General features: G+C 42.5%; 1 protein-coding gene across 2 annotated transcripts; it reads left to right on the top strand.

Annotated features, from left to right (window-relative positions):
- Nucleotides 1-15,345: 15,345 nt before the first annotated feature.
- Nucleotides 15,346-100,698, top strand: Mtr (5-methyltetrahydrofolate-homocysteine methyltransferase). 2 transcript variants are annotated; one of them, XM_042278219.2, is made up of 33 exons: nucleotides 15,346-15,492; nucleotides 25,470-25,684; nucleotides 28,505-28,594; nucleotides 29,977-30,046; nucleotides 32,227-32,319; nucleotides 34,045-34,151; nucleotides 38,721-38,783; nucleotides 39,224-39,318; nucleotides 41,626-41,726; nucleotides 43,460-43,521; nucleotides 44,798-44,865; nucleotides 46,709-46,788; nucleotides 50,161-50,273; nucleotides 55,041-55,181; nucleotides 58,096-58,281; nucleotides 65,088-65,267; nucleotides 68,280-68,396; nucleotides 69,026-69,166; nucleotides 69,680-69,769; nucleotides 70,962-71,114; nucleotides 71,972-72,079; nucleotides 73,668-73,768; nucleotides 81,219-81,286; nucleotides 81,779-81,899; nucleotides 86,859-86,940; nucleotides 88,159-88,257; nucleotides 89,328-89,403; nucleotides 92,032-92,187; nucleotides 93,613-93,809; nucleotides 96,858-97,058; nucleotides 97,763-97,955; nucleotides 99,203-99,315; nucleotides 99,953-100,698. In XM_042278219.2, exons 2-33 carry the CDS (start codon nucleotides 25,475-25,477, stop codon nucleotides 100,037-100,039), a joined length of 3,762 nt encoding a protein of 1,253 aa, XP_042134153.1. In that variant the 5' UTR covers nucleotides 15,346-15,492; nucleotides 25,470-25,474; the 3' UTR covers nucleotides 100,040-100,698. The 2 variants fall into 2 exon arrangements, with proteins under 2 accessions (XP_042134153.1, XP_006980226.1); XM_006980164.4 differs by lacking the exon at nucleotides 15,346-15,492 and adding an exon at nucleotides 15,607-15,738.
- Nucleotides 100,699-103,449: the final 2,751 nt, after the last annotated feature.

Below are 103,449 nucleotides of genomic sequence, written 5' to 3'. Positions count from 1 at the left end.
GAGACAGGATTTCACTCTAATGAAAGGTAGCTTCTGTAGCTAGAGTTTTCCTGCCTTGTCCACAGTTAGGACAAGTCTCTGTCACCCGCCAGTCCCACAGCCGCTCAGACCCAACCAAGTAAACACAGAGACTTATATTGCATACAAACTGTATGGCCGTGGCAGGCTTCTTGCTAACTGTTCTTATAGCTTAAATTAATCCATTTCCATAAATCTATACCTTGCCATGTGGCTTGTGGCTTACCGGTGTCTTCACATGCGGCTTGTCATAGTGGCAGCTGGCAGTTTCTCTCTCTGCCTTCCTGTTCTTTCTTTTCTCCTCTCTGTTAGTCCCGCCTATACTTCCTGCCTAGCCACTGGCCAATCAGTGTTTTATTTATTGACCAATCAGAGCAACAGATTTGACATACAGACCATCCCACAGCAAGCTTCCCATTCAGGGTGGTCTTCCTGACTCAGCCTCCTAGGTACAGAAATGGATTTGTGAGTGTCTCTGTGTTGTGTGGCAGTTTCCTCCAAGAGTAAAATTTTTCATCTTGGAGGGAAACTTCTTAAGACATAAGACACAAAGGGAGAGCAAAACAAAAGGATATTTTCTTAAGATTTATTTTTTTATTTATATAATGTATGTGAATGTTTTGCCTGCTTGCGTGTATGTCTACCACATTCCATGGAAGTCAGAAGGTGTTGGGTCCCTTGGAACTGGAGTTACAGGCGGTTGTGAGCCAACATGTGGGTTCTAGGAATTGAACTCAGGTCTTTCTCAAGAGCAACTAGTGCCCTTAACCACTGAACTATCTCTTCAACCCCACATCAAGGTATTTTTACACTGGATGTTTACAAGCAGCTGAAACAACAGGGTATTCTAGGGGAGGTTGAAACACTCAGTCCTGCAGGGAGGCTTCATAAGGAAAGGAAGTAAACAACTGAAAATAGCTTCAGGAAGTTCCTAAAACTGACCAGATTCACCAGGCCCCTCCCTCCCCAAGAGTATGTAAGTATTAAAGACTGACAGGAGCTACTCTTAAAGGAGCCAAGCTGCGGAGAAGACTCAGACCGCCAACCAGCCTGGGAGAGGCTCAGCCCAACTGAATGAACCATTTGGAAAGGACACTCTACAACCTGTTGAGCTGCCTGCAGGTTGTACAGTAGGCTCCAGATTTCCAGTTCTCATGAGCCGTCTCTCATGCTGGGGTGGACATTGGTGATACAGTTGTCTTTAAGTCATTTCTGCCCCTGTAAGTAACCCCTCACCCATATTCCTATAGGTAACCCCAATAAAATTCATCAGTTCACCAAGCTGAACTTTGGTGTTATCCCTTCTAGGGTGAGTAGGCGTGTGTGTGTGTGTGTGTGTGTGTGTGTGTGTGTGTGTGTGTGTGTTGTGTTGTGTTTCCCTAAGAAAATCTTATCTCAAAACTGAAAGGATCAGTATCTCTCAGGACACCCCAAGACCAAGTTATCAGCACAAAGGAGATTTATTTGTCCCAGAGGGACAAAAGGCAGGGAATAAGAGACAAAGACAGGAGATAGAGGATGATGGAGAAGGAGAAGGGAACAAGAGAGAGGAGGAAGGGGTATTTGTCCCAGAGGGGACAAAAGGCTGGCTCTGGATAGAGAGGAGACAGACTTGGCCCATAGGTAAAATGGCGATTTATAAAGGTAAAAAGGAAACCTTGTGTTAAAATGAAGTGTTTAATTTTAATTGAGCATGTTAATTAGGTGAGCCAAAGGGGGCTTTTGATTTCTGGACTCCAATACTTTGATAGCTGGACCTTGGTAGTCAGCCTCAGGAGAAGGAAGTGGCCAAATAAGGGAATGGCCCTTGGGTAGCTTTAGGAATATACTCTAACAGTCTTTAGCAAGGCAGAGGGGATGGGGGAGAAGGACAAGACTTACCAGAGCCATCTTTGTCATGTTCAAGCTGGCTAGAGTCCCTTCAACAACAGTGTGTCTGTATCTGTGTATGTTGTATGTGTGTGGTGCATGCAGGTGTGTGTACCTGTGTGTATACATACAGAGGCCAGAGAAGGACATTGGGTGTCTTCATTTATTACTCTCAGCCTAATGGTCTTGAGTCAGGGTCTCTCACTGAACAGGAACATTTCCACTTTGGCTGTACTGCCTGGTCAGCAAACTCTTCTGATCTACCTTTCTCTGTCCCCCAGTGCTGATGTCCCCCAGTGCTCATGTTACAAGCATGTGCCTCCACTCCTAGCTTGTTACATGAGTGCTGGCATCTTCATGGGAACTAGGGTTTTCATGATTGCACACCAAGTGTTAGTCACTCAGCCATCCTCCAGTGTGGGAGCCCGCTCCCACCTTTCAAAGGATTCTTAGGTAGAGGAGAAAGGAATTAAGAAGTGATAGATACAAAGAGAGACCTGGATGCTGAGAAGAAAGACAGAAACACAGGATAGCTTTGGGAGGGCTTGGGTCAATACCCAACAGCCACTTCATTTATTCAAAGGGGCTTTTTATAACAAAGCCAAGGGGAGAGGCGAAAGACCTCCCCCTTGCAAGATAAGAGCACATTGTACAGCCAAGTGTAGACCCTTCCAAACACCTGGTAAACACATCCATGGTCAAATCATCCCATTATGCAGCCTTGCTGGGTAAAGCAAGCTCAGATTCTCTGACCCTGAGTAAGTTCTCACTAGGAAGCCTCTGTGGACTCCTACACTCTAGCCCCTAGAAAGTATTTTTAAAAGAGAACACCATTGGGGGGTAGAGTAAGAAATAGAAAATTGAGACCTGGCATGGTGCTGCACACCTGTAATACCAGCACTAGATGGGGTGGAGGCAGGAGCATCAAGAGTTCAAAGTTGTCTTTATCTACATAGGGAGTTTGAAGCTGGACTGTAATAGGCTCTGTCTCAAAAAACAAAACAAAAGAAAAACTCCAACAACAATAAAAAAACAAATAAAGTGGAGATGTAACCTTAATTTAAAAATCCAATTCTTGAGCAAGTCACAGAAGAGTTGGAAGTAGAAATGTAAGATGCCATAACAAAAAAAAAAGTTCCTCCTGCTCCTTTTCTCTGTCTTTGGGTGAGAGGAGGAATGTGAACAACTCCTCTGCCTACATGACTGCTGCCAGGGTGTCCTGCCCAAGCCTGTGGCTGAGTACTGAGACTAGAACAGGGAATGTCACCTGACTTTCCTTGATCTTCATAAAGAGCAGGGACACATCCCTGGCAGCTACTGAAATGTCACATCTTGTTCCTTTTCCAGGTCATCAAAACAGGGCTGTGGTTTGCTTTGCTTTCCAGTCTGCTTTCCACATTGCTTCCTTCTTTATAATTGTGTCTGAAACCATTCTAAAACTTAATCAGGAAAGCTGATGCCCAGAGGCAGTCCCGCTGAACAGTGAGCATGCTAGAGGGCCATCCTGCGTGCTATCTCTACTAGGCAAGCTGAGAAGAGTCAATGACCAAGATGCTAAGAACTTTTTTCTAGGACAGACTGTTCCTTTTTGAGACAGGATTTTCTAGGCTGCCCTTGGAGTCATGGTGCAGGTGAGGATGACCTAGAACTTAAGATTTTCCTCTTCCATTGCCTGAGTGCTGGGGTTCCAGGCATGTCCCACCACTCCAGGTTATGCCTAGACCTCTTCTGCCTTTGGATTATGTTGCAACTTGATCATTTTTAACTGTATATCATCTTCTGTGAAGGGACAGAAGACAGTATTGCTATCTCACTTAATTCTTATAAGCTCATCTCTAATGTAATATTTGTTCCTTAAAGCCAAATGGACAAAACACTAACTCGGTTTTGATTTTTGAACATTTTTCCACTTGGGATATTAAAAAGTTTCTTTCTTGGGTTATAAGAGATTTTGCTATCGATGCGGCTTCAATTTAACAGTCATTTCTAATTTTCCTTTGTTTAGTATGTAAGATTGCAGAATTCAATGATAAGCCTTTGAAAAATGTTCTCAGGGTGGTTGAACCCCCAGCATGCTGGAGGCTGGAGGAGGAGGACTGGTCTGAGTTTCAAGGTTAGCTTGGGCTACACAGTGAGGTCTACAATAACCTGAACTACAGAGTGATATCCCATCTCAAATGACCTTATCAGGTACCTTTTCCTCCTTATATCTCTTTTCTAAAGGCAAGAAGAATTAGTAGTTATCAAATTATGCTCTTAGTTCTACATTTAAGCTGATTAAGTTCTGTGAACAACAGTTCCCAGAAGCTGCACCTTCAAACCAAGCCTTCTGTAGGCTGGTTAATTCATTAGAACTTCAGTGATTGTGGAGAGTGTGGAATGTTGCAGATCTACAGCCTTCTTAAATTTATCTTGGACTAATTTAGTCTTCTTTTTTTTTCAAGACATGGTGGTTGCAGGATATTTGATCACACTGTAAAACTCCAAGACTGTGTTAATAAAATTAACCTTGGATCAGGGGGCAGAGCCAGCAACTAGTTGACAGGATTCGTCATAGAGAGTGCAGAGGACCCAGGAAGATGGATGGAGAGACACACAGAAAGGAATAGGGAGGGACTTAGAATCTTGGGTATTTTTGATTTGGGGCAGGTGGAGAGATGCTCTCTTGCTGAGACTATGGCTGAAAAGGAAGGCTAGCTAGTTGCTTCTCGGCTTCTCTGATCTAGCAGGTTTTCACACCAACATCTGATTCCTGAATCTTTATTGGTAAATAGAACACTTAGATTAAAAACAACATTTGGCATCCAATGTGTGGGCTTCTGCCACTGCTGCTGCTGCTGTTCCGCACCCAGGCCCCTGAGTGACTCACATTGGTATGGATTTTTGTACATTGATATAAATTTAGGGTTATTTTTGTTATAACATACTGTAAGGTATTGTACCTATGTAACTCATTTAAAATTGCAATGTGAAGTTCTAGTCCTTGAAAGGTACTATTAGAAACTGTTTAGGATAATTAAGATAACAATCAAACTTGTAGTCATGTTAGGTATATTTTCAAGGTCAAACAGATATATCAAACACTTCAGAGATCTACAGAGTTGGCATTTAAGGTGTTTTAATAACAAGACTTTTCTTGACATTGAGATAGGTCTGCTCCTGGAAGCATTAATCTACTTCAGAGAAGATGATGGGCATTGGAGAACCTCCATATGGAGTTTACTTTCATTGTGACAAAGTTAAACACTGAGCAAAAAAACTGACCTTGCCTCAAAAGCTGACAACATGCTATTCAAACTGGACAAGCAGGATACAAAGGGAGTCAAAGAAAGTTGACTGCCAAACTTTGCCAAGATAAGGTAGGTCATTCCTTCAAAATTCCTGCTTCACAGAAAACTTGTTTTTTTTCTTTTATTCTTTACTCTTTTGGGGGACCTACCACCCTGCTCCCAAATAAACCACATGGAGTCTTAGTCTTTCTTCTGAACGCCCCACCTTAGCTTGGCTTATTTATAGCTAACTTTTCTTAAATTGTTTTGTCTATCTTTTGCCTCTGGGCTTTTGTCTTTCTCTGTTTCTGTGTACCTTCCTTTACTTCTTACTCCATGGCTTGCTGGGTAGCTGGGTAGCTGGCCCCCGATGTACTTACTCCTCCTTTTCTTGTTCCTCGATCTCATCTTCCCAGATTTCTCCTCCTATTTATTCTCTCTGCCTGCCAGCCCCACCTATCCTTTCTCCTACCTTGCTATTGGCTCTTCAGCTCTTTTTTAGACCAATCAGGTATTTTAGACAGGCAAAGTAACATAGCTTTATGGTTAAACAAATGCAACATAAAATAATGTAACACATCCTTGTATCATTAAACAAATGTTTCACAGCATAAACAAATGTAACACATCTTAAAATAATATTCTTCAGTCTGTCAGATATTGTAGGCCTGTAGTCCAAAGATGAATATCCCAACAATGCAGAGGAAACGGGTGACTGTCCAGGCAGTCAACTGTCTCTGTCATTCTATAGTTTTGGTAATTGTTTACCTTGCACTTCCTGTTTACTTTGGTAATATTTTATCTTTCTCAGGTCACTGATGGGTGTTAATTTTTTATTTTTATTTATTTTTGTTTTTGTTTTTTTGAGACAGGGTTTCTCTGTGTAGCTTTGCGCCTTTCCTGGAACTCGCTTTGGAGACCAGGCTGGCCACGAACTCACAGAGATCCGCCTGCCTCTGCCTCCCGAGTGCTGGGATGAAAGGCGTGTGCCACCACCGCCCGGCAGGTGTTAAGACTTTAGTTATACCATTTTCTTTGTTACCAAATTCAGAAAAGAAGCTTAGAAAAGAGATGTAAAGTTTATAAGGTTGAGAGACATAAACGCTTAAGTTGTTATCTAAGAAAAAATTTTTAAGGTCTAAAAAGACATTTTTAGGATGGTAATACAAGTTATAGTGGAAAGTAAAAAACTTTGGTATAAAACTTTGGACTTACCAAGATAGGATAGTTAATAGAGTATTTCCTCAGAATTTGCCAGATACAAATGGACCAGACATTGTGAATGTAATTCTTACCTGATAATTGTTCTTATTGTAATTAGTTTTACTGTGTTAGAGTTAAACCCTTTCCTTTTCCTTTTTATTTAGACAATACCTGATAATTGTTCTTACTGTATATAGTTTTGCTGTGTTAGAGTTAAAACTTTTCCTTTTTATTTAGATAAAAAGAGGGAAATGTCACCGGATATTTGATCAAACTGTGAAACTCTGAGACTGTGTTAATAAAATTAACCTTGGATCAGGGGGCAGAGCCAATGACTAATTGACAAGAATTAGCTGTAGAGAGTACAGAGGAACCAGGAAGACGGATATAGAGAAGCACAGGATGGGGTAGGGAGGGACTTAGAGATTCATGGGCCTCTTTGTTTTGAGATGGGTGGAGAGGCGTGCTCTTGCTGGGTCTCTGACCAAAAAGGAAGGCCAGCTGGTTGCTTTTTGAGTTCTCTGACCTAGCAGTTTTTCACCCCAACATCTGACTCCTGAGTCTTTATTGGTAAATAGAAAAATTTAGATAAAAACAACACAGGGTTTCTTTGTGTAGCCCTGGCTGTCCTGGAACTTGCTCTGTAGACTAGGTTGGCCTTGAACTCAAAGATCTCCCTGTCTCTGCCTCCAAGTGCTGGGATTAAAGGCGTGCTCTATTACCGCTCTGCCTATTTTAGCCTTCTAAATAGCCATTCATAGCCAGTCTGTGTGTCAGACATAACATCTGTGATTAAAAGGTAAAAACCTTTTGGACTGTATTAACTTAACCAAACACTGGCTTCCATCAACCAAAAGGCCAAGAATGCCATCAGATAGCCCCTGAGTGTTAGGCCTGAAAATTTCGAGGAAAAAGACAGAATCTACCATAGTCTAACTGAAGCAAGCTTTATTTTGGCCAGTCCAGCTTGCTACTTCTCCCTAAACTGGGATTCTAGAGAGCAGCCCCTGCTGGCCTCCTGAGGTTCTTTTTATACGAGAGATAAGGCATGCATAGCGGCAAGAGAGTTGGTTGTTATACATTGTTAGAAAAATACAGAAGGGGGGCTGGAGAGATGGCTCAGAGGTTAAGAGCATTGACTGCTCTTCCAGAGGTCCTGAGTTCAATTCCCAGCAACCACATGGTGGCTCACAACCATCTGTAATGAGATCTGGTGCCCTCTTCTGGTCATACATGCTGTATACAAAATAAATAAATAAATAAAAAGTGATTCATTAAAAAAATACAGAAGGGAAGGAAGAAGGGTAAGGATATACATCATGTGAATGGAGTTGCAAGTTTACTGTTAGTTGAAAAACATGTTTTGCAGTTTACATCAGATCTAAGAAACAGGAACTTATTCTTAATTATAAATAGAAACCTTAACTTGCAAGGACTTAACAACACAGGACAAACAAGAAGTTATTCTTTAACAAGGATTAAAGACAGGACACTCAGGAACGTATTCTGCAACTACAAACAGAAACCTTAACCTGCACAGGACAAACAGGAAGGTACCTGTTAAAACCAAATAGGCCAAACAAAACAAACAAACAAACAAACAAACAAACAAACAACAAAAACACACAGACACAGATCTATCAACAGGTAGATTCATTAGCTGAAATAGTTCTACAATATGATAGGGCACTTGACCTGCTCTATGTAGAACAAGGGGGTATCATATAGTTTTAAGAGAAAATTGTTGTTTCTATACAAACCACACAGGAATCATTAGAGATAATCTGACTGTACTCAAAGAAACGTTGCAAAAAAAAAAGGGAGACCTAAGAGGAAATAAATGATTGGTACTCATTCTCACTTTCAGGCTCCTCCTAGATAGTAACTGATATTGTCATGCCGGTGTCGCAAGACCCCCAAACAAGACACAGCTGATATCTGATGCAAGCACGCAGGAGTTTATTAATAACAAAGCAAGCCTGGGCTTGGTACATTCCAAACGCTCGACACAGCGGGTGGAAGAGGGTGGCTGGTCATTTCAAGTGGCTTATATAGGAAAGGTTTACATGCAGAGGGTTACATATCTCAGGATTGGACGAGGGGACTAGGGGTGAGGCAGTTCTTTGAAGTTACTGTCTGAACTATAAGCATGAAATTATTAGTGGCTAACAGGATGCTGGGTATCTACAGAGACATACATTTGTTTTACTCTCTATGTCCTGCTTTTGCTGCACCCAGGATATATACATTCAGATTTATTGTTCCAGTCCCATTTTTCCATAAGTTCAATTTCTGGTCAGTTGAGTCCATTACTCCCCATATCCTGTTTTGCCAAGTCCAGGATATATAGATTTATTGTTCCAGCCTTATCTTCCCATGAGTTCAACTTCTGGTCAGTTCTAAAACTGCTGGTCAGCAAATACCTTTTGGGGATTTGGGAGAAGGGAGTGTCTCTCAAGATGGCTACTGATTTTTTCCCTTTCAATGTCAGCCATCACCAGACCTTTGACCCTTTGTTTCTGCTAATTACTGTTGGCCCTTGCACCATTAATACCTTAATTAGAAACATAAATTTCCACCTAGGTGCCAGTAAGTTGATAGTTATTAGATCCCAATACAACCAGGTGCCCACTGTTATACCCAGATCACAACCCCAAAGAGACCACTGAAGACCGTGGATGTCCAGAATGCAACAGCAGGGTTTATTCTATAGATACAAGTCTAGACAGGGAACTCGTTCCTACACCCAATGCAGTGAGGCAGGGAGGAGTTGCTCTTTCTTTGTGAGGCTAGCTATTTAAAGGCAAAAAGCACAAGCTCTTCAGGGCAGTTAGGGGGGTTTGGCAGAGGTGCAACTTGAATTGGTTTATTTTTAAAGGTCTCTGTTCTCTTTTAATTGGGTGAGGGTATGTAACCTTTGAATTTACTGGTTGGGGGTTACAATTATCATTTTGGGGGCAGTCTGGCACAAGTCCCCGGCTTTGTCCTTGAGCTGCCATGTGGGCTGGCTGGCCTAGCACGTACTGACTGTGGGGGCTGGCTCATTGGTCTAGGCTCTGTCCTTGACTCATGCACATAACTCTAAGTTGGTGAGGGGTCCCAGACAGTAAACATCTGGCTGAACTTTGAGCAGTCAGAGTATGTGCAGAAAGGGAGCTACTGCAAGGACTATGTCTTTTGTTCATGGCCCTCCCAGAGACTGTTTCTCAAGTCTCAGGAAACTGAAATTGAGGCCTGATCTCTGAGAGAAGACTGAGCAGCCTGTTATGGCATCTGCTTGGTCCTTTCACCCACTACAGAGTCAAGGATGTAGTGAAACTCTAATAGAGTCATTGTCTCTAGGGTAAACATTAGAATGAAATAGGTTTTTTTTTTTTTTTTTTTTTTTTTTTTTTTTTTGATGTATCTTGGGTAAACTTTGGAAGAATAGTTGTTTTTTAGAAGTACTTTGACCGTGAAGAAATCATTGTGGAAAACAGTGATTGTCTTCTGTTATCTACGGAGTTATTTTTTCTGAAGGAGCTTTATAGGCTTTGCATGACTTTGGCCACAAGACTATCCTGGAACACCTGGAGTGTCTCGAATTATTGGGTACTGCAAACAGTACACAATAAGGACTAAAGTGGCAGGGGTGTGATGTTTCCCTTCAGGAAAAACATATAGATTAGATCAGCGGTTTTGGTATGTGCAACTTGTTTTACCCAAAAAAAAACCCTACTTTTGTGTATCAATCAATAAATAAGCCTTTGCACAGATGTTCGAAGTTCAGTTCACAGAAACTGTTTCTTCCTGTTGCCAGAGAGCCTAAAATGCATCCTGGAGTAACCCTCTTTCTTCGATTGACCCATGTTACACAGAATATCCAATACAAGGATTTGACAAAGGAAACCACTAAAGTGGGGAATGTGAGATGAAAACAGGAACAATCCACCTTGCAGGTTAAGGTTTCTGTTTGCGGTTAAGGCAGTTAAGAATAAGTTCCACTATTGTGGATTCTGTCTTTCTCCTTGCAATTTTCAAGTTTAACATGAGGCTGATAGTAGAGCTTACCCTACTTTCCTGTAACCCACCTCTCTGATGTTTCTACCCAAGTATTTGTAAGTTGTCAGATCCCCGAGAAACCCAGAACAAGGCTCACTCAGTACCTGTGGCTCCTCCCAGCATTTCTTACCCTGCCCCCACCTCACTTCTCCAGCCCAAGGGCTTCGCTTCCTTTCTGCCAGCTTCTCATTCCTACATAAACCTGGCATTTAGGCTTCAAGTTCTTTTGGTCCTCCACTCTTGGCTCCCGGTTCTCTCTCTTGCCCCTCTCTCTTCTCTTCCTCTTTCACTCTCCCCTCCTCCTCTGATGACCTGGTTCATTATAGATTCTTCCAGATGCCTCTGGCTGAATTCTCCCTCATATCTACAATAAAACTTCCTCAACTATACCTTGGAGTGGTCATGTCCTCATTTTTCATTCATAAAATATCTTGATTTATGACTTTTTGTCTTATAAACTTGTGGTTGATATATTGTGCACCCCAATAAATTTATCTGGGGGTCAGAGAACAGAACAGCCACTATATTAAATATAGGTTTAGGCAGAGGTAGCACACGCCTTTAATCCTAGCATTCCAGAGGCAGAGATCTGTCTGGATCTCTGTGAGTTCAAGGCTGTACTGGAAATAGCCAGGCATGGTGACACACACCTTTAATCCCTGGAAGTGATGGCAGGAAGCAGAAAGGTATATAAGGTGTAAGGACCAGGAACTAGAGCCTTGTTAAGCTTTTAGGCATTTAGCTGAGATCTATTTGGATGAAGACTCAGAGGTTTCCAGTTTGAGGAAACACGATCGTTGAGGAAATGGCGAGGTGAGGTTGGATGTGGCTTGTTCTGTTTCTCTGACCTTTCAGCGTTCACGCCAATACTTGGCTCCTGAGTGTTTTTATTAATAAGATCTTTTAAGATTCGTGTTACCTGTTGCTAAGTTCACAAATACCTCTTGTCAGTGCTAGCAACTGGCCCATGCTTTCAAGGACCTTCTGGGACCCCCAACAGTGGTATCCTCCAGGCCTGCCACAGTTGAAGGACTTCATAGCAAATGCAGATTGAGAAGATTTCTCAGTGGAACCCTGCAGCAGTCTCTGCCTGTCAATCATTCTTGCTTGGCAGGATGTCTGTTGACATGAGATTACTACAACCTTTATTATAGCATGGTATTATAAGGAATGTTTTTTTGAATAAACTGTGTATCTTCAAAAGGCAAAAAAAAAAAAGATTCGTGTTACATTAACAATCAGCTTATCAACAAATGTTGAATGATAAGTGATAATTGGAGAATTAGTCTTTATACTCTTAGCAAAATCTTCTGTTATCTCCAGTCATCTCTCTCTCTTTAATTCTTTCCTGCCTAATCCATATAATCCCTTCCAAGTATGGCCACCTTTGGTAAGGTATAAAAACAGATCTGAGATCTCAAGAAAGTTGTCACACAATCCAAAGTATTTCAGCAAGGCAAAAAGTTTTATTTCTGTAGAAGTGTGTGTAGCTGCATTTAAGAAAGCAAGCACACCCAGTGAGTAAGCATCCACTGAGTTTTTATTCCTAATACTAAGTGGCTTTACATTCCTGTGAGCCTGGTTAATTTAAAGCCACTCAGTTAATAAGAAGAATGCAGTTTTGAGCACAAAGTGTAACCCTGAGCACATGTTTTGATTTCAAGAAGTGCTGACCCTGGGAAAAAAATCTGATTTTCTGCCAAGTAGCTTACTAACTGTTTTTTTTTTTTAACCTTTTTTTTTTTTTTTTTTTAAAGACAGGGTTTCTCTGTGTAGCCAGATCTCATTACAGATGGTTGTGAGCCACCATGTGGGTGCTGGGAATTGAACCAGGGTCCTCTGGAAGAGCAGTCGGTGCTCTTAACCTCTGAGCCATCTCTCCAGCCCACTAACTGTTTTTTAAAAACGTTTGTCAGCTGGGTGTAGTGGTACATGGTTTCAATTACAGCACTCAGGGGACAGGGCAGGTGGGTCTCTATGGGTTAGATGCCAGTCTATATAGAAAGTTCTATGCAAGGCAGGGTCACATACAATGAAACTATCAACAAACAAACAAACAAACAATGGAGCTTGTCTTACTTAACCCTCTTTGATAGAAAAGATGGCACAGGGACCAGAACTATGGCTCAGTGTTTAAGAACACTTGCGGATCTTACAGAGCACCTGGATTTGGTTCTCCCACCCATTTTTGACCACCTGTACCTCCAGTTCCAGCAGATCTAATAACCTCCTTTGGCCTCCAATGAAATAAATAAAAAGAGAAAAGACAGTACATTTTGTTTACATTTCCCACATAAGGATGCTATATATTATACATTTTGATTACAATTCTATAAATTATATTCATTATATGTTTTAAAGATTTATTTAATTTTTATTTTATGTGTATGAGTATGTGCCTACATGCTGTGGGATGGTCTGTATATCAAATGTGTTGTTCTGGTCTGTATGTCAAATGTGTTGTTCTGATTGGTTAATAAATAAAACACTGATTGGCCAGTAGTCAGACAGGAAGTATAGGCGGGACTAACAGAGAGGAGAATTGAGAGAACAGGAAGGCAGAGGGAGACACTGCCAGCTTCTGCCATGACAAGCAGCATGTGAAGATGCCGGTAAGCCACGAGCCAAGTGGCAAGGTGTAGATTTATAGAAATGGATTAATTTAAGATATAAGAACAGTTAGCAAGAAGCCTGCCATGGCCATACAGTTAGTAAATAATATAAACGTCTGTGTGTTTATTTTATAAGTGGGCTGTCAGACTGCTGGGGCTTGGCGGGACCCGGAGAGAAAACTCAAGCTACACCTACATGTGTTTATGTACATTTTATGTATGCAGGTATGTAAGGAGGCCAGAAGATGGCATTGTATCCCTTGGAATGGGTACAGAGAGTTGTGAGCCATCATATGGGTAATGGGAACCGAATATGGTCCTCTGCAAGAGCAGCAGGTGCTTGTAGGTGCTGAGCCACCTCCTCAACATAGATTATAAATTTTAAAGTTTGCCAAATGAATCAGGGGTAAGCGGCTTATAACTATAATGTCAACACTTGGAAGGCTAAGGCAGGAAAATTGCTTGTTTGAAGCTAGCCTGGTCTACTAAACAGTTTGAACTACAATTTGAGATCTCTCAAAAAAACCAAAAACATCAAATAAACCAAAATTGAGGTACAATTTATATACAGTAACTTGGGAGTGTTGTAGATGTAACCAACTGTCTTATTAAATAAGGAACACAGAACCAATGTAAAAGAGAAAGCCGAGAGGTCAGAGCTCAGAGCTAAAATTTTACCCTTCCTCCTGTGGTGCTCCTAGCTTCCTGAAAGAGAGCTATTTCCTGTGTGTATGTCTTTAAATAATATTTCTGTTATGCCTTCTCATTGGTTGTAAACCCAAACACATGACTGCCTCGTCACTGCCTGTAAGTACAGCCCTCTAGGTCTTAAAGACGTATGTCTCCAATGCTGGCTGTATCCCTGAACACACAGAGATCTATGGGATTAAAGGCGTGCACCACCACTGCCACGCTCTTTCTATGGCTCTAATAGCTCTGACCCCCGGGCAACTTTATTTATTAACATACAATTAAAATCACATTTCAGTACAAATAGAATACCACCATAGAGTGTTATGCTTTTTTTCCCTCCCATGAACACAGTCTTGCTATGCAGCCCAGGCTACACTGGAACTCATAATCCTACTCGGAATTAAGTGCTGGGAATGTGGGCCTTTACCACTATTCCCGTGCCACTATTCCTGGCTCTATGCATCTTTTTATTTTTCTAGAATAAAATGTTTTATTTTACCTTTTAATCTCTTTTACCACGATCAACCTCACTGAACTATCCTTTGGTTCTGGATCTGAAAAATGGTGTTTGTTTGAAAGTCTTGGTGGCACACAGGTGGCTAATTCAAAGCCAAATTGTACTATATACTAAAATCCTATCTTAAAAAGTATTGTGGTTTATTTAGGTGTATTTCCTTTGACTAAAAAGAACATACCCTCCCTTTGAGACCCAGCTACTTCGTGTGTGTGTGTGTGTGTGTGTGTGTGTGTGTGTGTGTGTGTGTGGTGTGTATATATGTCTGTGTGCTGAGATGTATGAGCCCCAGGCTTACAAAGTGCAAAGGATAACATCTGGTATCCTCCTTTATTCCTACCCACATTAAAAGTCCAAAGGATAACATCTGGTATTCTCCTTTATTCCTACCCACATTATTCCCTTTAGCCAGGGTCTTTTTCTGAACCTGTAGCTCACCAGTTTTTCATTCAGCCTGGTAGCTAGCCAAGCTCAGAAATCTTAATGTCTCTTCCACTCACAGAAAATACCTAGGTACTTATTTGCTTTAGAATACAACAGGCCTTGTATTGGGACATTCCTTATTTTCTTTTTTCATGTTTAATTATGTATGTGGCGAGTTGTCCTTACTGACTCACTTGTGCTATCCAAGTGTGTACCTCAATGCTTTACATATAGGTAATCAATAAATGTTCACTATCAGTGTGACTATTAGCATTTATAGTTGTACCTCATTATTTCTGTAGTGCACTTACAGGATCTTATTTTAATCCCTGTTGCAATCCTGTAAACTAATAGCCACTTCCGTTCTAGTATTTCTTTTCTATGGATAAGGGAGACAGATATTTAGTGTTAGTAAAACTAAGCTACAATTAATTTGCTAACTTCAGGTTACTGGTCCTTGATACTGTACCATTGGCGCAGGTCAACACCACAGCAGGTATCCCTGCACTAGAACTTGTAGCTCGCTTTGCGAGGCACTTCCGGAACCCAGAAAAAAAGATGCTCACGTCTCCCTAGGACCCAGTATCGAAGACTACATTTCCCATAGGGCCACAGAGCAAAACCTCCGGCGATTGGTTGCGATCAACAGCCTATACACAACGGCGAGGAGTTGGTAAGGACCAATCAATCACATGCCGCGGAGGGGGCGGGCCCTCCCGCGGGAAGCTAGATTGAGCCGAGAGCTACCGGAGCTGCAGCTGAGTTCGGTGGCAGTGTGTGGCCATTTCCACGTCGTCCTCCCCTTAAGGGTTTCGCTGAGGCTGCGCGCGGCTCTGCGCTTGAGAGTCCGGTAAGAAGCGCGTGCCCGCGTGCCTGGAGGCCCCGCGTGCCGGCTCTGGAGCTTCAGGCTCCTGGACGTCCTCGGTCCGTCCGTCAGGGCAGTAAGCGCTGGCTGGCGCCGCCCGCGGAGGAATTCTTTGGAGATCACGCCTTGCTTGCTGGAGGAGGAAGCTCGGCGGCGTGTCGCCTGCGTTGTCGCAACCCGATAACGCCTCCACCCAGGTCGAGCGGTTCTGTCGGTGCCTCAGCTCCTCAGGTGCTTCTCCCCGGAGATGCAGCCCAGAGCCCCGGGGGCCGCGGACCTTGCTGGGTTCCTTGCTCCGTCTACACGCGCTCGGTTCCGGAACGGCGTGCATTGCCTTTAGCTCTGCAGGTTCCTGTGGGAAGTTCTGTATGATGTAACGCTCGTATTCAGTAAATATTTACCGAACGCTGTCTGCCCCAGAAAAGTTAAGATGCTAGGAGGTTGGTGAGGCAGCCTAGGCAGTTGAACCACGTGGTTTTTTAGTTTCTTTTTCTGCTCTTGACTTCTGCAGACTCTAGCGTTAGCTTGACCATGGCCTGACCGGACTCCTCCCAGGGGTAGGGATAGGAGGTGGAATAGTAATCGCAAATGATTCTGATGGTGGTGGCACCGGATTCCACAATGAGAAAAGACACAAAGGGAGTATAATTTTAGTTCTGTTTGTCTTAAAAATTTGGGCAAAAATTCCTATAACACATGGGAGGTGTGGTGGGAGGTGTGTGGTTAGATGTGGAAACGAGAGAGTTAGTGATAAGGACATCTGAGTTGCGCTTGTCCAGCAGGCAGGAAGCCTGGTTTAATCAATCCCTAGTTCAGCATAAAACTGGGCGTGGAAGTAGGATCTGAAGCTTAAGGCTATTCTCTGCTACGTAATGAGTGAGTTCAAGTCCAGCCTGGGTTACATGAGATCCTGTTTATTTTAAGACAGAGCAGTGACTATGGTATGGCAGGCATAGTTTGTAGCCCCGGGAGGAGAGTGAATATCTAATGGAGCTGGTAGAACTGTTCTTGAAACTAGTGGGATGGTGCCTAACAGCGCACCTGTTGCTATAAAACAAGATCTCTTTTTCATAGAGGTATGGCGTAATAACTTGAATAACATCTTTTAGGGCTTCAGGCTTCCTCCGTCCTATTTTAAAAAAAGAAGAGTAATTTCTTCTTTTGAATATAGTTATGGCTGTCAGCAGAAAGCCTCTGAAAATTTAGAATAGATTGAACAGTGAATGATCTCTTTGCAGAAAATGAAAGAAAATGGTTGAATACTTGCACCTGCCCCTGTCCCCTCCTCCACTTTCATTCATGGTTGAACACCAAGTTCTAGGCCCATTACCTCTATACCTGTGGCTTAGAAATGACGTTAGGTATATTTCTACTTCTCTCAAGTATGTGTTGGTATTACAACCAAGTTTTAGCATCCTAAAAACCCTTAGTCACTGGTGTCCACCTTTTGTTGTTGTGTTTTTATTGTTGTTGTTCCTCTCTGCTTTATTTCCTATCTTACTGTCAGGTCTTAAACGGTTTTTAAGGAAGACTTAAGATTCTTGAACTTTAAAGATTGAGCCCGAAAGCTGGATGTGTCCTGAGCTGTGGCTGTGCCTAGTGGTAGAATGCTTGCCCTTGCAAGTATCCAGCCCAAGAGTGAATCCTTCCAGCTGGTGGGCAAGGAGGGAGATTAACCTCAGTCCCTGATTATGTCCATTCCTGTGGGCCAGCAGGAATTTTGTGTGAGAAAGTTTCAACTACAGCTTCTAGTGATTTCTTGGTTTTATCCTTGCATGTTTTTAGGAACTTAGCTAATGAATGATTAATAGAAGAATGAATAAATGAGCCAGTGAATTGATAGCAGCCCAGTTCTCTTCTAGCTTTTAAAAATTAGTGGGAGAAAAAAAATATTTCAAAAATGAGATATGTACACAGATGCCTACAAAGTAGCAAATGAATTCAAACTAGAGATTAGAGGCCCCAAATGAAAGAAGTATCTTGCAAGGGACTTGTGGGCAGATCACTAAAGCAGCTGAAGTAGGAGACTGCTGAGAGAGCATTGAGATCATTTGCTTATAGTGCAGAAAAGTATTTTTTATCCTACTCCAAAAAGGAAGTCCTTCTGCAGACCCACATTAGGGTTGTTCTCTCTCCAGAGCTTGCCACTTACATTGGCATATTAGAAACGGATTGTCTTATATCTTCATCTTATTCTGTAATTTGCTTGGTTTTCATTTGTTCTCAGTGCTGGGGATGCTGGGGATGCTGGGGATGCTGGGGATCTGCTGTAATGCTTTGTACATTTGTACACATACAGGCAAGTGATTTACCCTGAGCTGTATCCCCAGTCTTTTAGAATAGTTCTCAGGTGCCACCTGAGTTATGTACTTTCAGCATCTGATAGATGCTGTAACCAATTAGTCCTACATTTATTTACCCTTTTGAATGTTTGCTGTGAATACAAATGTGAGTGGTTAAAAAAAAATGTTCAAGTCAGAAAAAGAAAAAAAAAAAAAAAAAAAAGGCTAATTCACCAGGTCAGTTCTTGGGACTTTTTTCTATACAGCAGTTATTTACATGTATACAGATATTAAATATAAAACAATTTCTGATAATCTATTGAGGGTTATTATGAAACCATATATTTTTTTATTTACCCTAAAAGATGTGTCAAAGAATCTGTTCTACTTAGAATCAGAGTAGTTATCACTTCTCTACTGTTTGGCTAAGATCAAGCATAGAATCGGCCTAGTCAGTTGTAAAACATACTGCATATTCTAAGCCTAAGGAACTGAACACAGAGACTTTTTTTGGAGGTGCGGCTGTTCTTTACAGAAAAGTAAAGTTTCAGTGAATGCCCACTATGTTAAGGGAAAGGATAATCATCAAGAGGATTTAATTTTTAAATTTTACTTATGTCTTTATGTTTGTATGTATTGGGGGGGGGTGTTGTTCAAGTGTGCTGGTTTGCACATGTTGGTCGAGGTCTTAGGAGGTCTGTTCTTTTCCTCCCATGGGCATCTGGAGATTGAACTAAGGTCATCAAGTTTACACAGTAAGTGCTTTTGCCTACTGAGCCTTCTCCCTGGCCCAAGGGGATTTACTTTTAAGAGAAGGTTCTGATGGTAATTAGAAATGCTCCACTGTAATGGTAATTAGACCTAATAAAAGATAACCGCCTACTAGAAAAATCAGTAGGTGCTTAGACTAAGCCTTCTGGAGGAAGACCTCTTAGGTTCTCTAAGTGATAAATTGCACATTGTTCTTTAAGGATGATAAGCATATGGCTGATGCAGAATTGGATTTTGCTGTTTGTTTTGTGAAAGGATCTCATTTAGCCAAGGCTGACCTCTGAGCTCACTATGTGGACAAGAATAGCCTTGAAGTCTTGATCTCTTTACTTCTGAGAGTGTTGGGATTACAGCAATGCACCACCACACCTGGCTAGTAGTAGATTTTCAAATACCTAAGTTGCAGAGTTTTATCTTCAGTTCCCACCCATTTATTACACGTATTCTTTTTATCTATTTGTATTTGCTACTCATTATTCTCTTGCTTCTGTGGACTCTTTCATATTATCCATATATTTATGTATTTCCTTGTAGATCTCAGAATTTATATGTGGGTTTGGCTGTTTATAGTATATAGTGAACTGTTGCAAAGGCGAAATTTACATAAATATGATAGTTAATTTTTTTCATTCACTCTTCCACTCTTAAGAACCAGCTATATTGCCTTAGTATATTTATTGGTTATTGACATGAGGTATTCCCTGGGGAGTTCATACCACATTTTCTATAGGATGAAATTTCCTGAGTTTGCCTCCACTTGCCCCTTCTACCATATCCTCTGTGTTCTCATATGGACCAATGTGTTACTTTCTTTTTGGGAAATATATCCAAGAGTGAAATTGCTGGTTTTCTGCATGGTTAATTTGACTGACCCCTCAAGAATGGTTCGTGTTGTCTACATTCCAGACAAGGAGGCTGCTCTACAGAGTGGCTCTAGGTGTCTGCATTCCAGCCAGCAAACATGAAGGCATTCTTTGGCATTATCTACTATTTTGAGTCCATGTCTATTGGGAATAATAGCTATCGTCATGTTTTAATTCTTTGGCATTATCTACTATTTTGAGTCCATGTCTACTGGGAATAATAGCTATCGTCATGTTTTAATTCTTTGATTGCTAATGAATTTAAGAATTTCTTAATTTATTTGTCTTGTTCTCTCTCTCTCTTTAAAGACAAGTCTGGTAGTATAACCGGTCCCAAACTTGCTGTGTAGCCAAGTACAACCCGATCCTCCTGCCTCCAGCTCTTAAGCACTAGGATTATAGGTTTGCCTCACCCAGGCCTAGCATTTCTTTCCCTTGGCTATATTTGTCTTTTTTCTTGTTCTTTTGGCTTCCTAGTATTATACTTTTTTTTTTTTTATTAAATATGGAAGCTCTAGATGTTAATCCCTTTTAGTTTTAGACATAGCAGAATCTTTTCCTAATCTATCATCTGTGCTTTTGTTTTAGTTTTTATGGGATCAAACATCTGAAAAATTACAGGGCATGGTTGCCCACATCTTTAATTCCAGCATTTCAGATTAAAGCTACATAGAGAAACCTTGTCTCAAAACCAAAACCAAAGCACAAAAAACAAAAACAAACCAAAAAATTACAGATACTGAGCTGGTAGTATATTTTATTATATTGTAAGTCCTTAGTTTCACTGGTTCCAATAAACACACACACACACACACACACACACACACACACACACACACACACTTTTTCTTCTCTCCCATACATCCAAGTTGAATTTTTGAGACTTAAGTTCCTTTATGTTAAGTCATTTAAGTTTTCCATGTAAATTTTAGAACAAATGTAGCAAGTGAACAAAACAAAAACATAAAAAAAAAGCCCCATATTTTGTTTAGTTTTTAAAAAATGTGGCCATGTGGTCTCATGCTTATCTGGTGACTCTACAACAAGATCTCAGAATTTGTATGTATGAGGACTGAATTATTTTATGGTAGTGTAATGTCTTAAGACTGAAAACTAAGTTTATATTTCTAGGTTGAAACTTGAGTACAGTAGGGACCCCACTGAGAAGTACCACCCCCCCCTGCAACCCCCCCTCCACCATGACAGAGTTTTTCTACTAATTCAGAGATTCGCCTGCTTCTGCCTCTGATTGCTAAGACCAAAGATGTGTGCCTCTATGCCTAGCTTCAAGTGTTTTTGTGAAAATGGAGGGATGGAGGCACTCTTCACAGTTAAATTTACTAAATGTATGCGCTTGCTCAGTGGCTCAGTCATCCTGAGAAAGACATGAAAATAATAGAATGACGATTGACTATTTGCCTGTAGCTGAAGTTTTCCTGTGTTTCATCCAGTCCGCAGCTGCTCAGACCCAAGTTAAACACACAGAGGCTTATATTAATTATAACTTCTTGATCATTACCTCAGGCCAACTACTGACTAGCTCTTACACCTAAACTCAGGCCATTTCTGTTAATCTATATGTCGCCATGTGTTCCATGGCTTTACCTGTGTGCCGATACACGCTGCTCCCAGGACGGTGGGCTGGCATTTCTCACTCAACCTTCCTCTTCCCAGAATTCTCCTTATCTGCTTATCGCTGCTTATACTTCCTGCCTGGCTACTGGCCAATCAGCGTTTTATTTGTCAACCAATCAGAGCAACACATTCACAGCATACAGAGCATCCCACAGCATTTGCCTGATGTCAAAAGCCATGTCTCATTATCTGTGGGAAAGATTGTACTTTTTTCCCCTAGGAAGTTTGGGTATCATTCTTAGAGAAATTCCACATGGATGACCTTTCTTCTAATGTCACACCCTGTGCTCAGATAATCTTATTCCAGGGTGGATCACAGCATTATTAGTTGGGCACATTATAGATTAAGGTTTTTGGCCCTTTTTTTTCTCATTAGAAATATATATATATATATTTTTTTACTTATAAACTGTATGGCCGTGGCAGGCTTCTTGCTAACTGTTCTTATATCTTAACCCATTTTTATAAATCTATACCTTGCCACGTGGCTGGTGGCTTACCGGCATCTTTACATGCTCCTTGTCCTGGTGGTGGCTGCAATGTCTCTTCCCCTCTTCTTCCTGTTTCCCCAATTCTCCTCTCTCTTTGTCCCGCCTATACTTCCTGCCTGGTCACTGGCCATCATTGTTTTATTTATATAGCGTGATATCCACACCACTTCCCCTTTTCTTCTTTTTTTAAAAAGGAAGGTTTTAACTTTAACATGGTAAAATTACATATAACAAAACAATTATTGAGCAAGAATTACAGTTACAATATTGAAGATGTTCTATCTATCTTATATTTGTGAGTTTAAGGTTTTATATCCAACTTATCTTTTATCATAACTGAGGAAATTATAACTATCTAGTTTTCAACCACATCAAAGACCTGAGAAGGAACATAATGGTACCTGAGAAATTGTAGATGGATGCAAGCAACTTTCGGGAATCTTGCAAGAGTAGACCAAGACAGCTGGCAGCCTGGACAGTCACCTAATGTTTCTCAACATTGTTGGTGCATTCAAATTGGCTACAGGCCTAGAGTATATGACAGACCATTTTCATAAGCAGGAATTCTGAAAGACCATCTTACCCTGTCTTGGCAGAGTACAGTGGTCGCTTTCCTTGTGTCCCGCTTGTCCAGGAAGGACAGCATTGTATTTGTACTGTCAGCCATCAAGGCAAGGGCAGTTCTTTGCCCAGTAGGCCATTTTGTGCCAAAAAGACAAACTTCCAAATGGAAATGTCTTAGAAGCCCAACATTCTCTCGGGATCAATTGGTGCAGCCAGGAGCAATTGTGTCTCACGTCAACAGAATTCTAAGTTATTTAAATGCAACATTCTCTAGGTCTATGAAGTGTTTGAAGATTACCTATCTATCTGAAATATATCTATATATACTTAGAAGACTTAACTAGCATGGCTTCAAATATGATTACCATAGATGACTAATTATTAATCTTTTTTTTAATTATCCATTACAATTTTAAATGAGTTACATAAACATAATACCTCAAACAAGAATAGAAATATATATGTATAGTATAACAAAATTAACTTCAAGTTTGTATCAATAAACTAAAATTTATACCAATGTAAAACATTTTAAACATAAACTAAAATCTATACCAATGTAAAACATTTTAAACAAGTTGTTCTTTAAAAGTAGGTTCATTAATCTACCCTTTTATCTTATCATCTCTGTATCCTCCTTTGTATCTATATCATATCCCCTTTTCTTTTTTAGAAAGACATCACATTTATAATCAACCTGTTTTAAATAAAAATATTGGTTTTTCTCTGTCCCACACCAGAGGGCTCTTCTGATTTGGGACACAAGAATCTCTTAACCATTTTTTTTAAAAAGCAATATGTCTGGGTTTAGAGGGGGAGCGAGCCAATTCCACCTCTAAAGCCAGCTTGGTATATTTGGGAATTTCGGCGTAGCATCTCTTACTACTTCCTGCTGGAGGGGGGTGCTGTATCTTATGGGGACGCAAAGAAAATTTTAGGCCTATGGGGTAGTCCTTGAGGCTGTATTGTGGGAGCCAGTTGCCTTGAAACCGTTCTGGATGTTGGATCATCTGGGCCATGGTGTCATCGGAGATCTTTCAGGGGGTCTTGGCTGGTCAAACCTGATGTATCTTAATCTGGAACAAATCCATAGCCTCTGGCTTTCTGGCCACGTGGCTGGTGGCTTACCGGCATCTTTACATGCTCCTTGTCCTGGCGGTGGCTGCAGTGTCTCTAGAAATATGTTTTAATTGTTCCCATGGACTATTGTCTTCTTTCCTCGAGATTGGCTCATGGGAAGTGTTTTATCACCTGTAAGTTCAGTAAATGCAGCTGGATGTGGTGGCACCTGTGTCACAGCAGCGTTTGGGAGATAGAGGCAGCAGGTCAGGGATTTGAGGTAGCTACATAGTGAATGCAAGGTCAGTCTGGGCTGCATGGAACCTTTGTTTTTGTCTCTAAAAACAAAACAAGTTCATTAACTACACTTTGCTAGTTTGATTTTTCTTGCAGGTTATAGAAGTGACCTGAAGAGGACTAAGGTGGAGCTCACTAGGAGAGAGTACCTTAGTATAGGGATTTATTTTAGAGGTCACACTGGTGGGGCTCGTGATCTCAATAGGCAGGTGGTTGTTGGCAGGGAGAAGAGGTGTCAGATGATATTGAGATTTGGAGTTTACATGTCTGGGAAGGACATTGTCATTCACAGAAGTAGGAAAGTGAGACAATACAGCAGGATTTTGAAAATTAGATTGAGAGGCAGTTGGGTATTCTGGGCGAAGATGTCAGGTGCATAGTTTGAAACCTGGGCCTTAGATTGCTGTCTTCAGTAACTAGTAGGTCATTGTTTACTGTAGAGAGTAATCTTTGAAGAGTGGCAGAAGAGGAAACTGTATCAGGAAGATGAGGAATCTGCATGTTGGAGATGGGAAGGAGGAGATTGGGGGCCATGGGAAGTATTGGGTATCACTGATCGTGTACTCTGTTGCTGCTCTGTTATTACTGTTGCTGTGATAACATACTGTGATGAAGGCAACTTCCAGAAGGAAGGCTTGTGATAAGTCCATCATGGTGGGGAGGTGTGGCAGCAAGTGGCGTGGCTGCAGGAGCTGGAAGATTACATTGCACACTTGAACCACGGGCAGGATGCAGAGAAAGCCGAGTGCCAGGATGTACTCTCAAAGCCCATCCCCAGGGACCTACTAACTGCAGCCAGGCAGCACTCCTAAACCTCTCCAAACAGCACCACCAGCTGGGACCAAGGTTCAAATGCTTGAGGTTGTTAGGGACATTTTACATCCAAATCATCACAGGCACAGAGACAAGAAAAGAGCCCAGCTGCAGGAGGAGGTGGAGGTGCTTCCACCGGAAGACATTTGCACAGGATTAGGTTCATCACTTGTAGAGTGAAAAGGATGAGAAGGACTTGGTGCCAAAGTAGATCGGAGCTGGAGTCAGCAGATGCTGGAGGTACTGAAAAGATGAGCCACAAAGGCTTGATGTGAGTTCATTCCAGTCAGCTCCTTTGTGACCTTCCACTAGTTCTTAGAAACTAGATGGTAAGATTGGGAAGGGCTGGAATTGGGGCCTTTTCTGTGAGCATTTGAGAGGTGAGGAGCTTGAGGGTGTTAGGGGGGTATTATTTCGTATACAGAGCAGAGGTGAGTGAGGAAAACCCTGCGGTGTGACTGTTTTGATTCTGGCGGTAGGTGGATGGGTGATGGTGGAAGCTGACACTCTAAGGTCAGGGTGGAAGTGTTAAGTGTTCTCAACTGTGTAAGCCAGACAGAATTCACAGAGTTCTGAGGACTTCTGCAGCCTGGCCTAGGTTTATGCCCCTTAACCATTGTTGACTGGTTCTCTGAACTCTGAAACAGAAGTAGCTAGGCCTGTGCCACCATCGATTGGGGTTCATCGGTGTTTTGTGATGTGTAAAGTGTTTTATTAGAAATGACAGTAACAGGTGGGCAGTGGTGGTGCACACCTTTAATGCCAGCACTCGGGAGGCAGAGGCAGGCGGATCTCTGTGAGTTCGAGGCCAGCCTAGTCTATAGAGTAAGTTCCAGGATAGCCAGGGCTACACAAAGAAATGCTGTCTCGAAAAAGGGTGGGGGGGAAGGGGGACGGGACGGGACGGGGGAAGGAAATGACGTTAATAGCATGTTCAGCAGCAGTTTTTTAACACTGTAGTTACATAAGTTCATAATCTCTACTTATTTTGTATTGTGAGTTAGGAATTATCCTAAATTTCCCCTCCATGTTCTCTCTCCTCATCCTTTCCTCCCTTCTCCTTGCCTTTTTTCCCCTTTGTGGTGCTAGGGCAGACTCTGTGGTCTTACGCAGGAGGTACCTTTTACCTACATCACCCACATAGCTTCCTCTTTCATTCTTTGAAGTCAGTGTTTACTTTCTTTAAGGAGAGATGAAGAAAACCCTGCAGGATGAGATTGAAGCCATTCTTAGGAAGAGGATTATGGTGCTGGATGGTGGAATGGGGACCATGATCCAGCGGTACAAACTAAGTGAAGAAAGTTTCCAAGGTCAAGAGTTCAAAGATCACCCCAGGCCACTGAAAGGCAACAATGACATCTTAAGTATAACCCAACCTCATGTTATTGGCCAAATTCATAAGGTGAGTTATTTCTAGGCTCTTAAACATTCATTCAGGCTATTTCATGTATCAAGCTCTAGAGAATATGGAAAAAGGATGTGATTTATTAAAAAGCAGGTATTTCACACCAAATAAAAGTTACAGACGATGTTGGTTGGGCCCTTGGGATAAGCAAGCAGATGACAAAGGTAGGTTGGTTTTGTTGTTGTTGTTTTTTGTTTGTTTGTTTGTTTGTTTTGGCCTTTGTAGCATTTAAACTTTAGTTGAAAAACCATACATCCTGGAACAATTTCGGAGTTTCATATTTGCCTATTAATACCCTGTGAAGATATACTGAAAGATGGTGTCTTAGTTTGTGCTGCTATAAAAATTCTCAGATTGAAGCCGGGCGGTGGTGGCACACACCTTTAATCCCAACACTCGGGAGGCAGAGCCAGGCGGATCTCTGTGAGTTCGAGGCCAGCCTGGACTACCAAGTGAGTCCCAGGAAAGGCTCAAAGCTACACAGAGAAACCCTGTCTCGAAAAAACCAAAAAAAAAAAAAAAAAAAAAAAAAAAAAATTCTCAGATTGAGTTGCTCCAGCAACGACATTTCTATTTATTTATTTAGTTTTATATGTGTGAATGCTTTGACTGCATGTATGTGTATTATGTGCACCATGTGTGTGCCTGGTGCCCAGGGAAGCAAAAACCAGACCCTCTAGAACTGCCTCCAGGAGTTTCAGATGGTTGTGAACTGCCATTTGGGTATTGGTAGTCAAGCTTGGATCTCCTGGAAGAGCACCTGGTGCTCTTAACTGTTGAGCCATTTCTCCAGGCCCCAGCATTTATAGTTTGTAACAGTAGGAAGTGCATCACTGAGATGCCATTAGGTCTGGTGTCTGCTGAAGGTCCTCTCTGCTTACCATGTACCTTTCTTCCTATTGTATCCTCACATGGTGGAGTGCAGCAGGAGAAAGCAGATTTGTTCTTCTGGTTGGGTACGCTAAGGTCTGAGTGCCATGTCTTTCTTCCCCTCCCTGCCAAGATTCCTATGTTAAATTTCAGTATGGCCTCAGGAGGTGCCCTTAGGGTTGTTTTCAGAGCCCCCCTTCTGTCTCTCTGTCTCTCTTTGTGTGTGTATGTAGTAAAATATATATGTAAATATATATCTACATCCATCCATCCATCCATCCATCCATCTATTTAAAATTGCACATACAGTGTTTTACCTGCATGAATGTCTATATTGTATGCATAACTGGTGCCTGTGGAGGCTGTAAGAGGGTGTCTGATCCTCTGGAACTATAGTTACATATGATTGTGAACTGCCATATGAGTGCTGGGAAAGAAGCTGGGTCCTTTGGAGGAACAACCAGCTCTTAACCTTAGGACCATCTCTCCAGCCCCCCTTCCTTGCTATTTAACATAAAAATAAATTCCTGTTTGACTACTGCTATAAATTGCTACCCTCCCTAGAACTACTATCAGTTGATGCTTATCTTCCTAATTATTTTTGTTACACGTTTAATCTGCATATTATATGAGTAGAAGGTACATGTTTTAAACATAATGGCTGTATGTATATGTTACTTATCTCTGCTAGAATAGTTGGCAGAAATAAGAGATTTATTTTGCTCAAAGAGAGGGTACAGTCCATTGGGGCAGAAAGGCATGATAGTGGAGGGAGCAGTTGTTTGTACATGGCATCGGTCATGTTACATTGTGCTGATCAGGAAGCAGACAGGGACTGGTAAAACCTTCCTTCATTCAGCTCGGCTCACTTCCTAAGGGTTCTACAATCTCCTGAAACAGTGCTACCACTTGGGACCAAGTCTTTAAGCATGAGTCTAAGTACATTTGCATTCAGACCATAGCAGTATGTTTTACACAGTGTGTTTTCCTGTTTAGTGGTGCTTGGCGGCCTCACTGTGTCATAGACATACACAGTTTTTTTTAGGTGTCATATGACATGTGATGAAGTTGCTTTAGTTATCTCCCTCTTGAAGACTGCTATTGTAAATGTGCTGCTCATCTTGGCTTTCATTTTCATTTCTGCAGACATTATTCATCAGCTTAGGAAGACTGAGTTTGTTGACTGTTAGAAAATCAAAGGGTTTCAGGCTGTGAGTCAGACTGAGATGGAGATGTTCTTCAGACAGAGAAACTAGGAAGGCAGGTGTTAAAGAGGCAGAGTGGTGGGGTACCAAGTTCTCAGGGTTCCAGGAAGGGTGCAGATAGAGGAGTAGGAGATGCAGCCTGAAAACAACATGCTCAGAATTTGATCTCTTAGGGGTGGTGCAGTTCTCGGTGCCCATCAGTGGTGTTACAGTGGGGAGGTGTGGAGAACAGAGCTGCTGGCTCCTGAGTGCCCAGGGTGTGCCAGACTCTTGAAGTGCTGGCTGACAGTACCATAGAGACTTACTTCCTTACCATAGGCAGGAAATGGTTTTAATACTTTTAATGAGGAGGTTGATACCCAGAAAATTTAAGGAACTTGACAGGCAGGATTCTAGTTACTGCCCAACCACTGCCCCTTGAAGTTTGTATATTTTTCCCTTAAAAAACGGCAACAACAACAAAACCCAAGGAACCCGAAACCAAATACCAGAGTTTAAGGGATGTGATAAAATGTACATAAACCTAATGTATTATTTTTGTCTGAACTTATGTTCTGTGCTTATGTATTAAACCACATGCCTTTCTGTGAAATCCTTGTACCTGCTTGCATCTCTAGTCTTGAAAGTATTGTCTTACATGTTGGTTAAAAGGTGGTTGTTGGTAACAAATGAAAAGCCACGTTTATTATTGGGCCATGGACTCTTAAGCTCGTAATAGCTGACTTACTGTCTTTTGTTGCAGGAATACTTGCTAGCTGGAGCAGATATCATTGAAACAAACACTTTCAGCAGCACTAGTATTGCCCAAGCCGACTATGGCCTTGAACACTTGGTAAGACTTCCCTGTCTAATATGCTTATTAGTATTTATTGCACAGAAGAGTGCTAATGACAAAACCACCTGAAGTGGCAGTCAGTTTAATCCCAGTTATCAGGGATCATGGCTTGAACCTCTTCTGCTTATGAGGGTAGCAGCCCATTTATTGCAGCTGGCTTTTTGAGGCAAGTAATAGTCAGCTAACAGTGTATCCTTTGGTAAAGGCAGTAGTACTGACTGAACCTGTACATGTAAGTAAATAGCTGTGGCTGTTCCAGTGCAGAAGTGGATAATGAGATGGGCCCTGAGCCACAGTGCACCAAACAAACCCTGTTAGGATATCCTCGTTTGTTAATTTGAGAAGCCAAAGCAGTTAAAGGCGTTGATGCAGATTACAGCTCTAGGAACACTTGCTGGTGTGTGAACAGCTTCTGAAGGGTCCCTTCACTTGTGGACAGACTGCTTTGCATGTGTGTGCCTACTTGTTTGCTTTTTCCAGCAAGAGGTCCATGATCTTTCTCAGATGAAAAAAAAATTGTTTTTATGTGCTTGAGTATTTTGCTTGCATATATATCTGTGCACTCATGAATGTGCTTGGTGCCCGTGGAAGCCAGAAGAGGGTATTGGGTCTCCTGGAACTGGATTAGCAGGTGATTCCCACCTGTGCATGGTGGGAATTGAGCTCAGGTCCCCTGGAAGAGCTTCCAATGCTTTTAACTACTGATCTATCTCTCCAGCATTCTTTATCAGATTTTTTTTTTTTAGACAGGGTTTCTCTGTGTAATTCTAGAGCTCACTTTGTAGACCAGGCTGGCCTCGAACTCAGAGATATGCCTGCCTCTGCCTCCTGAGTGCTGAGATTAAAGGTGTATGCCAACACCGATGGCATGATTTTTAAGATGTTAATCTACAGAAAGTTTAGAACTGCTTCTTCCCACCATAGTCCAGTAAGAAAATCTGGGCCCGGGAAAGCTGCTCTGAGAACTGCCAACTGGTTCTGGAGTGGCTGAGACACTCTTAGATCTTAGATTTCCTCTCTCAAATGTTGGTGGTTTTCCCACTAGTATACTTTTCCTCTTTCTTTTTTTCTTTCAAGACAGTATTGCATTATATAGCCTTGGCACACTTTGAATTCACTGTCTCAGCTTCCCGAGTGCTAGGATTATAGGCTACCACACCTGGGTTAGAATATTTTATTAATTTGTGGAATATTTGGCTGTATCAACTTATTTGACGTGCTAGAGGACCAGGTATCAGCCTTACAATGTGTGGTTTCACTCAGCCCTCATCAGTTCATGCTAGTTCTTTGATGAGTTCAACTCAGAATTAGCTAGTTATAGATCCCTTGCTGGATGGAGGAAAAGCAGGACAGACTAACTTCAGTGGTTGATATGTTAGGCCTACCGGATGAACAAGTGCTCTGCAGATGTGGCCAGAAGAGCCGCTGAGGAGATAACTCTGCAGACAGGTAAGGGACGTTCTCCTTCTTTATTGCACACACACAAGTTCTTTGATGGTCTCAGCTCTAATGTCCAGTGTTTTTTTACATGATGTTTGACTTGGGAGCAAATACTCTACTTGTTTGCAGGCTACTTCCCGTATGTAGTGTTATAGAGAACCATTCAGTGTCTCCGAAGTGACACTGTTCCCCTGGACCTCCAGTTCAGGGTTTCCTCTTTTACCTTACTGATGCTCATAGCCTGACTTGGTAGCTAGGCACATCACTGGGTTATTAAATAGCAACTGGCTGATTTGATTTTGGTAATTATTAGAGTATTTGATGTTATCTTTCTAAAGCTGGCTTCTTCCTCATGCCTGGCTTATTTAAGCAGTGATTTCCTTTTGAGCATTTTCTCGTGTAGACTACTGATGACCTGATTGCTCTTCCTGGATGACAGAGGGCTGTAGCATTAGATTCAATCTTGCTGGGACTTGGAAAGTGGTTCTTGAAATAACTAACCTCCTGGCTAGCTGCCATCCGAACATTTGGGCTGGTGAGAGGCTTTGAGACAGGGAAAGCAGTAGAAGAAATATATCGAGCCCTGAAAGATTTGGGACTGTGAAGTTATTGCCAGTAGGAAAGATGGGAAGGAATTGTTAGGAAGTTACTGACTGCATACTAATGTAGAAGGCCAAAGCAGTTTACAAGGAAATCTGTTTCTGAGAGATAACATTTAAGTTCATGGACTTGCAGAGCCCATTACCCCAACAGAGAGGTGGTCATGGGCTATTGAACCAGTTCAAACAGGGAAAGATAAGGACATTTTCCTTACAACTATCTATGCTATTATTCAGCACTGGGGAAGATGAAGAACATTTAGGCCTGAAACCTTTTCACAGGCTGCAAAATAATTTCTCTTTTCTCTTTTTGTTTGTTTTGAGGCAGACTTGGAGTCCAAGGCAGGTCTCAACCAGTGTTGCAGAGGAGGACCTTGAACTCTTGATCCTCCTGCCTCTACCTCCCTAATGCTAGAATTACAGATGGGTGGTGTCTTACCCAGGCATTATTAGCTAGTTGGCAGGCTTCCTCTGTGTAATTGTAAAGCACAGCCCAGGTTATGTTACTAAAATCACCAAGTAATGAGTTATAGGACTCCTGGCTTTACGTTCTGATATGCCTATGAGCACAACTTCCCAGGCTGCTATAGAAACAAGTTCACTTCTGGCCTAGAGGCAAGATTTAAAAAAAAAAAAAAAAAAGATTTATTTATCTTTATTTTGTATGCATTGGTGCTTTGCCTGCATGTATTTCTGTGTGAGCATGCCAAGTCACCTATAACTACAGCTACAGACAGTTGAGAGCTGCCATGTGGGTGCTGGAAATTGAACATGGGTCCTCTGGAAGAACAGCCAGTGCTCTTAACCACTGAACCATCTCTCCAGCCCCTGAGGCAGGATTTTTTTTTTTAAAGAGCTGACTAGAGCAATATTCATTCTGCTTCATTCTAGAATTTCAGGCTTTATAATTGTTAATTCTGATTTAATATTTACTCTAGTGAAAGGTCTGCAGTGTAATACTACAAAGCATTTCGCATTATGTTCTAATGTGAATCACCTTGTTAAATCCAAGACTTTGAATTTTTCTCAAGAATAGGGAGAAAGTATGCCAACACACAACTGTAATAGAAATACTTGGATTTGCTGTTTGAGAGCTGTTTTGAATTGTTAACGGCAATGATGTTTATATTCCTTTTATTGTGTGATTTTCCTAGTCATGAACAAATATGTTAAGAGAATCTGTCTGTCAACTCAGTGACATAAAAATTAAATAGACTTTTATTAGTTCAATAGAAGTTTTGTTTCAAATGAATTTTGAAAAAATTAGGCTTTTAGAACTTTTTAGGTTTCTGAGCTATAGAGGATTATATAGCCTTATAGGAAAAGTCTCCCTCACCTCCCTTTTTCTTTACTGGGGGAGGTAAACCAGGATGAGTGCCTCGTGTGCTAGACAAGCACTCTGCCACTAAGCCCCAGTCCCAGACCTTTTTATTTTATTTTGGGATGGAGTTAGGTAGCCCAGGTCAGCCTCAAACTCACGGACTTGCTTCTGACTCCTGAGAACTGAGATTATTGATCCTAAAGTCTATGGATTCATACTAAAACGTTTGAGTGACTGGTGATTTCACACTTTTTTTTCTTTTCCCAAAGGAATCAAGAGGTTTGTGGCTGGCGCTCTGGGTCCAACTAATAAGACACTTTCTGTCTCCCCATCGGTGGAAAGGCCAGATTACAGGAACATCAGTGAGTATTCATTGCATACAATCACAGACCTTGGGGAAGTGCTTCAGTAATCTACAAATCTACAAAGTGAGACCTCAGAAATGGGACTGTACCTGTGTCAGGGGCTTACAGTGGACCTGTGTCAGGGGCTGAAATACTCTAATGTTAGCGGCTGTCCTTGTTGGAGCTTGCTCTCAGCTGTTCATGGTCATATGTCAGTGCTTCCTATAAAACTAGCTGAACCAATACTTACAAGGAAGACATCAGCAAATTGGGTATCTGCTCTTGGTCTACTATAAAATAACTGCTGTGTTGTTTTTCCCTGTCTACCCTTTACTTTTTGAATTTCTTTTTTTTTAATCTTTTTTTAAGACAGGATCTGACACAATAGTTCCGACTAGGCGGCCTAGCATTCTTTCTAGCCCATGCTGTTCTCAGATTTGTGGCAGTCTTTTCGTCTCAGCCTCCTGAGCGAGGGGATCACAGGTGTGAGCCACCATGCCCAGTTTATATCACCTTTCAATTCCCGAAAGCAGTCTAAAATATCTAAACATACTAGCTTTATAGGTACAAATTAGCATATATAAACTTGTTTTGTTAAGATTTGACAAAAAATTGAGAGTGTAGGTCAATCTGTGAGCATTAATACTGTAGGAAAGATTTAAAATCCTAGAGCTAATTATACCGCTGTGGTAATGGATTTTTGTGTAGGCAACAAGTTCAGGTGAGTACAGCTTATGGGATTTCGTTTACTGAATAGTGCACACTGTGCTGCCGTGCATCTTTACTAAGAGTGGCACTTCCCAAGCTGGTGTGGTCCATGTTCCCTGGATGTGACAGTGGGAGCCTGTTCCCAAACGGTATGAAGTCAGGGGTAACTACCTAGCTAGCACAGCAGGGGTCTCTGATAAATAGCTAGGCAGTTTTTTCTTTTTGGTTGGGAGAGAGAGTGAGAAGACAGATGACTTCTCACTGGAAATAGACGACACAGGACATTTCTTACAAAATTGACCTAGTAGTTAGTGAACTCTGTCGGTTCCGTCAAAATTGTCTTCTGGAGAGGTGGCTTCTTATAAACTGAGAGGGGGAAATACATGGGATCATAACATTTATTAGAGATTTAACCTGTGATGTATCCAGATCTCATTTATTGTATTTTTTTTAGTGTGTGTGTGTGTGTGTGTGTGCATGTGTGCATATGTGTGTGTGTGTGTGTGTGTGTGTGTGTGTGTGTGTGTGTGTGTGTATGCCTGTAAAATTCAGATGAGGTGGTGAGTCACCTGGAACTGGAGTTATAGGCAGTTGAAGCTGCTTGTGTGGGTGCTGGGTTCTCTCTGGTCCTCCGGAAGAGTGGCAGGTACTCTTAACGGCTGAGCCATCTCTCCAGCCCCTAAATCTCGTTTCTTAGATTTGTCTCTCAATGGGTTAAGGTGATCTATGGGAAGAGTGATTGATGTGTTTATTTTAAAGATGTTGAGAATAAAGTACACAGTCCAACAAACTAATGCACCTTCCCACTCCTAGCTTATATGTGAGAAGTGGAGGGCACATGGCAGTGGTGTAGGAACAACTTTGTTTGTTGATTATTTCCTACCACTGTGTGTGGTTTTTACACAGTGTTGCTCTTAAACAATTGCATTGTAAACCATCAATGATTCACAGGTGCCAGATTTGAGCTTGGCACACCATGGTGTCATTCAGAAGGTGTGGGTTTCTGATGTGCTGGCTGTGATTTGTTTTCTGCAGCATTTGATGAACTTGTTGAAGCATATGAGGAACAGGCCAAAGGACTGCTGGATGGTGGCGTTGATATCTTACTCATTGAAACTATTTTTGATACAGCCAATGCCAAAGTAAGTGAGGGGAAGAATGGCGTGGGATGATGGAGGGCTGTGAAGAATTCTGTACAGTTAGAAGATAATAGTAGCTGCTGCTGAAGTTAAACAAGTTCCTGTGTTTGCTCCATTTTTGTCTGTCTCTGACGGCCTCTTTCATGAGTGTGCCACACCTGAGTCTAGAAACAGTATTTCCTTTTCAGTAATTTATGCCCTCTGCTCTTTTTTTCTATTGTATGTTTAAAAATGATGTGTGTGTGTGTGTGGGTCTATGCACATCAGTACAGATGCCCACGGGGTCTAGAAGCATCTGATTCCACCTGTAGCTAGAGTTACCAGTGGTTTTGAGCTGCCTGATACGGTTGCTGGGAATCAAACTTGGGTCCTCTGGAAGAGCAGTGTGTGTTCCTAACCACGGAACTAGCAGATACACACCTGAAAAGAATCACAGTATTGTTTTTATTGGAAACATGGGCAGCTAAACAAGAATATAAAGCACTAGGGTAGGTTTTTTTTTTTTTAATTTGGTGGAAAAGATTAAAGAGTTACTGAATTTTTAAGTTTTAAAATATGTGGCCTGTATTGCTTATGCAGTTTCATGTGGAAGTGTATATGTGTACACATGCATTTATGTGTATATACGTATGCATGTGTAAGGGGGCGTGTGGAAGATGGAGGATAAACTTGGTGTCATCCTCAGGAGTCCTTAAATTTAAAGGATGCCATCCACTTCATTTAAGGTGGTTTCTCATTGTTGTGGATCTCTCCAATTAGACTGGCTAACCAGCAAGCTCCAGGGACCTTCTGTTTCTACCTCCCCAGAACTGGGATTACAAGTGTGTATCACCAGCTTTTAAAGTGGGTTACAGGGATTGGACTCAGGTCCTCATGCTTGTAAGGAAAGTGTTTCATCAACCGATTATCTTTGATATTTATAAATTTATAACACTTTATTTTGTATACATGTGTATGTGTGTGGGTATGTGAGTGCCATAGTGCATCAGTGTTTATGTCGGTGGATACTTGGGGAGTCAGTTCTTTGTTTCCACCATGTGGTCCCTTGATCAAACTTAGCTATCAGGCTTGGCAGTGGGCACCTTTACCCACTGAATCATCTTGCAGGCTCTATACATTCTTTTTTATAATAGAAATTTTTCCAATGATATATTAGGGATTTATTTTGAAGTATGAAGTAGGGAGAACATTTGTGTAAGATTATCTCCTTTTCCTAATAACATCTGTTAAACACTTTATTTTTCATTAATTTTTTTCATTTTATGTTTATGTGTTTTTGCTTGCATGTATATTTATATATCATGTATATGCTTAATGCCCACAGAGGCAAGCGAGAGCTTGGGATTCCCTGGAACTGGGGTTACAGAGGGTTGTGAACTGTCACATGGGTGTTGGGCATTAAACCTGGGTCCTCTGTAAGAGCAACCTGTGCACTTAACTGTTGAGCCATTTCTCCATCCCTACATACTTTATTATTTCTCAGTGACATGAACGATGCATAAGACAATGATAGACCCCAGACCCAGGGTACTACCTTCTCGAGTGGGTGCCCCAAGAACCCAGACTCCGGTCCAGTTGATGCAAACAGCAGGAGGTTTATTGAAGTGGCTGTACAGTCGGGCTCCCCTTGTCCTGAGGGCAAGAGTCGCATCTTACTGCAGCCACATAGGTACTTTTAAAGGAAAAACCCACAAAAGCCACAAGATTACAATTCCCATACAATTTTGTTTTGATTGATTTGTGTCTAGAGGCTAATTTCACAAGATCATGGCCTGATCACAGGGTGGGTACAGTCACGTCTGCATGCACATTCTTCCCGAAACCTCAAGGGGGGTATCAGGGTAGGAGTGAGAGTTACACAAAGATTACAGTGGTCTTTCCTGGAACACTTGCAATTATCTCAGTCACAGTTGAGCACATCTCTTAATAGAAATCTCTTTATATTGTTACATTGTGGCAAGGGTGGCCGAGTCAGTTTGCCCTTGGACTAGCTTTTTTAGTTCCTCATTCTCCTGGGGCTTGGGGGGTGTAAGCCTGAAGGGTTAGGGTCTTTCAACAACCTGTCTTGGTTAGTTTTTTGTCAAATTGATACAAGTCAGGGTCATTTGGGAATAGGGAGCTTCAACTGAGAAAATGCTTCCATCAGATTGGCCTGTAAGGAAGTTTGTGGTTGATATGGGAGGGCCAAATTCACTGTGGGTGGTGCCTCTCCTTGGCTGATGGTCCTAGGTTGTATAAGGAGACTGAGTAAGGCATGGGGAGCAAACCAGTAAGCAGTATTCCTCCATGGTTTCTGCTCAGTTCCTGTCTCCAAGTTCCTGCCTTGGCTTCTCCTTTGATGGACTGTAACCCATAAGACAGATATAAACCCTTTCATCCCTAAGTTGCTTTTGGTCATGGTATTTTATCACAGCAATGGAACTAAGACACCCTAAATTCTATAGTCCTTTCCAGAAGTCTGTTCATGTGGCATTACTATATTGTTTGCTACAGCTTTAGAATAGTTTGAATGACTGGTAGTTCTTTTACCTAGAACTTTTCTGGCTATTCTGATGTTTTTGTTTTCTATAAGATTTTAAGAGTAAAAAAATCTTACATAGCCAGGGGGTGGTGGCTCATAACTGGGCGGTGGTGGTGTACTCCTTTAATCCCAGCATCAAGGAGGCAGAGGCAGGTGGATCTCTGAGTTTGAGGCCAGCCTAGTCTGTAAAGAGAGTTCCAGGACAGCCAAGGCTGTTACACAGAAAAACTCCTGAAAAAAACAAACAATAACAACAACAAAACCCCAAAACTATAAGATTTTAAGGGTATAAAATTTTTCACAGCCAGGCAGAGGTGATGCACACCTTTAGTCCCAGAACTCAGGAGGCAGGGTCAGGCAGATCTCTGAATTCAGGCTAGTCTGGTTTGGGGTGGCGAGAGCTACATACCAAAACCCTGTCTTGAAAAACAACAAAACAAACCAAAAAAACCAAAACAACAAGAACAACAACAACAACAAAAAAAAAAACAACCCAAAAACAAAAAAGATTTTAAGGATCATTTTTTTTTTTTCTAAAATAGGAATTCCAGTTTGTTGTTTTTATCACAGAGTCTTGCTATGTAGCCCAGGCTGACCTAGAACTGGTCTCCTAGGCTGGCCTCAAACTTGAGGTCCTTCTACCTCAGCCTTTCAAGTATTGCCATTACATGTGTGCATGACCACACCAGCATTCAGTGTTGTTGACTTAAGAACTTTCCATGAAAAACAAAACAACCCATCACTGGAAAAACTCATCTAAATGACAAGTTACATTCCAATTTCAGAGGTGTTCATCTTCACATCAGTGACTAATGGTAAAAGGGAGAAGAAGTAGAAGAGTACTGCTTGGGACTTAAGCGTGGACTGTTAACAGAGGGAAGCAGTTTTACAACCCAGGCTCCTGAGGATTTTTCTAGGGATGCACATCTTTGGTTCTTTACCTACCTTTGATGTATGGGAAGGGCTGACAAATAGGCAGGGCATTTTGTTGTATTTACTTTTGTTTTGATTGAGGGAGGAAAGAAAGAAAAGTTAGCTCTTCTGCTCTACTTCAGAGGAAATAATTAGCTTGTTAGGTGAATTCAGATTATTTTATTTTATTTTATTTTTATGGTTCTGGGGTTGAACCCAGGACTTGAGCACCATGCTAGGCAGGGCTCCACTTCTGAGCCATTCCCTTACCTGAGCACTGGTTAGTGTGTCAGAGTTACACTTGAGATCCCTCACCTGAGCATTGGTTAGTGTGTCAGGGTTACACTTGAGATCCCTCACCTGAGCACTGGTTAGTGTGTCAGAGTTACACTTGAGATCCCTCACCTGAGCACTGGTTAGTGTGTCCAGAGTTACACTTGAGATCCCTCACCTGAGCACTGGTTAGTGTGTCAGAGTTACACTTGAGATCCCTCACCTGAGCATTGGTTAGTGTGTCAGAGTTACACTTGAGATCCCTCACCTGAGCACTGGTTAGTGTGTCAGAGTTACACTTGAGATCCCTCACCTGAGCACTGGTTAGTGTGTCAGAGTTACACTTGAGATCCCTCACCTGAGCACTGGTTAGTGTGTCAGGGTTACACTTGAGATCCCTCACCTGAGCATTGGTTAGTGTGTCAGAGTTACATTTGAGATCCCTCACCTGAGCACTGGTTAGTGTGTCAGGGTTACACTTGAGATCTCTCACCTGAGCATTGGTTAGTGTGTCCAGAGTTACACTTGAGATCCCTCACCTGAGCATTGGTTAGTGTGTCCAGAGTTACACTTGGGATCCCTCACCTGAGCATTGGTTAGTGTGTCAGAGTTACACTTGGGATCCCTCACCTGAGCATTGGTTAGTGTGTCCAGGGTTACACTTGAGATCCCTCACCTGAGCATTGGTTAGTGTGTCCAGAGTTACACTTGAGAGGGTGTCATGCATTTAGGGAAGATTTCCTTTCCTCAGCTTTGTGTGTATTCCACCTGAAGAGGTCTTAGGAAAGGGGTATGCTGATCAGGCAGTTAGATTGACCTTGGACCTTTCTCAGAAATAAGGGTATTCTTTTTTTTTTCCTTGACAGGCGGCCTTGTTTGCACTCCAGAAACTCTTTGAAGAGAATTATGCTCCTCCCCGGCCTATCTTTGTAAGTTCTTAAATATGTGCATGAAAATCCTCTCCCTCTATGAAAATTCCTTTACAGTTAGGGTTTTGTTGTAGGTTTTCTCCCTCCCTGGGATGATAGAATATCTTTCAGAAACTACCCCTCTGTTCACCTTCCTCCCATCAATAGCCTCTTACCTCTGGAAAGATAAGGAAAATGAACCTAGAAGTGATTGATGGAAGACAGGCTGTTCAGAAGAGACGAAAGGCTTAAAGACTTGGTCTCCTTAGAGCTCACAGAGGGATGGACGTGGGCGTGTGATGTCTAAGGCTGTCATTCTTCCCCAGTCACTTGGCATATATCCATTCTGCCAGTGCTCTCCCTCATGAAAGAATGAAAAACTTTCACTTGTTTGTTTCTGTCTTTGTGACTGTATTCTTGACCAGAGTCTATATTGTTGATCTGTTACATTGTTAATTCAGATTTCTGGGACCATTGTTGATAAAAGTGGACGGACTCTTTCTGGCCAGACAGGAGAGGCATTTGTCATCAGCGTGTCTCATTCAGACCCTTTGTGGTGAGTGGCTCTTTCTTTTGGGGCACTTGTACTGGGGGCTGCACAGTGTGGCCCCAGAGAGGCATTGCTTCTGTTTTCCACTGTGCCATTTCCATGATGCACTAGATTTCCTCCAGTCTTTCAGACTTTACTCTAAGGGCTTCAAGGCTACTGTAATAAACAGGCCACGTGATATCAGGAGAGTTCTCATACCTTCTGGGCGGTCAAGTGTTTGCCTCCGAGTCTGCTTATGCTTTAAGACTGCTTGGCTCGGCAGTGCTTTAGGCCAGTGCAGTCAGTTTACACTTTCAGAACAGTGATTGCAAGTGTTAAGGCAATGTCCCTCCCTATTTGTGGGACAAGCGGAGGCATTCCAGAGTAAAATAAAGTAGGAATGTTAAAGGTCAGGTTTTTATCTCTTAAGAATGGAGGGTATATAGAAGTTAGCAATCATGTGAAAAGAGTTAACATATGAGAAACTATTGTTTAATGATTGACTGTTAACACAGACTCTTTGTTAACAAAAAACAGTAGAATCCTGTGTTACTATTAATTCATCATTTATTGAAATCTGGCTATGTACTCTGGAATACTGGCCAAATGAAATAGTCCACATTAAGAAGAAACCCTTCACTAAATAAGAATGTAAACCATGGCTCACCAGGTAAAGGTGCTTGCTGCTAAGCTTGGTGACCTGATTTGATCACCAGGACTCACATGGTAGGAGAAAATCCACTTGTGCAAGTTGTCCTCTGACTTCCAGATGTGCGTGCCTCCCTTGTATTCCCTCACCCCAAATACAAATGGTAAGACGGATGGAGCTGTATAGAAACAGTGAAGGAAATGGCTGTATGTAGTGGTGAGTCCTTGTAAGATTCAGAGATGGCTCTTTAGACATGGTAACATCTGAACTGTGTTGGAAGACTTGAGCCAGAGTTTGCTAAGCAGAGAGACAGAATACATGGGTGTGCCAGAGGGACTTAATGTCATTATGAGAGCTGAATAGTTGATAAGAAATATCCATATGTGATGTTTCATTTGGGCTTTATTAGAACCCCAAGAACTGAGTGGGCATTACTTGCTGTTATCTCTAGGTACTTGTGGTTGAAGACTGCTTGGCTGGGTAATAACAGTGGAAAAGACAAATTAGCATTGGAACTAAGTTTGGAAAACATTCAAACATCCTTACTAGAGATAGCACAATGATTTACAGCATTAATTTTTATATATTGAATCCAGGTGACAGTAGTATTGATTACTTGATTACTTTTTTGTTGCTATGATAAAACACTACAACCAAGACAACTTATAAAAGAAAGCACTTAATTTAGGGCTTGCAGTTTCAGAGGGTTAGAGTTCATGACCATCATGGTAGGGAGAATGGCAGCAGGCAGGCATGGCCCTGGAGCAGTAGCTGAGAGTTCCCATCTTGAGACACTAGGCAGGGAATGATGAAAGTCTTAAGAAACCTTGAAGTCTGCCCCCAGTGACACTCCTTTTCCAACAAGGCCAGACCTCCTACACTTTCCCAGTTTTACCAACTGAAGCATGTGAGCCTCTGGGGGCCATTCTCATTATAACACCACAGTGACCTACCATGAAAGCCACCGAACGTACTAGTAAAATGGCTAAACTAAAAAGGTCTGTTCAGGTGTAAGTTAACCATGCATTGGACCTTGCAGTCCCCTTTTTAAGTGTTTGTTTTTGAGTCAGCGTCTCCTGAAGCTCCAACTGGGCTCAGACTTGCTGTGGCACTGAGGAGACCTCCTGCCCCTGCCTCCTGAGTGCTGGGATTACAGACATCTGCCATTATGCCTGGACTTGGACTTAGCAGTCTTTTTTTTTTTTTTTTTTTTCTGAGACAGGGTTTCTCTGTAGCTTTGGAGCCTGTCCTGGACTAGCTCTGTAGACCAGGATGGCCTCAAACTCACAGAGACCCACCTGCCTCTGCCTCCCAAGTGCTTAGCAGTCTTAAGGGAGATGTGAGGATCGGTTGAAAATCAGTGATCAGAGAATCATACTTGCTTTAGACAGGTACAGGCTTATTTAAACAACAACAACAAAAACATGGAAAGCAGAGTTTTCTATAGTCACTCCCTGCCCACACTTGCTCCAGGTTTCCCTGTTAACAACTTGCTTTGGTGTGGTATGGTATTAATACATTATTAACTGAATACTAGTGTACATTAGAGCTCACTTTTGTACATTCTATGGATCTTCCCAAATATGCAGTGACATGTATCTGCCATATTTATCTATTATAACTTGTATGAATAAATATTTTGAATGAAAGATGATGTTTCTGATACCTGCTTACTGTTTTTCCAGCATTGGATTAAATTGTGCTCTGGGTGCCGCTGAAATGAGGCCTTTCATTGAAACAATTGGGAAGTGTACAACAGCCTATGTCCTCTGTTACCCAAATGCAGGTGTGTTTGGGGCGGGGGGTTGCACATGAACAATGGGATATATTTAAGTCATGATAAATGGGGTAATGTCTTGATTTGGAGAATTGGTGTTGTAGGGTGTGTGTGTGTGTGTGAGTGTGTGTGTGTGTGTGTGTGTGTGTGTGTGGTGTGAACATATAGGAGAAGAGGGAAGGAGGGAGGCTCAAGTGTGTGTATTTGTTTGAGATTCAACATGATTTTGCAGAGAGAGAGAGAGAGAGAGAGAGAGAGAAAGAGAGAGAGAGAGAGAGAGAGAGAGAGAGAGAGAAGGGAATTTGGCTTTATGCTAGTGCTTCTCCTTAAAGAACAGTTTTGCTCAGTTAGGGCATAACTTCTGGGAATTGGTCTAGTTATGTCACTAATCAGAATTTTGCCATAGGAATATAGCCAGAGAGATGCCAAAATAAGAGGGATCCCCTCCCCAATTCGTTTATCAGCAGAACAACATTTTTGATAGTAGTAGGTGTTGTTATGTTCTAAAAGCTAAGATCTAGTTGATGGCACATAAAAATTTCAATGATATTTGTAGATCTCAAACTATCTAGTAAATGTTGATAATTTGGTCTAGGCTGGCCAGATTTCCCACGGGATGTTTTGAGTACTATTCAGCTACGTAGGGCTAAAAGTAATTTTCTGTATTTTTTTATCTGAATGTATACATTAAAAATTTTAAAATAATTTTGTTAGTATGTATGCATATGATCTATATATGTGAGTGCAGTTGCATGTGTTGTGGCATGCATCTGGAGGTCAGAGGATAACTTTTGGGAATTGGTTCTCTCCTTCCACTGTGGGTTTTGAGACTTGAACCCAGGATGTCAGGCTTGTGCAACAAATGCTTTTATTTGCTGAGGCATTTCACCAGCCTCAAATATATACATTGAAAAATGTATAAAAAAGGGTCTGAAGAGATGCTTCAGTGGTTGAGAGCACTTGTTCTTGCCAAAGACCCGGATTTAATACCCAGCATCTACATGTTGACTCACAACCATCCATAACTCCAGTTCTAGGGGATCTGACGCCCTCTTCTGAACCCCCTGGGCACCAGGCACTCAGGTGGTGCGTAGGCATAAATTTGAGCAAAACACATATACCCATAAGTAAATCTTATAAAATGCAGACTATATTTTATTTTTCTTTAATAATTAGGGGCAAGGCATGAATCCAACAGGAAACTAGATAATCAGAGGGTAAAAAATAAGGTTATACTAAAGAGAGATAAACATTTACTTTAGAAACAAAAATGTCACAAGCCCTAGGTTAAAGATATACATGGGAAATAGTTCAGATACTATGAAACCTTTTATGCTGTCTGAAATATAGTAGAAGCATTTACTTTAAAGAAGGCTGGTTTTTCTTGTTTTTTGTTGCATTGCATATCAGATGGTCATTAGTTCGAAGGCTGTGGGAGTGTGTACAGGGTGTCTTCTGCACAAGCAGTTTTGTAAGAATGAGTTTATCTTGTAGTAAGGGGCTTGGAGGTGGAGATTGGAGCACTGTTCCAAATGGGAGTGAACTCTCTGTTTAATATGAACAAGAAAATGAATGTTCTCCAGATTTTATTGTTGTGATGCTATCTGTTATATCAGTACTATATTATTATTCACTTTGTAAGTAATTAAATTTTGAGTGTCAATACAGAATTGTATAAGTTTTAAAGTACTTAAGTATTTGTTTAGATACTTTCGAATAATGATTGAAATGTCCTTTCTCAGGTCTTCCCAATACTTTTGGTGACTATGATGAAACACCATCCATGATGGCCAATCACCTAAAGGTCAGGGATCCATTCATTTCAGTTCTGAAGAGACAGATACAATGTTCTTTTCATTAATTACTTAATTAACTTTGAGGTCCAGTCTGCCTTGCCTAAGCTGCTCTTAAACTGGCCGTCCTTCTGCCTCAGCCTCCTGAATAGTTGGGTTTATAGAGGCATGTGTCACCATGCGTGATGGAAGGTGGTATTTAGATTTAACGTAATTTTCCCTCAAAATCTAGTATATAAGTAAGAAAATAAAGTTTAGGTACTCTGAGTTAAAGTAGTGGAAGCATAAAGCAGAGCTTAGCTGTCTGCTTACTTATTGATTGGCAGTGGTATCTGTTGGAAAATTCCCAGCGAGGTCCTCTCCAGAGTAAATGAGTCATGGCTCTCTACAATGTCCCCTTTGCAAAACTATCAAATAATGACTTCCCCTTTCATTCGCTTCAAACTGCTGGGTGGGTGGACTAGATGTCCACTTGGCTCCATGTTGCTATCTGCAAATCCTTCCTCTCTTGAATGTACTTGCCGTCTTTGAATCATGAGGCTGAATTACCACTGCTGTTGCTCAGTGCACTCATCTAATGATGCCTGTTCCCCTTCAGTTTTTGAATGTTCAGCTCCTGGCTCACTGATGCTCCTAGACTGTTTCTGAGTCAGTTCTTAGATTCCAGTATCCATTCTTTGTTTCCATTGAGATAGTCCCTGTTTTTGAGCTGATGATTCTACTGCATCAGTCTCCTGAGGACCGAGATTATAATTTCAATTATCTTAAGTAGATAGTCTTGGTGCTCTGCTTTCTCAGCCCCTTTATTTCATCTCACTTTTCACTCACTAGCCTCGGCTTGTTCCAGACCCTGCTGATCATCATGGCACCTTACCCATGTGTTTGATGAAACACTTGAAACATGGCTATGTGACAAAGGACCTTCATTTTTTATTTAAAAAATTTTTAAATTAAATTGAAAAACTGACACTCATATGTTATTTGAAAATGTATTGTCCATTTCATATTCATTCTTGTCATTGGGTAAAAAAAACTGTTTCATTTAATCAGATAGGCAAATAAAATGTCTACTGTGTTTCAGACAGCATAAAAGTTTTCATAGTATCTGAACCATGTCCCATGTGTCTTTTACTTAAGGCTTGTGACATTTTCCAATCTAAAGTAAATATGTTTATCTTTCTTTAGTATAATCTTAGTTATTCAGGAAATATAGAGTGTAAATGCTCTTTTGCTGAGTTTGTTTTGGTAAATTTAGAATTCAGATGAATTCACTTTCTCTAAGTACAGGACTTTGCCATGGATGGCTTGGTGAATATAGTCGGTGGCTGCTGTGGTTCGACACCCGATCATATCAGGTAATGGCTACCTCCTTTTTCTTGCTTTAGAAGGACAGCTAAGTGTTCTTTGGTGAAGCACATAGCTCCGTTAGAGTCTCTCCTCCAGAGAAAAAGCAGTCAGGTGACTAGCATCTGGAGGTCTAGGGGAATATCCTTTTTTGTGCTGTGTAGTCATTACTTACTCATGCTTTCCAGGGCCAGCGTGAAGGAAGGAGTGAAAAATGACAGTGCTGTTATAGACACGTTTATCCTTATAATTTGTGGTTCTCAGAAAGATTGGCATTCAGAGGATGTCATTTAGGACTCTGCCATCTTTCCTAGAGTGAACAGTGATTGTGTTTTCAGCCAGCCCTTACTGTTCCATGTATGTGCACATAATATATTTTTTTAGCTAAGTTACCCAATACTTTTTTATTTTTTTTAAAACTGCTTTTCTTGACTTCTCTGATAGAATTTTTGGCTGGAACTTTCTATGTAGACCAGGCTGGCCTGGAACTCACAGGGGTCTGCCTACCTGTCTTTGCCTTCTGAGTGCTGGGCTTAAAGATGTGTACCTACACATCTGGCCTCTATGATAGACTTTTTTTTTTCAAAATTTTTTTGAGACAGGGTTTGTTTGTGTAGCTTTGGAGCCTGTCCTGGAACTCACTTTATAGATCAGGCTGTCCTCGATCTCAGAGATCCACCTACCTCTGCCTCCGGAGTGCTGGAATTAAAAGCACTCACCACCACTGCCTGGTGACTTTTTTAAAAAAATTTATTTATTTTTATTTTATGTACATTGGTGTTTTGCCATGGGTGTCAGGTCCCTTGGAACTGGAAGGAATTACAGACAGTTGTGAGCTGCCATGTGGGTGCTGAGAATTGAACCCAGGTCCTCTGGAAGAGCAGTCAGTGCTCTTAACCATTGAGCCATCTCTCCAGCCACAATGATAGACTCATTTAATAACTATAAAGTTACTATATACTTGCTTTTTTGGTGCTGTTAATTGAACAGGGTTTTGTATATACTCATCATCTATTCTAGCACACTATACCTACATCCCTATTTTTAATACATCTTTTATGTTAAATCTTCATCAGTAGTTGAAGTATTGTATCTTTGGATCACAGATTGACTCTTCATTTTTTAGTTCACTTCCTCTTTAATGGAGAAGTTGTTTTAGCTTGTGTATTTGTAGGTTGATGTACTTACCTATATAACTTCTGCTTTTACTTAGTCACCCACATACTAATTTGGAGACAGTAGAGTGAGCAGTGCCTACAGGTCCTGATAAATAAATAGAGAAAGCTAGATTTTTGTGGTTTATCAAACACATGATTCATTGAAGTTGACAATGTTGAAGAGACTAGATAACTGAAACCCGTTTGGAGGAACAATTGTTTTGAAGCATTCAAGCTCTACTTCTCTTTCCATCCCCTGTTGTATGCACAGGACTGTCCTCTCCCACTGCCAGCAAACAGGCCCAGTCCCCAGTTTACTGCTATTTCTCGGAGCTCCAGGCTTCTTTTTGAAGTTGTTAAGCGGTTGATTAGATAGCAAGGGCATGTTTTTGTGTGGATTTGTAAAGGCTGTCTATCTGTGGGCTGGGGAAGGGAAGGGCTTGCAGTGTGTCTTTGTGCAGACCTCACGTAGCAGCTCCAAGCTTGTGTCTGGGATGGTGGAAGCAGCTCAGGCAGCACTGATGAGCTTTCTGTTGCTGAGGAAACTGAAGGATGTAACTGCTGCTGTACATTTAAGTAGGCATATCATTGTGTGCATGGGTATATTGATGCAGACTTACTTCATAGCTGGAAATTAGCTTACTTAAATTTATGTTGCTCTGAATTAATGAATATAGTGTTTTCTCTTTTAACTTAGGGAAATTGCTGAAGCTGTGAAGAAGTGTAAGCCTAGAGTTCCACCTGCTAGTGTTTTTGAAGGACATATGTTACTATCTGGTAAGTCTGAGGATGTGGTTTTGATTTAAAAGCCATCTGTAGGATGTGTTTAATGTGCTTGTATCTAAGTGGTAGTAATATTTATATCAGGAAGCTTATTAGGTCAAAGAAGAGTGCTTATTTTTCTTGGCACTTAGGTAAATTTTACTAGAGAATTGTTTTTTTAAGGATGGGGTAGAAAGATTTATTTCAGGGTAAAAATGAATGAAAGCTGGGTGATTTGCTCATGTACTTCCCTTGTTTCAGTGAGAATCTGTGGGTTTGTCTTTGCTGCACAGTGATAACATACCCTTGTCCCTTGCCTAACAATTTTAATGGTCAGTTGATAGGAATTATTGAAAATTCTAAATGGCTAAGGCCTAGTGCTTTGTAATGGCAACAGTGTCTTCCTGGAAAATTTCATTTGCTTCCAGATATTGTTAGAATCTTACATTTGTTTGGGTCTTTATAATTATTTGTATATTTATTTTCTGTGTGTTTCTTTTTTCTTCTTTTCCTTTTTTTTTGAGACAAGGTCTCTTTAGCCCTGGCTGTCCTGGAACTTATTTGTGTAGACCAGGCTGGCCTCAAACTCAAGGAGATCCACCTACATCTGCCTCCTGAGTGTTGGGATTAAAGGCATGCATTACCATGCCTGGCTTTTTTACTTTATTTTATTTTCCTGAAATAGTGGTGTATTAAGACAGGTCTCATTGTATAGCCAAAGGCCACCTCAAACTAACAATCCTCTTGTCTCCTCTTTCTGAATGCTAGGATTACAAGTATGTGCCATCATGTCCAATCTGAAAAACACTTTGTTAACCTGTGTGTAAACAGTGAACAAGAGAAGCACTGCTTCTGTATCTGATTTGTCATTCCTCCTAGATCAGAAGCACTTGTCAAATGCCATTAGGTCACACGAGCACTCTCAGTGTTAGTGGTTGTTATCCCTATTTGCCTGGTACACAATCCTGCAGATTATGTGAAAGGTCAGGGGCATAAGACTCATTAGCAATGAGAAAGTCAGAAGCTGGAACTGTAGAAAGTGATTGCTTCCTGAGTCTGTGAACAAATGGCCTGGAATATCTGCATAATTACCCAGCCCATTCATAATCTTCCTCTTGCTCATATTAGCTTTTTCATATAATGCTTTGGCAAAGGACTCAGAGGCCATTTTCTTTTTTAATGACAGCTCTGATAGCTGATGCTAATTTTGTGCTTCATTTTTATGCTAATTAAGGTAGAGATCATACCTGATTTGTAAGCCAAAAGGTTGTGTGGGCAGTTGTCTCAGATTGTGTGATCATATAAGTGATGAACCCAAGGCCATGTGTCTCCAGAATCTACCTCTGGCAATTCAGGGAGACTGCTTCTTAAATTACTTTAAAAACAAAGCAGTTTGAGAACCTTTTTACCTGAGTATAATGCATCTACATGTATTATCTGATACTTGCCTCTGAATTATTAGCCTGTGCCAGGGAAGAAGCTGTTATTCCTTAGAAAATAAAGCAATAATACACCAGAAGCCCAATGGCCTGCCTTGGGTGCTTCATGTTGGAAGACCTGCCACAGTGACTCCTGCATCTCCATCTGGGTCCTCCCTCACCATCCAATTTGGCAGTGCTAGTTTCAGGTTCAAGGTCTCTCAATGAAAGAGATGGAGTGACCTCCCACATATACTGTTGATGGGACCTTCCACATACACTGTTGATGGGACCTCCCACAGTCACTGTTGATGGGACCTTCCACATACGCTGTTGATGGGGTGAAGAAATTTGCTCCATGCAGCTGCAAGCTGATTTCTGATAGAAAGCAGTTTTTTTTTTTCTTTGAGATAGAATTTTGCATCATAGCATATGCTGGCCTCAAAGTCCTACATGCTACAGAGTTCTGGGATTATTGTCATGAATCGCCATGTCTGATTCAACAATCCTTTTTGTTTGTTTGTTTTTTCAAGACAGGATTTCTCTGTGTCCTGGAAATTGCTTTGTAGACCAGGCTGTCTTCGAACTCACAGAGCTCTGCCTGCCTCTGCCTCCTGAGTGCTGGGACTAAAGGTGTGTGTTTTGTTTTTACAGTACTTATTATTCTTTGAGAATTTCATACAACGTATTTTTAACATATTTACATAAATCCCAACTTTTCCAATAACTGCCCTTTCTACTCTGCCATCCCTCCCTACCCAATTTTTAGTTTTCTCTCTGTCTTAGTTAGGTTTTCCATTGCTGTGAAGAGACACTATGACCATGGCAACTCTTATAAAGGAAAACATTTAATTAGGTAGCTTACAGTTCAGAGGTTCAATCCATTGTCATTATGGTGGGACATGGCATCATATAGGCAACATGGTGCTGGAGAAGGAGCTGAGAATTCTACATCTTGATCTACCGGCAACAGGAAGTGAACTGAGACATGGCCATATCTTGAGCATAGGAAACTACAAAGCCTGACTCCACAGTGACACATTTCCTCCAACAAGGCCACACCTACTCTAACAAAGCCACATCTCCTAACAGTAACACTCCCAGTGAGCTTTTGGGGGCCAGTTTCATTCAAACTACCACACTCCTCAACCTTCCAGTTGGAGTGGCCTAACTAGTTTGACTCCTTTTTTTTTATTTTTTATTTCTAGACAGGGTTTCTCTCTGCAGCCCAGACTGTCCTGGAACTCACTCTGTAGACAGGTTGGCCTAGAACTCACAGAGATCTGCCTGCCTCTTCCTCTCAAGTGCTGGGATTAAAGGCGTGTGCCACCATTGCCTGGCTGCACATGGGTTTTGAAAAGAAAAGTGACACACACTCCATTTACCTCTCTTTCCCTACCTCCTTCTCAGCTCATGGTGAGATTTGGTGCCCACTTCCCCTCATGTAGCCCTGAATGAGACATAACAGGCTCCTCTCCCAAGGCTTAGGGGTTTTCAGGGGAAAGTGGGGCAGAAGGATATAGCTGCCAGAAGTTGTGGGTAGCATCACCAAGCAGGGTTTTCCAGACACAACAGAGTAGTTGCATGTATGAATTCAAAGCAAACAGAGCAGCATGCACAAGACCGACTCAAGCTCAGTCCCCTTTTGATTTGAAGCCTCATCACGGCTTTTGCCCCAGAGTGGTAGTTAAGTAAGAATGATGGTGACTTTTCCTTTTCAGAGGCTGTGTGGGCCAGTGCACTATGGGTGTTTGCAGCAGAGAGCTCTGATCTTCTCTTGGGAGATCTGATTGTAAGCACAGTTGCAACAAGTAGCCTTTCAATGTTCAGAAAAGAGTGTGATCTTGTTTCCCTTCAGATCTCTTATCCCATCTGCTCAGATGGGCTTTGACATTCTTGCTGAAAATACTTTGTTTCATGTCATCCATGTGCATTTTCAAGATTTTCTCAAAATGCTTCTCCTTTTAAGGTCTAGAGCCCTTCAGGATTGGACCATACACCAACTTTGTTAACATTGGAGAGCGCTGTAATGTGGCAGGATCTAAGAAGTTTGCTAAACTCATCATGGCAGGAAACTATGACGTGAGCATCCTCATGAGACCCCTGGGGCATTGCCATGCCTCTGGGTAGACTACATGTCAGAAACGTGTGTTTGTTCTGGCTGGTGCTATTGCAGAGCTGCTAGAAGTATGTGAGGGTGCTGATGGCAGCTGGTAGTGGGTGGGACTGCTGGACGATGAGGCTTTGAAGACTTGAAGCTGCTGTTACTGGTCAGAAAGCATTACATATGGGGCATGGGGTGAGAAGACTGGGAGGGATCCAGCTTCTAGTCATTCATTGTTCTGTAAGTTTGGATATTTGGGAATACTCTCCACTTTGGCCTCTCAGAAACCAATCCCATTATTTTAAATTATGTATTATGTATATGAACATTTTGCTTACATGAATGTATGTGTGCCATGTATGTGACTGGTGCCCACGGAGACCAGAAGAGGGCATTGGATCCCTAGGAGATGGAGTTACAGATGGTTGTGAAATTCCATGTGGGTGCTGGGAACTGAACCTGGGTCTTCTGCAAGAGCAACAAGTATTTATTTATTTTCAAGACAGGGTTTCTCTGTGTAGCCCTGGCTTTTCTGGAACTTGCTCTTTAGACCGGGCTGGCCTTAAACTCACAGAGATCCACCTGCTTCTGCCTCCCAAGTGTTGGGATTAAAGTCATGACCACCGCCTGGCAACAAGAAGTATTTTTAATTACTGAGTCATCTCTGCTGCTCCGAAAGAGAATTCTTACTCATCTGACCACATCAGATGCTTGCTGAGGAAGGTATTGTTGATCCTGTAGGTCAGCACAAAATGAAAGGCCCTTGCCTTGAGAAGTCTGCATTTTTAAGCTGTATAATACTATAGATGAGTCAAATTTAATCCACACAGAGCATGCTTAAACATCTGGATAGATTTTACTTTTCTACAAATATGAAATAAAAATGGAAGAAGATGGTTTGAGGTTTTGGGTTTTGTTTTTCCTGTGACTTAAATTCTTTCTTTTTTATCCTGGTGGTGGTGGCATATACCTTTAATCCTAGCACTGGAGAGGCAGAGGCAGTTGTATCCTTATGAGTTCGAGTCCAACCTTGTTTACAAAGTGAATTCCAGGGTAGCTGGGGCTACACAGAGAAGCTCTGTCTCAGGGGTGGTGGTAGGGGGAATTTTTTTTTTCTTTTTTAAACTGGGGCATAGTGGTAACTACATGTCTTTAATTCCAGCACTGGGGAGGCAGAGGCTAGCAGATTTCTATGAGCTCAGGCTGGCATGGTCTACATAATGAGAGCCAGTCTAAAAAAATATGTTTTTAAAAATTATTTTGTCTGTCTTTGTGTGTGTATGTGTGTGTGCTTCTGTATGTATACGTGTGCATACCTGAACATTCATGTTCAAGCCACTTTGTGCATGTGGAGGTCAAAGGACAACTTGCAAGAGTTGATTCTCTCCTACATTTATTTCTTGGATCAAATTTAAGTTGTCAGGTTTGGTATCAAGCACCTTTACCAGCTGAGCCATCTCATTGTCATTGTCCTTTGAGTGTTTTTTTTTTTTTTTTTTTTTTTTTTTTTTTTGGTTTTTCGAGACAGGGTTTCTTTGTGTAGCTTTGTGCCTTTCCTGGAACTCACTTGGTAGCCCAGGCTGGCCTCGAACTCACAGAGATCCTCCTGCCTCTGCCTCCCGAGTGCTGGGATTAAAGGCGTGCGCCACTGCCGCCCGGTGCGTTTTTATGATGGCTTTTTAATTTCAGGATCTGAATAGATTTAAGTGTTTTTTTTTAAATATACTTATTTTATTTGTGTGTGCATGGGAGTCTAGAAAGGACATTAAATCCCTTAGAGCTAGAGTTTGAGGGATTCTGTGGGAAGCCTGGCCTGTTAGATGTGTGCTGAGATCAGAACTCAGGTCCTCATGGTTGTGCATTAAGTGCCCTTACCCTTTGGACCATCTTTCTAGCCTATAGATTTAGGTGCCCAACCCCTCAAGACAGGGTCTTACTATGTAGTTCTGGCTGCTCTGGAACTCACTATGTAGACTAGGCTAGCCTTGAGCTCGCAGTGATCAGCCTGCCTCTGCCTCCCAAGCATTGGGATTAAAGGGCCACTATGCTTAGCTTAGATTTAGTTTTTAGCCATGCAGCACCAACTCATTTGTTTCTCATCCTTTTTGGAATTGCTAACCACTGTTTCCTGGCATCCCCTGATGTCTTTCTTAGTGCAGGTTTTTGTTGCCTGCTGCTCTTTTTCATCTTGTTGCTGTTACTCTTGCCATGTACTTCCATCTTGCTTGTCCTCCGGATCTGGAAGTTCTTTTTGTGAGGAGGATACAGTTCAGCTTCTTGATAGGATACAGTTCAGCTTCTTGAGGCCGTCATCTGTTGTCTCCACCTGTGCTTGGAGCCTTACCATCTTGATTTGCCCCCTCAGCATTCTGGACGGTTGCTCTGCCCTCATGCCTTGGCTCTTTTTTACCTTCTGAAGTCCTTGTGACCCTTAATAGTCAGATGGTGTTTGTCAGTTGGCAGAGGAGCTCTTTATTTTGATTCCTCTGCCTATTCTCTGGATATCTGTTTCAGCTTTGAGATTGATTGCCTGGTTAGTGAGGGCAGAGACACTTTAGGAGGAAGTACACAGACAGACAGACTGTTCAGGTTTTCTGATGTGCCTGGCCACTGTGCTAAACTTGCACAGTCCCATGAAGTCAAACTGCTTGTTTCCACCATTCCACAGATGTGGTATTGGAGAGTTGGGGAGGTTAAAATTGCCAGTCCATCGTTACATAGAGTTGATAAAGAAAGTCTTGAAGCCCATGTACTCAACTGCCTGTGGTCTTTGCCTGGCGGGACCTGTAGGGAGGTGCAGCTGAAGTGGGGTTTGGGCACAGACTGGGTGGATGAGTCCTTCATAGACTCTACATTTCCCTGACTTTAGTGATCTTCAAGGCCCTGTGCTTTGAAGGGGAGAGCACTGATAGAGCAATGTTAGGTCTGATGTCTTTCTCTTAAAGGAATGATGCCATGACCCTGAGCTAGTTTGGGAGCACTCGACCTTCAAGCACTTGTTCTGTGACTGATGAAATAGGTCAGATAATGGCATCTGTATTTCCCAGGTCTTTGGAACCTCTGTTGATAACCTGTCTCCTCTGCTTCCTCCAGTCTGTTCCTCCATTGGTGGGATGAAGACTTTTCCTCTCAGGACACACCACCTTTGTTAAAGTTGGTTAGCTTTCATATCTGATTTAGATAATCTTGGTATTTGATCCCCACACTGGTTATCAATACTTGTTTGTGTTGTTTTTCAATGTGACAGAATTGTGTGCCTCCAACTAGATATGAGCCCTTCAAGAACAGGGGTCGTGATGTACCTTTTTTATTCCTAATACTATTAATATCATCCCTGATACTAAAAACCACCCCCTTCTTGCCTGTGCTGGGGCAGAACCCAGCATCTCATGTTTGCTAAGCAAGTGCTATAGCCGCTGAGCTGCAGTCCCAGCTCTGCCTCCCTGCCCTGTTACACACCCACACACACACACACACACACACACACACACACATACACACACACACACTCACTCACTCTTGAACCTAGGGCCTTGATTGTGCTAAGTAAGCACTGCCACTAAGCTGCAGCCTAAGCACCTAACCACCTGAAATCCTGTTTTTAGACAGGGTCTTACTGTGTATCCCTGGCTGGTCTCAAACTCAAGAGACCTACCTCCACCTCCCAGTGCTAGAATTAAAGACCTCACTGCCATGCCCAGCCTGAAAGCCATTTTTAATTTGTACTTGTTGTGATCCTTTGGTCTGGGAGTGTAGTTCAGTGGTAGAGCTCTTAGTTATCCTTGTTAACCTCTTTCTCTGTGTAGATTTGTTCTCTGGCATACGCCCAATGGCTTCTTCCTGTTTATCACAGTGAATGACAAATTCCTTCTGTGTGGTGTGTGTGTGTGTGTGTGTGTGTGTGTGTGTGTGTGTGTGTGTGTGTGTGTGTGTTTTGTGTGTTTTGTGGGGGGTGAGAGGCAAAGAAAAATCAGGCTATCAGCAGTATCTATTACTGATTTTCCCTTTGCTCATTTATTGGGCTACAAAACTATAATGAAGACTCCAACAAGTGTCTGTGTTATGTTTGTTAGGAGGGCCTGGAGAGATGGCTCATGAGAGTATGTTAGGCTTTTGCAGAGGACTGCCCATTTGGTTCCCAGCACCCACATAAGGCACCTCACTTCCCCCTGTACTCCTGTTCCAGGGGAATCTTACACCTACCGGCTTCCGTGGGCACCTTTGGGCACATGGCATATACTCAAACAGACACACATTTATATGCAAAGTAAAAATAAATCTTTACCTATGTGGGTAAACATTGAAGGATTAAATGAGTTTGGATGGTTGCTCTAAAGATCTTTCTTGAAAGAGCTAGACTTGAGCTCGGTTTGAACCAGTGTGGAAGGAAAAGTGATTATGTTGCTAGCAATGATATTATGTGATGTGTGGCACAGAGGTGATACTTGTCTGGGTAAAGTGTCCAGTGAGGGCCAACCAAGAAAGGCATTTGGGTGAGAAGGTGTCGTTGCCTTAGAGGCTCAAGAGTTTAGATCCTTCATGCTAGGAAGCTGCTTTGGTGGACTCTAAGCAGTGAGGTGAGGTGTGAAAGGGTTAGTAGTCTAGGGTGAGCATTGGGGAGTAGGGGACAGGCCTAGAGTCAGGAGCCACCATGTCTATTTCAGCAACAAAGGGCCTCTGAGGGTGGGAGGAATTACTCTTCTTAGTCTCCTCTCCTAACCATACTTCTCCCATTCCTCCTCTAGGAAGCCCTGAGCATTGCCAAAGTACAGGTGGAAATGGGCGCTCAGGTGCTGGATATCAACATGGACGATGGCATGCTGGATGGTCCCAGTGCAATGACCAGATTTTGCAATTTTATCGCCTCTGAACCTGACATTGCCAAGGTTGTACAAGGTTTATACTCATCAAGGAGGTTTACCCGGTTGCTGTCATTCATTTATTTAGCCTTGTCTATCTGTCCTCTGAGGCACTGCTTCTCTTTTCCTACATTGAAAGTACCTTTGTTTCTGATTCTGAGCTTCCTTATTAAGCAGTCTGTTCCACCCAGAGCAGATTTTAGAGTGATTGGGCTTGGCTGTTGATGAGGCGTCTTGGAGAAGTAGGCTTCAAGGGAACTGAGTTTTGTCTCTTGTCTGGAGTGTGAGAGTTGACTGTTGTATCTCAGAGGGATGCGCTTAGCTGTTGCTTCCACACTGATTCTATTCCTACCATGGGAAATGGAGCTCAGTGAGGGCTTCCTTACTGTTAGAAGAGGCCTTGTTAGGCATAGCAGATTAAGACAGTGACATCTAGCAGGGTTAAATGAAGGTATTCTGTCAGTATTTATACTTGTTCTTTAAAGGGTAATGTTAGGGGTTGCAGAGCTGCCTCGGTAGTTAAAAGCACGTACCGCCCCTGAGGAGGACCTGGGTTCAGTTTCCTATACTTACTTCTGGCAGCTCACAATTGCCTATTAACACCAGCTTCAGGGGGATCCAGCTCCTCTGGCCTCCACAGGACCCCCAGACAGACACAGATCTAGACACATTTAAAAATAATAATAAAAAAATTGCTTGTTTGTTTTTGAGATAGGGTCTTACTGTGTAGTCCTGGCTGACCTAGAACTCACAAAGATTTGCCTTTCTCTGACTGCTGTAAAAACTAAATGTTTCAGAAAGGTGAAAGGCTTTTGTATCAGTCTTTTAGAATGTTTTAGAGGATTTAAGCAAAACCTTTTTTTCTTTGTCTATGTAGCCAAGGTTGACCTTGAAATTCCGGCTGCATCCACACTGGTGTTTACCACCATGCTGGGAAGGACTTTTAAGGGTTTTTTGTTTTAAAGAAACTGTTCCCAGAGTTGCATATTTTTAGGTTGAACTGTCTTTTTTTTTTTTTTTTTTTTTTAAATTAGGCTTTAGTAAGAACTTAACCAGAAGCCTGTAGTAAGCATTAAATTATATTTACCCATCTTCCATTACTAAAAGCCCTTCCAGTTTTCTAGGAGTAAACCTTTTAAGATTGACAGGTTCAGAGCAGCTCTGGTTTATTCTGAGTCAGTCTGAATCAGAGCTGTGGGGAAGAGGTCTGGATCTCCTTAGAGCCAAGCACACCCTTCCTCATCTCTAAGGTGAGGTGATCAGACCTGCTGTGTTCAATACTTCAATTGTGATGGTGAGAGTCTCTTGTTAACTGAAGGATCTTATGCACTGCAAAGAACTTGTTACTCAGTGCTCTGACTTGCAACAAATGACCTTTCTTCCCTGGTTTTAATCTACTATTAAATTTACTGGACATTGGGTGTGGTGGCACATGCCTTTAATCCCAGCACTCAGGAGGCATAGGCTGATCTCTGTGAGTTTGAGGCCAGCCAGGTCTACAAAGTGAGTTCCAGGACAGTAACAGAGAAACCTTGTCTGGAAAAACAAAAACAAAAATGGACAAAAACAAATAAAAATTTACTGGAGGCCAAATTTAGGTCAGTAGGATAGAATCTAAAAATATGCACCGAGCAGAGAGGGAAAGGCAGGGAGATCGCAGTTGGAGACTAGCCTGGGCTACATAGTGAGACCCCAAAGACCCTGACTTTAAAGACCCAAAGTATGAGTAGTACGTTTTCACCAGCAGAGTTGGAACACCAGACTGTGAGCTCTTTCAGACCCTGGCCTGGTACTTACCTGCCATTGCATTTGACCCTTTTTTGGGGTAAACACTTTATTACTAGTGTGCTAAGGAAAGCAAGATTGGAAGAGTCCTGTGTTTAAATGGTGTCTTACATCCTGTGCTGGCCTGGAAATCACTGTGTAGTTGAGGATAGCCTTGAACCTTTTAATTCTCCCGCCTGTATCTTCCACGTGCAAGGATTAGGCTTCTGTCAACAGTTTGTGAACTGAGGTCCTCCGTAAGTACTCCACCAACAGTGCTACTTCCCTAGACCTCCCCACCCATATCACCCTTTAAAACGATAACTTTTTTCTGTGTGTATTCATGGTATTGGGAAGCAAAACCAGGGCCTCGCACATGTCAGGTCTCTGTTGCTGAGACAGAACTACCCCTAGACTCCTTGTTCTTTTTGTTGTTCTGTGTTCTAGCCTTTCCTGTACTTTCGTCTTTACTTGTTTAAACATTTATCTTGGTAATGGTGAAGCCAAGGACCTGTTTGCCTTCGAGGGAGGGAGTCAGTTACTAACTGACTGCCCTAAATAATAGTACTAAGTCAGCTATCCTGCCATATTTATTTCTTTGTGGCAGTGAATCATCCTTTTACCTTTCTTGGAGCAGAGGCTGGATTAGTCCATGGTCTCTCATATGTTCATTTTAGTTGTTTGTTTTGATTATTCGCAGTTACTATTTTTGGGGGGATTGGGGACTAGATCTGTTTTTCCTTTCTAATAATTTTTTTTCCCTGCTCAGGAATTTGTTTTTATAAAGAGAAGATTTAATTTGAGTACCTTGGCCAGAGGGATCTTTCCAAAGAGCAAGACGCTCGACCTTAATATGAGTCTGGGTAGAATGCTTGAATAGTCGAGCAGGTGTTTGCCTTAGGGTTTAAGTGCTTGGAAGTGTAAACTAGGCCTAAGCCCATGAACTGCTCTCTTGGATTCTCTGTCTTTGAGTTATAAATCTTGGCCTGTGTACATATTCTCTTGTGAGCTGATCTTACTATAAATATTTAAGCTTAAATAAGTGTTTTAAAATCCTATTTTAACACCCCAGATTTATTTATTGTTCCTTAAAGAAGCAATAGAGTTTTGTTGGGAACCATTCAGAGGGGACTTCTGGTGACTTGTGCCCTGTGATCTTCCTGTCTTTCTGTCTCAGGTGCCACTGTGCATCGACTCTTCCAATTTTGCTGTGATTGAAGCTGGCTTGAAGTGCTGCCAAGGGAAGTGTATAGTCAATAGCATCAGTCTGAAGGAGGGGGAGGAGGACTTCTTGGAGAAGGCTCGGAAGATTAAGAAGTTTGGAGCTGCTGTGGTCGTTATGGCTTTTGATGAGGAAGGACAGGTAAGTGGTTTCTGTTGGCCTGGCACTGTTGCCACCCAGTGAGAAAGCAGTGGGAGAAAACCAGGTCTGAAATAGCTGTATGTGTATACACACAAACATGTACATGTGCTTATCTGTCCACTCAAGTTTACACATATATTCATAATACACTTCTGAAATCTGATATGTTGTACAGTCTTTACATCAATAAGGAAGGGTTGAATTATTTACTAAGTTGTTGGGACAGACAGCTGGTTTTACATTTGGAAGAAAAAAAAAGTAGAGTCCTGACTTAAATCATTTTGTGCTGCTGTAGTACAATACCACTATCTTAGTTTCTTTTCTATTTTTATGGTAAAACACCATGACCAAAGCAACTTAAAAAAGAAATCATTTAATTTGGGGTCACGATTGCAAAGGATTAGAGTCCACATCTTTCATGGTAAGGAGCCCGACAGCAGGCAGGCTTCCCTTTTGGAAACCCACACCTAGTTACATGCCTCCAACAAGGCCACACCTCCTAATCCTTCCAAACTTAGGACCAAGCATTCATATATATGAGCCTATGGAGGCTAATCTCATTCAAACCACCACAACCACAAACTTGGTAATTTTAAAATACTGTAAATTTATTTGGCTCACAGTTCTGGAGGCTAAAAAATTGAGAGCTTTTTGGCTGCTTTGTCCCTTAGTGAGGGGGCAGAGAAAAGGTGAGGAAGAGCAAGGGAGGGTGGAACTTGGTTTTATAAAAAATCCACTTTTTGGCAGTGAGCCCATCCCTTTGATGACAACATTACATATCTAAGAAGGAAGAGCCCTCAAACCTAGTCACTTCTCCCACTTTTACATTCATTATATTTTATGTGTGTGAGTGTTATCTCTGCAGTATGTACATGTCTAGTACTCATGGTTGTCAGAAGAGGATGTTGGATTCCCTGGATCTAGTTATAGATGGTTGTGAGCTGCCATGTGAATGCTGGAAACTAAACCTCGGTCCTCTGTAAGAGCAGCAAGTGCTCTTAACTGCTGAACCATCTTTCTAGCCCTGCTAGGCAGTTTTTAAAGGTCCCACCACTCAGCACTAGCATCACATCCTACTGTATTCTAAAATAAAATAAAAAAATTAAAGATTGAAATGTAAAAAATCCTGAACAATATATAGGAGATCATTAAAATTTTCATGTAGAAGCTATTGCTGATCTCAAGATGTGAAAAAGAAAACTGATGAATCTTTTCACATAGAAATGTAAAACTTTATGTGGCAGAAGATATGGTATTATTAGTAAGTTGATGTAGTTTCTGTATGTCAGAGAACAGAATGTCCCTAATAGAATGGACAGAGGGATTGAATGGCCAACTTACATAGGGGTACAAACAGACAATGAGCCTGTGAGGAGATACCACGATTTCTATGCTTAAGGGAATAGTGAAGCAGTAATTAGTTTCTTTCATCAAAGAAAAAAAAATGAGAAGATTGATAAATGGCATCTCACATCTGTGCTGCAGAGCCAGGTTGAGGCCATGGAAGCTGTACATATCATGGTAGTTCCCAGTGATACATATGCATTTGTTTTGGATAAACTGATGCTGTTTTCTAGTTGAGTATCTTGGATTTTTGTGGGTGGTATAGGTTTATTAAAATGAATTCTGTCTCTGGGAGACTGAAGTCTGGAGGGTTTGTTTTTAGTGGACTTTGACTTTAAAGAAGGTGACCTGACCTCGGACTTCTTGTTCTGACCTTCTCTGAACTTTGCTTAAACCTGAGGTCAACCTCTGCATTTCAGGTCCCTCCTTTTTAGTGGCTTCAATAGATAACTATCCCTGGGTATGATGACATGATTACTTCTATTCTTTGCCTTTCATTACAAGATGGCTTATAAATGCCTTGTGTCAGAAAGAGACATTCCCAGAATACCTTCAGAGATTGTTTTTTATGGCAGGGATAAGAAGAGCCCAAGTCCTGCACTTTTACCATCACATAGGAAGAAGAGCAAAGCATGTAGGTGACATACTGCCCGGGCTCAGTGCTCCAGCTTCTAGCACACTCTTGGGATTTCCCTCTCTGAATGGGAGTTGAGTGGGTCCCTTGACCCCCTGCCCCTGTTAGAAAGTGCTCTTGTTTCATCCAGACCTTAATATTTGCCACTGCAGAGTAGGGTTTTCAACAAATCTCTAAAAGGGGTCAGATCTTCTCAGTGTTGGCTGGGCAACATCACTAAGGGCTTCTGAATTGCTGGAACCAGCCTCAGGATGCTGATTCAGCTGGTTTAGGATACCATTACTATGAAACAAACAAGCAAAAGCCCCTCATAGCTGAGAACTCTGCCTGATTAACAGATCCTTCATCCTGTTCTGCTGAGCTTCACGTGGGTCTGTGAATTCTTGAAGGGTAACCGAGACTGACCAGCATGTGAGTTTTACAGTGCCAAACATGATGTCCGATAGGGCCTGCTCCCCACAGAGGCCTCTCCCAGACCTTACTCTGAGGTCTATTTCTTTACTTGATGGCCAGAATCTAGGGACTGTTCTTGGGTCAGAGACTAGGCCAGATGTCAGGAGAACAATTTGACAAGGGCCTGTAGAGAGGTTATAGGGTATTTGCTCTGTCCCTGGAAGTGAATTCCTGTTGTGAGAGCATGTCTATGATGTTTTAGGTAGGGAGCTACACCACACCCCACTCTATACAGTGCCCAAGTTGGCTCAGATAGAAATTACCAGACTGTGCTTGCTTGCTTGCTTTTTCTTTCTTTCTTTCTTTCTTTCTTTCTTTCTTTCTTTCTTTCTTTCTTTCTTTCTTTCTTTCTTTCTTTCTTTCTCTTTCTTTCTCTCTCTCTTTCTTTCTTTCTTTCTTTCTTTCCTCTCTCTCTTTCTTTCTTTCTCTTTCTCTCTTTCTTTTCCTTCCTTCCTTCCTTCCTTCCTTCCTTCCTTCCTTCCTTCCTTCCTTCCTTCCTTCCTTCCTTTCTTTTTCTTTCCTCCTCCTCCTCCTTCTTCTTTTTTTTTGTTTTTTGAGACAGGGTTTCTATCTTTGTTATAGCCCTGACTGTCCTGGAACTTGCTTTGTAGACTAGGCTGGCCTTGAAGTCACAGAGATCCTCCTGCCTGTGCCTCCCAAGTGCTGGGATTAAAGGCATGTGCCACTGCTGCCTGGCTTCAGACTGTGCTTACTTTTTATTATTATTATTTTTTAATGGCTACAATAGACATTTATTTAAAGCGAGGCATCTGCAGAGCAAATAATTCTTAAATTGTGATTCAGGTTGAAACAACCTCATAAAAATATGCTCAGACCAGGCACATCCACAGATCTCAACTACAAGATCATTTCTTTGCCCATTCTTACTTCTCTTTCCCAAATAACCTCTTTCAGATAGGGTTCAAGGTATAATTTGTCCTCCTCATATTTTGTCCACTGTTCCTTAGGCAATATCTGATTCCTCCTGGTCAGGTCCAGGGCTCTATTAATTTGAAACATTCTGTCATTATAAAGATCCTCAGGAAGCCTTCTTATGGCTTCTTTCACATCTTCAGTCTTCACATATTGTATCATCTCGCATTACCCCCAGTTTGTTGAATCCTGCAGCATTATAATACCATTTTCGAAAGCATCCAGCCACTTGCTTGACACTGCATTAGCAGGTCTGCCCACCGTTTTGACCTGAGAGTCAGACTGTACTTTCTTATTTTCCAATCAAATGAGGTTACTGAAGCTAGCTCCCTGAAGTTCATCAAGTGTCTGGTCAGAACCAGTTCTTCAGTAGCCTTACTGCTCCTCTCCTAGAGTGGGATCTTCCCACCATGCAGCTCCTTCGTATTTCAGTGAGATCAGTCATGTTTCAAGAACATCTGTTTCCACATTGATTTAGAATTGACCCTCATAATTATTATGTATTCTTATGAAGTGATAGCCAGCACAGTAACGTAGCCTTACCTTTCCTGTACTATACACACTGTACTTCTTCCTACACATGCATACCTATGTAGTAAAGCTTGCAAGTTAGGATCAGTGAAAAATTAACTAACATTATACTGTAGTGTCCATTTTTCTCAAAATACCTTCCTGTACTTTTCACGGTTTTACTTACAGAGAGTGCTTTATAGCCTCTGATTGGTGTATCCCCCTTGTCAGCATCATCAGTCCTGTGCTCAGCACTGAGTAAAGGGTCATGGGCCAGGTGTGGTGGTTCCTTTATTTCCATCACTTTAGGGGCAGAGGCAGGTGGGACTCTGAGGGTTCTAGGGTATCAGTAAATTTCAGGTCATCCAGGACTGCAGAACTGAGACCCTGTCTCAAATAAATGAAGAAAGGATTGTGTGAGCATGTATTCAGTGAGTAGATGCTAGACAAAAAGATGACTCATGTCCCAGGTGGGATGGAGCAGGAGATGTGAAGTTTCTTCACACTTTTCAGAGTGGCATGAAATTAAAAACTTAGGAACTGTTAATTTTCACTTAATATTTTTAGACTACAGATGACAGTGGGTAACTAGTACCATGAAATATGAAAATGTAGGTAAGAAAAAACTACTGTTTTTTTCTTCTGCCAACCTCCAGAGCACATAGGATCAACAACAGTCAGAAATTCTGAATGTAATTTGATGGGTATGCCATTTGGGGATTTGATCTGAAATGAGCTTCCTTGGCAAAGCTGAGAAACACTTTGTAAAAGTAGCATTCATTCACTGCCTCATTCATTCCTTCAACATAGTTTTGAGCACATATTTTAGCAGGCCCTGCTCTGGGCTCCGGGGATCAGTAAGACAGGCGTTCTAGCTAGTGGAGATAATAATAGAGAATAAAACAACCGAGAATAATAATAAGGTATCTGGAAAGAGATACTTCAAGAAAAGGAGGAGGTGGGAAGGGTGGTGGTGTGCTGATTTGGAGGGAGTGATAAGGCAGTCTCTGAAGGGACAGCTGACTCTGTACCTGTGAGCTGTGAAGTACAGTTAGGCCTTGTGTGTTCAGGGTTGGCAGCAATAGATGGAAATGGAAGGCTCTGAGAGCAAGAGCATGGCAGGTTTTAATTACAGGAGCAGTGAGGAGTGAGGGCAAATGGTGGGGCAGAGGTGGAGGAGAGGCCCTGGCTGAGGGTGATGGGCTGAGGAGCAGGGAGGAAGGACCTTGCCAGATGTGTTTTGTGTTTTAGGATCCTGCCGAGAAGGATGATGATAATTTGTAAGTCTTTTAAAAAGACTTTATTTTATGTGTATGAATGTTGCCTGCATATATGTATATATGTACACCATGTGAGAGCAGTGTCTACAGACCAAAAGAAAGAAGTCTGGTCTTCTGGAATTCAAGTGGTGAACCTCCTTGATGGCGCTGGGGACCAAATTTGGGTCCTTAGGAGGAGGAGTAAGTGCTCTTGACTGTTAAGCCATCTTTCTAGCTTTTGTTTGTAAGGAGACAGGGTTTCATTATGTAGCCCTGGCTGTCCTGGAACTCACTGTATAGACCAGGCTGGCCTTAAACTCAGAGATTCACTTGTCTCTGCTTTCCAGGTACTGAAATGAAAGATGTAGGCCATTATGCCCAGCACTAATTTGTATTTGCAGCTTGATCATGTGGTACCAAGCATGTGTTCTAGTAGGTTTGTGTGGTAAATAAATGCATGTCCGTAGCTAGAGTTTTCCTGGTCCTGCCTGGCCCACAGTCAGGACAAATCTCTCTCACTCTCCAGTCCCACAGCTGCTCAGACCCAAACAAGTAAACACATAGAGACTTATATTGCTTACAAACTGTATGGCTGTGGCAGGCTTCTTGTTATCTAGTTCTTATATCTTAAATTAACCCATTTCTATTAATCTATAAGTTGCCGCATGGATTATGGCTTACCGGTATCTTTTACATGTTGCTTGTCATGGCGGCGGCTGGCAGTGTCTCTCCCCTCTGCCTTCTACTTCCTGGCAGGTGAGAGAGATTTGTCCTGACTGTGGGCCAGGCAGGACCAGGAAAACTCTAGTTACAAATGGTGCCCCATGTTGGGCGCCAGATATTGGTGAAATTATTAAGGCTACTCCACATAGTTAAAAGGGAGGTTTATTTTGTGGGGTAACTTACAAGTGAAGGGATAGGTTGCAGTGTCTGGGATAGGTGTGGCACAATCCAGCAGTGTTCTCTGGAAAACTCTGCTCGGTCTACCTTCAGTGTCCTGGGTCCAGGAACCAAGAGAGCCAGCCCATCCGGATCTTGGGTCTTCAGGATCCTCTCTTGGCTCCGCCTTGTAGGTGTAACAGTTACTGAAGCCTCAGTGGGGGTTGGAACTTCCAGATCAAAGCTGGAATGGATACCCACTACACATGTCCCTGAGTCTTCCTTGAAGGAAGACCCAAGAAAGCTACAGCAGTGTTGTTTGTGTGAGAGGCACATTGCAGGCAGGTGAGGAGAAGCAGGGCACTTTGAGGAACTCTTTCCCGTTGTTAGCCCACAGTGACTTGACACTCATGTGTGTAATGCAGGGTGGCCCCTACATGTCACAGTTCTGCCTCACCCTCTCCAGTGCTAGAATGACAGGTGTGATGCTCAGCTGCTTATTTTTTGTCTGTCTTTAGTAGAATTTGATTTTTAAACCACATCTGTCTTTAGAAAGCCACTTTGTTAATATATCATTTATGAAATTTTTACATAAGGAATAAAATTGTTGTATTGAAGACAAAGTCTTTAACTGATTCTTTCTGAGATAAGTTGATGAATGTTTAGAGGTTTGACATTTGGGTTTCGAAGAAATAGTCATTGAGATTTGAGTGGTTTTGATAAGTGACACATGCTGTTTCCATAGACAACAATTTGCTTTTCTATTGTAAATGACATTTCTGCTTGTTTCTCAGGCAACAGAAACAGATGTTAAAATCAGTGTGTGTACCCGAGCCTACCATCTACTTGTGGAAAAACTGGGCTTCAATCCAAATGACATCATCTTTGACCCCAACATTCTTACCATTGGTACTGGAATGGAAGAACATAACTTGTATGCTATCAATTTTATTCATGCAACAAGAGTCATTAAAGTAAGTCTGGGTATTTGCTGTCTTTACCCAAGACACAGCTCAAATTTATCACCTTGGTTTAGTGTGTGCTTAGAACTAACACATACTGATATGCTGAGAATAGGAACGTTCCTGTCCTTAGTTTTCTAAAATGTAGGGACTTTTATCTTTTATGTAATGCTATTTTAATTATAGTGTATAACACACATGACAATATAGAAAACATAGTCTGTAGTCTATAGTAGATAAGTAGTTATGAACCATATAGTAACTTTCACTTTTCTGAAGTGGCATGAGGCTACTGCCGCATCTCTTTTTCTGGGTATGCCTTATTCTCAATTTCATGAAGTAACTTTCATTCTGATATCTATGGTTCTGAGACTTCATTATTGTTTTTGGTAATACTTTTATTACTTATATGCATGTTTAGTTTACATTTATATCCATTGATTTTTGTGCTTGCCAGTGTATGCTCTAAAATTTAGTTTTGACCTGAGTCAGTACTCAGGCTGCTTTTGTAGTCAGCTGTGGACAAGTCTTGTGTAGGCTTGACTCACATCCTCAGATGAGGATGACCTTGGGGACAGTCAGCACTTACTCTGTAAACAGGTGTCTTATGAGTCTATTCAGTGCCCTTTTATGTTTTGCTTTTTGTTTGTGATTTCCCTGTTTGAAAATGCCCTTCAGTCCTGGTGCTAGTGCTTTTTAGTGTTCACAAGTGCAGAACACCTATGGTGTGTCTAGTAGAGAAAATGCTTGTTGAATAAGCCTCATTCAGACATAAGTCACAGGGCTGCTGGTCATGAGTTTAGTCTTAATAATTAAGATGTGCACGCCAAATAAAGTGTCTTTAAATATCTATTCATTTTTATTTATATATATGTATGTGTGCCTGGTTGGGTTTTTGTGTACTACTTATATCAAGTGCCCAGAAAGCCAAAGAGTGTTGGATTCCCTGACACTGGAGTTGGAGGTTGTTGTGAGCCAGTGTGGGTGCACTGTTGTCTGTTTACAAGAGCAGTTTGCACTCTTGACCGCTCTGCCATCTCCAGCCCATAGTATGTTCTCAACAGACACACAAAACAAGGCTGTATGTTGATGAGGTGAGAACATAGGACCAGAGGCTGCCAGCTGCTATGTTACTTGTGAGGACAGAACTATTAGGGAATTGCAAGAATTAGGTGTATGTCCACATAGTATAAATTGGCCACTTTTTGAGCTTAATGTAATTCAAATCATAAATTGCTTATGCTGTTTTCCCCCTATTCAGCTTCTTTTTTTTTGACCGGGTCTGACTATGTAGCTTAGGTTGGTTTAAACTTATCAGCCTCCTGCCCAACCCTTCTCCAGTGCCACCAGGCCCACATCAGCCTCGTTTTGAATTTCATTTGTATTGCTATGGCTGTATTTGTTCATTTTTCCTAGTGTATAATTATTTGCCTGAGCCACGACTAGCCATTTCACTGTTCAACAGTTGGGAACATTCTTGTATTAGGTTGGTGCAAAATTAATTGCGGTTTCAGATGGTAAATTTTAAATCACAGCTAGACTCAAACATACCTTCATTAATCAAAATAGGAACCATTATAACCAACTTGTTTTTACCAATGAGAAATAAATTTTTTAATTCTCTTAGCATAAAAAAAAAAATCAGTGTTTTACAGGCCGTGAAGATGGTTCAGCAGGTAAAGGCATTTGGTATCAGTCAAGCTGATGGTCTGTTCAGTCCCTAGATCCTACATAATAGGGAAGGTGAGAACTGACTCCTGCAAGTTGTATTCTGACCTCTTCATACACATTGGATTGTCTGCATACTGCTCCAAATACATACATACATACATACATACGTACGTACATACGTACATACATATGTACATACATACATACATACATACATAAATGTAATAAACACTTCTTTAAAAGTCAGTGCCTCAGGATTCAGTAACTCTTGGAAAGAATTTTCTCTGTCCTGCTGATTGTAGAAATTTTTTTCCTTTAAAAAGTTATCAGGATGATTGAAGAAATGGCAGTCTGTTGGTAAGTGATCAGGTGAATATGGTGGATAAGGCAAAGACTTCATAAGCTAGTTCTTGACTTTTGAAGCATTGGTTGTGTGATGTGTAGTCAAATGATACCATGGAGAAGAAATGGACCCTTTCTTTTGACCAGTACCAGCTGCAGGCATGCATAGCATAAAATAAATATTTAAAAAAGCAAGTAATAAATCATTAGCAAAAACCCCATAAAGCAGAACTGCATTTTTTTTTTCTTACCATAACCAAACTTACCAAGAATGTATTTCAACATTAAGGAACAAATTTCCACAATGAAACCTGCCATTACTTTTGCACCAATCTAACGTGTTAGGCCCATATGCCTGAGTTAAGCACATATACCTGAGTTTCTCTGTAGCTTAGGGGTGGAATGGCCAGACAATGGCAAGCTGTTTTCCTGACACTTAGGCCTGTGTTGAGAGTTACTGTTATGGCTAATGCTTGATATTGTATTAGGCATCTCAGTTGCCTTTGCTCTTCTGTATTTTGTTAAGTTGATGTTGAACTAGAGAGCTTGTTACTGAAGACTTCCGGCTTTGAAAGGCTCAGGAATGTATGCACATGCACATTTATAGATGCATGCACATAATCTTTTGCTTTCTGTCTCTTTTTCCCTTCCTGGTCATTTATCCAGCAAACATTTCTTGTAACTCATTTTCATGACTTATGATGGTCGTTATAGAGATAGAGGTAAAAATAGGATTTGATATTTTTCCTACAAAGGCTAAAGTCTATTAGGAAAAGCTACTTAGGAAGTACTTAGAAGTGACACTGTAAAAGGCGAGATATATCTATATAAACTAAAGAGGAACCAGATTACTTGACACAGTTACGTGGCAAACTGTTCTTGGCCTAGTAATAAGCTCAGAGTTATTCTGTACTTTTTTTTACTTCTCCTGTGTACAGAGCTTACAAGGTATGACTGATGGTGGCTTTTGACAAAATAAGAGAATCTTTTCATGTTTTTACACTTTTCCAGGAAACATTACCAGGAGTCAGAATAAGTGGAGGTCTTTCTAACTTGTCCTTCTCCTTCCGAGGGATGGAAGCCATTCGAGAAGCAATGCATGGTGTTTTCCTTTACCATGCCATCAAGGTATGGTGAAACCAACTTCAGTTTAGGTGCTGGGAAGATGGCTCTGGGGGTGGGTGAAGTGTTCGCTGTACAAAGCCCGAGGACTGAAGTTGAAACTTCACAGCCTCTGTGAAACTTAGTGTAGTAGTAGCTCCTACTGGTGAATGAGAGATGGAGGCAGAATCCTTGGAAGATTGTAGGACCAGCTAGCCTAGCATGTCCAGTGGTGAACAAGAGACCCTGTCTGAAACAAAACGAAAGGCAAGAGCCAACACCTACAGTTGTCCTCTGACCCCCATACATGTGCCATGGTACGTGTGTATCCACACACACACACACACACATATACATATGCACATACATTGTAAACACATGCAAGATCTTTCAAAGAATTGAAACAGAAATGATGGCACTGGACTTGGACGTACAGCAGGCTTAAAGACAGTCCTGCAGGATACCTGGCCTCTTCTATCTTTAAATGAAGCTTCAGTGGAGCAGAGTGCCCTCCTCCCTTCTCCTGTGTCTTGTCTAGGGCGCTTTTACACTACAGCAGTGCTGAATAGTGACCAGCTATATTATAAAGCATTTTTCTCTGATCCCCGATTTAGGATGTCAGAAAAAAGTCTCATTTTCCTTTATATTGCCCTTAGTTTGGTATGGACATGGGCATAGTCAATGCTGGCAACCTCCCTGTGTATGATGATATCCAAAAGGACCTTCTTCAGCTCTGTGAAGACCTCATCTGGAACAGAGACTCTGAGGCTACTGAGAAACTCTTACGATACGCCCAGGTAAAGGAAAAAGTATCCCAAGGGTGGCTTTCCCTGCCTTAGAATTTATCACTCACTGGTAGCTACTGGACCTTTATTGTAGAATAGGAAAAAATGTAGACTCGTGTCTCTGCATCATTAATCATCATTGTCATGGTTTTTATAGTGCTTTAGAGAAGGTATTGCAGTTAGGTCAAGGAGGGAGAAATAGACCTTGTCTAGATTGCTTTAGTATTCTGAACTTAGACTTTTCTAAATTGATTTTTTTTTTTTTTTTTTGGTTTTTCGAGACAGGGTTTCTCTGTGTAGCTTTGCGCCTTTCCTGGAGCTCACTTGGTAGCCCAGGCTGGCCTCGAACTCACAGAGATCCGCCTGGCTCTGCCTCCCGAGTGCTGGGATTAAAGGCGTGCGCCACCAACGCCCGGCTCTAAATTGATTTTTTTAAGAGACCTTTTTTTCTTTCTTTTTTTGTTTGCTGCAGATAGTTCACTATGTATCATTTATACTTACTTTTTGGTCTTAATTTTAATTCAGACTCATGGCAAAGGAGGGAAGAAAGTCATCCAGACAGATGAGTGGAGGAATGGCTCCATTGAAGAGCGTCTTGAGTATGCTCTCGTGAAGGTGAGTACATGAGCCTGTACAGGAAGCCTGGTGACTCATGGCACCCTGGTGCCATTGCTGACAGCAGGTGGAGGGGGCGCTGCCCTAGACTTCTGACCATTGATTCCTAACCTGCAGGGGTCTGTTTCCCAGTGCCGTTTAACAGTGTCTAAAGATGTGTCCAGTTTTCACAGATGGGGTGGAAGATGCTCTGGAACTCAGTGGCTGCAATGCACAGGATAGGCTCACATACACAGCAAGGACTTGCCCAGGCAATTGTAGTTCTGAGCTTGAGAACCCTCTCTAAACCAGGTTCCTTTAGGTCAGTCAGCAGGACAGTAATGGCTCTTCCACAATAGATAGAATTTTAGGTAAGATATCAGTTTCCACATTTGTGAGCCTGGAAAATTCCAGAGTGTTTTTAAAAAAGGCTCTAGAATTTAACTTTTAATTCTTAGACCTCCTAAGAGTCTTCAGTTTTTGGACTATTCATTTGTAGCTACAATCCTTGAGTATCCTCGGCTTTAGAGGCTTGTCAGCAAAGGCCAGGCAAGTCAAGGGGAGAAAGTTCCATTTTTTTTTTTAAACGTCACCTGAGAGCCTTTCTAGTGTTCAATCCTGTTCTAGCCATTAGTGTCATATATAATAAGAGAAGATAACTGGTTTCTTTATTTATTTGAGACAGGATCTTACTGTGTGTCCCTGGCTGGCCTGGAACTCACCATGTAGATCAAGCTGGTCTTGAATTCACAGAGAATCTACTTGCTAGCGCCTCCTGAGTGCATCACCACACCTCATTGAGCAGATAAATACTGATTTTATAGAGATGCTTATTTACTAGCATATAATCAGTTGCTGAGGATTGATATCACACATGATATGCACCTACTTTACCACTGATCCTTCACTAATAGTGAAGTCTCACTAATACCTTTTTTTTTTTTTAGTTACTTCCTATTACTAGCTAGACATTGTAAATAAATGACATCACGGTGATTGTCAAAATAAACACAGGGTTGATACTATTGTGATTCTGTGAGGAAACAAACTTAATAAATACCTGCGTTAGTGATGAGAAGCAGGACTCAAACTCTGTCAGGCTGATTCTGGGATTTGTGCTCTTAAGCATCTCCCTGATTCTTTGATTTTGACCTTAATACAATGACTTGTTTGTTCCCCTCTCCCTCCTTTTTCTTTCTTTTTTTCTTTTAAGGGCATTGAAAAGCACATTGTTGAAGATACTGAAGAAGCCAGGTTAAACCAGGAAAAATACCCCCGACCTCTGAATATAATTGAAGGCCCTCTAATGAATGGCATGAAAGTGGTTGGTGATCTTTTCGGAGCTGGAAAAATGTTTCTACCTCAGGTTGGCAAAACAGAGACATTTTAACAAATCTCTTTTTCTATTTTTCAATAAATAGTGAGTTTGGGTATTTTCTGAGTTTTCAGTATAGGCAGAGCTTGACGGTGTTATCTGATCACTCCTCCTCTGGGTGTATTTAGGAACCATCTCTTGCCAGTCCATCTTAGAGTGTGTAGAGGTTAGAAAGCTTGCAGACATTCTTAATAATCTGCATGTTCTGAATTTCCATGCCACCTCTCACCTTAGTGCCTACCCAAGATAAGTGTAATGTTAATACTAACATTTGACTTGACAAGCCAGTAACCATCTTTAGAATGCATATTTTGAAAATATATTACTCTTTTAAATAGTGGGACTTAAAATGTTATTCTTTAAGTAAAAATAGAACTCTTTATTAAAGCAACTACTTAAAACTATCATTTAACAAATCCTTGCTGAGCATCTAGGTTAGGGGCTCTGAAGCATATAAAAAGCTAAAAGAGCCTCTTCTTTCATAAGCCTCAATTTTGAGTGAGTTAAAATCCTGGGGATAGAATAATGGTGATGCATCATGTTGAGACATGGAACTTAAAAAGACTACAGAATTCAGAGACACAGTAGAAGAACTTTAGGCAGCGGGGAAAAACCTACTAAGTGAAAGTTGAGAAACAGAAATTATAACCTTCGGTTTGTGTTTGGTTTTCCTCTTGCTGTGCCTCATTTATTGGTGTTCCCCTCAAGGATCTAATTCCTCATCTTGCTCACTGTAGAAATCTGGGACTGTTGAATTATGCATTCTTAATTGGTCCTGAAGCTTCACAGGTCAACAGTGGCAGTCATGTGATGGTTTGCTAATTATGCCTGACTCTGCTTTTGTCCAGGTTATAAAGTCAGCTCGTGTCATGAAGAAGGCTGTTGGACACCTTATCCCTTTCATGGAAAAAGAAAGAGAAGAAGCCAGAGTACTTAATGGTTCAGTCGAAGAAGAGGCAAGTCATTTTGTCCAGGCCTGGAGCCTTTTCAGGAGCTGGCCTGGAAGACTCTTGTTTTTGTGGGGCTGGGAGCCTCATCAGTAAAGCTTCATAAAAGTTGGTGCCTTCTTTCCACCTTTACTGGGTGAGCTCAGGCTTGAACTCAGGTCTTTAGGTTTTCACAGCAGATCTTCCCCTGCTGCATCATCTTGTTGGCCATGTTTGTGTTTTGAATGTATCGTTTGCTTTTAGAAAGCTCTTCCCCAAATACTCTTTGGTTGTACCCTTGGTACCACTTACAGCAGTCATCCTTGCTGACTACACCACCAGAGTCAACCACTAGGCTTTTTACTCTATTTAGAGCCCTGTGTAGTTCAGGCAACTTTGGTCCCTAGAACTCTAAATTCTTAATCTAAATTTGCAGTTGGCTGAATTAGAGAGATGATGCATGCCTTGTATACCTTTCCTTTCCATTTTCTTGTTTCATCAGTGTACAAAAGAACTGTTTTAGAAAAATAAAAGATGCTTCTACATTCCCTGCACTGGGCTGCTTTCAAAATTTGAGGGAAATCTGCAGTTGGCCAGTTCCTCCCTTGTAGCAGGCTTTCTTTTGGGCCACCAACCAGTCCCAAATTATGACATGGAGACTTAATATTAGTTATGAATGGCTTGGCCTTATCTTATGCTCGTTTTTAGCTCTTATAAATTTAACCTGTTTCTCTTCATCTATGTTTTGCCTCAGGCTTTTTTTTTTTTTTTTTTTTTTTTTTTTTTTTTTTTGGTTTTTCGAGACAGGGTTTCTCTGTGTAGCTTTGCGCCTTTCCTGGAGCTCACTTGGTAGCCCAGGCTGGCCTCGAACTCACAGAGATCCGCCTGGCTCTGCCTCCCGAGTGCTGGGATTAAAGGCGTGCGCCACCACCGCCCGGCTGCCTCAGGCTTTTTATCTTTCTTTTCTTCTGTATGTCCTACTCCATCTAGTTGGCTGGCCCTAGGCCTCTCTCTTTCTCCCTTATTCTCACCTTTCTCTTCTCCTTTCTAGATTTCTCCTCTCTGCCCACCTATCCCTCTCCTGAATAGCTATTGGTCGCTTAGCTCTTTATTAGACCAGTCAGGTGCCTTAGGCAGGCAAGGTGAAACAACCTTGCAACACCTTTTTACATAATTAAACAAATGCAGCAGAAACAAATGTAACACACCTTTACACAGTTAAAGTAATATTCTGCAGCATAAACAAATGAAACAAATCTTTACATAGTTAAATATTCCACAACACTCCCCTTTCCAACTCTCAGCAATATATCTTGGCAGTTTCAGGGTTAAGGCTGTGGTCTTCAGCTGTAGCACTGTGTCTCTGACTGTTGACCCTCTTTCAGATGCTAGAACCTGTGAGCTTGGTTGAAATCCCTGGGCTGACCTACTAGGCAGGCCTTTTTTGAACTTCTGGGAGGCACAGAGCTCCAAGTAGAGACTGTTACTGGGTCCCCTACCTGCCTTTGAGGTGGTTCTGGTGTTTATTCCTCAGCCATCACCTGTGTGGCTCTTGAGACCCAGATGGTCTTCCCTGATGACCCCCCACCCATGCTCAACTGCTTGCCTCACTTTGCAGGACCCTTACCAAGGCACCATTGTGCTGGCCACTGTTAAAGGTGATGTGCATGACATAGGCAAGAACATAGTTGGTGTGGTGCTGGGCTGCAATAATTTCCGGTAAGTTGAGACCTCACCTCATCCCCTTCATGTTTAAAAAGGAATGTAAATTGTAAATGTTTTACTGGGTGAGAGGGTTGGGGTGGTTATGGCCATGGAAAGGTGTTTGTTTGTCTACAGCTGTGAACACAGCTTTTTTTTTGTAGGTTCATAATTATGTATCTCTTAGGTATTTGTTAAGGGCATAGAGAGTAAGACATAATCCCTAGAGTCAGGCAGCCAGGAGGCTTCTTGAGAATCTGTATTGGACATAGTCTCTAATAGTTGCTCATCAGGCTTGTCTTAGGGTTTCTATTGCTGTGATGAAACATCATGACTAAAAAGCAAGCTGGGGAGGAAAGAGTTTTCAGCTTACACATCCACATTGCTGGATGCTGTTCGTCAACAAAGGATGTCAGGACAGGAACTCAAGCAGGACAGGAACCTGGAGGCAGGAGCTGATGCAGAAGCAATGGAAGGGAGTTGCTTACTGGCTTGCTTCACTTGGCTTGCTCAGCCTGCTTTCTTATAGCTTCCAGGACCAGCCCAGGGATAGCACCACCCACCATTGATTGGGCCCTCCCCCACTGATCACTAATTGAGAAAATGCCTTACAGCTGGATCTCGTGGAGGCACTTCCTCAACTGAGGCTCCTTCCATTGATGACTGTAGCTTGTGTCAAGTTGACACAAAACCACTTCTCATGGCCAGCATGTACCATTTTCCACTCAGCAAACTGCCAGGTTTTAGACCGGGGTTCTTATGAGAGCTAGCTTTGTAGGAAGGCTTTGTCTTTAATAGTCTTGCCGTCCTGTGTTTCTTGGTGATTATACTAGTGTTCTCTAAGGAACAGAACTGATAGAATGAACTAATATATGTTTATATATTAGTAAGGATTTATTAGAGAGGCTTACAGGCTGTGGTCCAGGTAGTTTCTGGTCCATCTGTTTCCCGACAGAAAGGCCAAGGATCCTTAGTTATTCAGTCAGAGACTAGATGTATCAGCAGTCCCAGTCTGGGGCTGGAGTCCCAGAGAGGTCCTAGAGAGCTGCCTGTTTCAGTCCACTTTGGAATCCCAAAGAAGAAGGCTTAACTACTAGAGTGGGGACAAGCAGACAGAAAGCAAAGCTTCATCTTCTGTTGTGTCCTTTTGTGTGGGCTGCCACTAAGAAAGTGTGGTCCAGATTTAAGGTGAATCTTTTGACCTCAAAGATCTAGATTTAGGGTGGATCTCCCACTTCAAATAATCCAACCGAGAAAAATCCCTCACAAGTACACCAAACTGCTTGTGTTTTAGATACTTTCAAGTGTAGTCAGGTTGACAACCAAGATTAGCCATCACAGTGATGATGTAGCTTTTGGAGTGATATATTCAGGTAAAACCTCTTTTTGCTATCTCATAATGAATAAATATTCATAAAAAAGTTACTTCCACATAGGCTAATGACTTATATTAAGTTTATATTTTCCTCACTTGACAATATAGTTCAATGAAAAATCACTAATGCCTGTCCTGGTCCGTGTCTGGCTAGCAGTCCTTTGGAGTCAGGGGCTGCTTTCCACTGTGCCTTTTCTCGGATGGAGAAGTCTGCTGGTGCGATGGTTATGCCCTCCTGTGTTCTTTTTTCTGCTGTCAGCTAACAATGAGCCCTCCCAGGCTCTCCCCTCAACACTTGACCCACCTCTGTCTGGAACACTGATTAGACTCTGTTCAGGATGGCCCAGGCCGGTTGTGTCAGGAAGGCAGCTTCCCATGGACAGTCTTCCTACCTTTTTTTCCAGCCTGTCTTGAAGACAGCGTTCTTTCCTAGCCTTGAAAATCAGGACTGCGGTTCCTACCACCTATTTCTTATTCGTTAAAATGACAAGTCAGCCTTTGTTCTGTGATGTCACTGTGTAGTTGCCAGTATTGTTTTGACCTGCATCAACTTAAACTGTAATGTATTCCAAATTTCCATTGAGAAATAAGTGTTTTTGATCAGATTATTGATTGCATGACAGTTGATTTTAGATATACTGTCTCAGCTATGGAGAAGACAATTATGTACTTTCCCTATTTAACACTAGTTATATAAGAAGATCTGCTATCAACAGAAAACTGCTATAAGTCGAGGGCAGCTGATGCTAATCCAGCCCCTCTCAGCACCTTACAGGATCCTCAGTAATTTAGAGGCCTTTCACTTGTCATAGTTTGTTGGAAGGACTTTGAAAATTTTAGTTTTTTTAAAAATAGAAATGGGCAGGGTGTGGTGGTGTATGTCTTTAATCCCAGCACTCAGATACAGAGGTGGGTGGATCAACATGGTGAGTTTCAGGCCAGCACAGGCAAGTAGACAGAGAGCAAACATTTCCTTCTAGGCCATTTTATGTGGGCGTCCACCAAAAGGTATGGCCCAGATTTAGGACTTCAAATGATGCAGATTTAGAGTGGGGGAAAGAAAAAGGGGGGGGGGAGCAACAGCAGTAGGCCCTGTGAGTACTTCTTAACCCTCAAGTAGAAGAGGAGAAGAAAAAAAAAGGGGGGGGGGGGATGGGGATCACAGCTGGGTGCTGGACTGGTAGGATGCTTCCATCTAGTGGTCGGATGTGTGAATTGCAGGGGCAGCGTCAGGAAGTGACAGGCACCATCAGGTCCCTGAAAGAGGAGCTGCTGTTTAGTACAGCTAAACAGCTGTTGAGTTTTCTTTCATTTGTACCCCTCCCTTATCCCTCCCTTCCTTCCTCTACCTCTCTGCTATGACACGGAATACATATTCCTAAGTTACATATTTATAAAGTGCGACATGAAAATACATGACTACAATGTGTATTGAGCAAACATTTGTCTCCTGTGTCCTCACTGAGGCGCAGGCATCACTCTCCTCTCACAGTTCTTCATAATACGCAGTAGGTGTTGTGTCCAGGAGCGCCCGCACTGCGGGGAACATGGGACTCATTTCTCCTGCTTAACTGTGGTAGTTAAGTCTGCTCTGCAGCCCTTTACCTTCCTCTCCTCACCCGGTCTAGCCTCTGCTAATTACTTTTCAACTTTCTGATACTTTAAGGTCAACTTCTAAGGTTCTTCACGTGAGAGAGGTCATATTCCTGTGTCTGGATTGTGTGACGTAACGTAATGTCCATCAGCCCCATCTATTTTGCTGCAAATGACAGAATTCCATTTTTTTTTTGGCTGAATAGTAGTTCATTCCATGTGTATATTACATTTTCTTTACCCGTTTATTTATTGGTGGAGGCTTACGCCATCTTGGCTATATATGCACAATTTTACTTTGCTTTGTGATTTCTTCTGAAGAGCAAAAGTGCTATTTTTGTCTACTTTATAAATTCTGTGTAATTTAAAATACTATTGGACACCATTAGTAACTCATGTTTTGTAGCTTATATTTTTTTTCTGAATTTAAGTCCCAAGTACAATGTGTACTTAAAGCTCTTTTTAAAAATACTTTTAAAACAATATATGTGTGTGTATACCTGCTAGTGCTTGTGGAAATCAGGTAACAACTTGTTCGGGAGTTGATTGTTTTGTCTACCATGTGAGTTCCAGGAATCGAACCCAGGATGTCAGGCTTGGCGCCAAATACCTTTTCCCGCTGAGCCATCTTACAGCTCTTAGGGCTCTGTTCTAAACACTAAGGAAGAACATCGGAAAAGTAACAGTTTTCACAACTTGCTTCCCCACCTCTCTTCCCCCTCCTCACTTTTCTTTCTTTTCACACGGGGTCTTGCTGTGTAGTCCAGGGTGGCCTTGAACTTGAGTTCTTCCTATTTTAGCCCTCCAAGTGCTGGGGCTGCAGATGTGTACCACCAGACATAGGTAAATTTTCATTTTTCCTTCTTTTCAGTCTTTTCTGTGGCAGAAAACAGTATTATACCTAGGGGAGACCCACAGACATGGGTTGCACACCACTCAGATTGAGCAAGGGATGGTAAAGGAAGTGGGTGAACGGGAGGAGACCAGAGCGGGGGTGAGAGGGAATGGCAGGGGTAGACTAGTCGTACCCACCTCTAGGCCCCAGGAAGCTCATGGAGTTTTAGCTGGTCATGGCCCCAAACCATCATGGTGTAGGGTCAGCCTGGTCAGAGCTGTTTCTCAAATATGCTAGGCAGTTTATTGGTGTGCCCTTGGAGATGCGCTGGGACAGCCTCAGTCTAGATTGGTACTCAAGGCTGGGAGGGACTGCCTTTGTGAGGCCCTAAGCTCTCTGTGTGTAGAAATTGGAAATACTCCAGGGGTGTATTCAGTCATTTCCCAGCAAGACTTTTGAAGGCAGGTTAAGAACTGCAGGTTGACATTGTTTTCCAGTCCCCTGCTCACTGTCCTCAGTCTGCCTCACTGACCAGTGCTCGTCACTCTTCTTCTGGCTCCTTCTTCTCTGAGCATCCTCAAACACAAGAATGCCTCCAGGCTCAGCCCTTGGCTTCTCCTCTGTCTAGAATGGTGCTTCTTACCTTCCTTTCCCCTCATCGGAGACTCAGGTCTGGTGGGAGGGTAGGTTTGGGCTCAAGTCTTGCATTTCCAGGGAGCTGTCTGATATCATTGGTGCTACAGGTACAGGAATCCCCAAGTAGTCAGGCCCAGGACAGGCTCAGCCTCATCATCTATCTAGTGTCTTGACTCTGATAAGGCCCGTTGTCTTCATGTGGATCTCTCTTCCCAGGCTCCAGATGTTCATGGAACTGCCTAAAGGGCTCTGTTTGAATTGAAATAGCAAGCTAATATTTTGAAAATGGAATTAGTTGCTATCATCTTAAGAACACCTCTCCCTAACTCACTCGTTTCAAAACACTGCTCATACCAAACCCTTGGGTCTTCCTGGCTTCTCTTCTTCCCAGCTTCGTGTAATACAGTGTTTGTAAGGGCATGGCCAGCTCACCACCCATAACTGCTTCTAAACTAAACTAAACCTTGTAGACCAGGGCCAGACTATTGTTGTTAGATGTCTCGGTGTGTAGCAACCTAACCAGTTTCTGTTTTTCCCCTGGGCTTCTCTGGTTCAAAGTGAATCTGTTTGACTGCAGCCAATCTTACTCTTCCATTCAACTCCTGCAGTAACTTATCTTACCAGAGAATCGTAGTTCTTGCAAGGTCTTTTTTCAGGGTGTAATCTCAGAGCCACCAGAATCCTGTTCTGTTAATTAAATCAGTCTCTGAGAAATACAGGCCAATTTACAGATGGGCTCAGTTGAAAAAAGTGCGGGTTCCATTGTGTGACGTGGCTCTTGACACTGGGTTGAGAAGCCCCTCTACTGCTTTGGGTGTGTGCTCTCTAGTGTCTGTCCTTTGCGCTGCAGCCTTCTCCTTTCCTGTCTTATGCATGTAAGATGTACCCAAAACTAACAAGATAAAACGGGAGAGAACGGTGAGAGCAAGATAATTGTTGTCATTATTCTGATGATTTTTATTTAATCAGATTTAAAAACATAATACAGGGCTGGAGAGACAGGTCAGCCGTTAAAGGCTAGAAAATGTCAAAAATATAATACAGTGCTGTAAATGAGGTGCATGCTTTTTGTCTTGGTTTAAAAGCTGTTTGCTCTTGCACCTAGTTTATAATGAGCATTGTATACTTAGTCATCTTAAACAAAAGATCCTTCGTTACTAGATTTTCTTCAGCATTAAAAATCACAGTAGCCTGAGAGGTCATCTGCCACCACCTCCAGCATCTGTTTGCTGTTGGTCAGCACTCACAGAGCACAGTGTACTTGTTGTCCACTTGAATTGTCTCGCTTTTTGTTGGCTCCATAGTGTTGGTTAATTAAAAAAAACTCTTGTAAAAAGGAATATAGGGACAAGAGACCAATCCATCAGTATAAGAGGGTTTGCAGTAAGAATGATAAGCAAGCCTAATTCCCACCTCTGTGTTCACCACTCACTAGTGATAATTGATGTTATGTTCTAGAGATGTTCTTAAGTGAACCCCTCCCCCCCAGATTAAGCATTTTGTTTGTTTTAAGACCAGAGTTTCACTGTATAGCCCAGGCTATCCTGGAACTTGCTAGATGTAGCTCAAGCTGGCTTCTAATCCATGACAATCCTCTTGCCTCACCCTTCTGAATTCTGGGATGTACTACCACACTTGTCAATTTTGGTTTGTTTTCAAGAATTTCTGACAATAAAATAAGTGAAGACACATGGTCTAATTTTTAAATCATTTAACAGATATGATAAGGTTAAGTGAAAGAATACACAATGGGAACTCTCTCAATATAACATGGAAAAATAATAGGTAGAAATCTCCAGAGCATTGCTAGTTTCTATGAGTTCCAGATTGTGTACCTCTGAAATTCTTTGGCATTATTCTGCCACCCCTCATCCCCGCCTTTTTTTTTTTTTTTTAAATAGTTATCTTTATTTAGGTGTATGTGTTTGGGTGACCTTGGAGACCAGAATAGGGCATTTGATTCCCTTGAGCTGGAGTCACAGGGGGTTGTGAGTCACCTAATAAGGGCGCAAGAGTAACAAGGGCTTTTTAACTGCTGACCCATTTCCCTAGACCCTGCTCCCTGTTCTGTCTTGGTGCTTGCCCTCCAACCCCCCCTCCAACTTGTGTGCCCACCAGAGTTGTCTTTCTGTTCAAAACCTGCTGACCTCTCCTGGTGATGTCTCCGAGTCACCCTCTCTTCCCTTCCTTGCCTTAAGTATGAGCTCTGCCCCACAGCTGCCCTGCATGTGCAGTGCAGGGACTACCTGCTTCCTGCTCATCCTCTCTACTCACTCCCACCAGCACTTTTTTTTTGACCTGAGTAGATAAGGTACTGGGTTTTGTCCTAGTTTCTGATTCATATCCCAACTCTACTGCCAATTAATTGAGTGATGGGACCTTGTCTTAGATCCCTTTTTCATTAAAATGGATGTGGAGTAGCACTGGTGACACAGAGCTGAGGTGAGGGTCCAGATTGCCACTCAGTAGTCACAGTATAGTGGAAACAACCCAGGTGTGTATTAGTAGATGAATGGGTAAGAGGATGCAGTGTGTCAGTCAGCTCTCCGTCACTGTAGTAGATACCTGGGATGACTTAGAAGAAAGGATGGTTTTGGCTTATAATTTTCAGAGATTTCAGCCCCTTGTTGGCCTCATTGTTTTTGGTCCTGTGGCAACACAGCACGTCATGGTGAGAAGTGTCATGTAAAAGCCTCGTTAATACCTATCTGGGTTGTGAAAAAGAGAAGGGAAGCACAGGGCTCCTGCTTCAGAAACACAGAATAAAAATAAATAAAAATGCCAAGCTGGGAGACAAGCCTTCAAAATGCTGGCCTTTGGGGGCACATTTCAGATCGAAACTATAGTATGTAATCCATTCACACAATAGAACATTATTCTCCTTAAAAGAAACTCATGTGGATGACCTCTGGTACTGTGGTTCCAGTTTACATTAGAGCAGCATTCAGTGGCTAACATTAAAATGTTCATTTCAGCTCTGTCTCTTATGGGCTCTTGTTAATTTTCTGACATCTCGTTTCTTGCCACAGAGTTATTGATTTAGGAGTCATGACTCCCTGTGATAAGATACTTCAAGCTGCTCTTGACCACAAAGCAGGTACCGTGCCTCAGTCTGCTGGGTGTAGCATTGAGCATTATTCTCCTGAGAGTCTGTTGGAGAATGGAAAAGCCCGGCTCATGTGGGGTCTGAGGGACCTACAGGCAGCCAGCTCCAGTGCAGGGTGTTGGGGCTTGAAAAAGGTGTGCGAGTGTCCATGGGCCTCCTGAGTTCTAGAGGTGGAGTGGACTGGCCTCCTAGAGGAAAACAGCTGGGTTGGATTTTCCCTTGTGTATAGTTGATTTTATGGTCAAGTCTGAGAGTATCATGAACTAGAGATAATTTCTGTTGTGTGGCTTCCTAACTCGGTTACAACTGTGTTGCTGCAAATTTAAGTTATACTTCCTATTACCCAAAGCAAACACTAAATTCCTAGAATTATAAATTGACATGATAGGTTTTCTGATCTTCAGTCCAAAATTTTTAAAAAGTGGTCTTCTTTTCTCTTTTTTTCATTATCACTGGTCAATTCTTCTTCTTTTTTGATAATAGATATAATTGGCCTGTCAGGACTTATCACTCCATCCCTGGATGAAATGATTTTTGTTGCCAAGGAAATGGAGAGGTTGGCTATAAAGATTCCTTTGTTGATAGGAGGTGCAACCACTTCAAGGTAAGTCAGCATGATGACCTTTATACTCACTCTGAACTCTCCTAAATGCCGGTGTTCATGACCGTGGGAAAATCTGCTGCTGATCTCTCCTTTGCGTAGCGAGTTGTCTCCTTGGCACAGCTTCCCATTCTTTAACAGGAAGTATGAGAAAGCTTCTGGAACCTGCTCTGGGGACTCCTTCGTGAGTCCCTCCACTGGCCCTGTTTTGGATTCTGTTGGCTTGTAGTTGTCTTTTCCATAATCCTCTTGTCTTCCAGGCAGCTCCTAAGAATTGTAATGTACTCTTTACCCTCTTGGAATCAGACTGAATAGCAAAACTGTGGTGGTGTTTTTTGTTTTGTTTTGTTTTTTTATTGCAGAAAGATGTTGCTTGAATTTCTGCCTACTCTGTTAAAGCAGGAGTCATGCTAAGTAATTATAAATTTTGTGAAGACACTCGAACCTTGTAATAGCGACACACTAATGAAAATGAACTAGGAAGTCAGTTGGAGGCGTTGTTTCCAAGAGGAGGACTTAGGGGAGAACTTTAGGATGAAAGGCATAAAGTGGAGAGTGTTCACATTGAGTTACATGGGCAGTGCTTGGTCTAAGTTCTACCTGAGATCGTGGTCATGGCGAGAGACACTGGGCTTTTGCAGCATTTCTTACATCAGAGATACTTGATGGTTGGCAGGGGATAATATCAGGTTGGAACATTGAATTTGGTGGTCCCACAGTGTGCAGAGTTTTTTGTTTGTTTGTTTGTTTGTTTGTTTTTTTAGTGCAAAAGTAAAATAATACTGTGGTCCTAGGTATTCTAAAGCTCCTCAGAGAGTGAGAGAATTCTTGTGAGTAATTGGCTCATGTGAGTGTGGCTGGAGCCTCAGTCTGAGGACAGTCTTCAGGCAGAAGTTCTTTGCACAAAAGGCAGGGGGTTAATGAAACGGCTTAATATTTTTCTGAAGGTTTTTAGCTGATTGATGAAGTTAACCCACATTATGGAGAACCATCTACTGAATTTACAGATTTAAATATTTATTGCAACTAAGAAATACCCTCAGAGCAATATTTGGACTGCATGCAGTGTGATCAAAAACTGACTAATGTGGCATACCCAATCTTACACATAGAATTAACTATCATATTATTTATAATGTGAATGGAGAGTTTCCACAAGTAGTAAAATGTTTACATCTTTATCCATTAATTACTTTTCATTAAAGTGATATGACAATTTGGCCATTGTTGCTGATATTAGAAAATTAGATTTGTTTCTTACCAAGGACTGACTGACTAGCCAAGTGGCAGAATTATTCTTAAGGGATCTGACTGGCCACTGATAAAAAGGATTTATTTGTGTGTGTGTTTGTTTTCTTTCTGTACTGAGACAACCTAGGGCTTGTGCATGCTACGCAAGATCTCTGACTAAGCTATGTCCCCAGCCCCCTTTTTACTTAAAATCTTTTATTTTTTTACTTTTGAGACAGGTTCTCACTAAATTGCCTAGTCTTGAACTTGCCTGTAGCCCAGGGTGGCCTGGAATTTGCAGTCCTCCGTCTCAGTTTCCAAGTAGCTGGAACTATAGGTCTGGACCTATAGGCCTGGTAGATAACTTGGGCTTCATGAACTTAACCTGTTTTTTTGCTTAGTGTGGAAAGCGGCAATAGGACCTATGGACTATTGTCAAAATAAAGACTTAAAAATTGGGATTGTGTAATATACCAAATCTCTACATTAGGAGTTATGCACCTGTGACACTGGATTCATAATTAAAATATTTTTATATCATGGTGTGCATCATTAAGATCAGGAACTTGTTACTTGTGCTGATTGGAAGTTGACTACTTGGTCATTTTATTATAAGAGCCACCAGACAAAAGAAAAAAGCTCTCCTCAGACACCTGGTTGTTTCTCCTCAGATGATTGAGGTTTCAGCAGTACCTAATTCTTCCCTTTGGCAGATGACAGCTCAAGACTTGCATGATTTTATGAGACAGATTTCTGAGGGTGATAAGCTATGACTTTTCCAATAACAGCATGAACCAGACTTGTGCTCCCAGACATTTGAGTACAAGGTATGACCATCCAGTAGAGGGTCTTTAGAGAGCTGAAGGTTAGGGGTCAGAGATGGGTGGGAATATACTTGGAGTGTCCCATTTGAACCTGATATTCTATCTGTAGTGTGGGTGATGTGGAATCACATATGGGAACTTCATGGAAATCTGGCCTTGTTATGGGCAGAACTTCACAGGGTATACATTCTGAAAGTCATCTGTTAAATTTAACTAATGTATAGCCAATTACTACCGTTTTAGTTAGAGTTTCTATTCCTGTGATGAAACACCATGACCAAAAAGCAAGTTGGTGAGGAAAGGGTTTATTCATCTTACACTTCCACATTGCTGCTCATCACCAAAGGAAGTCAGCACAGAAACTCAAACAGGACAGGATTTGGTGCAGAAGCCATAGAGGAGTGCTGCTTACTGGCTTGCTTCTTATGGTTTGCTTGGCCTGCTTTCTTAAAGAACCCAGGACCACCAGCCCAGGGATGGCCCCACCCACAATGGGCTGGGCCCTCTCCCGTCAATCACTAACTAAGAAAATGCCTTACAGCTGGATCTCATGGAGGCATTTCCGTTGACATGGTTTTTCCGGTGTCCCAGGAGCTACACCCGAGTAACCACAAGGAGGTTTATTATTAATTATAAATTCTTGGTCAGTAGCTCAGGCTTGTTACTAGCGAATTCTTACTGTTTTAACCCATTTATATTAATCTACATACTGCCACATGCATCATCTTGGATCTCCTATTTTCTCTCTATGTCTCTCTGGCGATTCCTCCGACTCCTTTTCTTCTCCCAATGTCCTTAATCTGGTTCACCTGCCTAACCTTATCCTGTCCATCCATTGGCCAGTCAGCTTCTTTATTAAACCAATCACAGTGACGTAGAGTCACACAGTGTAAAGGAGTATTCTATACCACACATTTCCTCAGCTGAGGCTCCTTCCTCTCTGATGACTCTAGCTTGTGTCAAATTGACACAAAACCAGCCAGTACAACTACAAAGTAGGGTTTGCAGTTTCTGTTTTTTCTTAAATTTAAAGGAAAGTCACATTGCTTTTAGGTAGAGATAATTTTCTGAGTGTGTGTGTATTTAATTGCTCGGAAGTAAGGTGATTTTATCTTCCTCTTTATTTTGACCATGAGCTTTTGCTAGGGAAGCTTAAAATGTAGGGGTGTGTATAGGGTTTCATGGAATGCATTTTAGATCTGTTCTTACTTCTGATTTCATCATCTTTTTTTCTCTCCTTTGTTTTTTAAAAATAATTGTGTGTGTGTGAGTGTGGTGTGTGTGTGTGTGTGTGTGTGTGTGTGTGTGTGTGTGATGGTCAGAGGATAGCCTTGTAGAGTTGGTTCTCTTGGGTGTGCATATGCCACGGTGTGCACGTGGAAGTCAGAGGACAACTTGGGGAACAAGAGTTTCTCCTTCTACTTTGTGGGTCCAAAGGATTGAGTTCATGCCACCTTGCTTGGCAGTAGGTGCCTTTTACTCACTGAACCATCTCACTAGCTCTCTACATCTACCTTTATGGGCTCCGGGCATTGAATTCAGGGGGTCGGGTTTGTGTAGTGAGCACATTGACTGGCTGAGCCACCTCACCAGCCCTGTTAAAGCACCAGCTATGCAGTATTTATATAAAATACTTTCATTCTAGACTAGGCCATGATATGAAAGAAAAGATTCCAATACACTTTGACTAAGGGAAAGAATATGAAAACACCTGATTTGGAAGAAGGAAAGAACAGGAAACACATGGTGGGAACTTCTGTAAGCCATCCTGTGAGCCACTTTTCTCCATCTTCAGGCCCTACTTAAACCACTTAAAGTGAGGCTATATTTGTTTCCAGTTCTCAATTTTGTATATTTCTTAATGAAATTGCTAATACAAAGCCTACACCATTGCCATAAGCACCTAGCAATCAGGACAATATGTTTAACATGTTAAATGTGATATTTAAGAATTAAAGGTTAAGCCAGGTGGTGGTGGCGCACACCTTTAATCCCAGCACTTGGGAGGCAGAAACAGGCAGATCTCTGTGAGTTCGAGGCCAGCCTGGGCTACAGAGTGAGTTCCAGGAAAGGTGCAAAGCTACACAGAGAAACCCTGTCTCGAAAAAACAAAAACAAACAAACGAAAGAATTAAAGGTTGTTCCTGGTATCTGCATGTTAAAGTTTGGCAATGGAAACTTGGGGGCTGAGCAGATCTTAGTATGAAGTATTTTGTTACTTCTATGCTTTGTTTTAAATTAATTGATTCACTTTGTGATATTAGGGATTGATTGAAACTAGGGCTTTCTGCATTGTAGCAAGAGTTATACCACTCAGCTATATCCCTGGCCTCTTTCTGTTTTTTTTTTTTGCATTTCAGGTCTGGGGTTTCTTTTTAACAAGTAGAAGTGGGGTTGAGGCCAGTGTATAGATGGCTCTCTCAAACAGGAAGCAGCGGTCAGATCTGTGTCCTGTGTCTTCTGCCTGCTTCCTGCTTCCCCGGGGCTCTGGCTGTTCTCCCAGATCATTTGGAGGGAGGAAGTTGACCTTGATGACAGTAGGGTGTGACTGCCAGGGACTGTGTTCCTCTCTGGGCTCAAGCAGGCTGTGATGAGTGCCTGGGCTGGAACTCCTTCCTTGTTGGCGGATAACAAAGAACAAACCTTTCTCATTTTGTCAGACTCCCTTGGAGCCAGGCCTATCAGTTCATGTCATTTCACCCTGTTTTTCTCATCTCAGGATGGGAAATAGTCCTTCTTGGTTTATAAGGGAAATTTGAAGTTCAATATTTGTAAGTAAGTACCTTGAAGATTGCTCTTGAAAATACTTTAGAAACATATTATCGCTAATGGTTCTGAACATGAGTTGCCTGAGCAAAGAGCTGTCAGCACTGATGGATATGCTTTTCTTCTTGACCCTTGTTTTCAGAACCCACACAGCAGTTAAAATAGCACCACGATACAGTGCGCCTGTAATCCATGTCCTGGATGCATCCAAGAGTGTGGTGGTGGTGAGTGTGGGGCCTTCCTTTACTTCAAATGTGTTCTAAAGAGGGGACAGAGAAAGCACGAAGAGCTAAGGTATCACCCGAGATCCAGTTTGTTTTGACAAGTTCTACTGCAGACATGTGAGAGAGCAGTGAAGTGACGTGTGAAAGAACTCAAGGTGTGCCGCTGCAGGGCTTGCCTCGCTGGAAGTAAGCCCCGTTAGCAAGTCTGGTGCTTTTAGGGATGCTGACCGAACTGAGCAATAGCTCAAGGATGGCACCAGAGGTGCCTGGCACTTGGACATCTGACCAGATAGACAGATGCCTTTCATTTACCAATATGAGTCGATCTCTTTGGCCATTGCTAGAATTAAATGGAATGTAGGATTTTTAAAATGACTTTGTTCCAGATGTAAGAGCACTTGATAGGGCCAGCTGACTCAACCAGAAAGCAGTCACCAGATAGTCAAAACCCAGAGTAAGAGATAGTTCTTCACCGAACATAACAAAACCCCTGCCCAGGTGTCTTTCCCTGCCCTTGACTAGTGAATCCTGATTGCCATTCTCATGAGTTTGCTGAATAATGTCCCCAGCTGGGGACATGTGGGAGACCACATGGTCCTTCAGTTTCCAAGTTGCTTGCCTAGAAACTCAGTGTAAGGTAGAAAAGAGCTAAGCGGCCTCTTCTGTCCTTAGTCCCATTTGTAGTTTTCAGTGAAAGCATAGTTTGACAACTCCAGGGATTTTTGTAGGGAAGAAATACTACTGAAGGGTCTGGTGACCTGGGGGACTCCAGTAACACCGTGCAGACTGGATGACAGTGACCACAGTTTCTATGCTGTATTCTGAAAGGAAAAATTCAGATCTTTGTGTTTATTTACCTGGAATGTATACAGTGATCACTATTACACTGAGTTGAGTGTATCATGAGGTGTTATTGCTGGGGGAGGGTGGTGCTGGTGGTGCTGGTGGTGGTGGTGCTGGTGGTGGTGCTGCTGGTGGTGCTGCTGGTGGTGGTGGTGGTGGTAGTGGTGCCTGTGCCGCCACCACCACAGAATGTGTCTGGAGGTCAGAGACACCTTGTGGGGATTGTTCTCTTCTTCTACCATGGGTCCTAGGGATTAAAGTCAGGCTGTCAGCCGGGCAGCCAGCATCTTGACCTGCTGAGCCCTCTCCCGGGCCTCAGGAGAGTTGATCTCCCTTGGCTGCCTTGTGGTTGTTGAACTTTATCTTGCATTTCAGTGTTCTCAGCTGTTAGATGAAAATCTGAAAGATGACTATGTTGAAGAAATACTGGAAGAATATGAAGATATTAGACAGGACCACTATGAGTCTCTCAAGGTAAGTGATAAAAGCAGGTCTGTGCTCATTTCAAATCAGAGTGATCCATGGTTTTTCATGGGTTTTATTGACTATTTTGAGGAGTCCTTTGAGAGAAGCCTATTCCTAGTACAAATCTGAATTCTTTGGTATTTCTAAATTTCTGATTTTTAAATTAAATATTATAATGAATTATAATTAGGGAGTGGACCTGCATACCTATAATCCCAGCACTTAGATGGGGGCAAGAGGACCATGAGTTTGAAGCCAGCCTGGGCTATATAGCAAGACTATATCTCAAAACACTTGAGAATTTTTTTTTTTAACTGTATTAAGGCAAACATTCTGGATCCTCAGTAGGTATTAGGCTGTATGCCAGATACCAGCCCTATGAGAAAGAGTAAAACATGAGCCCCTAGACATCCCAAAAATATGAGCTAACCCATTCTAAAATGGTATTCTCAGACTCACTGTTGAGGGGTAAATGAAGAAAAGGGGGATGTTAACCAGGCCATTCTCAAGCCTCTCCTGGTTATTAGCCTGATCGGGTCTGCCAGGCAAATTCAGAATCATGTGCCAGGAACAGTCCCTCTAGGCTTCAGGAACTCCATAATTACCCTTTGAAGTTACTAGGATAGTCCCATGCTTGTCTGCATTTTCTTTGTGTGGGGCGTTAAGAGAGTTGCTCAGAATGTGAATGAGAGAATAAAGAGTTGATGTGTTTCTGAGGTGCTTCTCATGGCTTCTTCCCAGTCTCCTGTTTGCCTGCAGCTGGCAGTTCCGTGGGTCTCCCCTGCTCTGGTCCTCAGGGTAGTTTGGGCAGGGCAGTTAACTCCAAGCCTATGCATCCTGAAAGAACTGGTCAGGGCTGCAGGGTTAATCTTACAACTACAATGAACACATGTCACTCTTTACTGTGTTCTGTTCTGGTGGCAGTGTGAAGCAATATTGGATAAGAAGTTTAAGGATTACTCTTTAAAAGTATTTGGTTTTATTCATTTTTTTTGTTTGCAAAATTTTCTTGGCTATGTTTTCATTGTAGAGATAGAAAAGCTAACAGGTTCTGACTAAATAACTATTTTCTTCAACAGGAGAGAAAATACTTACCCCTAAGTCAAGCCAGAAAAAATGGTTTCCACATTGATTGGCTGTCTGAACCTCACCCAGGTCTGTGGCTGTTGCTGGAGACAACTTAAGTGTGACAACTGATAGTGTCTAGGAATGTTTGCAGTTACTCGGCTACAAATGAACCTGCAAGCGAGTAATTCTCAGTTAGGTGTTGTAATAAGTCACCTAATTTAAGAAAGTAGATAGGAAGACTGATTGCGTGCCACAAACGGTTGTGAGATGGATTCACCATGGCTTCCTGAGTCCTTTGGATGACTCCGTAACAAGCATGTTTATTGTCTCCATTCTAATTGAAGAACTGTGAATTTCAGACAGTAACATGAATGGTTGTCAAGCTTCTACCATCGGGTTTGTCTTCTGCAGCCTCAATGCTTCTCTGGGCTCTGCTTGAGTGAGCCTCCTCGGCTGACCTGAGTTGCATGCAGGCCAGAGGACTCACTGAATGTCTGAAATATAAAGTAACTACGTTCACAGGTCTTGAAAAACTCGGCAGCAATGCTGGATCCTTTTTCACCTTCTTGTTCTGTCTCTGGATGCTTCCCTTTTAATTTCTCTTAGGTGGTTTCTTCCCATTTTATTTCTAGCTCCTTTCTTACCGTACATAGGTATTCACAAGGGGATAATCTGCGTAAGGTGTTTTGACAGGCTCAGAGAGACATGAGGCACAAATGCAAAACCGAGACAGGGTGAAGGGGGATTCTGTTAGCGGAATCCGTATTTCCAAGGTAATGTCTGAAACCAGCTTTCGGTGCTCATGACATCTGTGTGCCACACATGCTCAGCAGAGTCGAGAGGATTAAATTGGAAATGTAGGTGTGCTCAGTTCTAATTTCATTCCTGCTGGGTTCAGTGTGCTTTGGTGGAAAGAGTGCCAAATTGGGAGCTGGGAGGCCCGGGTGCTCATCCTGGCTTGGCTCCTGGCTCTGATTCACCGTGTGACCTTGAGTGTCTGACTTCTACATTTGATAGGCGCTGAAGTATAAAGGGGGTTACTTTATGGAAATGTTGAAAGGTTAAAATAAGATACTAATGTGAAAACCTTCGAAGAAATAGAAATGACTACAACAGAGTCCATGCTGTAGCTTTTCGCCGTTTGCCTTTTACTCTGAAATTGTAGAGGCCCCAGGGCAAGTCATACACTCAAATATATATTTTGCTAGAAATGACCCTGAGAAGGCCCATGATGCCTGGTAGTGGTGGAGATACTTCCTGGATTACCTTTTTAGCCCCCATATGATGACATCACTAGGCTCTAGCCTGCTGCCTGAGGGTTCTGGGGTCCCAAGGTATGGCCTTTGAATGTTTTGAGGATAGCCCACTTGTCTTCAGGGAGCTGTATGAAGTAAAACCAGTAAGAAAGCAGGGCTTTCTTTCTAGGCCCTGGGAAGTAGAGCCTGAAGCAGCCTTGGAACTCTGGCATGAAGCTTGATCAAGAGTAGCCCTACCCTCAGGGACTCCACAGCTGCAGGTCGTTGCCTTCCTCCTAGCAAGAGGCCTCTTTGGTCTGAGGTGTCAGTGGTCTCTCTTGAGTCTCCTCTTTGGTCTGAGGTGTCAGCAGTCTCTCTTGAGTCTCCTCTTCGGTCTGAGGTGTCAGTGGTCTCTCTTGAGTCTCCTAAGAGGACTGTGCAGACGTTATTAATAAACAAACCTACACGATAATGGTTTAAGAGTGGGGCGGCCCTGCATGGCAGAGCAGATGGGAAGAGTCACCGGTGCAGGAAGGCAGAGATTCCAGCTCAGTTAAGAGCTCCTCTGCTCTCGCCTTGCTTTCTGAGAGGCCCATGTTCCGCAGAGCCGCTAACAGTGGAACAGCAAGGCCTTGGATCCCTAGTCACAGGGAGGCCTGGGCACTCAGAGTTGGCAGTAGCCCCGGCCCCTTGGCTTCTGGCCCAGTATCCATGTGGCATTGTGTCCTTGTTGTCCTGAAATGTCTGAAGCACAGTCTGCCTATAGAGTCCCCAGAATTATGTATGTTACGATATGTTTCAGACTTGAGATGTAGGGAACGATTTCTGAAGGCCTGTCTATTTCCATTACTCAACAGTACTCAAGAAATAACTTATGACTTTAGTCTTCTTTAAAAAAGTCAAAGATAATCATCCACAGCCGCAGTCCTGTATTTGTCCCTCCCCTGTAGAAGTAGCCACAGTTTGGAGTTTGGAGCTTCATTTCCGTATATGCCTTTACACTGTGTGTGTGTGTGTGTGTGTGTGTGTGTGTGTGTGTGTGTGTGTGTGTGTGTGTGTGTGTGAGAGAGAGAGAGAGAGAGAGAGAGAGAGAGAGATTGTGCAGTGAAGGCCATTGGTTCCTGTTTGTAAACTTTATATAAGTAGTATACTACACATGCCCTTCTGCAGTAGTCTTTTTTAACACTGCCACCAACACACAGGAGCTGACTGAAGCCTTCCTTTTTTCTTAGACATAGTGGGGGTGAATAGGTTGAGGGAAGAGTTTCCAGCATGGGGTAGCCAGTCTGCTGCCTGGGGAAATTCCTTCTCCATGATCATTTCAAGTTGACTCTTGGTAAGAGACAGCTCCTGTGGGTGACAGGAGGGAGGCAGGTGTGGGGGTAAGCGTCAGTGAGGAGCAGGGAAGGACCCCTGAGTGTGTCGGTGTGAGTGCTGTCCCAGCTCGTGTGGCACTGATAGCTGTGCCTCTTTGCTCTAGTGAAGCCCACATTTCTTGGGAGTCGGGTCTTTGAAGACTACAACCTGCAGAGGCTGGTGGACTACATTGACTGGAAGCCTTTCTTCGATGTCTGGCAGCTCCGGGGCAAATACCCAAATCGAGGCTTTCCCAAGATATTTAACGACAAAACAGTAGGTTAGTAAGTCCTAAACTCCTGCTTGTGTTCAGGAGGTGGTGCTGTGACTCTGAAGGTGGTCTCAGAGGACTAAGCGCTAAGTGTTTAGTTTGCCCGGAATATAGCTGCTTCCATATTGCTCACCCGCTCGACTTCCAGATGGACATTTCATAGTTGGCTTGCCCTTCTTATGTCAGGTAAACTTGGCCTTTTATTCGCCCCTTTCTTTAAATGAGGGTACTCACTGACAGCAGGTACGTTCTGGTCTCTGTTCCACACAGAGGCAGACAAAAAGGAGGTAATCCTGTGACTCAGTGCCTGATTTACTCACCGGTGCAGCCGACAGTGCTAGGTTTGTGCTGGGCTCTTGCTCTGGGCTCAGCCTGCGACCCCCCTCGTATAAGAAGAGGGGCTGGATCTCCAGCCGGAGGTTAGAGTGGGCTTCCTGGAGGCGGTGGGACTTGAACTGTTACTGAAGAGTCCGTGGAACTGCTGAGGCTGGGCGTAGGGACAGGAAGCAGAAATGAAGAAGGAGCATGTCAGATTGAGGCGAATGAGAAGCCTTGGACATGGGTGCCCACGTGGGGAGCTGCAGATCTCTTTGTACCCAGAACATTTAAGGAAGGAGGGAGACTTGGCACGATAAAGGAGAGAAGTGAGTAAATCACTAAATTGCTCCCCTCTCTTGTCTTGGGTAGCTTCACCCCACCCAGCCCCTAGAGACACGGGAGGAAGAGTACTGGTGAACCATGAGATTCGGGCTGGAGAGAGCCAGGGAAACCAGATACTTGTCACCTTGGGGAGGTCCTGGGTATGCTGGATGCTGAGACCCAAGTACTTACAGGTAGTCGGGAGGATTGGGTAAGGGACTTCTTACTGCACTGTCCCTGTGCCATCACAGCAGGCTGTGAAGGGACTGTGCGACCGCCCTTCAGGCAGGCAGGGCAGCACAGTGTTGCCTACTGAGAGCTAATGGGAACTGAGGGAAGGGGCCCCAGGCCTGGTCTGGTGCTTACCATGCAGGGGCTGAAGCTATTCAGATACAGTACCAATGCCGTTTAAGAGGATTTGGGCCACACATCACGACTCACCCTGTCTCATGCCCATACATCACTGTGAAGTTAATAGGGTTGTATGTGGAATGCCGATTCTTGCCCTCTTTCTGACAAGACTGTTTTGGGAGCCATTGATTTAGCTCTCTGGAGTCTACTAAATGGGGAAATATAACCAGATTGAGCTAGAGGAGGCACACTGTGGGGATTCGTTTCATGGACCCACTAGCCACTGTTACTGTGCTTCAGGCTGTGCCCGTGGCAAACTTGAGAATCTTTGTGAGAATGGAGAAGAGGGCAAGAGAAGGAGAAGCAGCAGTGTTTTAAAAAGAATTGTTGTTTGCAGGTTATTATTGGCATCTTTAAATAAATTCTTATTGTATTTTTTAATAGGTAAAGAAGCCAGGAAGGTGTATGATGATGCTCAGAATATGCTGAACATACTGATAAGTCAAAAGAAACTCCAGGCCAGGGGTGTGGTTGGATTCTGGCCAGCACAGAGTGTCCAAGATGACATCCACTTGTATGCAGAAGGTGTGGTGCCCCAGGCTTCAGAACCCATAGCCACCTTCTATGGGCTGAGGCAGCAGGTATGGAACGTGTGTGGACAATGAGTACACTGCTTTGACTCTCAAGCTTGGAAACTACACTCAGTGTCAGTGAGAATTAAATAAGAAACCTGAGCCTTTTGTCTGTACCATTTCATCCCAAACAGTTCTCCATAGGCCCGAGTCCTAAGCCTTTGTGAGGATGGAGAGAAGGCACCCACATGGGTGTCCATGAGGTAGGGTAGGAGTTCCCTGTCTGCAGATAGACAGGGAACAGTGCTGCTAGCCCAGCTGTCATACACTCATGGTTCAGTCTTTCAGTCCCCTTATCCCTCGAAACGAGGGGGCATTTACTTTCCCTAACAATTGCTTCTCATCTGTGTGTTCTGTTGAAGACTGTTACATCACTTGCTGTCTCAGAGGGAAGTCTGGTGGGGACGAATATCCCAGAATGTCCGCCCCGCCAGGTCCTGAAGAGGGAGCAAGAGAGCCAGAGTGTAACTGTTTCATTGTGCTGTAGTCAGATAGCTTATGTCTCTGTTTCACAGAGGAAAAGAAGGGGGCAGAGGGCGCTGGCCTGAGCTTTGTGTGCAGCAGAGAGCCGAGCCCCCTTGAGTGCACCCTGGCTGTCTTCTCCTTGTAACAGGTTTCAGTGCACACCATCTGTGTCTTGTTTTTGCCTCACCCTTAAAAAATGCAGGCACCATACGAAGACTTGAGCACTGTAGACACAATTGTCTCAGTCAAGAATTGGAGCTAGAATTTAATAATTAGCACTAAATTACTTTTTTTAGTTTCACTCACATTTTCAGTGATTTAAAATTGGTAGTGTTGCCTTTTATCATAATGCAACTCATAATGACAGGGTTTTAATAGTAACAACGGATAGGATTTTTAAATTTGGGCCTTAATACATACCATAAGGAGTTATGTGAGAACAATTTCAGCTTTACTCTGTGTGCTTAGGCTCAGACACCACCGGATACAGAGTAGGCAGTTGCAGTGCTGAGCTCTGGCCCGTTCTTCTAGGGAATCATGAGCTTTTCTTTGACTGGTAGCTAAGGCCAGACACCTGCTGGGCCCATTCTTTCATCCTCCAGTCCTGGTTTTCCTCTGCTGCCTTTTCACTTCCAGAATGAACTAAATACTGTTGTGTCAGGGAAGTCTGGACATGCTGGGCAAGGACATTTACGGCAGTGGATTCTCAGTTCACTCTTTTAGTAGTCCCTAGAAAGGGGAACTGGACCATAGATCTGTATTGCCTGTGTGGATAGCCATTTATTAGGAGGTGATCTGTAGGGCACTGAAACAATGTAGCTGAGCCTTTTGTTCAAAGTGACTCTGATTGGCATCCCTTCTAAGGCACAGTGGGACCAGTGACCTGTCCTACTGCAGAGTAGGTTTGTGTACCTCTCCTGCTTTTCTTTCTTTTTTTAAAATCAAAGAACAGTAGAGTGCCACTAGAAAATGGACTAACCCTCCATTCACCTCTATCCCTGAGCTCCGGGACACTTATGTCTTCTGACCTGCAGCCACTGGCTTATTCTCTGCCCAGTGTCAGGCTACACTTGCTCTCATGATTAGCAAATGGCTTAGAGGATTCTGAGTGACTACTTGATTAATTGATCAGTCTCGAGTAGTTCCATGTATCTAGGAGCATTTGTTTCTAGAACTGATGGGGCACTGGTGTTAGCTCCTGGGTCTGGCCACTGGCTGAGCCTGTGGGGTCAAATTTATGTCTCAGATTTCTCGCCTATGAAATGGAGCTTGTGGATCACTTTCTTCACTGGATTGCTGAGAGCTAAATTAGTACCCTATAAAGAACAACAAAGTGTTAAGTACTTGGAAATATTAGTTAGAAGCTATTAACTTTTTATTGACCGTGATATGTATAAGACTTTTATAGCTTCATAGCAGGGAGGATAATTACCAGTTGAGAGTAAACCAGTGGAAGAAAGACACCTGTGCTGTGGAGAGAGCGTGTGTGTGTGTGTGTGTGTGTGTGTGTGTGTGTGTGTGTGTGTGTGTGTGTGTGTTTTGAGACAGGGTCTCATGTGTCCTAGGCTGATCTCAAACTTGATGTATCACCAAGGGACCTTGAATTTTTGATCCTCATCCATGCTGAAATTAGAGGCCTGCAAGATTGTACCTGGCTTATATGGTACTGGGGATCAAACATAGAGCTTTGTGCATTCGAGGCAGGCATTCTTCCAACTATGATTCCCAGGCCCTGGACAGAGTATTTGTATTCAGAATGCCTTAGTGTGTTCTTAGAAGTCTCCTAACACCATGGTAGACAACACCAAGCCTGTATGCACTTGACCTTAGCAGTTTGTTAAAGTCTCTCTGTTAATGCACAGTGACGGCTAATCCCTTTATCAGGCTCTTCTCAAACATGCTCATCTGAATTGAAAACACTGTGCAAAAGTAATGTTTAATCTATGGTTTTTTAAGGTTCTGGTTCCTAGCAGAGTGCCTGCAGGTATTCAGAAGTGTTTAGTGAGTGCATAAATGAGCAGATCCACTAATTTCCTAATTATATATGCTCCATCATGTCATATATTTTTAAAAATCTCATTTCATTTGCGTCTTTGTTTTCTATTGCTATAATGTAATATTCAAGACTGGAAATTTATAAAGAAAAATGTTTATTTTGGTTCATTGTTCTGGTTGTTAAGTCCAAGATCAGGCAGCCACATCTGGTGAGAACCACGTGCTGCTTTGTAACATGGCAAAAGTCAAAAAGAGGAGAGGCACATGGGTGAGTGAGAAAAGAAGGCTGAACTCCAGTGATAGCCAGCACGTCCTGCAAGAAAGACAGTAATCAAGTCATGAGGGCTCCACCTCATCTGCTGCAGTGCCTCTGGGCCCCATATGGCTGTGTTGAGTGATTGCAGTTTAGTGTATGAACACACTAAAGTATCTATTGCATCCTCACTGTGTGCCAGACACCGTTCTGAGTGCTGGCGTAGAGCTGAACGAAGCAGGCAGACATTGTCTGTCCTAAGGTTTATATTCATTTTGCTCTCTACTATGTCCTGGTGCCATGGCCATACTAATGGCTTCTCTGCCCAATGCTTGGGTTTTAAGGCTGAGAAGGACTCTTCCAGTACAGACCCCTACCACTGCCTCTCAGACTTCATTGCTCCCCTGCATTCTGGCGTCCGAGACTACTTGGGTCTGTTTGCTGTTGCCTGCTTTGGGGTTGAAGAGCTGAGTAAGGCCCATGAGGATGATGGCGATGACTACAGCAGCATCATGGTGAAGGCCCTGGGGGACCGGCTGGCAGAGGTACGGCATTGGCAGATCGTGGGGTACTGAGGTGGAGTCTGGGTGTTGGAGCTCCCATGACAATGTCAGAAAGCCTAGCAGCCTTTAGAATCTGTGTCACTGTATAATTGAGCCAGATGCTGCCGGCTTGAACATGATCTGTAGTTTAAGTCCTGTGTCTCCCAAATGCCACTCGGGTCATCTTGTAGCAAAGAGAAACCTCCAGTGCTTCACTAGTTGGTTGTTGCCCTCAAGGGTCTTGACCTTATCTCTGAATTAGTCTTCCTTTGATTATTGTGATGCATCATTTTACTGATAACTCCCAGAATTAAAATCAGATTTCTCCTTGAGAGACCCCTCTAATGTTGGCAACTTTGATAGAGTTATCTTTGCTGCATGTGGGGTGAAGCAGGCCAAGCTGTGGGAGGTCCTGTCCCCTTTCTTCTCAGCAGGCCATGGAGGGTACAGCTCTGTGGTCCCAGTACTCTTCTGGTAAAGCTGTGGTCCCGTTGACTTCAGGAAAATGGCCTACAATCCTCAGATTACTAAATATGATACTTCAGAACTCAGTTGAGGACACCAGTGAGTCTCAGGGCAGCCAGTGAAAGTACAGTTTATCCTGACTGTGGCCAGGTAGGGAAAGTGATTCTGTGCCACTGTGATGCAGGGCTGGGGGCCACAGGTTGCTTCTGCTTGATTGTGCCCCTCTCTCTTCTTGTTCCCAGGCCTTTGCAGAGGAGCTGCATGAGAGAGTTCGCCGAGAACTGTGGGCTTACTGTAGTCGGGAGCAGTTGGGTGTCACAGACTTGCGCAAACTCCGGTATGAGGGCATCCGACCAGCTCCTGGTTACCCCAGCCAGCCTGACCACACTGAGAAGCTCACCATGTGGAGACTGGCCAACATTGAGCAGGCCACAGGTGTGTGGCAGACAGTAAGCTCCTGTCCTTGCTCATCGAGTGCATGCACTTACCAATGACATACGCAGTTAAAAGTTTTTATAAAATGGAAGAACTTAACATGAAATCACCCCTCATCCCATCCTTTCTCATTTGGATCTGTTCTGGCACTTTACTTCCAAATTACAGCAATGTATTTTTGCTTTAATATTTTAGATTTAGTTTAAACTGTTTACTCTTGCCCCATCCTGGATGGGGATTTACCTTGTTCTCTTTTCTTCCCCCTGCCTTTCAAAGTTAGTTTTCTGTCTTGGTACAGTAGTTAGTGGCCGGCCCCTGGCCTGTTGGATGAGTCTTCTGCCTGCTCAGGCCTGCACTGCTTGCTGATGGCTGCTTTTTGAGCTCCCAGCCTTCCTGGAGCTTTCTCACTTCTCTGTACTTGATATTAACATCAATGCTCCTCTGCAGTCATCATCCCCTCTTCAGTTTTCTCTATGGGTTGAATCTCAGAGTTGAAAATTAAAAGTTGATCTGTGCTCTGTTGAGACAGTGGCCTCATTGTCCTTGGCTGAGGCGGAGTCAGTCATCGTTCTGAGGCTGTGTATTGTCCCATCCTTACTGCATAGCTTGTGGAGTTGAGAGGACTCAGGTGAAATCACAAACCCCTTGGAGTTAATCAATCAAAATTAGCTATCAAAGCTGGCAAAGTTGAATCCGTATCAAAGAAAGGAACTGGGGGTGCCGTTGGATCTGGGTCTGCAGAAACAACTCTGGGAATCACAACATCTAGGTGTGAGCCCCGTTTCCTATGAGTGAGCTAGAGATCTTTAGAAAATAGTTAGTCCTTGGTGATTCCATGTTCTTGTCCATAGAGTGAGTAGTCTGAGTAACAGTCCTGAGGACCCTTCCTTCTCAGTGCTTTTGTTCTTCATTCATGCCACCAGCTGACCTCCCAAAGTCACGAGGAGCTTACTCTCAGGGCTAGCAGTCCTGCCTGAGAAGACTCAGTGGAGACAAATTGGAGCCTCTACAACTGATCATGGGTAGCTGGGGGAAAGAATGCAGTCTTTTCCAGGCTTGCTCCCACTGGGTATAATGTGCATGTCTGAATTTGGTTTTTCCATGTGGCGAGAATTTGCTAGACACTATGATGGGAACTTCTTACTGTGTCATTGTGTCTGCCTTGAAGGCATGAGTTTACTTGGTGCTCACTCAGAGTCTGTTAGTACCCTGCCTGGGCACTGATTGCTTCCTGTGGTTCTCTTTAGGCATCAGGTTGACAGAATCCTTGGCAATGGCACCTGCTTCAGCAGTATCAGGCCTCTACTTCTCCAATGTGAAGTCCAAATATTTTGCTGTGGGGAAAGTTTCCAAGGATCAGGTAAGTGTGTGACTTCTCTAGATAACTTTTTTTTTTTTTTTGGTTTTTCGAGACAGGGTTTCTCTGTGTAGCTTTGCGCCTTTCCTGGAACTCACTTGGTAGCCCAGGCTGGCCTCGAACTCACAGAGATCCGCCTGGCTCTGCCTCCCGAGTGCTGGGATTAAAGGCGTGTGCCACCACCGCCCGGCCTAGATAACTGTCTTTAAAATGGACCTGTAGGACCCATTTTACATGACAGTGAAGTGATGTGGTGTGTGTGTGTGAATAAATTCACCCCAGTTGTGCCTTAATTTGATTTCAGCCCATTACCCTTATTCTAGCCCTCCCTCTCTACCTGTGATACACACACACATACACACACACACACACACACACACACACACACACACACACACACACACACACACACCCTTACCCTTCCAACTTCTAAGCAGCAGACATATATGCCACATGCTGTTTTCTGCCTAGAGAGTAAAGCAAGTAGGCAGACAGAAAACACCTCTGTTTAGCTCGGTAGATTGCTGTCAAGACAAGATAAGCCAGGTACTTAATGTTTATTCCAAAAGCCCGTGGAAACTCAGATCAGAAAAGAAAGTCTTGGCACTTTGGTTTAACAAGATGCTTCTGTCTTTTACAGATTGAGGATTATGCCTTGAGGAAGAACATGCCTGTGGCTGAGGTGGAGAAATGGCTTGGCCCCATTCTGGGATATGATACAGACTGACTTGGTTCTCCCTCACACTCCTTTTCTCTTTCTCTTTTTTTCTTTAAAACCTTATGTTTGCTGACCTCAAGGGAGTACCATCCAGAGTGCCTTAGAAATAACAACAAAAAGCACCCGAGTGCCTGCCTGGCCAGTGTTGGAAGGCTGGTTGGTGGCATATGATGTAGATCATCTGGGGTCCTAGAAAATAAGTAACTGTTTCAGGGACCTTAAGTGAGGAGCAACAAGGTGCTGAGGCTCCTGGTGTCCCTGCATCCTTAAGATTGGAGCAGGCAGAAGGCATCTTTTGCAGCTTGTTCCTGTTTTGTTGTTGTTGTTTGTTTGTTTTTATTGTTTTTCTCACATGAAAAAAAAAAGATCCTGAAAATAAGTTGAATAGGGGAATGTGTAGAGACATGTGACACAGGAGCAATGTGCCACCGTGAGAAAAGTGATATTTCAACCTAAGTGTTTTCAACAGTAGACTCGGACAGGGAGGAAGGCAGTCAGTCCTCTCTTCTCCTGTAAGACTTCATTTTCAGAGGCTCAGCTAAATGGCTGTAGAACTCTTTGGCAGAGGCATGCTCACTGCTTGCTGGACAGAATACTGGGACTGTTTGCCCTGGTGTGCTGGTGTGGCTGCGCACCTGACTCCACACTCATATATTTTGGATACGCTACATTGGCTGGTGTCTGTTATTTCTGGAGAAGTTGTTCAGGGCGTCAGGCCGTGAAAGCGCAGACTCCAGTTTCAACTTTGCAGTGTAACTGCCATGTGTCATAAGCTTAGTTCTTAGTCTCCCCGGCACGGTCTGCTCATCTGTAAACTGAGAACAGTGATACGGATTTCTGTCTCATTGGGGGGAGTGAGGCTTAAACAGGAGTGTGCATAGAGACAGTTCAGGTACACACAGGTGTCTAAGTGGAGGTCCTGTAGATCTCTCTAGTCTTAGCACTGTAGGTACTCATGAGAAGAATAACAGGTGGAGTGGGGAAATGTGTTTGGGAATGTGACTGTGGGGGAATCTCCTTCTAGGATTAGAACCCCAACTTGAAATTTACACCAACTGAGAGAGAAACCACCGCCATCGGGACTCATCTTCCTGAGAGACCCCTCCCTTACCTCCTATGTTGCCCCAAAGCACTCACACCAGACACATCCTCTGGTATATTGGAGGCGAAAAGAAGAAAATGGCTGTTGGGTAGTGATGATCCTGCGTATCTGTAGTCTTTCCAAGTTTATTTTCAAAGTAATGTACATTTTTTATATCAATTTTTATACTTGTCTTCAGAGTGAAAAGAATTGTCTCCTTTTTTAAGGTGTGTTTAACATGTACTAGAATGTAAATGGGACTCATTAGTTTGAGCCACTTAGTTTCAGGACATTCTTTTTTTTTTTTTTTTTTTGTTTTGTTTTGTTTTGTTTTGTTTTTTGTTTTTTGAGACAGGGTTTCTCTGTGTAGCTTTGCGCCTTTCCTGGATCTCGCTCTGTAGACCAGGCTAGCCTCGAACTCACAAAGATCCGCCTGCCTCTGCTTCCCGAGTGCTGAGATTAAAGGCGTGCGCCACCACAGCCCGGCAGGACATACTTTCATAGCAGGTACATTCTTTAGGCTTTTGTGAGAAAGAATAACCTCTAGATATTTTAATGTATTTCAACTGAAGAATTACTAGCAGCCTATTTATTTCATTGCCATTCTTTGAGCTGGCTTCCTTGAATATGTCTTTGCTCTAATCCATGACGTATGTCATAGTTATCTTCCTCTTCTTTTTTGCAAGTTGGGGTGTATAGATACTCACTAAGGGATGTAAACAATAACTTGAAAGCATCCTTCTTAGTTTATTTTAGGTCTTCCAGAGAAGCTGGACTCCAAAGGCTAACATTCTAAGCTGGGCTCTTGTGTGCATGATTGAATGCACCCAGCATGTTCCCTCACCATTGGCACCTGAGACTCTGACATGAACTGATTTCACACACATTCATTCGGGCTGCATGTTTATATTTTCACAGTTGAGAATTGTCTGTAGCCAGATGTGCCTGCCCTATGCCTGTTATCACAGCATTTGGGAAGTAGAGGCAGGAGGATTGGCGTGAGTAACAGGCCATCCTGGGTAAATAGACTGTCTTCAAAAACAAAAACAGGACCAGCAAGATGGCTTAGTGAGCAAATGTACAGGCTGCCAAAGATGACCTGAGTCTGATCTCTGGGACTCACATGGTAGAAGAAGAGACCGACCCCCAACTTCCACATGCGGCTTGTGGCACACCACACAATAAATACGTGTTCTGGGGGCGGTGGGAAGGGGTTGTCTCCATTTTGCTGCTTGCTCTGCTGCCTGCTGTAGAGGCTCGTTTTGTGGAGCAGTGGCTGGGGATAGGCATAGTTTTGTTGTAACTTTTCTCCTTCGAGCTGTTTTGCTGGCCGTTCTCCTCCATTCATAGTAAACACACATGGGAATATCTGCCCCTGCCCCAGCTGATGGTCTCATGCATGCTCTCTTCACATGTTTGGGCGTCTCTCGTGTACCGGTTATTTCTCTCCTCCTTGCACTTAGTGCAGTGAAGTTAAGGGAGGTGTCTTTCTCATCTCTTAGCACTGAACACTTGTTAATTATTAGATCTAGAGGCCTCCCCAGGGGATTATCTTCTCCGTGGTTTAGACATTGTTGACTGTCCAAATTCTTACCCATATCCTCTCCCTTGATGTAATTCTTTTGTTAGCCTTTTATATTTATGGTCATTTCTCAACCATTTTTTTCTTCTACCTGTTTAAATTCTTACATTCTGTCATTAGTTGTTTTCCCAGCCTGTTGTTTCAGAGACTGATGTCATCAGTTCAGGACTCCAGGCTCCTCCATCCTAATCCTTGCTCCTTAAGAGGAAGGTTGCCACCTCAGTCCTGAAGGAGTACATGATACATCTGATAGTGGAGTCTCCCAAACTTTGCTTCTGGGTATCTCATGTACTCTCCAGTATATTCAGTAATAAAGACTGATTGGTGCTGCCCAGTCAACAGATTGCAAGCTCACTCCATACTGTCTTTCCCTAGGACAGTTTGCTCAAAAATGTGTTTGTCTGGTGGTGGACGTACTTAGGGAAGGCCCTGGTTGACTCACATTTTAGGACCTGAAGAGTAAAGATGGAACAGCGGGGAAGGAACAGATGAGGAACTGTGAATAGAAACATTAAAGGTTATAAAGATGCCCGATCTTTCCAAATTGCTGTGAAGTCAAGATTTCCAGCAGCAATTCTAACAGAGGTCATGTTGAAGACAAGCAGATGACTAATGTGGAATAGCAAAGGAACCAAAGTGGTCAGATGCTTATGCAAATGAAGAAAGGTTTAGGGAACTTGTCTGACAATACACGAAGCTTTGGTGCAGAAATGGCTTCAGTCATTGCTACCAAAAGCTAAGGACTTCAGATAAGCA

This window comes from Peromyscus maniculatus, chromosome 5 (genome assembly GCF_049852395.1).
Source record: "Peromyscus maniculatus bairdii isolate BWxNUB_F1_BW_parent chromosome 5, HU_Pman_BW_mat_3.1, whole genome shotgun sequence".
NCBI classification, from domain to species: domain Eukaryota; kingdom Metazoa; phylum Chordata; class Mammalia; order Rodentia; family Cricetidae; genus Peromyscus; species Peromyscus maniculatus.
The sequence above is the reverse complement of the archived record's forward strand: the minus strand, read 5'-3'. Positions and strand labels throughout refer to the sequence as shown.

Bases quoted from the DNA above. Each gene is read 5' to 3' on its own strand.
- Mtr (XM_042278219.2), top strand. From the start codon at position 25,475: ATGAAGAAAACCCTGCAGGATGAGATTGAAGCCATTCTTAGGAAGAGG. The intron at 65,268-68,279 runs GTAAGTCTGGGT...ACACTTTTCCAG, and splicing joins ATGCAACAAGAGTCATTAAA to GAAACATTACCAGGAGTCAG. The intron at 92,188-93,612 runs GTTAGTAAGTCC...ATTTTTTAATAG, and splicing joins ATTTAACGACAAAACAGTAG to GTAAAGAAGCCAGGAAGGTG.